Here is a 144179-nt window from a genome sequence, read left to right as displayed (position 1 = left end):
TTTCAGTGACCTTACTGAGTAAATTATTTGTCTTTTAATTTTAGCGAATCACACGACAGCGAGGCGTGGCTCCAAATGGAGGCAGAAACTTGTGGTGCGCAGAAGACACATATTTGGGAGGGTTAGGGGGAAGCCGATTTTTAAGCCAAAGCCTATGCGTCGGGAGTTTTTCCCTATCTTTCTGTATTGGCCAAGTTTGATGCGTTGGTCCACCAGACCTATTCGCCAATTTGGGTGGAAGTGTCTAGGAACAAGATTAGCTACGACCTAACCTGGACTGTACAGCATCCAGCCCCCACCAGGGAGTAGCAGAACACTGTTCCTCAGCGCCAGAGGTAGAAGTTGTCCCCTTAACCACAGATCTAGGATCAGATAGGCATGCCAATCATCAAATCATGGGTATGACAAAAATATCGAGCCTAACTCTGTTTGAGTGGTTGAGTGCAACTTTATCTACAGCCACTTGTTCCTCAAGCACTTTCAGTGTGGATTTAATTTTCGACAGCTTTGAACAATGGTGTCACAGATAAGGCCAGTAGTAAGAAGCTCCTGAGACAACCTGTCAGTGTCTTCTGGAGAACTGTCTGCTACCCCAGACAGCCACCAGCTCCCCTGTAACACACACACACACACACACACACACACGTACGTAAGGCCCTGTCCTCAGGTTGCCGGTAGGGGCTTTAATTTCAAGCTCGACTGCCTGTCATCCCGAGTTGGAAAGAGCCACTGTCAGTCATTGAGGCTCCAGGGTCCTGTGTGTGTGTTTTAGTGGATGTGTTTGTTAGGTTGGCTGATTTTTAGGTTGTGTCGTCCGTCAGAGGTTGATCTATGGCAGGGGGTTCTGACCAATTTGGCTAATCAATGCTCTTCAGACAGGACCACACTTAGTTGAAGGATTTGGTGTCAATGCTGGACTGTAATAAAAACAGTACCAGAACAATTACTAAATTCAGCAAAAAAAGAAACAGCCCTTTTTCAGGACGCTGTCTTTCAAAGATAATTCGTAAAAATCCAAATAACTTCACAGATCTTCATTGTAAAGGGTTTAAACACTGTTTCCCATGCTTGTTCAATGAACCACAAACAATGAATGACCGTTTCACAGGTGCATGTTCATTAAGACACTAACAGCTGACAGACGGTAGGCAATTAAGCTCACAGTTATGAAAACTTTGGACACTAAAGAGGCCTTTCTACTGACTCTAAAAAACACAAAAAGAAAGATGCCCAGGGTCCCTGCTCATCTGCATGAACGTGCCTTAGATATGCTGCAAGGAGGCACGAGGACTGCAGATGTGGCCATGGTAATACATTGCAATGTCCTTACTGTGAGACTCCTAAGACAACGCTACAGGGAGACAGGACGGACAGCTGATCATCCTCGCAGTGGCAGACCACATGTAACAACACCTGCACAGGATCGGTACGTCCGAACATCACATCTGTGGGACAGGTACAGGATGGCAACAACAACTGCCCGAGTTACACCAGGAATGCACAATCCCTCCGTCAGTGCTCAGACTGTCCGCAATAGTCTGAGAGAGGCTGGACTGAGGGCTTGTAGGCCTGTTGCAAGACAGGTTCTCACCAGACATCACCGGCAACAATGTTGCCTATGGGCACAAACCCACCTTCGCTGGACCAGACAGGACTGGTTAAAAGGGCTCTTCACTGACGAGTCGGATGCGCGTTTATCGTCGAAGGAACGAGCATTACACCGAGTCCTGTGCTCTGGAGCGGTGTGTCACAGCATCATTGGACTGAGCTTGTTTTCATTGCAGGCAATCTCAACGGTGTGCATTACAGGGAAGACATCCTCCTCCCTCATGTGGTACTCCTCCCTCATGTGGTGACAATGCCACCAGCCATACTGCTCGTTCTGTGCGTGATTTCCTGCTAGACAGGAATGTCAGTGTTCTGCCATGGTGTTCTGCCATGGCCAGCAACGTGCCCGGATCTCAATCACATTGAGCACATCTGGGACCTGTGGATCGGAGGGTGAGGGCTAGGGCCATTCCCACCACGAAATGTTCGGGAACTTACAGGTGCCTTGTTGGATGTGTGGGGTAACATCTCACAGCAAGAACTGGCAAAGTTGGTGCAGTCCTTAATGCAGCTAGTGGCCACACCAGATACTGACTGTTACTTTTGATTTTGATCCCCCCCTTTGTTCAGGGACACATTATTCAATTTCTGTTTGTCACATGTTTGTGGAACTTGTTCAGTTTATGTCTCAGTTGTTGAATCTTGATATGTTCATACAAATATGTACACATGTTAAGTTTGCTGACAATAATCGCTGTTTACAGTGGGAGGACGTTTATTTTTTTTGCTGAGTTTATGTGCATCTGTGTAGGTCCGCTGTGGGCATCATGGAACCTGGGGATCTTCATGTGTATACGCTGGAACCTGGGCATCCATATCTCCTTAGTCAAATCTGTCAACCTGGACCAATGGACCCAAGAACAGATCCAGGTAACATGGGAAAACGTGTATGGGGGTGTGTGACGGACAGTGTGGTCTGTGGGTACTTTTGGGAGTGTTCAGTATGGGAGGATGTGAGGCAGTGTGAGTAAGACCGATGGGGGGGGGGGTGTGTGTATATTTGTGAGGGGGTGGGAAAAGAAAATGTAGGCCTATCTGTGGTTTATTGAAGAGAGTGCATAGCTGTTATCTGTGGGGATAGATAGTGTGAGTCTCTCTCTCTCAATGTTAATTGCTAACCCTAATTATTTCCTGATGGATGATTATTCCAACTCCAGCTCATTCATTCCTCCTCCCAACGCCATCATCCTCATCTGTCTTGTGTGTGGTTTCCGGGTGCCATCGTGTGTGTGCGCGTGTGTCATTACCAAGTACAAACTGCCTAGAATGTAAGTATAACATTTCAAAGCGGTCAGGTTTTGACTTTTTCAGTTTCTATTCATTCCATTTGTTTTGAAGACCTTGCCCTCCATTTGAATGTGAGTCATTTTACCTCAAAAGCACAAGAGGATTTCAACACCCACCATCTGAAATTGTGCTGAATGTCACGTTCCTGACCTTATTTCCTTTGTTCTGTATTGTTTAGTTGGTCAGGACGTGAGCTGGGTGGGCTTTCTATGTTATGTGTTTCTATGTTGGGTTCATTGTCAACTAGCCTGATATGGTTCTCAATCAGGGGCAGGTGTTTAACGTTTCCTCTGATTGAGAACCATATTAAGGTAGGCTGTTCTCACTGTTTGTTTGTGGGTGATTGTTGCTGTGTCTGTGTTTGTTTCACCACACGGTACTGTTTCGTTCGTTCGTTTGTTCCTTCCTGTTCGTGCGTTCATGTTTTATGTTCTCAAGTTCAGGTCTGTTCACGTCGTTTTATTATTTTGTCAGTGTTCTGTTTTGTTGGATATCATTAAAATTCGACATCATGAACATTCACCACGCTGCGCCTTGGTCCTCCTCTCTTCCACCGAAAGACGAGCGTTACACTGAAATTGTTTCTGTAGTTCAGTACAGATACGATTATTTTATTTAAGTATAATTTGATCTCTGAGAAATTAAGCTAATTGATTGCATCCAAATTGTCTCTTTTTAATTGATAGGTACTATATTTATTGAAGATTATATGAATCCTAACATCCTATTTGGACCATAATTCTTCGTGAGTAAGATGAGGAATCCACTAAAATGATCAAAAGCCACCCACGGACCCCCCACGCCAATCCCAATCCAACAGCCAGTATACAGTATCAGTTCTCTATGTCTAACAAGAAGTATGGAGCTGAGGCTTGGAGTAGGCTATTACTTCATCTTATGTTATGTATTCCCTGTGTACCGGGTAATGTAATTTTTTCCCCCCAGTTCAGAAAAACGATTTACCATAAATTAGTGTGAAAGTAACAGATTTTGCCCGCTAGATGCTGCTGTTCCTGCAACTGCCACACCCTTTATCCATTTTGCTGGTTTCTTGTGTTTATTAAATGGATCACGACATTGTCTTTGCAACTTTGGGTAGAAAACCAATAGCTTTTGCTGAAAATAGGTTGTGTGTCCCTGTGTTTTCTACCCAAAGTTGCAAAGAAGATGTTGTATTCCGTTTAATTAACACAAGAGACTAGCAAAATGTATAAAAGGCAGCAGTGGGCAAAATCTGGCACTTTCTCACTTAATAATAATAAAATAAAAAAATGCAAGTCATTTAAATGACACATTTCTCTGAACAGGGGGGAAAAACATCACCAGCTTCACAGGGGATACATTACATAGGATGAAGAAGCAATAGTTCACGCCGCAGATCCATATTACTTAAAGAACTGATACTGTGTACTGGTTGTTGCGATGGGATTGGTGTGGCGTTTTGTGGGTGGCTTTTTACCATTTTATTGCCTTCCTCATGTCTTACTCAATGGTAGGAAGACCTTTGGTCCAAATTGGATGGCGGGTACTATATTTATTGAATATTATGTGAATTCTATAAATAATTTGTGTTGAACAAATTTTGCCCCAATGGCCGCATTTGGTGTTCAACGAGGTCCGGAAGGCCAAACTGAAAATGGGTTATTTCCTTCTTTTTTTTTTCTCTCAAAAAGAGTCCTCTATCCAACGTTTTTTGGAATTTTCGATGCTCCCTGACTGTCTAGTGATTATTAGCTAGTGTTCGATTTGGTTTTGGTCATTTTAAAGTATATTGAATTTGACACCCCTGCTATAAATAAAAAGGGCCAATTTGGATGCAATCAATTAGCCTAATTTCTCAGCGATCAAATTAAATAAGATTAGTGTTCCTTCAACATTGTTCAGAAATCGTTCCTGTAGATAATCTGAGATGGTGGGTGTCATCTATTGCTGAAATGGTGTGGAACGACGCATGTAATGCATTATTACGCTAGAGATGTGTTAAATGATGGTTACTTATGACACTGTGTGTCAAGTAAAGTTATCACACGGCCATAACCATGTCATAGGTCATAACAGCTGACATAACTTGTCGTAATATGGTCATAACACTCTCATAACCTATATATTTACACCTGTTGTGACCATATATTATGACACTGCTTCAAGATGTCCACCATTGTTCCTGTACCCAAGAAAGCAAAGGTAACTATCTGGCTCCGATGAATCAAATTTGAATCAAAAACAGCGGTCGGGGAAATGGATCACTTCCGAGATCTTAGACCTCATAAGGAAAACGGATCGCCACCTGGCCAGATTTAGAAGGACAAATCTACAAGAAGATTATGATGGTTATAGGCCAAATTCCAACATTATATAGACGCCGTTAATGACAACTTACATCAGTCTCGAAAACAGTGGATCATTTTAAAGGACATTGGCTCAAAAACTCCCCATAAGGTAAAATACTGTTGGCCTGGATATTGATGATGTTTTATATTATGACCAAGCAAAGGTTGCAAGTTATTTTAACACATTTTTTACCAATATAACCTCATCTCTGGTTAAGAAGTTACCTACCTGCTCTGGACACTATGGCCAGTCTTTCATTAACAACTTTTACCATAGCAAAGGTATCACTTTTTTTTTTTTTTGTGCTGTGCATGGTAACCGAGGACAACGTTTCTAATCTACTATGCTTAATGAGCACAAACAAAGAAACTGGGCTGGATAACCTTCCTGCAAGATTCATAAAGGATAGTGCTTGTGTAACTGCTAAAATGATAACGCATATTGTAAACCTTATGTAGGGGGTCATAACAGCTATAGAATAACACTGTCACAACAGGTCTAAATATATGTAATGACGGTGTTATGATCATATAACAGATTGTCAGCTGTTATTACATATTGCATGGCTATGACCATGTCATAACATGTTATGACACAGTGTCAAGTAAAGTGTTACTGTTATGATATATTGAAGACTTTAAGATCGCTCTCCGTGTGTGTGTGTGTGTGTGTGGAGTATAGTGGACATGGGGAACAACAAGGCCAAACAACTGTATGAGCCCTCCTCCCAGACAACTTCAGACGGCCACAGACAGACCAGTATCCTTTTTGTGTGCGCGTGTGTAGTTATAATAATTAATCCCTCTGTGTGCATCTGCATTTGACCACCACCCTACTCGACAAAACACAGTTCCTTTTCCCAATTCACTTTGGAACCAATATTATGATGAGACACACATTTGGACACAGCACCTTTTGAGTGCATGGTTATAACGCAGCATGACAGCATGGTATCTGGTTCGCCTGCTGTTCTGGTAACGAGGACAGCTGTGTGTTCTTAATGACATCTGTTCCTGTTCAAACTCGGACTGAATTCACACCGTCGGCTTGTTTCAAGATAGTTCTCTAATATATCTGATATCCAGCTTTTGTTTTGGTGTGGTCGTCAGTTTTTGGTGGCTACTGCTAGGTCTGACGGTAGCTCAAAGGCATAGAGGTAGAAAGAATATGTAGGCCTATGTACAGTATATTCACTGTGTGGGTAGTTGGAGTGTTTTAAAATGTAAGGCTGTGTGTTGCTTCGCTTTCAAGTTGTCCTTCAAATTCTTGTGTTGATGAAGTGCCATTCCTTTTTCATGGTTCCTTTGTCGGTCTTTCTTTTCTTCGCTCCCATCTTTCCCATCTCCTCCTCTTCTTTTACTTCTCTGTCAGATAGTTTCCTTCTATTTGTCTTGACACACACACACACACGCTGCCCTGGCTTCTGAATCATCTCATATAAATTCCAGCGTGAATAAAGATGTGCCTACAGTAGAAGCACCTAAATAGATTCACACACTTTTTGTCAAGGGTCTGTATTTTTCCTGCTGCTCTGACAGTGTCCTCCTTTTTCTCTTGTTGTTCCGCATTGTGAATTTCAGTCTCTCCTTTTCTTTCCTCCTTTCCTCCCCTGTCTCTCGCTTCTCCCCTATCCCTCACGCCATTCCATCCTCTCACCTTTTGCCTCCTGTTATCCTCCTTCTCTGCCCCCTATCCATCACCTCTTCTAGTTCCATCTCTCTTCTCTCTCCCTCCACTCTTCCTCCTGGTTCAGTAGCGGTGCTATTGGGTTATGATCAAAGTTTCTACCCCCAAGCCATAATACAATAATGCCACTGGAGCGTGTGGTGTGTCTGTTGGTGTCTCTGTGTATGTGTGTGTGTGTACCACAGTGTTATTCATTAACCCCTGATCTCAGAGCAGTGGAGTTCTTCATCCGGGATAAGTATGAAAGGAGGAAATACTGTCACCAGAATGGCCTCAAAACAGCTCCAGTAAGTGTACACACACACACTGTCCACAACACTGATCTGTTACACAGCAATTGGCATGAATAATGGGCGTGTGTCTGTGCACATTGTGTGGGGGTAGCATTATTTGTGTGAGATTTGTAAGTGAATCCGCTGCGTATGGGAGTTATTTGTGTGGGTGGCTGCGTACTGGTATGTAAAGTATGCGTGGGTGATTGAATGCATGCCCATCTGTGTGTTTGTTTGTACTCATGCTCATGCTTGCATATGCACACATCTCTCAGATCACTGAGTGTCTAAAGCCCATTTTCCACCTGAGGGGCCTTAACCCACTCCCCCTGTCCACTCACACCTGCTAGCTAGCATTCGCCTGATAGCTCAGCTGACACACACACACTCAGTCATGACGTATGCAGAGAGATGTCTCTCTCTCTCAATTCAAAGGGCTTTATTAACATGCAAAACATATTTACATTGCCAAAGCAAGTGGAATAGATGATAAACAAAAATGAAATCTCTCTCTCTCAGGTTCTGCTAGCAGGCCTACTCTGATCTAGTATCTGGCTCTGCCACCCACACAGACACTGCCTTTTTATATGCAAATGAATTATTAAAAATGACTCATTATTCATTTAAAGGGAAAGTTCACCCAAAAACACTTCTGGGCCCTTTATAACAATTCCTGGCTGTTTGTCAGTTCTGCAGACAGTTTTTATGTCCATTGCTTGAGTATTTAGATGTAGGTAATAAGCTGATTGTACCCCTGCCTTCCCCATAGAAACCACATATCAAAGTCCATCATAAATACCTCCCAAACACAACACTCTCCCATGACCCCAATAGTCCTTTTAATGACTTTCTCTGCACGATTTTTCATCTAACTTATTTTAGTATGCTAATTTTTACCAAAGTATTTTGTTGTTTTTGACCAAGGTCGGGACTTCCGAGGTGGGTGTGGTTGAAGGATGTAAACAATCATCAAATCTAATTACAGTGAAGAATGTCAGACTAAGAAGGAAGAGGGAATTGGAGACCTGCCTTATTTTCAGAATGGTACTCTTGTGCCATATCGGTTTGAGATGGATTATTCTGAGGCCGAGTTTCATTTGCGGGCTGACTGAGAGAAATGAGTGAGCAGATGTCGAGGATACACAGGCTCTTCCCAGAACGCACAGCGACTGGTGTTGCAGTTGCTGGAGATGCCTCCCTCTACCAACAGACAGTGAACGTCTCGGCTGTCGAGAATGGGACCAGCTTATTTTCCGATAATTGAGGAGGTAGAACATCAGACTGACGATGCAGCAGAAGATGGCGCATATAACTAAACACTCCGATTGCTTGTGTCTCATCAATCCTGGTGTGTTGGAGACTTTCTTCAGAATGCCCAGGAACAACTGGAAACGACGTGCCACACCTGGCGTTCCAAATGGGAAGCTCTTTGAAGCGTAAGTGTTTTCGCTAATATTACTCACAGGATATTTATATTACTCTCTAAGATAATAAATAGCCTACCTAATGACACCCTTCCAACTGTATTTTTGAGTATCCTGCCTGCATCCCATAACGTAACTGGCTATTGTAGTCCCTCAAGTTTGTCTGACAATGATGACATGCTGGCTAGGTAAACAGTGTCTAGAACGAGTGGAGGTGCGCCATAGAAATAGAATGTGATGGGACGCACACTTCACAATCTGGGTCTAAATAAACAAGAATGTATTTTACCGAACAGTGTAAGAAGTATAAAGTCAATACTGGTAGTGGAGAAGAACATGTTGCTTGCAGTTGCCAGTCTAGTGTTTATACCAATAATATCCTAATTAGCCTGTAAAGCCACACACAAGGAAGAAAAACAGCCTCACACTTGAGTTGGCTATACAGTCTTCAAGTATACAAGACCCAGAACTGTCAATAGTATTGCAGCAGGTAGCCTTTCGGTTCGAATCCCCGAGCCGACAAGGTGAAAAATCTGTATGTGCCTATGAGCAAGGCACTTAATCTTAACTGCTCCTGTTAGTCGCTCTGGATAAGAGCATCTGCTAAATTAGCTAAATGTATTGTAACATCATCAATGCGGCTTATAAGTGAATATGCTTAATGATCCCTGAGACTGTTATTTTATGTTGTATAGGCCTATTTATTTTCTTTGTTGTTGTATATAACACTGCCGTGTATTTATTTTCTGTCTTTCTAGACAATACCGACTGGGCCTTCGTCGGATCATCCTGGAGTGGATGCTGAGGGGGTACTCCCAGCCTCTGTGGTGGCAGCAATTACATCCAACCAACCTTACCCCAGGCTCATAGCGTCATATACAAATAGCATTTTCAATAAATAACATTCTAGTTAAAAAAAAAAATCTAAACTATTTCTTGTTATTATAAAACAACAATTACACAGTTACTATTCCATTCACACCGTCACTCAGCATTAGTTAGACCGGGGAGTTACAAACATGTTCCTTGAGAGCAACCATCTTGTAGGTTTTCACTCCAGTCGGTGAGCTTGATTAGGATTGGATTGAAAACCTATAGGACGGTAGATCTCTAGGTACAAGGTTCGAGAACCGTGGGTTTATGTAAAACACAGGGAAAATCCCAATTGGGACCTTCCCACAGAATCCTACTCATTACTCCATGTGCTGGCTCACGCCTGGGAGGCAGCCCGGTTCCAAAACATCACCGGTGCAAAACATGCCTGCCCGGGCCAGATGAATTGAATCCCCTCATTGAATAGAACGGGTGTACCCATTCGAGACAATGATGGCATAATGGGTGGACTGCTGGCCATTGTGAGTGTACCCATAGGACCAAATCAGGAAGTAACAGCAGGAAGTGTACCCATCAATCTGTGCTGGTATTTGTTGAATCAACTCAACTGACATAAAAAAAAATACATTCCATTGCATGAGCCACATCAGTTAGCATCATTTGAATGGACATTCTACATTACCATGGAAATTATTGCATCATGAACGGCAAGCGGTTCCGATGCACCAAGTCTGGAAACAACAGAACCCTGAACAGCTTCTACCCCTAAGCCATAACGCTGCTAAATATTTAACAAAATAGCTACTTGGACTATCTGCACTGACCCGTTTTGCACCAACTTATTTGACTCCTCACATACTCTGCTGTTACTGTTTATTATCTGTCACTTTGTTCCTAGTTATATGTACATATCTACCTCAATTACTTTGTACCCCTGCACATCAACTCTGTACTTGTACCCCTTGTATATAGCCAAGTTATTGTTAATCATTGTGTATTTATTACTTGTGTTATTACGTGTTGTTATTATTACGTGTTATTACTTTTCTATTTGTCTATTTTCTTTCTCTCTGCATTGTTGTAAGGGCCCGTAAGTAAGCATTGTTAGTCTACACCTGCTGTTTGCGAAACGTGACAAATAAAATGTGACAAGGCAGCTATTGCAAGTGTACCCATGAGTTGACCAGTCAAATTGCCAGGTTTAGAGGTTCCAAGCCTGTTCTATTCATTCTGATTTCTGTGCTCATGAGTTTACCGGAATGAATACACCTGAGGTAGAGAGAATGGTGCTGTTCTTGGTAGTCCACAGTACATAGCAGTCACACTGAACGCAACCACCAATGATTGCATGACATACTTTTTTTATTTTTATGTATTAAATCTTTATAAAATTAGGCAAGTCCGTTAAGAACAAATTCTTATTTACAATGACGGCCTACCAAGAGACAAAATGCCTCCTGCAGGGACGGGGGCTGGGATTAAAAATAAAAATGTAGGTTAAAACACATACCACAACAAAAGAGACAACACTACATAAAGAGAGGACTAAGACAACACAGCAGGGCAGCGACGCAACATGGTGGCAGCACAACGTGGTGGCAGCACAAACATTGCTGGGCACAGACAACAGTAAAAAGGTAGAGTCCATGATTGAATATTTTAATGTAGAGATGGAGATAAAACTCCAGGCTGAGTTTTTCTTTTTTTTGCGGTTCGTTCCAGTCACTAGCTGCAGTGAACTGAAAAGAGGAGTGACTGGCAGAACGGGTGTGTGTGTGTGTATATATATATATATATGAGGGTTGCAGAAGGTATCTCAGATAGGGGGGAGAGAGGCCTGAAAGGGTTTTATAAATAAGCTTCAACCAGTGGGTCTTGTGCCAGTTATACAGAGATGGCCAGTTTACAGAGGAGTATAGAGTGGTGATGTGTCCTATAAGGAGCATTGGTGGCAAATCTGATGACCGAATGGTAAAGACAATCTAGCCACTCGAGAGCACCCTTACCTGCCGATCTATAAATTATGTCTCCGTCATCTAGCATGAGTATTATTGTCTGTATCAGGGTTAGTTTGGCAGTTGGGGTGAAAGAGGAGTGATTACAATAGAGGAAACCAAGTCTAAATTTAACCTTAGCCTGCAGCTTGGATATGTGCTGAGAGAAGGACAGTGTACCATCTAGCCATACTCCCAAGTACTTGTATGCAGTGACTACCTCAAGCTCTAAACCCTCAGAGGTAGTAATCACACTAGTGGGGATAGGGTCATTCTTCTTACCAAACCACATTACCTTTTGTTTTGGAGGTGTTAATAGGCTATTAGCATATTGTTAACCTTCAGATCAAGGTTAATGGTAGAGAAAGCTTGTTGGACACTAAGAAAGCTTTGTTGTAGAGCAGTGGTCGCCAACCAGTCGATCTTCAAGGCATTCCTAGTCGATCACCAAATATTTCTGTTGAAAAGCCAACGAACGATAAAGGTTTGCGCTCCTTTTTTAAAATCATGTTGAGCTGTTGCCGGTAGGTGCACTTGATTCAAAAGTCCTGCGCACCGGGTAGGCAAAGTGTTCCCATGAGACAAACTCCACCTACCCGGCGTACCGAGAAATCTGTGAGAAATCTGTGACTAAATCGAGACCACCTACTGCGCTCAAATCACCGTGGCTACAGAGCTTCAATGACCCTGGCCACAGCCAAGTTTAATTTAATAACTTTTAAAACTATGACCACAGAGAGACTGTCAACGAATACAGCAAAGAGCTGCTGTTTTTATGAGTGTGTTCATGTTTACGTTTATATTCAGCACTGCCATAATTTTTATTCAACACTATTACAAAACACGCTTCTCTGTACTTCCGCTCGGGCTGCAGCTGCAATGAATGAGTAGCCAATAATCGATTGCCCTGCGTTTTATTATTATTAGCAGCTCTTCGTGTTGACTTTAATATTAAATCATCACCTGTTTGGCAAAGTTGAAGTAGGCTGTGATTCAATGGTAAATTAACAGGCACCGCTTTGATTATATGCAACGCAGGACAAGCTAGTTAACGTAGTAATATCATCAATGTGTACCATGTGTAGTTAACTAGTGATTATGTGAAGATTGGTTGTTTTTTATAAAATAAGTTTAATGCTAGTTAGCAACTTACCTTGGCTCCTTGCAGCCACAAGGTCCTTTTGATGCTGCACTCGCTTAACAGGTGATCAGCCTGCCACAGTTTCCTCATGGATTGCAATGTAATCGGCCATAATCGGCGGCCATAATCGGCGTCCAAAAAGACCGATTACAGATTGTTATGAAAACTAGAAATCGGCCATAATTAATCGACAATGCCGATTAATCGGTCGACCTCTAGTCACTATAGAGGTGAAAGGAACACCGCACACTTTCCCTCTTTCTCACTTTTGCTGGCACATTGTAGAACAGATGTCCACAGGCAGAAAGTGTATAATGTGCATTGTAGCCCAAAGATATTGTTTTTGTTGTGTTGAACTTGACAGTAACACATGTGAGTGAGGGGGAATTATACTTTTTTTTAAACTCGGTGAACGTTATTTTTGCACACATGTAGCCTTGTGCACTTTATCGATGTCTATAGTGGCTGCTATAATAGATCAACAATAGAATGCCTGTTTGTTTCATTCTATTTCTACTTTAATATGTTTTTTTCCCAAGTGCAATATTTATGTGTGTGGTCACAAGCGTTCTATCTTAAAGGCTGTCATGGCTCACTGCAATATGTGTGTATTGTTTATTCTCTCAAGACTTGAGTGTCATTTGCAGTAAAGTCTAGGCAACAAATAACATTGGATTGCTTTCTGTACATTTTTTTAGCTGTGAATTGGGTTCACATTAACCACTTTTTTTGTTTTACACACAGAGACTGATCATGTAGGCCATATTCTTTGTTGTTTAATTAGTTAAGATCTGCATTTCCACCGAGCAGGGATTTTTTGCGTATTTCAGTACAAAAAAAAGTCACCTTTTTGGGCCCTCAGCAGTTTGCATCCCTGATGCATAGGTCATATGAAGTGGAAGTAAAGGGCCGACAGTATCGAAGGAACCGGAGGGACATACGCCCAGTTCAGGAGAGCATAGGGCCCAGGAGGTCCACATGGGAAGACTGTGAATATCCTCTGGATGGTGTGAGCAGGACACCTAATGAGGAGACGGGGAAGACCCCACCAGGGCAGTTGTCTCTGCCGACTGTGCCTCGACAATTTCAGGAGGATGTGGAAGAGGAAGGAGAGACCCTGAGGCTCTCAGAGGTGCCCAATATGCTACCAGTGCGCCACACTAGGACAAGGCCTAACATAAGGGACATAGGGGGGGCGGTCTTAAGAGATGGACCATTTTTTAAATCTAAAAAAATAAAATAAGGGGTTGATAATGTAAATAGGTATTTTCACTGTGGTATTAAAATGGTATGAAGTGCTCAAGCTAATGCTATATGAAAAGGAAGATGTTGATAATGGACATAATGCCAACCTAGAGATGGCGCTAGTGGGGCACCGATCTAGTATAGATAAACAGGTGCATTATGAGTGTCTGATTAGGGTGTAGTGACCTGTAACATGTAATACATGAGTAAAGGATTATGCTTGTATCTTATCTAACTCTCTGACGTGACTTATTCACATACACATATTAACAACCATCTGGCAGTCTGACGGACAAATCTGGGTTTGACGGATGCCAGGAGAACGCTACTTGCCCGATTGCATAGTGCCAACTGTAAAGTTTTAGTGGAGCAGGAATAATGGTCTGGGGCTGTTTTTCATGGTTCAGGCTAAGCCCCTTAGTTCCAGTGAAGGGAAATCTTAATGTTACAGCATACAATGACGTTCTAGATGATTCTGTGCTTCCAACTTTGCGGCAGCAGTTTGGGGAAGGCCCTTTCCTGTTTCAGCATGACAATCCCCCCATGCACAAAGTGAGGTCCATACAGAAATGGTTTGTCGATCTTTGTGGAAGAACTTGACTGGCCTGCACAGAGCCCTGACCTCAACCCCATCAAACACCTTTGGGATGAATTGGAACACCGACTGTGAGCCAGGCCTAATCGCCCAACATCAGTGTCCGACCTCACTAATGTTCTTGTGGCTGAATGGAAGCAAGTCCACACAGCAATGTTCCAACATCTAGTGGAAAGCCTTCCCAGAAGAGTGGAGGCTGTTGTAGCAGCTAAGGGGGGACTAACTCCATTTTAATGCCCATGATTTTGGAATGAGATGTTTTACAAGCAGGTGTCCACATACTTTTGGTCATGTAGTGTACCTTGAATGGTTGGAGCTTTTCCGTCCATGGTGGAAAGACAGTTTGAACAGAACCAGGTTTCAACCGGTCCTGATTGTAGTCAGTGGCCACAAAATGATCATTGGACATGGTCAACTGCAGCTGTTGAATGACTTTAGGCGTCGAATCGACACCATAAGCAAGATATCAGATGGCCTGCAGCCATGCCTGACACAAAGCTCCATTGCAGTCAGGAAAAGGAGTGGAAATGTGTAGTGTATTTGTATCTGACTGGAACATTATTGCACCCGGGTACAATGCACTTCATTTTGGCCAACGTCATTCAGCTACTCGACTACTAACGCTATTCGCCTACACTTACATTACTTCAGAGATTACTAACCGCTAGCCTAGCTAGCTACCATCTTTGTTTTTACTTCCTTTTGTTCTGATTTCCTTTCATGAAGACCAATATCAAGACGCTCATTCGCCCTGCCTCCTGTAATTATCCATCTTAGAACCACGAAGAAGAGTATCTACCAGATTACAAACTATATGGAAGACCTTTGCACTAGCACGAAGTAGGACTTTGTTTTTTTATACTTTTTACATTAAACAACACATTTATTTAGCAAATCAATGCCTAGACACCAATCATTTTTTATGTAATAATAACTACACTATTTTTTATGCTTTTTAGGTCATTTTGGAATCTCAACATTTTGATATAATAATAATACAGAAATCTAAACACTCCAACAATGGACCTAAATACTGTCTGGGGTACTGACAAACAGCCAGACCTGCCCAGACGTGTAGCCGGGTCAACTTCCCCTTTAAGTCGTTTTGCACGGATGGAGGTTGAGGGTACAGAGTGTGTGTTGAGAGCTCGGAAAAGATGTCTAGTTCGTACATAGATTCTGTATAGGGTGTGTACTGAATGTGCATGTTAATGTGTTCATTTGCGAATATGTGAATTTATTTTGTGTGTGTGTGTGTGTGTGTGTGTGTGTGTGTGTGTGTGTGTGTGTGAGAGAGAGAGAATAGAGCCCTTGTGTCAAGTCCAACATCACTCAGAAAACAATGATGCATTGTGGATGAACACATCTGATCTAGCAGTCCATGCATGAGCCCATTGTTCTGCCATGAGTAACATGGTACGGCCTGTGTGTGCTTGTGCGAGTGGGCAAGTGCGCACGTCACATTACGTCAATTTTACTGAAGTCAACAAGACCTCACAAGCTTGCTGTCTAAGACCACCTGACACTACTGGGCCAATCAGTTCACTCCAAATGCCCAGAAGAAGATAGTGACAAGGGGATTGAGAATGGGATAATGGTACAAGATAAAGAGATCCACCTAATCCCAAAATCCGCCTCTATCTCCTATATAGTGAAAATGTCATCTAGCCAATTAAAGAGATGCTGTCCTAGCTAGATGAAATCAAAAACAAACTGGGTGTCTGTAGAGATGGGCTCCTCAGTTAGGTGTTCCACCCCTCAGCAGAGAACAGGCTGTCACATGGGTCACCATTTTAACACTACACTCCTGACCTGCCTCTGATACCAACATATTTTAGATCCTTCACCAGCACTGTCCTTTCTCTCACATTCTCTCTCACACACTCTATTGAGTCTCTTCCTCTGTATCCCTGTCTCTTTCTCTCTCCCCTTTTCTCTCACTCTGCATCTTCTCTCTCTCTTTCTGTCATATACTCACCTCTCTTTCTTTTTCTCTTTGTCTCCTCTGTTTTCTCTCTCTCTCTCTCTGCATCTTATGTTTCTCTTTTTATCATTTATCCCCCCTCTCTCTCTCTCCCTCTTTCTTTTTCTCTTTGTCTCCTCTGTTTTCTCTCTCTCTCTCTCTCTCTCTCTCTCTCTCTCTCTCTCTCTCTCTCTCTCTCTCTCTCTCTCTCTCTCTCTCTCTCTGCATCTTATGTTTCTCTTTCTATCATTTACCCTCCCTCTCTCTCTCCCTCTTTCTTTTTCTCTTTGTCTCCTCTATTTTCTTGCTCTCTCTGCATCTTGTGTTTCGCTTTCAGTCTATCATTTACCCCCTCTATTCTTTTCTCTCTCCACCACTCGTCAGCTTCATCCTAAATGTGCCTGTTAGTGCTGTTTCTGCCTCACCGTCTCCATTCTCAGCATCAAAGTAAGAGAAGGAAAAAAACGACAGAACAAAAGTCACACTCAAGAAAATACCCTGAATTCAGATCTCTCCTCTTTTTATCCAGAGGCGAGAGAAAGGCTGGTTTGATGAATAACAGACATGGAGAGAGCTAAAAACTCCCTTCAGATAGAACAAGACTTCCTCCGTGTGTGTTTTTCCCCTTAGGTAGTTTTGAGAGGGGGAGAGGAGGAAAGAGAGGGACGGGGATATAAACACAGATTTGGAAAATGATGCACGCTCTCTCTCACTTTCTCTGAACACACACTCTGCCTACCCCCAGATGTCGATTGCTAACGAGCGCTAGTGGCGTTTTCCTAACAGCCTAAACAGCGCTGTATGCAGGGCTGATCTGGCTAGGGAGATAGCATAACTTAGCTTTGCTCCCCTGTGTTGAAGTGCTCTCAGTGCAGCTTCAGTTAGTCAGTGACCTCCTGAGGTTGGCCAAGAGAAGCTAGGAGAAGCCTACTTGGCAGTGAATAGTAGAGGGTTTTAGGTGCTCTCTCTCTCTCTCTCTCTCTCTCTCAGGGAGGGTAGAGGTTGAGTAAGGCTGTCACTCAGGCGATCAGATACAGCCACTTGACTTGGACCAGGCAGAAAGGCCTTTGTGTTGTCCAACACACACACAACCACACACAAAGTCAATCTCTGGCCCACAGAGATCTTTCAATCACAGCAGAGTTGTTCTAGCCTTTGGCATGTGTGTTTGCCTGTGCATGTGTGTGATTGCCCCTATCCTTCACCATATGAGTTTGTCCTGTGCTTCTAGATTCTAGTTCCGGAGTTCCAAATTAAGCAGCAGCAGCTGAAAAGATGAGCTCCTACAAATATTGAAATTTAAATGTTTTTTTAGAGTAAAGTACATCGAAAAAAAAATCAAAAGAAAACTGCAAACTGAATAGGAGACCAAACAAGCAGCAAACAAAGAAGAAAGGCTTTTGAAAAAGTAACAATTTTTCATAAAATTATACCGTTTTCTTAGCTAGCTAAGTTGTTTACCTGTTGCTAGGCAGTTGCTAGGGACATTCCTAAAAGAAGCTAGCTAGCTAACAAGGAGTGTCTAGTTGGCAGAAGAGAAGAAGGGACAAAGAAGGGACAAAGTGGGACAAAATAAGGACAGAAGAAAAGGGAAAGGGGACATTAAGGTGAAGCAGTCCTCTAAAGACACAAAAGACAATAATACAAGAAACAACACTTCTATTGCCTCTCCCTCTACGATACGCACTTCCGGTTTGGTTTGGAGCGAGTAGTTGCATTCCGCTTTGCTCCACAGGTAGTATTACAGGTAGTATTACATTTCATTTCATTACAGTACAACAGTTTGATTTGTTTGATCTTAGCTGGCTACATAGCCGTCTTTGTATCCAAGATAATTGTGTAGTCTAGAGTAATTGTCGAGGTTACCTAGCCAGTTAGAGGTTACCTAGCCAGCTACACTTTCAAACAAAGTCAACAACGCAGCCACTGCTAGCTAGCCTATTTCACCAGCCAGCAGTACTATATCATTTTAGTCAATAAGATTTTTTGCAACGTAAGCTTAACTTTCTGAACATTCGAGACGTGTAGTCCACTTGTCATTCCAATCTCCTTTGCATTAGCGTAGCCTCTTCTGTAGCCTGTCAACTATGTGTCTGTCTATCCCTGTTCTCTCCTCTCTGCACAGACCATACAAACGCTTCACACCGCGTGGCCGCTGCTACTCTAACCTGGTGGTCCCAGCGCGCACGACCCACGTGGAGTTCCAGGTCTCAGGCAGCCTCTGGAACTGCCGATCTGCGGCCAACAAGGCAGAGTTCATCTCAGCCTATGCTTCCCTCCAGTCCCTCGACTTCTTGGCACTGACGGAAACATGGATTACCACTGATAACACTGCTACTCCTACTGCTCTCTCCTCGTCTGCCCACGTGTTCTCGCACACCCCGAGAGCTTCTGGTCAGCGGGGTGGTGGCACTGGGATCCTCATCTCTCCCAAGTGGACATTCTCTCTTTCTCCCCTGACCCATCTGTCTATCGCCTCCTTTGAATTCCATGCTGTCACAGTTACCAGCCCTTTCAAGCTTAACATCCTTATCATTTATCGCCCTCCAGGTTCCCTTGGAGAGTTCATCAATGAGCTTGACGCCCTGATAAGTTCCTTTCCTGAGGATGGCTCACCTCTCACAGTTCTGGGTGACTTTAACCTCCCCACGTCTACCTTTGACTCATTCCTCTCTGCCTCCTTCTTTCCACTCCTCTCCTCTTTTGACCTCACCCTCTCACCTTCCCCCCCTACTCACAAGGCAGGCAATACGCTTGACCTCATCTTTACTAGATGCTGTTCTTCCACTAATCTCATTGCAACTCCCCTCCAAGTCTCCGACCACTACCTTGTATCCTTTTCCCTCTCGCTCTCATCCAACACTTCCCACACTGCCCCTACTCGGATGGTATCGCGCCGTCCCAACCTTCGCTCTCTCTCCCCCGCTACTCTCTCCTCTTCCATCCTATCATCTCTTCCCTCTGCTCAAACCTTCTCCAACCTATCTCCTGATTCTGCCTCCTCAACCCTCCTCTCCTCCCTTTCTGCATCCTTTGACTCTCTATGTCCCCTATCCTCCAGGCCGGCTCGGTCCTCCCCTCCTGCTCCGTGGCTCGACGACTCATTGCGAGCTCACAGAACAGGGCTCCGGGCAGCCGAGCGGAAATGGAGGAAAACTCGCCTCCCTGCGGACCTGGCATCCTTTCACTCCCTCCTCTCTACATTCTCCTCTTCTGTCTCTGCTGCTAAAGCCAATTTCTACCACTCTAAATTCCAAGCATCTGCCTCTAACCCTAGGAAGCTCTTTGCCACCTTCTCCTCCCTCCTGAATCCTCCTCCCCCTCCTCCCCCCTCCTCCCTCTCTGCTGATGACTTCGTCAACCATTTTGAAAAGAAGGTCGACGACATCCGATCCTCGTTTGCTAAGTCAAACGACACCGCTGGTTCTGCTCACACTGCCCTACCCTGTGCTTTGACCTCTTTCTCCCCTCTCTCTCCAGATGAAATCTCGCGTCTTGTGACGGCCGGCCGCCCAACAACCTGCCCGCTTGACCCTATCCCCTCCTCTCTTCTCCAGACCATTTCCGGAGACCTTCTCCCTTACCTCACCTCGCTCATCAACTCATCCTTGACCGCTGGCTACGTCCCTTCCGTCTTCAAGAGAGCGAGAGTTGCACCCCTTCTGAAAAAACCTACACTCGATCCCTCCGATGTCAACAACTACAGACCAGTATCCCTTCTTTCTTTTCTCTCCAAAACTCTTGAACGTGCCGTCCTTGGCCAGCTCTCCTGCTATCTCTCTCAGAATGACCTTCTTGATCCAAATCAGTCAGGTTTCAAGACTAGTCATTCAACTGAGACTGCTCTTCTCTGTGTCACGGAGGCGCTCCGCACTGCTAAAGCTAACTCTCTCTCCTCTGCTCTCATCCTTCTAGACCTATCGGCTGCCTTTGATACTGTGAACCATCAGATCCTCCTCTCCACCCTCTCCGAGCTGGGCATCTCCGGCGCGGCCCACGCTTGGATTGCGTCCTACCTGACAGGTCGCTCCTACCAGGTGGCGTGGCGAGAATCTGTCTCCGCACCACGTGCTCTCACCACTGGTGTCCCCCAGGGCTCTGTTCTAGGCCCTCTCCTATTCTCGCTATACACCAAGTCACTTGGCTCTGTCATATCCTCACATGGTCTCTCCTATCATTGCTATGCAGACGACACACAATTAATCTTCTCCTTTCCCCCCTCTGATAACCAGGTGGTGAATCGCATCTCTGCATGTCTGGCAGACATATCAGTGTGGATGACGGATCACCACCTCAAGCTGAACCTCGGCAAGACGGAGCTGCTCTTCCTCCCGGGGAAGGACTGCCCATTCCATGATCTCGCCATCACGGTTGACAACTCCATTGTGTCCTCCTCCCAGAGTGCTAAGAACCTTGGCGTGATCCTGGACAACACCCTGTCGTTCTCAACTAACATCAAGGCGGTGACCCGTTCCTGTAGGTTCATGCTCTACAACATTCGCAGAGTACGACCCTGCCTCACGCAGGAAGCGGCGCAGGTCCTAATCCAGGCACTTGTCATCTCCCGTCTGGATTACTGCAACTCGCTGTTGGCTGGGCTCCCTGCCTGTGCCATTAAACCCCTACAACTCATCCAGAACGCCGCAGCCCGTCTGGTGTTCAACTTTCCCAAGTTCTCTCACGTCACCCCGCTCCTCCGCTCTCTCCACTGGCTTCCAGTTGAAGCTCGCATCCGCTACAAGACCATGGTGCTTGCCTACGGAGCTGTGAGGGGAACGGCACCTCCGTACCTTCAGGCTCTGATCAGGCCCTACACCCAAACAAGGGCACTGCGTTCATCCACCTCTGGCCTGCTCGCCTCCCTACCTCTGAGGAAGTACAGTTCCCGCTCAGCCCAGTCAAAACTGTTCGCTGCTCTGGCACCCCAATGGTGGAACAAACTCCCTCACGACGCCAGGTCAGCGGAGTCAATCACCACCTTCCGGAGACACCTGAAACCCCACCTCTTTAACTTTTACTGCCTCAGAAACCCGGATCCGGGAGCACCCCCCACCCCCCACACACTGATTAGCATAGATAGCATAGCTTCAGAAGTAGATAGTAGCATCTAAATATCATTAAATCACAAGTCCAAGACACCAGATGAAAGATACAGATCTTGTGAATAAAGCCACCATTTCAGATTTTTAAAATGTTTTACAGGGAAGACAAAATATGTAAATCTATTAGCTAAACACGTTAGCAAAATACACCACTATTCTAACTCCATCAGTTTCTTACTCCTTCAGGTGCTATCACCAATTCGGCTCAACTAAGATATTGATAGCCAATAACCTATAAAAAAAACCATCAGATGACAGTCTGATAACATATTCATGGTATAGGATAGTTTTTGTTAGAAAAAAGTGCATATTTCAGGTAGAAATCACAGTTTACAATTGCACCGACCATCACAAATCCACTAGAATTACTAGATAGAGCAACGTGTATGACCAATTTACTCATCATAAAACATTTCATAAAAATAGACAAAGCATAGCAATGGAAAGACCCAGTTCTTGTGATTTCAGACCATATTTCAGATTTTCTAAGCGTTTTTCAGCGAAAACACAATAAATCGATAAGTTAGCATACTACATGTTCCAACGTTACCAGAGCATCGATTCCAGCCAAAGAGCGCTATAACGTAACCACCGCCAAAAGATATTAATTTTTTCACTAACCTTCTCAGAATTCTTCCGATGACACTCCTGTAACATCATTTTACAACATACATATACAGTTTGTTCGAAAAGGTGCATATTTAGCCATACAAAACCGTGGTTACACAATGAAAATACTAGGAAATCAAGCCTCAATATGTCTGACGTCATCTATCAGAGTGATCTAGTTTAATTAAAAGCTAATCATATACTTGACTAAAAAATACAGGGTTGACAGGAATCGAAAGACAAATTAGTTCTTAATGCAACCGCTGATTTACATTTTTTAAATTATCCTTACTTTTCAATACAGGGTTGGCCAAGTGAAGCTATACCAAACAAAATGGCGATGTATGCGTTTAAAATATTTCGACAGAAACACGGTTTATCATATTAAATATTGCTTACTTTGAGCTGATCTTCCATCATATTCTTGGGCAATGTATCCTTTCTATGTTATAAACGTCTTTTGGTCGATAGATGTCCTCTGTCCTTCGAAATGTCCATCACCAACGACCGACACCCTAAAGCGTGTCCAAACTTTCAGAGTGCACGACAAAGAAATTCCTCAAAATCGCACTAAACGGATATAAATTGATATAAAACGGTTAAAATTCACTACATTATGATGTTTTTAACAACTATAACGACTGAAAACATGACCGGAGAAATACTGCTGGTTAGAAAACGATTTGGAACGAGGCAGGTCCGATGGCCTTCACGCTTGAGGCGCACGTTGAGAAAGAGGGGTCTCTGTACATTTTTGTCATTTATAATGGCTGTGAACGTCCCATAGACTTCATTGAAAACGTGATGACGTACAGACACCCAGAGGAAGACGTAGGTAGTGTCGGTTTCTTCATAGCATTCACTGTGGCCTTATAAACAGACCCCAGATCAGAGGTAAAAATTTCTGAAATCTGAACCCTGTCATGAAAAGTGCTGTAGAAATTGTTCTGTACCACTCAGAGACAAAATTTCAACTCCTATAGAAACTATAGACTGTTTTCTATCCAATAATAACAATAATATGCATATTGTACGATCAAGAATTGAGTACGAGGCAGTTTAATTTGGAAATGTAAAAAAAAAAATAATGCTAACAGCTCCCCCTATTGACAAAAGGTTAAGGAATACCTAGGATAGGATAAAGTAATCCTTCTAACCCCCCCCCCTTAAAAGAGTTAGATGCACTATTGTAAAGTGGTTGTTCCACTGGATATCATAAGGTGAATGCACCAATTTGTAAGTCGCTCTGGATAAGAGCGTCTGCTAAATGACTTAAATGTAAATGTAGATCTTGTGGGAGTGTGTGTGACCTTCTGGTGAATGTGATGACGACTGTCTATCTCAGGCTCTGCTAGGCCGGTTAGTGACAATGCCCTAGCTTACACTACTGCTTACTAATCCTCCTCTTTTCATCTTTCCCCCCTTCTGTCGCTCTCCCTCCGTTTTCCCTTCTCTTCCATGTCCTCTAATGCCTCCCTCCTTTCTTCTTTCTCTCCCTGTTCCGCCTCTAACCACCTCTTTCTATATACCCCTCTCTTTCTCTCTATACATCCTTCCCCTGCCCCCACAATCCTATCTCTTTTTCTTCTCCTTCCCTCTTTCCCTCCCTGCAGAAGTGTTCTGAAGCTGCTGCCTCTCCCTCCTCACAGGCTGCTGAGAAGAACAGGCAGGAGGTCTGACGTTTTACCGTCATGCCAACTGGTGTTGTGTTGTGCTGCGCTGGTCCTTTCTGTGTGCTGGGCTCTGCTATGCTGTGGTGCTCTTTCTTGGAATGGTTTTCCAATGCCCCCTCATCACATACAGCACACTTCCAAGTGTGTGTTTTTGTAGCATGCGTGTAGGGCTGGGACGGGCATGGAATTTTGACCGTGGTCTCTGTAATAACCATTCACGTTAAACATTTTGATGGCGGTCTTCATCCGTAACACAGTGCCGGCCCTACGTGTGTGACATGAGGGAATGTGTATTTATTTATTTATCCTTTATTGAACTAGGCAAGTCAGTTAAGAACAAATTCTTATTTACAATGACAGCCTACCGGGGAACATTGGGTTAACTGCCTTGTTCAAGGGCAGAACGACTGATATTTTACCTTGTCCGCTCGGGGATTTGATCCAGCAACCTTTCGGTTACAGGTCCAACGATCTAACCACTAGGCTACCTGCCGCCCCAACTATCTCAATCCTGAATGAACCCCATGGTGAAGAGGTTTAATGACTGAATAATGGAGGCTGCTAGATCACCAAGGCACCAGCCCACTGCCCCTCACTAAGCACAATGACTCAGACAGGCAACCATCAAGCTCTTATTGCTCTGGAAGAGAAGACGGTAACTCCATATGAGATTTGAATTGCTCATAACTACACTAAATTGTTCCACAAGAGGGCAAATCGTCTGAAAGAGAAGTTGTGAGAGTTTATACACGTGTCGCTGTGAGTGCAGCTGAATCACTTCTCTTGCGTGTGCCACTGTGTAAAAGTGAGAAAGGGGTAAACCTATTTTTAGGAAGTTTTTCAACCTCTGATTCATTTGTTTGTGTGTGTGTGTGTGTGGTTCTTAAGACTATGTGTGCCCCATCCAGGTGTGTTATTTTATGTGTTGTCATTGCTGACCTAACCTCCATTGTCTCTTTCTTGATAGACGGAACAAGAGAAGAAGAAGGAGGAAAAGAAGGTACAAGATGGTAGTTTGGTAGTTTGGGGTCATGGTGAGTCACGTGCGTGTCTTTATGTGCACACTCACGCGTGCTTGTGGAGCTTTTCCTGTTGGGACTGAGTGGCTCTAGGTCATGGTGAATAATGCAGTGTGTGCGCGCGTCCACGCCATTCTCGCATTCTTAGCGCTGGAGGGAATAGCGGACGTTCGACAGGCTCTTGACAGACTGTGCGCTGCACTGTTGGGAAGGGCCTGTTAAGTAAGCATTTCATTGTTAGTCTACACCTGTTGTTTACGAAGCATGTGACAAATACAATTTGATTTGTGTGTGTGTGTGTGTGTGTTTGCTGGGTCAAGGTTAGTTATGTGAATAATTCCATGGCCTGTGGAATAGCGTACTCTGTCTTGGTTTATATAGTGATGATGGGGCTTTCTGCTCCACTGCCCACAGGGAATAGAGACTGCCTGGAAAAAACACTGTACTGTACCCAGGCTTTACTGGACACTGCCCATACTGAACACACACGGAACATTCTCTAGTTCTGTTGCTTAACACCCGCTACTCAACACACACTGAACACAGTCTGAAACACTACTCTAAGTACTCTTAGTCTTAGCTGAACACTTACTGAACATAAACTGCTCTTACTGAACATGGAACATTGCTCTTCTTTCTCTTCTTTCTTCTTCTCCTCTTGCTGAACACACAGGGATCCTAATTTGTGACTCAGACTGCCAAAACAACTCACTGAGCACACACCAGCTACCCACAGCTTTATTATAACAACTTCAATGACGCCACAGTGAGTGACCCGGCTTAGTCCTTTTCTGACCCACCCGACCCTGTCAGAGACCCAGACTCAAGGCAAAGCATGCTGGGAATCAGAAAGCAGGAGAATGTGCCCTCTGTGCTGACCTGCAGTCTGAGAGCAGATTGATTGACGTGTGTGTGTGTGTGTGTGTGTGTGTGTGTGTGTGTGTGTGTGTGTGTGTGTGTGTGTGTGTGTGTGTGTGTGTGTGTGTGTGTGTGTGTGTGTGTGTGTGTGTGTGTGTGTGTGTGTGTGTGTGTGTGTGCGCGCAAACGTGCGCTCTCGTGCGTGTGTGTGCATGTCTGTCCGGCTGTGTGATGACAGCTGTGTGTGTGTGTGTGACGCAGCAGCGGGTGTAGTGGATTTGCAGTTCTGTCACTTGCTCATCTCTGTTCCTCACTTATGCTTATCAGCTGGGCTCCTGCTGTCGATCGGACCCGGAGTCTAGGAGATATTTTAGTGTGTGGGGCTGTATGTTTATGAGGCTGTGTGTTTGTTGGGAAATATTTGTGTGTGTGTGTGTGTGTGCTTACGTGTTTCTTTCCGTATACTGTATAAGCTCAAGGGTCTGTGTGTGTGTGTGGTGCTGACACGCTAAAAGCTTGCTAATCTCAGAGAGGATAGCAGAGGAAACATGCTGACAGCCTGGCTCTTCTCTCTCTCTCTGACCATCCCCCTCCTTGAGTGTGTCATTTTATGACCCCATCCGAGCCCTCTCTCTAAATGTCCACACTCACACACACACTCTCTAAGTGGTTGCACACACACACTCACTCACTCTAATCGTCCCAACGTCCGCACTCCCACGCACTGAATCCAGTTATAGAACACCCCAGCAAGGGGAGAGGAGGAGGGGGGAGGGATGGGGAGAGGAGGAGGGGGAGGGAATGAGGGATGGGGAGAGGAAAGGAGGAGGGATGGGGAGAGGGGGAGGGATGGGGAGAGGAGAGGGGAGGGAATGAGGGATGGGGAGAGGAGACGGGGGAGGGAATGAGGGATGGGGAGAGGAGAAGGGGGAGGGAATGAGAAATGGGTAGAGGAGAGGAGGAGGGGGGAGGGAATGAGGGATGGGGATAGGAGGGGGGGATGAGGGATGGGGAGAGGAGAGGAGAGGAGGAGGGGGAGGGAATGAGGGATGGGGATAGGAGGGGGGGATGAGGGATGGGGAGAGGAGAGGAGGAGGGGGGAGGGAATGAGGGATGGGGAGAGGAGAGGAGGAGGGAATGAGGGATGGGGAGAGGAGGGGGGAGGGAGGGAAGGGGAGAGGAGGAGGGGTGGAGGGAATGAGGGATGGGGAGAGGAGAGGAGGAGGGAGGAGGGAATGAGGGATGGGGAGAGGAGAGGAGGAGGGAATGAGGGATGGGGAGAGGCGGAGGGGGAGGGAATGAGGGATGGGGAGAGGAGAGGAGGAGGGGGAGGGAATGAGGGATGGGGAGAGGAGGAGGGTGGAGGAGGAAAGGAAGATGGTGCTTTTAGAATAATTGTTCCTCTCAAAGCAGCAGGAACTCAAGGTAAAGGAGGATGGGAGATGTGCACATCCTCTATTTCTTAGAGAGGGGACTTAGGAACAACCGTACTCTGCTTTTAGAATGAATATGCAGTCATATCGTTTCACACCGTCACACGAAGCACTGGATATGTATGTGCATCAGTTAATCAATCAACCAATCAATCAACCAATCAATCAACCAATCACACACACACATTTCCATGACATGTTTTACCTCTGTTCCATAGCTAACCCTAAAGGCACACGGGCCTTTGTCTTCAGAAAGTATTCACACCCCCTGACTTTTTCCACATATTGTTGTTACAGCCTCAATTTAAAATTGATTACATTTCGATTTTGTGTCACTGGTCTACACACAATACCCCATAATGTCAAAGTGGAATTATGTTTTAAGAAATGTTAACAAATTAATACATTAAAAGCTGAAATGTATTGCGTCAATAAGTATTCAACCCCTTGTTATGTCAAGCCTAAATAACTTAAAGAGTAAATATGTGCTTAACAAGTGTCATGGCCACGACACAAGTCAGATAATTAGTTGCATGGACTAACTCTGTGTGCAATAATGGTGTTTAAACCGACCCACCCTCCCGGATCCGGGATCCTCCTCATCAGAAACGCTGACTAGCATAGCCTAGCATAGCGCCACAAGTAAATAATAGCATATAAATATCATGAAATCACAAGTCCAATACAGCAAATTAAAGATAAACATCTTGTGAATCCAGCCAACATGTCCGATTTTTAAAATGTTTTACAGCGAAAACACAACATATATTTATGTTAGCTCACCACAATAGCCCAAAACACAACGCCATTTTTTCACCGCAAAGATAGCTTTCACAAAACCCACAAATAGAGATAAAAATAATCACTAACCTTTGAACAACTTCATCAGATGACAGTTTTATAACATCATGTTATACAGTACATTTATGTTTTGTTCGAAAATGTGCATATTTATAGCTACAAATCCTGGTTTTACATTGGCGCCATGATCATAAATGGCTCCAAAACAGCCGGAATAATTACAGAGAGCAACGTGAAATACAGAAATACTCATCATAAAACATTTATGAAAAATACATGTTGTACATATAATTAAAGATACACTCGTTCTTAATGCAACCGCTGTGTTAGATAAAAAAAAAAAAAACCTTAGTAAAAAGCACAGCATACAATAATCTGAGACAGCGCTCAGCCATTCTCCGCCATGTTGGAGTCAACATATTCAACAAAAATATGAAATAACATCATAAATATTCTCTTACCTTTGATGAACTTTCATCAGAATGTAGTGCCAGTAATCCTTGTAACACAATAAATCGTTGTTTTGTTTTAGAATGTCCATTTCTTCTGTCGAATTAGCAACTTTGGCTAGCATGTGTAGCTCACGTGTCCATGAAAGTTTGACGCATGGAACGAAAAATTCAAAAAGTGATAATAAAAGTCGAATAAACTGGTCAAACTCAGTTGAGAATCATTCTTTATGATGTTTTTCTCGTATGTATCCAATAACGTCCCAGACGGAGCATTTCTTCGTGTCTACCTAAGGCATTGCAGACAATGATATGGTGCACCCAGGTGCGCAGCAAAATACTGCCAATATGGCTGACCTGTCACTCCAAAAGCTCTCATTCGGTCCCACATCAGGCTAGACACCTCATTCAACGTTCTACTGCCTGATGACATCTAGTGGAAGGCGTATGAAGTGCATACATATCCATAAATACAAGGCAATTGAATAGGCGAAGCCTTTCACAGAGACCCATTTCAGAATTTTCACTTCCTGTTGAAGTTTGCCTGCCAAATGAGTTCTGTTTTACTCACATACAGTGGGGAGAACAAGTATTTGATACACTGCCGATTTTGCAGGTTTTCCTACTTACAAAGCATGTAGAGGTCTGTAATTTTTATCATAGGTACACTTCAACTATGAGAGACGGAATCTAAAACAAAAATCCAGAAAATCACATTGTATGATTTTTAAGTAATTAATTTGCATTTTATTGCATGACATAAGTATTTGATACATCAGAAAAGCAGAACTTAATATTTGGTACAGAAACCTTTGTTTGCAATTACAGAGATCATACGTTTCCTGTAGTTCTTGACTAGGTTTGCACACACTGCAGCAGGGATTTTGGCCCACTTCTCCCTACAGATCTTCTCCAGATCCTTCAGGTTTCGGGGCTGTCGCTGGGCAATACGGACTTTCAGCTCCCTCCAAAGATTTTCTATTGGGTTCAGGTCTGGAGACTGGCTAGGCCACTCCAGGACCTTGAGATGCTTCTTACGGAGCCACTCCTTAGTTGCCATGGCTGTGTGCTTCGTGTCGTTGTCATGCTGGAAGACCCAGCCACGATCCATCTTCAATGCTCTTACTGAGGGAAGGAGGTTGTTGGCCAAGATCTCGCGATACATGGCCCCATCCATCCTCCCCTCAATACGGTGCAGTCGTCCTGTCCCCTTTGCAGAAAAGCATCCCCAAAGAATGATGTTTCCACCTCCATGCTTCACGGTTGGGATGGTGTTCTTGGGGTTGTACTCATACTTCTTCTTCCTCCAAACACGGCGAGTGGAGTTAGACCAAAAAGCTCTATTTTTGTCTCATCAGACCACATGACCTTCTCCCATTCCTCCTCTGGATCATCCAGATGGTCATTGGCAAACTTCAGACAGGCCTGGACATGCACTGGCTTAAGCAGGGGGACCTTGCGTGCGCTGCAGGATTTTAATCCATGACGGCGTAGTGTGTTACTAATGGTTTTCTTTGAGACTGTGGTCCCAGCTCTCTTCAGGTCATTGACCAGGTCCTGCCGTGTAGTTCTGGGCTGATCCCTCACCTTCCTCATGATCATTGATGCCCCACGAGGTGAAATCTTGCATGGAGCCCCAGACCGAGGGTGATTGACCGTCATCTTGAACTTCTTCCATTTTCTAATAATTGCGCCAACAGTTGTTTCCTTCTCACCAAGCTGCTTGCCTATTGTCCTGTAGCCCATCCCAGCCTTGTGCAGGTCTACAATTTTATCCCTGATGTCCTTACACAGCTCTCTGGTCTTGGCCATTGTGGAGAGGTTGGAATCTGTTTGATTGTGTGTGGACAGGTGTCTTTTATACAGGTAACGAGTTCAAACAGGTGCAGTTAATACAGGTAATGAGTGGAGAACAGGAGGGCTTCTTAAAGAAAAACTAACAGGTCTGTGAGAGCCGGAATTCTTACTGGTTGGTAGGTGATCAAATACTTATGTCATGCAATAAAATGCAAATTAATTATTTAAAAATCATACAATGTGATTTTCTGGATTTTTGTTTTAGATTCCGTCTCTCACAGTTGAAGTGTACCTATGATAAAAATTACAGACCTCTACATGCTTTGTAAGTAGGAAAACCTGCAAAATCGGCAGTGTATCAAATACTTGTTCTCCCCACTGTATATAATTCAAACATTTTTAGAAACTTCAGAGTGTTTTCTATCCAATAGTAATAATAATATGCATATCATATGATCTAGAACAGAGTACGAGGCCGTTTAATTTGGGCATTATTTTTTCCCAAAGTAAAAATGGCACCCCCTATTAAGAAGAAGTTTTAACATGATTTGTGAATGACTACCCCATCTCTGTAACCCACACATACAATTATCTCTAAGGTCCCTCAGTCGAGCAGTGAATTTCAAGCACAGATTCAACTACAAAGACCAGGGAGGTGTAACGGGTGTCGTCGTCAGATGAAGAGGAATCGGACCAAAGCGCAGCGTGGTAAGTGTTCATGACTGTTTATTTAAACTGAACACTAAACAAAAATAGCAAAGTGAATAACCGAAACCGAAACAGTCCTGTCAGGTGCAAAACACTAAACAGAAAACAACTACCCACAAAGCATAGGTGGGGAAAAGCTACCTAAGTATGGTTCCCAAATCAGAGACAACGATAGACAGCTGTCCCTGATTGAGAACCATACCCGGCCAAAACAAAGAAATACAAAACATAGAAAAAGGAACATAGAGTGCCCACCCAAATCACACCCTGACCAAACCAAAATAGAGGCATAAACGGTCAGGGCGTGACGATCAGGGCGTGACAGGAGTGACAGGAGGCCACACAAAGAAGGGCACCTATTGGTAAAAATAAAAAAGCCGACATTGATTATCTCTTTGAGCATGGGAAAGTTGTTACACTTTGGATGGTGTATCAATACACACAGTCATCACAAAGATCTAGGCCTCCTTCCTAACTCAGTTGCTTGAGAGGAAGGAAACCACTCAGGGATTTCACCATGAGGCCAATTTTAATCCAGTTGCAGAGTTAAATGGCAGTGATAGTAGAATTGAGGATGGATCAACAATATTGTAGTTATCCACAATACTTACCTACATGACAGAGTGAAAAGAAAGAAGCTTGTACAGAATAAAAAATATTCCAAAACATTCATCCTGTTTGCAATAAGGCGTTAAAGTAATACTTTAAAAGATGTGGCAAAGAAATTCACATTTTTGTCCTGAGTACAAAGCATTATGTCTTACACAACACGTCACTGAGTACCACTCTTCATATTTTCAAGCATAGTGGTGGTTGCATCGTGTTATGTGTATGCTTGTCATTGGCAAGGATTAGGGAGTTTTTTAGGATTAAAAAAAGGAATAGTGCCAAGCACAGGTCCTAGAGGAAAACCTGGTTCAGTCTGCTTTCCAACAGACACTGGGAGACAAATCCACCTTTCAGCAGGACAATAATCTAAAACGAAGGGCCAATTACATGCTGGAGTTACTTATCAAGACAAGGTTGAATGGTCGTGGCCTTGTTACAGTTTTGACTTAAATCAGCAAGACTAGAAAATGTATGCCTAGCAATGATCAACAACCAACTTGACAGAGCTTGATTTTTTAAAGAAATAATGGGCAAATATTGTACAATCCAGGTTTTCAAAGCTCTTACAGACTTACCCAGAAAGACTCACAGCTGTAATCGCTGCCAAAGGTGATTCTAACATGTGTTTTTGGTTACTTCATGATTCCATATGTGTTATTTCAAAGTTTTGATATCTTCACTATTATTCTACAACGTAGAAAATACAAAAAAAATCTGAAAAACCCTTGAATGAGTAGGTGTCCGAACTTTTGACTGGTACTGTATACAAAAGTATGAGGACACCCCTTAAAATGTATGGATTGGGCTATTTCAGCCACACCAGTTGCTCACATGTCTATAAAATCGAGCACACAGCCATGCAATCGCCATAGACACACATTGGCAGTAGAATGGCCTTACTGAAGAGCTCAGTGACTTTCAACGTGGCACCGTCATAGAATGCCACCTTTCCAAAAAGTCAGTTAGTCAAATTTCTCCCCTGCTAGAGCTGCTCCGGTCAACTGCCCCAGTCAGGTGCTGTTATTGTGAGGTGGAAACGTCTAGGAGCAACAACAACTCAGCCCTGAAGTGGTAGGCCACACAAGCTCACAGAATGGGGCCGCTGAGTGCTGAAGCGCGTAAACATCGTCTGTCCTCGGTCGCAACACTCACTACCGAGTTCCAAACTGCCTCTGGAAGCAATGTCAGCACAAGAACAGTTCTTCGGCAGCTTTTTGAAATGAGTTTCCATGGCTGAGCAGCTGCACAGAAGTCTAAGATCATCATGCGCAATGCCAAGAGTCGGCTGGAGTGGTGTAAAACTCGCCACCGTTGGACTCTGGAGCAGTGGAAACGCTTTCTCTGGAGTGATGAATCACGCTTCGCCATCTGGCAGTCCGACGGACAAATCTGGGTTTGGCAGATGCCAGGAGAACGCTACTTGCCGAATGCATAGTTCAGACTGTAAAGTTTGGTGGAGGAGGAATAATGGTCTGGGGCTGTTTTTCATGGTTCGGGCCCCTTAGTTCCAGTGAAGGGAAATCTTAACGCTACAGAATACAGTGACATTCTAGACGATTTTGTGTTTCCAACTTTGTGGCAACAGTTTGGGGAAGGGCTTTTTTCCTGCTTCAGGCATGGCATTGCCCCCGTGCAAAAAGCGAGGTTCATACAGAAATGGTTTGTCGAGATCGGTGAGGAAGAACTTGACCTGGCTGCATAGAGCCCTGACTTCAACCCCATCGAACACCTTTGGGATGAATTCGAAAGCCGCCTGCGAGCCAGGCCTAATTGCCAAACATCAGTGCTCGACCTCACTAATGATCTTATTGCTGAATCGAAGCAAGTCACCGCAGCACTCTTCCCAAAAGAGTGGAGGCTGTTATAGTAGCAAAGGGGGGACCAACTCCAAATTGATGCCCATGATTTTGGAATGAGATTTTTGACCAGCAGGTGTCCACATACTTTTGTCGTCTAGGATGATTCAGAGATAGGGGAGAGATATGGTATAATCAATGTTATGAGATGCAGTAAGAGTTGCACAGTCTATGGTTTAGATGCTTTTCCATTACGTAGCACTAGCAGATAGATACTAGATAATGTTTTGATGGGGTGATAACGTATAGAAGACGTGTTAGATGAGGACGTATAGACCTAGGCTCAGCTGTATAGACTATAGCAGGGATGGTCTACTTTGTTGGGAGTGGGGGCCACAGAAGTCCGGAACTCATCATGAGGGTCCGCAGTGGCTCGTTGGTTTGCATACCCCCCCCTTTTTATGATGTACGTTTTAAAGTTAATTCGATGAAATTCCCCGCATTTTGCCATGTGATGTGATAACTGATGATGAATGGGCCCCACGCTGGTCAGTAATTTGGCCATGCCTACTAGAAGTTTAGATAGCTGGCCGCTAGACCAATTTACCAATCAAAAAAACAAAATAGCTGACATGAGCTAATTGAGTGACTGCTGATGCACAAGCACATTTCGGAATTGCACCTTGTGTATTCTCTCTCTCAACAGTAAATTGAGACCTTGGCTGAGTTCCAAAAAAACATTGGGTCCGCGTCCAGGCCGCCAGTGCCCATCCGGGAACTAGAGGTATGGAATAACATCTGGCTGCTGTTAGGTAACTTATTTGCATCAGAGTGATCCTCCCTCAGCATCTGATTAGTTGGATAGCCTACTGCCTGGGTTTAACTAGGATTATTAAGATTCTCTTCGCTATTGAAGGCTATGTAGTTCTACATTTTGATGAACAAATTCAACATGCACAGATGCTTTCTCACCTGTTCTTATCCATCTATCCATCACACCCCTCTCTCTCATTCATCCCTTTGCCCTTCCTTTTCTCTCTCCATCTGTATTCTCTTTTCCTCTCTCCTTTCTCTATTACCCCCCTCCTAACCCACCTCCCCTGTATGTCCACTGCCTTTGGGCTGTAGGCCTAATTAGGCTCTAGCCATGATTCTGGCCATCTGCTGGTCTCTCTCTGTGTCAATTCTCATTGGCTGAACTCTGGCTGAGTGCAAAGTCAGAGTGTAACACCTGCAGTGAGTGTGTGTGTGACAGTGTGTAGGATGCGAGGGAAGAGGGGTGGTGAGGTAGTGTATTTTATTGGGAGGGGGAAGGGTACAGAGATGGAGAGGGGAAAACATGTGCACAAACCGCAGTACATTTTGAGGTAATGGCATATACAACAGTGGTGTGATTTCGGGTGACACACAGGTGTGTTGCCTTGGGCATAGACAGCCATGCACAAGGCAGTCCCTCTATCTATCCTTTCCACTCACTCTATCATTCACAAGCTTTTCTGCGCTCTCTCAGTTTCTGTCTCACCGTCTCTCTCTCATTCGCTCTCTGTTTCCCTCCCTCCTGCCAAACAACAAGGCGTCTCCCTCCCATCGGAGCGGGAGCGTACGGTTTCTTTATTTCAGTCCATAAATAAATATCAAAGGAGAACTAGTGCTGTTCCCTGCATGGAACGCGTTTGTGACAGCTACTGTAACAGTCTGGGGATTTAGGGGTACTGTATCAGGGAGAGGGGGGCACAGCACATCTGGGCGGGGATGGGCTCTGAGAGGGAGATAGGATACAACACACACACAGAGACGTCACATACACATGCTACACCATGCGCTATCTCTGGTTGATAGGAGATAGTTTGCGCAAATGGTTTGAATGGGGCTCAAAGCAGCAGTATCCTGTGCCTAACAGCCCACCCCTCTTGCATGCACAGTTACACATAAACACACACGAACATGCACACACATGTACTGGCAGCCCAAACGAGCAGCATCCAGGTGACTAATAACTGCCTCCCCCTCTTTACACACTCACACACAGAGACCGCGCTCTTCTCTCAGTGGGGGGATAGCGGGCCATGGATCGATAGCATAGCCACAGGGAGGCTAATCAATAGGCTGGATATACACTGCTGGAGAAGGAAGATCAGCTGAGACCGTTTCAAGGGCAATTTGTAGCCTGAGCCCTACCAGGCCTACAACATTCATGCCCTACCCTACCCAGGCCTACAACAGGCCCTACCCTACCCAGGCCCGGTTGCTTCTGCCAAATTCAAGGCCCGGCCCGAAATCAGAAATAACTTCTTCCATTAGAAAATCCATTAGATTCTCTCTGTCTGTCACTCTAAACCCCAACAAAACTCAAGAAACATTATTATTTTCTGTGTAATAATCTGTCCTGTCTTATATTTGACGAGGTTGAAGCACTTGTGACAATGTTATGATCTTAGTCAATTAAGACTGTATTGCGCAGCAGAGCACGAGCAAATGGCACATCTTCAAAATGTTAGTGATCCCTGAGCTCTGCCCGTGCACTAGTTATTGATTTTATTTTATTTTTAAAGGCCCTACCTGGCCCTAACCTAATGTTCCCTTTTTTGCGAGGTGTTGATAAACCTCCCTGGACTTTGTTGGTTGGAATCTGTTCAACTGAGGGACCTTACAGCTAACTGTATGTGTGGGGTACAGAGATGAGGTAGTCATTTAAAAAATAATGTTAAACACTATTATTACACACAGAGTGAGTCCATGCAATTTATTATGTGACTTGTTCATTTTTACACCTGAAGTTATTTAGGCTTTCCATAACAAAGGACTCAAGACATTTCAGCTTTTCATTTTATATTAATTTGTAAACATTTATCCACTTTTGGGGGGTATTGTTTGTAGGCCAGTTACACAACATCTCAATGTAATTCATTTTTTAGTTTAGGCTGTAAAAAACAACAAAATGTGGCAAAAGTCAAGGGGTGTGTAGACTTTCTGAAGGCACTGTACACACACACGGAGAGACGTCCCATACACATGCTACACCACATCTCTGGTCGATGGGAGTTGGTTTGAGCAAATGGTGTGAAAGCTGAAGTATCCTGTGACTAACAGCTTACCTTCCTTGCTTGCCCACTCACACAAACAGGGCTGGCCTAGCCTCTTGGGAGGGCCCTAGGTGAGATTTGTGTAGGCTATATCTCAAACGCTCTCAACCAGAGCACACCCTGGGAAAATACAGTAAAAAAGAGAGCTGAATTTCCAGGAACTCTACATTTCTACCTTCTGTCCTTTCTGAGTGTGTGTGAGTTTGAATGTGTGACTTGTCCAACCACAGTCAACTCAGCATTGAGCTCGTTTGGTCTTTCACCATGACTGACTCCAACTGTGTTCGCTCTGTTCCTGCGAAGCCAAGAGATAAGCATTTATAAAGCCTTTTGTGTAAAAACTCGTAATTAAAACTTGATCTCTTTTGAAAAAATGAAATCTCGCGTCTTGTGACGGCCGGCCGCCCAACAACCTGCCCGCTTGACCCTATCCCCTCCTCTCTTCTCCAGACTATTTCCGGAGACCTTCTCCCTTACCTCACCTCGCTCATCAACTCATCCTTGACCGCTGGCTACGTCCCTTCCGTCTTCAAGAGAGCGAGAGTTGCACCCCTTCTGAAAAAACCTACACTCGATCCCTCCGATGTCAACAACTACAGACCAGTATCCCTTCTTTCTTTTCTCTCCAAAACTCTTGAACGTGCCGTCCTTGGCCAGCTCTCCTGCTATCTCTCTCAGAATGACCTTCTTGATCCAAATCAGTCAGGTTTCAAGACTAGTCATTCAACTGAGACTGCTCTTCTCTGTGTCACGGAGGCGCTCCGCACTGCTAAAGCTAACTCTCTCTCCTCTGCTCTCATCCTTCTAGACCTATCGGCTGCCTTTGATACTGTGAACCATCAGATCCTCCTCTCCACCCTCTCCGAGCTGGGCATCTCCGGCGCGGCCCACGCTTGGATTGCGTCCTACCTGACAGGTCGCTCCTACCAGGTGGCGTGGCGAGAATCTGTCTCCGCACCACGTGCTCTCACCACTGGTGTCCCCCAGGGCTCTGTTCTAGGCCCTCTCCTATTCTCGCTATACACCAAGTCACTTGGCTCTGTCATATCCTCACATGGTCTCTCCTATCATTGCTATGCAGACGACACACAATTCATCTTCTCCTTTCCCCCCTCTGATAACCAGGTGGTGAATCGCATCTCTGCATGTCTGGCAGACATATCAGTGTGGATGACGGATCACCACCTCAAGCTGAACCTCGGCAAGACGGAGCTGCTCTTCCTCCCGGGGAAGGACTGCCCGTTCCATGATCTCGCCATCACGGTTGACAACTCCATTGTGTCCTCCTCCCAGAGTGCTAAGAACCTTGGCGTGATCCTGGACAACACCCTGTCGTTCTCAACTAACATCAAGGCGGTGACCCGTTCCTGTAGGTTCATGCTCTACAACATTCGCAGAGTACGACCCTGCCTCACGCAGGAAGCGGCGCAGGTCCTAATCCAGGCACTTGTCATCTCCCGTCTGGATTACTGCAACTCGCTGTTGGCTGGGCTCCCTGCCTGTGCCATTAAACCCCTACAACTCATCCAGAACGCCGCAGCCCGTCTGGTGTTCAACTTTCCCAAGTTCTCTCACGTCACCCCGCTCCTCCGCTCTCTCCACTGGCTTCCAGTTGAAGCTCGCATCCGCTACAAGACCATGGTGCTTGCCTACGGAGCTGTGAGGGGAACGGCACCTCCGTACCTTCAGGCTCTGATCAGGCCCTACACCCAAACAAGGGCACTGCGTTCATCCACCTCTGGCCTGCTCGCCTCCCTACCTCTGAGGAAGTACAGTTCCCGCTCAGCCCAGTCAAAACTGTTCGCTGCTCTGGCACCCCAATGGTGGAACAAACTCCCTCACGACGCCAGGTCAGCGGAGTCAATCACCACCTTCCGGAGACACCTGAAACCCCACCTCTTTAAGGAATACCTAGGATAGGATAAAGTAATCCTTCTAACCCCCCCCCCCCCTTAAAAGAGTTAGATGCACTATTGTAAAGTGGTTGTTCCACTGGATATCATAAGGTGAATGCACCAATTTGTAAGTCGCTCTGGATAAGAGCGTCTGCTAAATGACTTAAATGTAAATGTAAATCTCTCGCAGACAGGGAGCGAATGACCACGTATCTGCCCTTTGTGCGATTGCACACACACACACAGCAACGCAATACACACAGACACACTCCAATTACACACAAACACACCAAAGAGTCTCTAATTCAGGCTTATATGAAAGTATTTTGTGACCCCCCCGTGTGGGCGAGCTGGGATGGGGTGTAAAAAAAACATAAATCGAATTACTTTATGTGAAGTGGCTGAATAATGTTGTATAATAAGAGCAAAATTGGAAAACAGGGCTGCGTTGGCTTGCGTTGAACAGTGCCCTGTGAGACTATCACGCAGGTCTTTAATGTGGGAATCTGCAAAGAGATGGAGAGAGAGGTAGCTTTAGTGTGAGATCAGTCTAAACAACTCACCTCCAAGCCAAGCAGCTATACTCAAAAGACACACACACACACACACAGTTCTCTAAAGCCCAGCTTTATAGCCACTGTCTGGCAGTTTCCACATTTGCAAGCTTTCTGCATTGTTGGTGTGGAACTGTACAGATATCAGTGGCAGGCTTTCACACAACAAACACACACACACTTGCACTTCCGCACACACGCGTGTTGACTCCTGTTTCTGAATGGTCCCTTCATCAGCTCTGTGCGTCTGTGTGTACAAAGAGTGTGTGTGTGTGTGTGTGTTTGTGTTTGATTTGATTAATTTTTTTCACAACTCCCAAACACTGGCCCTGGCCTTTCTCCAACAATCTAGAGGTAGACTCCAGGGGGTGTGAACATCGTGTGTGTGTGTGTGTGTGTGTGTGTGTGTGTGTGTGTGTGTGTGTGTGTGTGTGTGTGTGTGTGTGTGTGTGTGTGTGTGTGTGTGTGTGTGTGTGTGTGTGTGTGTGTGTGTGTGTGTGTGTGTGTGTGTGTGTGTGTGTGTGTGTGACTGTCAGATTAATTTAGCTCTGGAAGAAACACTTCTGTGTGGCAGCTTAGGATCTTCCCTCTGTGACAAAACCTCTTAGAGAAGCTGTGTGTGTGTGTGTGTGTGTGTGTGTGCGTGTGTGTGTGTGTGTGTGTGTGTGTGTGTGTGTGTGTGTGTGTGTGTGTGTGTGTGTGTGTGTGTGTGTGTGTGTGTGTGTGTGTGTGTGTGTGTGTGTGTGTGTGTGTGTGTGTGTGTGTGTGTGTGTTGAGCCTGTCAGAGACTGTTAAAGTCTGTCAGGCTGCAGCAGTTCTGAACCATTCACCACAGTAATGCTCCGTCACCCCCAAACGCCACCACACACATACATGAAACAACCAACACTCCCAGCCCAGAGAAACATTGCAGATGCCCTGGGCTTGATGAATAATGCTTGTGTTGTGGTTCAGGTGTGTTCCAGAACAGGTTTCTAGTCAGTCCATGATTAGGAGAGCTGTTTTGTGTTTCGACTTAAGCCTCAATGTTATGTACAGTGTTGCTATGGAGCTGTGTGTACTACTTTTGATGGAGATGTATTTTTCCTTACATTGATGCTTCAGTGTCGGTCCTCTCCTATTTCATAATGCCCTTCGTTGTCTTTTAGTTTTACTAAAGAAGTATTTTAAAGTCGTAAAGTCTCTCACTCTCTCTTTCTTTCCGTCTCTCCTTCATTCCGGGGCTGTCTTGACACACAACTCCAGACAGTGGCAGCTTTATCAATCTCTTTTGTAGTGTTAATAAGGCAGCTGTCGGGCTGGCTGGTGACATCTCTGTGTGACAGACAGCTAGTGGGGCCAGACTCACAGAACTGTTTGTTTTTCTCCAGCTTAGGCTTTTTTCCCCAAGATGAGTTGCACAGCATCAGGGAACTGTGTATGTGTATGGCTTCTTCCTCCCTGTTGGTCTCTGTGATGTTAGTGTGTAGGGTTCGGTAAACTTGGTTGGTTTGTTTAAGCCATATAGTGCATGAAGGATTGCTGGTCTCTGCGGGCTGTAGTAGGCTATATTGATTTGTGATGGTATTTTTTGGGGTTGGGTTTCAATGCCGATACTGATACCGATTATTGGAGGACCAAAAAAAGCTGATACCGATTAATCGGCGGATTGTTATATATATATTTGTAATAATGACAATTACAACAATACTGAATGAACAATGAACACTTTTATTTTAACTTAATATAATACATCAATAAAATCAATTTAGTCTGAAATAAATAATGAAACATGTTCAATTTGGTTTAAATAATGCAAAAACAAAGTGTTGGAGAAGAAAGTAAAAGTGCAATATGTGCCATGTAAAAAAGCTAATGTTTAAGTTCCTTGCTCAGAACATGAGAACATATGAAAGCTGGTGGTTCCTTCAAACATGAGTCTTCAATTTTCCCAGGTAAGACGTTTTAGGTTGTAGTTATTATAGGACTATTTCTCTTTATACCATTTGTATTTCATATACCTGTGACTATTGGATGTTCTTATAGGCACTTTAGTATTGCCAGCCTAATCCCGGGAGTTGATAGGCTTGAAGTCATAAACAGCGCTGTGCTTCAAGCATTGCTAAGAGCTGCTGGCAAACGCAGGAAAGTGCTGTTTGAAGGAATGCTTACGAGCCTGCTGCTGCCTACCATTGCTCAGTCAGACTGCTCTATCAAATCATAGACTTAATTATAATATAATAAACACACAGAAATATGAGCCTTAGGTCATTAATATGGTAAAATCCGTAAACTATAATTTCGAAAACAAAACGTTTTCTCTAACGGGTGGCATCCATAAGTCTAAATATTGCTGTTACATTGCACAACCTTCAATGTTATGTCATTATTACGTAAAATTCTGTTAAATTAGTTCGCAACAAGCCAGGCGGACCAAACTGTTGCATATACCCTGACTCTGCGTGCAATGAACGCAAGAGAAGTGACAAAATTTCCATAGTTTAATATTGCCTGCTAACATGAATTTCTTTTAACTAAATATGCAGGTTTAAAAATATATACTTCTGTGTATTGATTTTAAGAAAGGCATTGATGTTTACGGTTAGGTACACATTGGTGCAATGACTGTGCTTTTTCGCGAATGCGCTTGTTAAATCACCCGTTTGGCGAAGTAGGCTGTGATTCAATGATAAATTAACAGGCACCGCATCGATTATATGCAACGCAGGACAAGCTAGATTAACTAGTAATATCATCAACCATGTGTAGTTAACTAGTGATTATGTTAATATTGATTGTTTTTCATAAGATAAGTTTAATGCTAGCTAGCACCTTACCTTGGCTCCTTGCTGCACTCGCATAACAGGTAGTCAGCCTGCCATGCAGTCTCCTCATGGAGTGCAATGTAATCGGCCATGATCGGTGTCCAAAAATTACAGATTGTTATGAAAACTTGAAATCGGCCCTAAATAATCGGCCATTCCGATTAATCGGTCGACCTCTGGTTGGGTTAGTTTGTGCTGATCTTCGCAGCATTTCAGCCTCGTCTGCTTTTTATGTGGGTGTTTAGACTACTTTGTGAGGGCCGTTTAGGCTACTTTCTGAGGGCCGTGTAGGCTACTTTGTGTGGGCCGTTTAGACTACTTTGTGTGGGCCGTTTAGGCTACTTTGTGTGGGCCGTTTAGGCTACTTTGTGTTGGCGTTTAGGCTACTTTGTGTTGGCGTTTAGGCTACTTTGTGTGGGCGTTTACAGCTTTCAACTGTCCTCTACTTGGTATGCAGTTCTGTGCTGCTCTGCTGTTGATGTAAAGGTGATGGTAATGGACATGGAAGGCAGTGTGCAGCTGGTGTTCCTTCCCAGCAGGATGGTGACAGATTAGAATTCTCACTTTGTTTGCCCGGTGTTGCTGAAGATGTATTGATCTCTGGGCTCACATCAGATTAGGTTTCCACTGTCAACAACAAATAGGCTTAGCCTGACAACCAAATTGCCAATCACAAACTAGAGACAGTTCTTACATCCAATCACAATTTAGAGCCAGCCCTGATAACCAGTCAATAAAGCTAGAGCCAGTCCTTACATCCAATCACAATCTAGAGCCAGCCGTGAGATCCAGTCACCAACTAGTCAGCGATGATGGCCAATTACAATCAGTTAGTCCCGATTCCTAGAGATGTAAACCGTTTATGTAAGAGGGCATATGCCAATGTGTGTCTGTGTTTCAGAATGACTACTGTGTAGCTCAACTGTGTAACCATAACTGTGTGCCTGATGAACACGGAATGGTGCACAGTAATTCTGCTCAACCCTTTACAACAATATACAACTGTCCAACCATATGGAATCCTGTAAATGTGTTTCTTAGTGCTGTGTTCTACATATCTTTGATTGTGTGCTGACTCTGCTCTCTCTTTGCTCTTCCTTCCAGTCTTCACAGAAGAAGGTGAAGCTTCAGACAGAATCCAAAGTCAGTCCCAAGAGGAGCCCCGAGTCAGCCATCAACCTTCTAGGCCTGGGTAAGGCATGACCAACATATCCAAGATCCTAGAAATGGATACTCCAAATGCCCGACTCACTCTCTCACTCTGTCTGTCTGTCTCTGTCTTTCTCTCTCTCTCTCTCTCTGGAATTTGAGATTATGGTAATTTGGCGCATATCAGACAAAAAAAAAACACGTGGCTTTTCTGCTACTTTACTCTTACCATAACACTTCATTATTATCAGTAGCATACACTTTTCTTTTACATGGATATGCTTCTTAATGAAACCTATTTCAAACAAGACATTACACTTCACTTCTTTCATGGCATTTCATATTACTCATAACTATTAATCCACAAATGAAGAAATGCCAGGTTGGAGAGGATCTATCGCATTTTTTCGGATTGACACAACATTAGCGCTTATCGAGGTCAAAATAAAGATATATGCCTCCCTTGACCTTGTCTGTTGGTTTTTCTGCAAATAAAAAAAATAGAATACAATCCTATTTCGACGCACAAATGTCTGTTTTTTTTCAGTTTTTTTTCTCCGAAATATTAGCAAAAAGTCACAAACGCTTCTGCGTTCATCGATGGCAATAGCATTAGTATGGTGTCAAATCCGATTCAAAAGTCGAATGGGCGCAAGATGGCGCAAGCGAGCAAGATGAAACATCATTGAGTGAGAGAGAGCAGGTCCCGCGAGCGCAGGCCAGCGTGGTGCACACAAATTAAACTTGAGAGCTTGCGAGTGTAGCTTTGAGCGAGCAGAACTTAATTTCCGCATGCAGTAAGTTACTTACTACATCTCAAAAATGACTGCACTCTCACAAATACACCACGTCCTGACTCCCTCTCACACCAATTTTCCAGTTCGCTCTCCAAAATCCATTTTGCTCTCACAACCGCTTACTATAATTTTATAAAAAGGGGACATTCTAGCCAAAGAACATTGTAGCAGTCTTCTGAAATGCAATTGGTCAGGTCTTTGGACAAATCACAGCTTGACTGCTCCAAAACCAGATTTTTGACCATAGACATGAAAGGTAAACGATGGCTGACAATAATAAACAGGTAAGTTCTATAGTTTTTAGGAGATAAACTAGCTAACCAATTAGCCAGCTAGTCAACTATGACTGCATTTATAAAATTGTAACGAAACTGAAATAAGTAGTTATTTGTTAGTCCGTTATTAAAGCAGGCTATTGGTGAGACAAGCTAGGTTAATGTCAGCTAGCTACAGTTGAAGTCGGAAGCTTACATACACCTTAGCCAAATACATTTAAACTCAGTTTTTCACAATTCCTGACATTTAATCCTAGTAAGAATTCCCTGTCTTAGGTCAGTTAGGATCCCCACTTTATTTTAATAATGTGAAATGTCAGAATAATAGTATAGAGAATGATTTATTTCAGCTTTTATTTCTTTCATCACATTCCCAGTGGGTCAGAAGTTTACATACGCTCAATTAGTATTTGGTAGCATTGCCTTAAAATTGTTTAACTTGGGTCAAACGTTTCGGGTAGCCTTCCACAAGCTTCCCACAATAAGTTTGGTGACTTTTGGCCCATTCCTCCTGACAGAGCTGGTGTAACTGAGTCAGGTTTGTAGGCCTCCTTGCTTGCACACACTTTTTTAGTTCTGTCCACACATTTTGTATAGGATTGAGGTCAGGGCTTTGTGATGGCCACTCCAATACCTTGACTTTGTTGTCCTTAAGCCATTTTGCCACAACTTTGGAAGTATGCTTGGGGTCATTGTCCATTTGGAAGATCCATTTGCGACCAAGCTTTAACTTCCTGACTGATGTCTTGAGATGTTGCTTCAATATATCCACATAATTTTCCTCCCTCATGATACCATCTATTTTGTGAAGTGCACCAGTCCCTCCTGCAGCAAAGCATCCCCACAACATGATGCTGCCACCCCCGTGCTTCACTGTTGGGACAGTGTTCTCCGGCTTGCAAGCCTCCCCCTTTTTCCTACAAACATAATGATGGTCATTTTGGCCAAACAGTTCTATTTTTGTTTCATCAGACCAGAGGACATTTCTCCAAAAAGTACGCTCTTTGTCCCCATGTGCAGTTGCAAACCATAGTCTGGCTTTTTTATGGCGGTTTTGGAGCAGTGGCTTCTTCCTTGCTGAACTGCCTTTCAGGTTATGTCGATATACAGTTGATGTCGGAAGTTTACATACACTTAGGTTGGAGTCATTAACAATCATTTTTCAACCACTCCACAAATTTCTTGTTAACAAGCTATAGTTTTGGCAAGTTGTTTAGGATATCTACTGTGTGCATTAAAAAACAAGTAATTTATCCAACAATTGTTTACAGACAGATTATTTCACTTATAATTCACTGTATCACAATTCCAGTGGGTCAGAAGTTTACATACACTAAGTTGACTGTGCCTTTAAACAGCTTGGAAAATTCCAGAAAATTATGTCTTGGCTTTAGAAGCTTCTGATAGGCTAATTGACGTAATTTGAGTCAATTGGAAGTGTACCTGTGGATGTATTTCAAGGCCTACCTTCAAACTCAGTGCCTCTTTGCTTGACATCATGGGTAAATCAAAAGAAATCAGCCAAAACCTCAGAAAAAAATTGTAGACCTCCACAAGTAGCCGTCAAACAATAGTACGCAAGTATAAACACCATGGGACCACGTAGCCGTCACACCGCTCAGGTAGAAGACGCGTTCTCTCTCCTAGAGATGAACGTACTTTGGTGCGAAAAGTGCAAATCAATCCCAGAACAACAGCAAAGGACCTTGTGAAGATGCTAGAGGAAAGAGGTACAAAACTGTCCATATACACAGTAAAACGATAATGACTTCAAACCATTTCTCTTGCTCCCGCCCTCTTTCCATGCAGTCCACTGTTACTAGTATGTGGTGGTGAAGTTGTTCTCTGCTCAGCTGACAGAGACGGGTGATGCAGAATTCCTTAATATCTCCTCTATGCACAGCACTCTTGGGACTGCCTGTAGGTAACCATGACATCCACCAATCACCCCCGTAACGTAATAATTAGTGTTACTGAGAGTTCCTCTCATTTCTTTGATGCTGTATGAAGGCAGTGTGCATAGGACATTTGTCACATCGAGAGGATGATGACCAGCTGCTAACTGCTAACTTTTTTGGTTAGAAAGATGGTTCTATACTGAATTTTTGTGATACTTATTAAAACTTCTTAGGGCTGCAATACCGTTAACGGGATCAATATGAGAACAGCCAGTGAAAGTGCAGGGCGCCAAATTCAAACAGAAATCTCATAATTAAATTTCCTCAAACATACAACTATCTTATACCATTTTAAAGGTACTCTTGTTGTTAATCCCACCACAGTGTCCGATTTTAAAAAGGCTTTACAGCGAAAGCACCGCCAAATCACAGAAAAACACAGCCATTTTTCCAGCCAAAGACAGGAGTCACAAAAAGCAGAAATAGAGATAAAATTAATCACTAACCTTTGATGATCTTCATCAGATGACACTCATAGGACTTCATGTTACACAATACATGTATGTTCTGTTCGGTAAAGTTCATATTTATATAAAAAAATCGCAGTATACATTGGCGCGTTCAGTAGTTGTTCAGTAGTTCCAAAAACATCCAGTGATTTTGCAGAGAGCCACATCAATTTCCAGAAATACTCAGAAATACTCATACTCACAGCAATCGCTGTGTCAGATTTCAAAAAAGCTTTACGGAAAAAGCAAAAACCATGCAATAATCTGAGGTCGGCGCTCAGAGCCCAATCAAGCCATACAGGTACCCGCCATATTGTGCAGTCAACAGAAGTCAGAAATAACATTATAAATATTCACTTAACTTTGATGATCTTCATCAGAATTCACTCCCAGGAATCCCACTTCCACAATAAATGTTTGATTTGTTTGGTAATGTCCATCATTTATGTCCAAATAGCTACTTTTGTTAGCGCGTTTGGTAAACAAATCCAAAGTCACGAAGCGCGTTCACTAAAAGCAGACGAAATGTCAAAAAGTTCCATAACAGTCAGTAGAAACATGTCAAACGATGTATTGAATCAATCTTTAGGATGTTTTTAACATAAATCTTCAATAATGTTCCAACTGGAGAATTCCTTTGTCTTCAGAAATGCGATAGAACGGAGCTCGCTCTCACATGAACGCGCATGGTCAGCGCATGTTCAGCTCATGATAGACCTTACTCAATCCCCTCTCCTTTGGCCGCACTTCACAGTAGAAGCATCAGACAAGGTTCTAAAGACTGTTGACATCTAGTGGAAGCCGTAGGAAGTGCAAAATGACGCATATCCCACTGTGTATTCGATAGGCGACGAGTTGAAAACCTACAAACCTCAGATTTCCCACTTCCTGGTTGGATTTTTTTCTCAGGTTTTTGCCTGCCATATGAGTTCTGTTATACTCAGACATCATTCAAACAGTTTTCGAAACTTCAGAGTGTTTTCTATCCAAATAGACTGATAATATGCATATATTAGCAACTGGGACTGAGGAGCAGGCAGTTTACTCTGGGCACCTCTGGGCACCTTTTCATCCAAGCTACTCAATACTGCTCTGCAGCCATAAGAAGTTAACCACGTTTCCATCCCCAGTTTTTATGCGAGTAAAGTCATACCGTATAAAAAAAATTACGACAGCTGTGATGGAAACAGGAAGTTTCGTTACAATTTTATAAATGCAGACAGATAATTTGTTAGTTCTACATGGTGGGATCTTTTTGTGTCGGTAAAATGAGCTATGCGAGAAATGGCAGCGGAAACACCTTTATACTCAAATGTTGATATAATAACTAGTGATGCACCGATATGACATTTTTGGCCGATACCGATATCCAATATTTTCCTTGCCAAAAAGAAACTATACTGATTACCGATATCAGTCACTGGCTTTATCAAAAAGTGCATCGATGACGTCGTATCCATAGTGACTGTACGTACATAACCCAACCAGAAGCCATGGATTACAGGCAACATTCGCACTGAGCTAAGGGTAGAGCTTCCGCTTTCAAGGAGCGGGACTCTAACCAGGAAGCTTATAGGAAATCCCTTGATGCCCTCCGATGAACCATCAAACAGGCAAAGCGCCAATACAGGAAAAAGATCGAATCGTACTACACCGGCTCCGATGCTCGTCGGATGTGCCAGGGCTTGCAAACTATTACAGACTACAAAGGGAAGCACAGCCGAGAGCTACCCAGTGACACGAGCCTACTAGACGAGCTAAATAACTTCTATTCTCGGGTCGAGGTAAGTAACACTGAAACATGCATGAGAGCATCAACTGTTCCGGATGACTCTGTGATCACGCTCTCCGCAGCCGATTTGAGTAAGACCTTAAAACTTAAGACCTTAAAATGTTTACACATTCACAAGGCCGCTAAACCAGACAGATTACCAGGACGTGTACTCCGAGCATGCACTGACCAACTGGCAAGTGTCTTCACTGACATTTTCAACCTCTCCCTGTCCGAGTCTGTAATACCAACATGTTTAAAGCAGACCACCATAGTCCCTGTGCCCAAGAACAGTAAGGTAACCTGCCTAAATGACTACCGACCTGTAGCACTCACGTCTGTAGCCATGAAATTATTTGAAATGCTGGTCATGGCTCACATCAACACCATTTTCCCAAAAACCCCAGACCAACTCCAATTTGCATACCGCACCAACAGATCCACAGATGATGCAATTCTATTGCACTCCAGCTTGCCCTTTCACACCTGGACAAAAGGAACACCTATGTGAGAATGCTATTCATTGACAACAGCTCAGCGTTCAACACCATAGTGCCCTCAAAAGTCATCACTAAGCTAAGGACCCTGGGACTAAACAGCTCCCTCTGCAACTGGATCCTAGACAACCTGACAGGCCGCCCCCAGGTGGTAAGGGTAGGTAACAATACATCCGCCACGCTGAATCTCAACACAGGGGCCCCTCAGGGGTGCGTGCTCAGTCCCCTCCAGTACTCCCTGTTCACTCATGACTGCACGACCAGCCATAACTCCAACACCATCATTAAGTTTGCTGATGACGCAACAGTGGTAGGCCTGATCACTGACAACAATGAGACAGCCTATAGGGAGGAGGTCAGAGACCTGCCCATGTGGTGCAAGGACAACAACCTCTCCCTCAACGTGATCAAGACAAAAGAGATGATTGTGGACTACAGGAAAAAGAGGACCGAGCACGCCCCCAATCTCATTGACGGGGCTGTAGTGGAGCAGGTTGAGAGCAATTTCCTTGGCGTCCACATCAACAACAAACTAACATGGTCCAAGCACACCAAGACAGTCGTGAAGAGGGCACGACAAAACCTCAGGAGACTGAAAAGATTTGGCATGGGTCCTCAGATCCTCAAAAGATTTTACAGCTAAACCATCGAGAGCATTCTGATGGGTTGCATCACTGCCTGGTATGGCAACTCTATACCAGACCTCTATACCAGGCCGTGTCAGAGGAAGGCCCTAGAAATCGTCAGACTCCAGCCAACCTAGTCATAGACTGTTCTCTCTGATACCGCACGGCAAGCGGTACCGGAGCGCCAAGTCTAGGTCCAAGAGGCTTCTAAACAGCTTCTACCCCCAAGCCATAAGACTATTTAACTGTACTAGAATGCTACCCAGACTATTTGCACCTCCCCCCCCCCCCACGCTAATACTACTCTCTGTTATTATCCACTTTAACAACCCTACCTGCATGAACATAATTATCTCAATTACCTCGACACTGGTGCCCCCGCAGATTGACACATTGACTCTGTACCAGTACCCTCTGTATATAGCCCCGCTATTGTTATTCACTGCTGCTCTTTAATTATTTGTTTTTCTTATCTCTTACTTTTTTCTTAATAATTTTTTTGGGGGTATTTTCTTAACTGCATTGTTGGTTAAGAGCTTGTAAGGAAGCATTTCACTGTAAGGTCTACACCTTGTGATTGATTCATTTGGATATTAAAAGTTTTTGCGGGCTTTTCAGCATTCTGCATTCAACACACACACACATGGACGCAGCGGTCTAAGGCACTACATCTCAGTGCAAGAGCCATCACTACCGTCCCTGGTTCGAATCTAGGCTGTATCACGTCCGGCCGTGATTGGGAGTCCCATAGGGCAGCGCACAATTGGCCCAGCATCGTCCGGGCCGTCATTGTAAATAAGAATTTGTTTTTAACTGACTTGCCTAGTTAAATAAAGGAGCAGGGACTTAAACATCCATGAGCATGACCCTCTACTGTCTGTACACACACACACACACACACACACACACACACACACACACACACACACACACACACACACACACACACACACACACACACACACACACACACACACACACACACACACACACACACACACACACACACACACACACACACACACACACACTGACCATTTTGTTGGCATTTACGTATATCCCCATTACCAGTAAAACATAATCAAAACCTATTTCTTTCACTGACACGCTGTGCTGTTTTGTTGTTCATTTGTCATTTCATTCTCAACCAGGATTTCTAAGGAACGCCGTTTGGGTCTTTGCGTGTCAAAAAAGATACACGTGAAATAACACTATTTGATGTGTCAAATAAGCTTGTTGACCAATCAGGACCTGAATATGACTGCACGTCACATAATAATTTAACGCGTTCATACATTTTTTACGTAGTTATTACACATTGATTACACTGTCACTCATATTTCTTATGTCACAACAATTAATCGATACGTATGATATGATGCTGATAAAGTTGTCTTGCGTACCTACAGTGCTGGTCATAAAAAAGTTAGCTAGCTAGCTCATGGATGCGAACAATGTTTTTCCCAAAAACATAGCAAAACGACATCATCTAGGTGTCATTATCTAAAATAACCCTAATTTATAAAACAGTTCTTATTTCATGAATGGTGGTTGGACCCATCTATGTCAAGCTAGCCACAATAGTTGACTTTGCGGTTAGCCTTTAAAATAAAAGTATGGCATAATTCTACTATTTGTATTCATTTGTATCATTGTCAATTACATACTTTTATTTTGAAGGCAAACCGCAAATTCCACTATTGTGCCTAATCCTTATTGTGGCTAGCTTCACAACACAACCCGGTCGAGCCTCACTAGCCAGATGAAGCTAGCTGGCTGCTTATAACGTTAGCTTTGGGCAAAAGGGTTAAGTAGCTGGCTAGCTATTTATTTTCATGAATTTCAATAGGCGAACAACAAGTGGCAACCTAGCTAATACTTACTCACCAGGATTCCTAAATCATTGCTAACAATAATGAAAATGACTGCAGTTTCTACTGGTCATTGTTTTCAGGCTGGTTGTATTGGTGCTAGCTAGCTACCCCAGAATATGCGTTCGAACAAATTATGTTTTATTACCAACGCGGTTTTGTAAACACATTGTTCGTGGCCGGTGTTTGCTTGTATGCAGACTTTTTTGTACAGCTTTGACAGTGCTACTGTATCTTTTCTGATGAGCAAAGACCAACTGGCATTCCGTAGTATGTATATCGTGAAGCAGTGACGTTATTACTGTGTAACTCCGGTAGGGCCACATCCAAAAAATAGCATGCTTGGTAGTGTGTACCGGTACTCGACCAGTCGGCGAAAGCCAACATCACCCACGACAGAGAACGGTTGATTATCAATGGCAATGAATTCCATTATCTTGGCTTTAATGGATTTCGCCTTTGAGTTGTCTCGCTGAAAATGACTGTTCGATCCACACAGCTGACATTGTGGGCTAGGTTAGGAATGCTGTGTTGCACGTGCTGTGCAAAATTTTACATGGCATCATTACGTCATGTAGCTACGTTATATAGGTATGCACGATAGCTTTGACATCGGTTTTTAACATCGCCGTTAAACTAGACATCGGGCTGATACCGATGTTGCCATTTTTAGCTATTATCTGCCGATTCCGATACGTTCACCGATATATCATGCATCCCTATTAATAACTATCATATCGAAGTAAACTTGGAGTCACGCAACGAAGTGGTGTGTGGTCCTCCCACTATGACTCTGGAACCCATGCAGTTTATTAAACTACAGATTAAATAAGTTATGATGAACTTCACAGGGTGGTGAAAGTGCAAGGTATGAGCTTGATGCTCCTTTCCAATAAATGTCCAATAAATTATTCTGGTGACGTGATGATCGATGCTTGACTGCCGTTTGACAATAAAACATATTCTCGCTCTTACCCATTATAATCTCATCATGTAGACTAACCTACCTGCAGAGCGCACATGCCAAGTCCGGACAAGGCACATTTTCTATTTAAAGCAACAGTTTATAACAAAACTATCGGTAGTATTGAAAATACGATGGAAACACATTGAACATTAGATTTTTATTCCACGGTAATAGAGTAGTGCTGAGATTGTCACGACTTCTTCCGAAGTCGATGCCTCTCCTTGTTCGGGCGGTGTTCGGCGGTCGACGTCGGTCTTCTAGCCATCGCCGATCCATTTTTCATTTTCCATTTGTTTTGTCTCGTTTTCCCACACACCTGGTTCTCATTTCCCTCATTATGTGTTGTGTATTTAACCCTCTGTTCCCCCCATGTCTTTGTGTGGTATTGTTTATCTGTTTTCATGTATGCGCACGTTAGGCTGGTTGCGCTGGGTTATGTTCAACCCGTATTTGTATTTCGTGTTCGTTTGTGCCGTGTGCTTTTGGTTTGCCAAATAAAAGTCTCCGTTTTGCTACCAAATATCTGCTCTCCTGCGCCTGACTTCCTACAGCTCTTCACGCATACCTTGACAGAGACTCACATTTTTCAATTTAAAAGATGTCAAAGAAACCAATGATTGCAAATTGTTAAAAGTAGTCCTTGTGCATAGAGTTATATGTTTTGTTTCACTTTGACATCATTGATTTTTGTTTGACATACATTTTAAAGTGAAAAATCTGACTCAGTGGAATTGCCCGAAAGCTCAGCTCAGTCCAGTCCCACATTGTGTGTTTTTACTAATTTGGCTAAATGATTATCCATAGTTGCCTCTTTTGACACAGCCACAGCAGTCTTAAAATTGATTGTTACCTTGAATGTAACATTAAGATACTAAAACATTTAAACTCCAAATGAACTCTTGTCTGTGACACTTCCAGATATCTTATTTTCCTCTCTCTCATTCCAGTTGTTTTCAGGAGACAGGTCAGTGTGTATAGAGAGAACACGTTTGATCAGGTGGAGTCAGGCTTCTACTTCATCGCCCTGGACCACTACACCAACGAGGCCGAGGATGCCAAATGTGGACCAGTTAGTCACCAACTCATCTTATGCCTTACACAACTCAGCACATATGTGTCGCTCCACCTTCCTCAAACTCAAGTGCCCTACTTTTGTTTACCTTTTTACCAATGTCTATGGATTGTACAAGGATTTTAAGTTGGAACTTTGACTACATTCTAAATCTAATTCCAGCTCCTGTATCCTTCTGCCCTGTCTATAGATTATGCTGATGCCCCACTGTAAGAACTTGTAGATATTCACTGGTTCTGAGGGAGGTGACATGGCCACAAACAGTCCCCGGGACACCTTCCAGTGCTACCGCTGTCTGGACAACAGCCAGAGGGTGGTCAAGACATCTGCTGAGACTTCGTCATTAGTGTGTCAGCTCTGCTGCACCTGGGAGCTAAAGGTATGGCACCGCACTCCCAACAGTCATGTATGCTTGAACATACTTATATGCTAATTTAAGTGTTTCTTAAAGAGGAAATCAGTAGTTGAACAATAACAAAGCCGCTCCCCGCCCCTGTTTAGGTAAAAAGCTGAGGGATGGGGCTGGAGACACTCCAATTCATAGACAGTGCTATAGATACAACGACTGACCATCGCACCTCCTTCTAAAATCCCATTGGAGGAGACGACCGAAGGTTCCTCGCCTCAGACCTCCTCCAATGGTGAGGAGTTAAGCAGAGATTAATTGGTACAGAGCTCACGTCATTGTTTTAGGTGGGAACTTATGTTGAATGGTACATTTACTCTGTTTGCACTTTATCTTTGTTCTACTTGCACTCTTTCCACAGATGGCTCTGGCTTTCTGATAACATCTGATCTGCTGAGACTCCTTATGGTGTCTGCTATGACTGGCTGCTTTTGTTTTACAGACAAACTTTGCCGGCTAACAAGTCATAAGCTAGCTAACTTTAGCGGGTAGATTCCACTCAACTCACTGTATAAATAATATACCCATTAGAACTTATTTCCGAATTAATTTGGCTAAACTGCTGGGTTTCCTGAGTCGTCCGGTGCTTACTATTCAAACCGGGTAGCTAGCTAAACAGATGGCTCTGCAGTGCATCGCAAACAGAAGGCTAGTAATAGCCCATCACAACACTGGACTGGCCAATGTCAGGAATTTGTTAGTTCATTCACTCCAGTGTAAGTGATCAATCTAAGGTTTCTAGACACACACACATCTTTAAGCCCGCCCCCATCAGCCTGAAATCCAAACCCAAAGGTGCCAAGACATGAGAGAGAGAGCCATCTGAGAAACTGAGAGTGAAAACTTGACAATGACAAGTGACTATTGCTGGTGGACAATTTAATGCATTCAAATATTTGTTTTACATGTTTGAATCACATTTCTTTGCTTACATATATGTGTACTGTTTAAGAAACGTTTATTTTTGATCTGTGACAATGATGTTCTGCTCACTCAGTCACACTTGCAAGCTCAAGTTTAATTTGTGCTCTCGACTGGCCTGGGCACTCGCGGGACCCATCCTCTGCTCGCTTGACCACATATCGTCTCTCTCGACTCAGTGTTTGCTCCCGTAATGATGTTTCATCTTTCTTGCGCGCTCCATCTAATGCTCGTTCGACTTTTGAATCAGATTTGACACCATCATTGGCATATATTCTTCAAAGAGAGGACGCTGTAATGAGAGAAATGATGTAGCCTAAGCTACTGAAAATAAGCCTTTTACAAGATGAAATCAGCGTTTGTGTAACGGCTGTCGTAGTCGTTCTCCTCCTCAGACGAGGAGGAGCATGGATCGGACCAAGATGCGGATTGGTAAGTATTCATTATTTAATGGAAAAACAACAAACACTACAAAATACAAAAACCAACAAACGTGACTAACCCGAAACAGTCCTGTGTGGCCCAAACACTGACACAGGAACAAACACCCACAAAACACAGGTGAAACCCAGGCTGCCTAAGTATGATTCTCAATCAGGGACAACGATTGACAGCTGTCTCTGATTGAGAATCATACCAGGCCGAACACAAAATCCCAACATAGAAAATCAAACCTAGACCAACCCACCCAACTCACGCCCTGACCAACTAAAACAAATACAAAACAAAGGAAAACAGGTCAGGAACGTGACAGAACCCCCCCCTTAAGGTGCGAACTCCGGGCGCACCAGCACAAAGTCTAGGGGAGGGTCTGGGTGGGCGTCTGTCCACGGTGGCGGCTCTGGCGCTGGTCGTGGTCCCCACCCCACCATAGTCAACTCCCGCTTCCGTGGCCTCCTCCCAATATCCACCCTCCATGTCAATCCCACTATTCCAAAGAGCAGTAACAGACTGAGGGGTAGCACCGGACTGAGGGGTAGCACCGGACTGAGGGGCAGCACCGGACTGAGGGGCAGCACCGGACTGAGGGGCAGCACCGGACTGAGGGGCAGCACCGGACTGAGGGGCAGCACCGAACTGAGGGGCAGCACCGGACTGAGGGGCGGATCCTGGCTGGCGGAAGGCTCTTGCGGATCCTGGCTGGCGGAAGGCTCTTGCGGACCCTGGCTGGCGGAAGGCTCTGGCAGATCCTGGCTGGCGGAAGGCTCTGGCGGATCCTGGCTGGCGGAAGGCTCTGGCGGATCCTGGCTGGCGGAAGGCTCTGGCGGATCCTGGCTGGCGGAAGGCTCCGGCGGATCCTGGCTGGCGGAAGGCTCCGGCAGATCCTGGCTGGCGGAAGGCTCCGGCGGATCCTGGCTGGACGGCTCTGGCGGATCCTGGCTGGACGGCTCTGGCTGATCCTGGCTGGACGGCTCTGGCTGATCCTGGCTGGACGGCTCTGGCTGGTCCTGGCTGGACGGCTCTGGCTGGTCCTGGCTGGACGGCTCTGGCTGGTCCTGGCTGGACGGCTCTGGCTGGTCCTGGCTGGACGGCTCTGGCTGGTCCTGGCTGGACGGCTCTGGCTGGTCCTGGCTGGACGGCTCTGGCTGGTCCTGGCTGGACGGCTCTGAAGGCTCGGGACAGACGGGCAGCGCTGGGCAGGCAGGCAGTTCAGACAGCGCTGGGAAGGAAGGCAGTTCAGACAGCGCTGGGAAGGCAGGCAGTTCAGACAGCGCTGGGAAGGCAGGCAGTTCAGACACAGGCTGCGCTGAGCAGGCAAGCAGCGCAGGCGGCGTTGAGCAGACGGCCGACTCTGACCTGCTGAGGCGCACAGTAGGTCTGGTGCGTGGTGCCGGAACTGGAGGCACTGGGCTGGAGACACGCACCACAGGGAGAGTGCGTGGAGGAGGAACAGGGCTCTGGAAATGCACTGGAAGCCTGGTGCGTGGTGTCGGCACTGATGGTACTGGGCTGGGGTGGGAAGGTGGCGCCGGATATACCGGACCGTGAAGGAGGACACGCGCTCTTGAGCACCGAGCCTCCCCAACCTTACCAGGTTGAATGGTCCCCGTAGCCCTGCCAGTGCGGCGAGGTGGAATAGCCCGCACTGGGCTATGCAGGCGAACCGGGGACACCACCTGTAAGGCTGGTGCCATGTACGCCGGCCCGAGGAGACGTACTGGAGGCCAGATATGTTGGGCCGGCTTCATGGCACCCGGCTCGATGCCCAACCTAGCCCTCCCAGTGCGGCAAGGTGGAATAGCCCGCACTGGGCTAAGCACGCGTACTGGGGACACCGTGCGCTCCACCGCATAACACGGTGTCTGACCAGTACGACGCCCTCTCACTCCACGGTAAGCCCGGGGAGTTGGCTCGGGTATCCAACCCGGCTTCGCCACACTCCCCTTTAGCCCCCTCCCCCTATAATTTTTTTGGTGAGCCTCTCGGGCTTCCAGCCGCTCTGCCTTGCTTTCGCCTCATAAAACCTCCTCTCCGCTTTCGCTGCCTCCAGCTCCGCTTTGGGGCGGCGACACTCCACTGGCTCTGCCCAGGGTCCTTTAACGTCTAGGATTTCCTCCCAAGTCCATTCCTCTTTTCCCCATTGCTGTTGTTCTTGCCTTCCTTCTCCAATCCGCTTGGTCCTGTTATGGTGGGTGTTTCTGTAACGGCTGTCGTAGTCGTTCTCCTCCTCAGACGAGGAGGAGCATGGATCGGACCAAGATGCGGATTGGTAAGTATTCATTATTTAATGGAAAAACAACAAACACTACAAAATACAACAACCAACAAACGTGACTAACCCGAAACAGTCCTGTGTGGCCCAAACACTGACACAGGAACAAACACCCACAAAACACAGGTGAAACCCAGGCTGCCTAAGTATGATTCTCAATCAGGGACAACGATTGACAGCTGTCTCTGATTGAGAATCATACCAGGCCGAACACAAAATCCCAACATAGAAAATCAAACCTAGACCAACCCACCCAACTCACGCCCTGACCAACTAAAACAAATACAAAACAAAGGAAAACAGGTCAGGAACGTGACAGTTTGATTCTTATTAAAGAGATGGAGTCCAGAAAGGCTACTTTAGGAAACTGAATGAACATTTACACTGAGTGTTCAAAACATTAAGGACACCTGCACTTTCATTGATATAGACTGTCCAGCTGAATCCAGGTGAAAGCTATGATGCCTTATTGATGTTACTTGTTAAATCCACTTCAATCAGTGTAGATGAAATGTATTGTTTATCTATTTAACCTTTATTTAAACTAGGCAAGTCAGTTAAGGACAAATTCTTATGTACAATGACGGCCTACCCCGGACAAACCCGGACGACGGGTTTGGCCTATTTATCAGCGTTGATTAGTCTATAAATTAAGAGAAGACTCCGTGTCAAATTAGACCGTGCTCGATTTGTCAACTGCTGTTGAATAATGAATGTATAGTCAGACATTCAACCTTTTTTAAAGAACACTGTTGTTATTTATTTACTAGCAAGCTATGAAAACGCACATTGTATAAAAGAAAGTACGCACATCAAGTGCCATAGCCTATAAGCTAGAGCTTCTACACACCCATGCATCTAGTGGTTTTGCTGCTGGAGCATCAAATGACAGTTGGAAATAGGAGGAGATGTAGACAGTTAAATAGACAAACTTAGTTAGCAAAACAATTGCTTATAATCATTAGTAAATACTCACGCAATTAGGTATCTACATGAAAATAAAGTAAATAAAGAATTGTACACATCTTTCCAAAAATGTATGTATGCCTTATTAAATGGTTTTGACAGTTATTATATTTTCATGACAGTCTTCATCCATAACGGTCAGTTATTCAATTACCAGTCACAGCCCGAGTCTCGCTCTCTCTCTCTGTCGCTCTCTTTCTCCCTTTCTCGCTGTGTGTGTGTCTGGTGGGTGGGAGTATGACAGAGTGTAAGAGGCGTTTAGAAGCGCGAGAGGTGTCAGGTTGTTTAAACTGATGTGGCCAGGGGAGTGGGGTGGAGGATTGGGTCTGTCTGAAAGGACCCTCAAAGTAAACCATGTGTCTTCCTAATGGAGCCCTGTACGTTTCCATGGCTCCCCCAGCCTTCGCTCCCAGAGTGGCCATCCCATAATAGACGGTCAGATGTAGCCGGCTGACTGAGATGATGGCCAACCTTTCACCATAAGAACGAAGGGAGGCTGTTGTCAAGGGGAGAAGAGAAATTGAAAAGCCTGTGGCGCTGTCTCTCATTTCATCGCCCTCTCCCTCTCTCTGGTCAAACTCCCCATCATGCACTCACGACTCATCCCTCTCTTTCTTTTTCTCTCTCTCTCTAAATGATTTCCCTTGTTCTGTCTCTCTCAAGGGGCTCAATTTTGTTCACACATAAAGGGATCAATTATGGGTGTTCTATCAGTGTTACAGTGCCTATATTTATTTTCTCACCCATCTACGCACAATACCACATAAAGACAAAGTAAAAACATGTTTTTAGACGTTTTTGCTAATTTATTGAAATTGAAATATAGAAATATCTCATATAAATATGTATTCACACCCCTGAGTCAATAATTTGTAGAGGTACCTTTGGCAGTGATTACAGCTGTGAGTCTTTCTGGGTAAGTCTCTTAAGAGCTTTCCACATCTGGATTGTGAAACATTTGCCCATTATTCTTTAAAAAACATGTTCATGCTCTGTTAAATTGGTTGTTGATTTTCCAGTAGATTTAAGACAAAACTGTAACTCGGCCAGGAACATTCACTGTCTTCTTGCTAAGCAACTCCAGTGTAGATTTTACCTTGTGTTTTAGGTTAATGTCCTGCTGAAAGGTGAATTCATCTCCCAGTGTCTGGTGGAACGCAGACTAAACTAGGTTTTCTACAAGGATTTTGCCTGTGCTTAGCACCATTACGTAAATGTTTTATCCTGAAAAACTGCCGTCCGTAACGATTACAAGCATACCCATAACATGATGCACCCACCACTATGCTTGAAAATATGGAGAGTGGAACTCAATAATCTGTTGTATTGGATTTTCCCCAAACATAAGACTTTGTATTCAGGACAAAAAGCGAACTGCTTTGCAACATTTTTTGCAGTATTATTTTAGCGCTTTGTTGCAAACAGGATGCATGTCTTGGAATGTGTTTGTACAGGCTTCCTTCTCCCTCTGTCAAATAGGTTAGTACTGTGGAGTAACTACGTTATTGCTGATCCATCCTCATTTTTCTCCTATCACAGCAATTAAACACTAACTGTTTTAAAGTCACCATTGGCCTCAAGGTTGAAATCCGTGGGCGGCTTCCTTCCACTCTGGCAACTGAGTTAGGAAGGATGCCTGTACCTTTTGTAGTGACTGGGTGTACACCATCCAAAGTGTAATTAATAACTTCACCATGCTCATAGGGATATTCAATGTCTGCTTTTTGAACGTTTACCCATCTACCAAAAGGTGCCCTTCATTGCGAGGCACTGGAAAACCTCCCTGGTCTTTGTGGTTAAATCTGGGTTTGAAATTCACTGCTTGTCTGAGGGACCTTATAATTAATTGTATGTGTGGTGTACAGATAGATAAGTTAGTCATTCAAAAATCATGTTAAACACTATTATTGCTGTTTAAAATCATGCAACTTATTATGTGACTTGTTAAAAACCTCCCTAGGGTACATGAGACGTTAGCGTCCCACCTCTTCAACAGCCAGTGAAACTGCAGGGCGCCAAATTCAAAACAACAGACATCCCATAATAAAAATTCCTCAAACATACATGTATCTTACACCATTTTAAAGATACACTTGTTGTAAATCCAGCCACAGTGTCCGATTTCAAAAAGGCTTTACGACGAAAACAGACCAAACGATTATGTTAGGTGAGTGCCTATTCACAGAATAACACAGCCATTTTTTCAGCCAAAGAGAGGATTCACAAAAAGCAGAAATATAGATAAAATGAATCACTAACCTTTGATGATCTTCATCAGATGAACCTCATAGGACTTCATGTTACACAATACATGTATGTTTTGTTCGGTAAAGTTTATATTTATATCCAGAAATCTGAGTTTACATTGGCGCCTTACGTTCAGAAGTTCCAAAACATCCTTTGATTTTGCAGAGAGCCACATCAATTTACAGGAATACTCATAATAAACATTGCTAAAAGATACAACTGTTATGCATGGAATTTTAGATGCACTTCTCCTTAATGCAACCGCTGTGTCAGATTTAAAAAAAGCTTTACGGAAAAAGCAAAAACCATGCAATAATCTGAGGTCGGCGCTCAGAGCCCAATCAAGACACAAATATAGCCGTCATATTATGCAGTCAACAAAAGTCCTAAAAGCATTATAAAGCTTCACTTACCTTTGCTGATCTTCGTCGGAATGCACTCCCAGGACTCCCACTTCCACAAGAAATGTTTGTTTTGTTCGGTAATGTCCATCATTTATGTCCAAATAGTTACTTTTGTTAGCGCGTTTGGTAAACAAATCCAAAGTCACGAAGCGCGTTCACTAAAAGCAGATGAAATGTCAAAAAGTTCCGTAACAGTCAGTAGAAACATATCAAACGATGTATTGAATCAATCTTTAGGATGTTTTTAACATAATTCTTCAATAATGTTCCAACCGGAGAATTCCTTTGTCTTCAGAAAAGCAAATGGAACGGGAGCAAACTCTCATGTGAACGCGCATGGTCAGCTCGTGGCTGCTGGCAGACCTCTGACTCATTCCTCTCTCCTTCGGCCCCACTAAACAGTAGAGGCATCAGACAAGGTTCTAAAGACTTTTGACATCTAGTGGAAGCCTTAGGAAGTGCAACATTACCAATATCCCACTTTATCTTCAATAGGAGCTGAGTTGAAAATCGACCAACCTCAGATTTCCCACTTCCTGGTTGGATTTTTTCTCAGGTTTTTGCCTGCCATATGAGTTCTGTTATACTCACAGACATCATTCAAACAGTTTTGTAAACTTCAGAGTGTTGTCTATCCAAATATACTAAGCTATTCTAGCTTTTATGGCTTTGTAGCAGGCCGTTTGCTCTGGGCATGCTTTTCATCCGGACGTGAAAATACTGCCCCCTACCCCAAATAAGTTTTAAGCACATTTTTACTCCTGAACCTATTTAGGCTTAACAAAGGGGTTGAATACTTATTGACTCAAGACATTTCAGCCTTTCATTTTGTATTATTTTGTCAAAAAAATTGGGGGAAAAAACAGAATTGCACTTTTACATTATGGGGTATTGTATGTAGGGGTCCACGGTTCAAATGGTTAAGATATGAGTGCATCGGTCTGTGGGAGCCCAAACCGATCCAAATGAAGCATGCATAGGTCAGAAAACCTATTCAAACGTTATAAATCTCCAGTTCACTGTTCTTTTACTCATATTTTTTTCTTCTGAAAATACTTATTTTCTGTTGTGACTTAACTGAAGAGTCCTCTCCTTCAGTTTGGTAGGCTATCAAACTTTTATGCATGTAACTGTGAATGACTGTCATAAGTGCGCACAGTGGGGGAGATACAGCTGTGCCAATGAGAGGTGGGTCTGCCCGTCATTCTAATAGGCTATTCGTACGTCTGGCACCTTCAGCATGTAAAATGGCATTCGCAATGTCAAATCATAGGCTTTATCAGTTGAGTGACAACCATTGTAATTTGCTGGGTTTCCTAATGCACTGTAGAAAATTGAGTTGAGTTACCTGAGTTGTGTAACCTACTGGAGTGGACGCAACTCACATCCAACTGCTGATTGGGGTTTTCAATCATTACGATTTTATTTAGGCTGTTCAGGTACTCCATAAGACATCATTTTGCTTTAAACAGTTAGTGTATTTGGTCATTTTTACATGAACAGGTTTGGACCCTAATTTCATAAAGGACAGCAATAATTTCGCATTTATTGGTCAGAGCAGGAGAAGCTATCTATAAAATTCCAAACAGTCCAAAACATTCCATTTCGAGACTGGAGTAAAATCAAAAGCTGCATTATGTTAATTGGCTAAATGACATGCTGATTTCTAAATATAACAAGTTAATCAGTGGGTGATTTCAGATAAAAGGTGGGGGGACAAAATGCCTACATTTCCCCCACCCCTAATCTGATAGTGGGGCGGTAGATGCTCAGTCTGTCCAATGGCTCAGCTCAGAGAGGCCCAGCTCCTGAGCTCCCATCACCAGCAGATATGGATTTAAAATAGGAAATGAATGTTCATGCAAAAATGTTAGTTTATCGAACCCAAATCACATCAATTCGTTCTCCAAATCAAAACAAATCTCACTGATTCATGTCTAACTAAAAGGTATCGTTCCTGTATCTTATCGGAGCCCATGCATCTAGATGCGTATCGAGTCGTTCATGAAAGGAGAGATGCACATCCCTACATAATCCCCATCATATACATATATATCCTCCTCATGTCTTGTCTTTGGAATTCTGATTAATGGTTCCAAAAATAATGTATCCACAAATTCAATTCCATTTGAACTTCGGAAGTGAAATCACTGAGGATTCAATTAATTAATATCATCATATCCAAACAGAAAGGAATGGTAAAATGGTACGATAGTTATTATTTCTCTTAGTTGACTGTTTTGAGATGGCATTGTGTCGAGAGAGATGACTGTGCTTTTTCGTTGCACATTGAGGTTCTGAACCCCAAATAAATCCATCTCTGAAAACGTCCTCCTACATCTTGAGGAGGGAAGGGGTGTAGGCAGCACACGTCATGGATAACCAGGAGTCACACACACACACACACACACACACACACAGATAAGATTTTACACACAATCAATACTGCCTACAGGTCAATGTGTAATCTCTCTCTCTCTCTATCTCTCTCTCAGATGCACCTGCAGGCAGAGCTGAAACCAGTTCGGCTGCTGCACCTATCAGCGACGAGGACATCTTTAGTTCAATGGTGTCCAACCCTCTGCCATCTTCCGACAACACTCAGGTACCACCTCTCCCTCCAGAGCACGTGTGAAACTCATTCCGTGGAAGGCCTAGCGTCTGCAGGGTTTCACTCCTCCCTTGTACTTAATTGATGAGTTAAGGTCACTGATTGGTAAGGAACTCTCCTCAACTAGTTGTTTAGGTCTTAATTGGACACAAATTGAAAGGAGAAACCGAAATCCAGAAGGCACTGGGCCCACCATGGAATGAGTTTGACACCCCTGCTCTAGAGCACCGCACATCTCCTCAATCCCATATCTCACAATCTTCTCTCTCCCCATCAACCTCCCAGTGTTGTCTGCCTATGCCCTCTCCCCTATGGACACAATTGCTGTGTTCAGTGAAGACAGACTGCAGCACTGGGCTTCGTTTTCCTCTGCAGTAAGAACACACACACACACACCTCTGTATTCATTCATACATACACACACACACACATTGACCCTAGTTCAAACACCCCTCACACACACACACACAGTGTGCAGTCTTCCATTCCATGTCCTCAGAGAGCTGGAGCGAGGTTGGAGTGCATTGTTAACATTTCACAGTGTAAACAAAGGCAGTGTGATCCAGCTCCCCAGCCACAGCTAACACTGTCGGTTACAGGCCTGTCAGAAGAAAGGACACCTCAATAATGTCTGTACATTACCACGGGGGAGAAGAGGGAAGAGGATGAGAGGGGAACGGAGAGGGATGGAGAAGAGGGAGATTGGGACGGAGTGCAGGAACAGAGAGAGAGTATAGTCTACTTCCGGCGCCGACAGAGATGGCCGCCTCGCTTCGCGTTCCTAGGAAACTATGCAGTATTTTGTTTTTTTACGCGTTATTTCTTACATTGGTACCCCAGGTAATCTTAGGTTTCATTACATACAGTCGGGAGGAACTACTGAATATAAGAGCAACGTCAACTCACTATCAATTACGACCAGGAATATGACTCTCCCGAAGCGGATCCTGTGTTTTGCCTTCCACCCAGTACAATGGATCTGATCCCAGCCGGCGACCCTAAACAACGACGCCGTAAAAGGGGCAAACGAAGCGGTCTTCTGGTCAGGCTTCGAAGACGGGCACATCGCGCTCCACTCCCTAGCATACTACTCGCCAATGTCCAGTCTCTTGACAACAAGGTTGATGAAATCCGAGCAAGGGTAGCATTCCAGAGAGACATCAGAGACTGTAACGTTCTTTTCTTCACGGAAACATGGCTCACTCGCGAGACGCTAACGGAGTCGGTGCAGCCAGTTGGTTTCTTCACGCATCGCGCCGACAGAAACAAACATCTTTCTGGTAAGAAGAGGGGCGGGGGGTATAACTTATGATCAACGAGACGTGGTGTGATCATAACAACATACAGGAACTCAAGTCCTTCTGTTCACCTGACTTAGAATTCCTCACAATCAAATGTCGACCGCATTATCTACCGAGGGAATTCTCTTCGATCATAATCACAGCCGTATATATTCCCCCCCAAGCAGACACATCGATGACCCTGAACAAACTTTATTTGACTCTATGTAAACTGGAAACCACATATCATGAGGCGGCATTCATTGTAGCTGGGGATTTTAACAAGGCTAATCTGAAAACAAGACTCCCTAAATTCTATCAGCATATCGATTCCGCAACCAGGGCTGGTAAAACCCTGGATCATTGTTATACTAATTTCCGCGACGCATATAAGGCCCTCCCCCGCCCTCCTTTCGGAAAAGCTGACCACGACTCCATTTTGTTGCTTCCAGCCTACAGACAGAAACTAAAACAACAAGCTCCCGCGCTCAGGTCTGTTCAACGCTGGTCCGACCAATCTGAATCCACGCTTCAAGACTGCTTCGATCACGCGGATTGGAATATGTTCCGCATTGCGTCCAACAACAATATTGACGAATATGCTGATTCGGTGAGCGAGTTCATTAGGAAGTGCATTGACGATGTCGTACCCACAGCAACGATTAAAACATTCCCAAACCAGAAACCGTGGATTGACGGCAGCATTCGCGTGAAACTGAAAGCGCGAACCACTGCTTTTAACCAGGGCAAGGTGACCGGAAGCATGACCGAATACAAACAGTGTAGCTATTCTCTCCGCAAGGCAATCAAACAGGCTAAGTCCCAGTACAGAGACAAAATCGAGTCGCAATTCAACAGCTCAGACACAAGAGGTATGTGGCAGGGTCTACAGTCAATCACGGATTACAAGAAGAAAACCAGCCCCGTCGCGGACCAGGATGTCTTGCTCCCAGACAGGCTAAACAACTTTTTTGCCCGCTTTGAGGACAATACAGTGCCACTGACACGGCCCCCTACCAAAACCTGCGGGCTCTCCTTCACTGCAGCCGAGGTGAGTAAAACATTTAAACGTGTTAACCCTCGCAAGGCTGCAGGCCCAGACGGCATTCCCAGCCGCGTCCTCAGAGCATGCGCAGACCAGCTGGCTGGTGTGTTTACGGACATATTCAATCAATCCTTATCCCAGTCTGCTGTTCCCACATGCTTCAAGAGGGCCACCATTGCTACGACTACCGCCCCGTAGCACTCACTTCCGTCATCATGAAGTGCTTTGAGAGACTAGTCAAGGACCATATCACCTCCACCCTACCGGACACCCTAGACCCACTCCAATTTGCTTACCGACCCAATAGGTCCACAGACGACGCAATCGCAACCACACTGCACACTGCCCTAACCCATCTGGACAAGAGGAATACCTATGTGAGAATGCTGTTCATCGATTACAGCTCAGCATTTAACACCATAGTACCCTCCAAACTCGTCATCAAGCTCGAGACCCTGGGTCTCGACCCCGCCCTGTGCAACTGGGTCCTGGACTTCCTGACGGGCCGCCCCCACGTGGTGAGGGTAGGTAACAACATCTCCACCCCGCTGATCCTCAACACTGGGGCCCCACAAGGGTGCGTTCTGAGCCCTCTCCTGTACTCCCTGTTCACCCACGACTGCGTGGCCATGCACGCCTCCAACTCAATCATCAAGTTTGCGGATGACACTACAGTGGTAGGCTTGATTACCAACAACGACGAGACGGCCTACAGGGAGGAGGTGAGGGCCCTCGGAGTGTGGTGTCAGGAAAATAACCTCACACTCAACGTCAACAAAACAAAGGAGATGATTGTGGACTTCAGGAAACAGCAGAGGGAGCACCCCCCTATCCACATCGACGGGTCAGTAGTGGAGAAGGTGGAAAGTTTTAAGTTCCTCGGTGTACACATCACGGACAAACTGAATTGGTCCACCCACACAGACAGCGTTGTGAAGAAGGCGCAGCAGCGCCTCTTCAACCTCAGGAGGCTGAAGAAATTCGGCTTGTCACCAAAAGCACTCACAAACTTCTACAGATGCACAATCGAGAGCATCCTGTCGGGCTGTATCACCGCCTGGTACGGCAACTTCTCCGCCCACAACCGTAAGGCTCTCCAGAGGGTAGTGAGGTCTGCAGAACGCATCACCGGGGGCAAACTACCTGCCCTCCAGGACACCTACACCACCCGATGTCACAGGAAGGCCATAAAGATCATCAAGGACAACAACCACCCAAGCCACTGCCTGTTCACCCCGCTATCATCCAGAAGGCGAGGTCAGTACAGGTGCATCAAAGCAGGGACCGAGAGACTGAAAAACAGCTTCTATCTCAAGGCCATCAGACTGTTAAACAGCCACCACTAACATTTAGCGGCCGCTGCCAACATACTGACTCAACTCCAGCCACTTTAAAAATGGGAATTGATGGAAATTATGTAAAAATGTACCACTAGCCACTTTAAACAATGCCACTTAATATAATGTTTACATACCCTACATTACCCATCTCATATGTATATACTGTACTCTACATCATCTACTGCATCTTGCCATCTTTATGTAATACATGTACCACTAGCCACTTTAAACTATGCCACTTTATGTTTACATACCCTACAGTACTCATCTCATATGTATATACCGTACTCTATACCATCTACTGCATCTTGCCATGCCGTTCTGTACCACCACTCATTCATATATCTTTATGTACATATTCTTTATCCCTTTACACTTGTGTGTGTGTATAAGGTAGTAGTTGTGGAATTGTTAGGTTAGATTACTTGTTGGTTATTACTGCATTGTCGGAACTAGAAGCACAAGCATTTCGCTACACTCGCATTAACATCTGCTAACCATGTGTATGTGACTAATAAAATTTGATTTGATTTGATTTGATTTGTTCCTATTCCCAAGAAAGCTAAGGTAACTGAGCTAAACGACTACCGCCCCGTAGCACTCACTTCCGTCATCATGAAGTGCTTTGAGCGACTAGTCAAGGACCATATCACCTCCACCCTACCTGACACCCTAGACCCACTCCAATTTGCTTACCAACCCAATAGGTCCACAGACGACGCAATATCAACCACACTGCACACTGCCCTAACCCATCTGGACAAGAGGAATACCTATGTGAGAATGCTGTTCATCGACTACAGCTCAGCATTTAACACCATAGTACCATCCAAACTCGTTCACAAGCCCGAGACCCTAGGTCTCGACCCCGCCCTGTGCAACTGGGTACTGGACTTCCTGACGGGCCGCCCCTAGGTGGTGAGGGTAGGCAACAACATCTCCACCCCGCTGATCCTCAACACTGGGGCCCCACAAGGGTGCGTTCTGAGCCCTCTCCTGTACTCCCTGTTCACCCATGACTGCGTGGCCATGCACGCCTCCAACTCAATCATCAAGTTTGCGGACGACACTACAGTGGTAGGCTTGATTACCAACAACGACGAGACGGCCTACAGGGAGGAGGTGAGGGCCCTCGGAGTGTGGTGTCAGGAAAATAACCTCACACTCAACGTCAACAAGACAAAGGAGATGATTGTGGACTTCAGGAAACAGCAGAGGGAGCACCCCCCTATCCACATCGACGGGACAGTAGTGGAGAGGGTAGTACGTTTTAAGTTCCTCGGCGTACACATCACGGACAAACTGAATTGGTCCACCCGCACAGACAGCGTTGTGAAGAAGGCGCAGCAGCGCCTCTTCAAAATTCAGGAGGCTGAAGAAATTCGGCCTGTCACCAAAAGCACTCACAAACTTCTACAGATGCACAATCGAGAGCATCCTGTCGGGCTGTATCACCGCCTGGTACGGCAACTGCTCCGCCCACAACCGTAAGGCTCTCCAGAGGGTAGTGAGGTCTGCACAACGCATCACCGGGGGCGAACTACCTGCCCTCCAGGACACCTACACCACCCGGTGTCACAGGAAGGCCATAAAGATCATCAAGGACAACAACCACCCGAGCCACTGCCTGTTCACCCCGCTATCATCCAGAAGGCGAGGTCAGTACAGGTGCATCAAAGCAGGGACCGAGAGACTGAAAAACAGCTTCTATCTCAAGGCCATCAGACTGTTAAACAGCCACCACTAACATTTAGTGGCTGCTACCAACATACTGACTCAACTCCAGCCACTTTAATAATGGGAATTGATGGAAATGTATGTAAAAATGTATCACTAGCCACTTTAAACAATGCCACTTAATATAATGTTTACATACCCTACATTACTCATCTCATATGTATATGTATATACTGTACTCTATATCATCTACTGCATCTTGCCATCCTTATGTAATACATGTATCACTAGCCACTTTAAACTGTGCCACTTTATGTTTATATACCCTACATTACTCATCTCATATGTATATACTGTACTCTATACCATCTACTGCATCTTGCCTATGCCGTTCTGTACCATCACTCATTCATATATCTTTATGTACATATTCTTTATCCCTTTACACTTGGGTGTGTATAAGGTAGTAGTTGTGGAATTGTTAGGTTAGATTACTCGTTGGTTATTACTGCATTGTCGGAACTAGAAGCACAAGCATTTCGCTACACTCACATTAACATCTGCTAACCATGTGTATGTGACAAATAAAATGTGATTTGATTTGATTTGTCTGAGCATCGTACAGAGACTGGAAGAGACGAGCTGGCATTCTCAGCTGTCTCACCAGTCCGAGAACAGATGTGGGAAAAAGAGAGAGGGGGAAAACAGTTGTTTAAATGAAACATTTATCAATGAGGTGTGTTTGAGAGGTGCCACAGTTATTCCCCCACCCTTACCTTCGTCCCCATCCCACTCCCCTATTCCCTTGGCCCTCCCCTGCCGACACACAGAACATGGATCTCCCCTCTTTCGTTGCATGGCTCACAGCACACGCCGGCTACATGCCACCTGGGAGCCCCGGCAACCCGCTACACGTACCTCCAACTACCACTGCTAGCCTGGTACCAACCCCCTGCTTTCTCTCTCTCAGCATCTCCTTCATCCCTAAAACCCCTCTCCTCCCTCCATCCCTCACTCATCCCCACTACCCTCCACCCTCTCCTCCATCTGCTCTCTACCCCTCTCCTCCTCCATCTATCCCTCAACTCCTCTCCTCCCTCCGTCCCTCCTTCCATCCTTCCTCCTTCAGTCCTCCCTGCTTCCCCCCTCCCCTTCGTTTCCCATCCCTGTCTCCCCCTCCCTGCCTTCATACCGTGCATCTAGGACACACTCAATACATTTGCACGGCTTGCATGTGGAATAAATTCGGACACACAAAGAAAGAATACACATGAACACGCACATCACTTTCCTACTGGCTGCCCATTATTATGTTGTGCTACTGGTTTGACACACACACACACACACACACACACACACACACACACACACACACACACACACACACACACACACACACACACACACACACACACACACACACACACACACACACACACACACATACACATACACATACACATATACATACATACATAAGACACCACTGAGCTGCTTTCCCTCTACTATAAAACAGGATTTTGGGTATTCTCTGCTATCTCTGAATATGTCAATTATAAAAATACGATTAGAGCTCTTCATGATCTGGGATTTGTGTTATCCCCAGCTTTTCAACCAAGCATGCCTTTTATCTTTCTGAATATTCTGGAGAAACAGAGGCTGAGAGATGGAGTGGGAAGAGAAATAGAGAGTCGGTTATTAGTCTTTCAATCTGTTCTCTCTTTTTTTCTCTCTTCCCAGTAAAAGAGCACCCCCGCCCCTCCACACACACACACACACACACACACACACACACACACACACACACACACACACACACACACACACAAAACCTTCTGTCTGTCGGACACATTGCTCAGTAGGATTGTTGACTGCAGATGGTGTATCAGAGGGGGATAGTGTGTGCCTGCATGCCTGAGTGTGTGTGCATTCTGCCAGATTCAGGCTCTGGCTGGAACACACGCTGCTACTGTTTGTGGGTCTGAGTGTAGAAGTGTATGAATACTGACACAGTGGGAAATGGCTGTTGGATGGAAATGCCACTTCTAATTCACAGCTTTGTGGGGATTCAACAGAGGGGAATATAATATGGATACTGGAACACCGTGTGCTAGAGTGGGAGCCCAGCTATGCACAGATCTGTGTGTGTATTGTTGTGTACTTGACTGTTTCCACCTGAAGGACAGTCCCTGCTTTTTCTTCCTCTTTTACCTATTTATTCCCTCCACATTGACCAGACACACCTCCCCTTCCTCCCTCTCTCTCATCCTCTCTCTCCTACTCCCACTTCGCTAATGATCCAGAAGGTAGTCAGGCAGACACACAGATCCAACATTAGTAAAACGCACCTCATTGGGCCACATGCAAATGCCTGGGTATTTATAGAACATTGATACATATTTCAACACTCCAGAGCCGCCTGCTTGTCACCTTAATCGGTCTCTGCCCTAATACAGTGCAAATGGACCGTGTGTGTGTGTGTGTGTGTGTGTGTGTGTGTGTGTGTGTGTGTGTGTGTGTGTGTGTGTGTGTGTGTGTGTGTGTGTGTGTGTGTGTGTGTGTGTGTGTGTGTGTGTGTGTGTGTGTGTGTGTGTGTGTGTGTGTGTGTGTGTGTGTACAGACAGTAGAGGGTCATGCTCATGGATGTTTAAGTCCCTGCTCCAATTACACATCATGTGCTTAATCACCTGCTTGTGTCTGAATCAGCTGTCTGTCTCAGTCTGTGTGTTTGTACAAGGGCATGTGTACAGGTGTGTGAGTACGAGTCACTGCTCGTCTACTTCGCTCTGTTCATTCCCTCCGTCAAAGGGACTGCAGAGAGATGGGAGACCAGCACTGCCTGCTAAGCAGCCGAAGGCCACAACACACAAAGTCCTTCCTGTGGCGCATATGTGTGTGTGTGTGTGAAGCTCGGCAATCACACACAACTTCCATCCAGTCTCACCTTATCTTATTCATCAGCTCACTCCGTTTTTCTGCTTTCTCTCTCCTCTCTTTCCCTCCTCTCATTTCACCTGTCCTCTCCCCTTTGCCTCTCTTCCTCTCGGCAGCCTCTACCTTAGCCCTCCCTGCCTACATACATGCGCCTTTTCATATTCACCCTCCCCATCCATTAGACTTAATGGGTGTTGGAGTTGGGAAGGTATGTTTCTGTTTAAAAGTTTTTTTTTATAAAGGGTGTGTGTCTCCTCATGCTCAACCTCGCTTCATCTCTCTCTCCTGCGCCAGTCTATTTAATATCATCCATCTCACTTAAGGTGACAACACCTCTTCTTGGCACACGTACACACATACACAATATATGTCTCCAATTGTCTCAAGGCTTAAAAATAATTATTTAACCTGTCTCCTCCCCTTCATCTACACTGACTGAAGTGGATTTAACATTGGATTTAACAAGTGGCATCAATAAGGGATCAAAATGTTCACCTGGATTCACCTGCTCAGTCTGTCATGGAAAGAGCAGGTGTTCATAATACTTTGTACACTCAGAGTATATCAGTTTATTTTGGTTGAGATTGCTCAAGAATTTGGTTTGGAATATTGTCTCAGATTTTCCAGCAAATTTAAGTCAGGACTGAGACTGGACCATTCGGGAACACTCAGCACCTCTTGGAAAGCTATTGTGGTGTGTCTTTGAAATGAACATTGTGTAATTGTCACACTGTATTTTTTTTTTGTCCTGGGGTTAGGTTGAAGCGAGTTTTCCTCTCTTACCTGGCCTTCGCTCCTTTCACATTTAATTTGGTCTGGACAAACTCCCCTATCCCTGCCAGTGACGAGCATAACATGATGCTGCCACCACAATACTTGAAAATACAGAGGGTTTCACTTTGTATTGTGTTGCTGTATTGGATTTGACCCAAACCAGTTGTTTTAAATGTAGGCCCAAAAATGCATTTCTTTGTCGTGTGGTCAAATTCACTCTGGAGTGCCAGAGAGTGCTCAGAGTGCACTCTGGGCATTCGTAAATTCAGAGCGTTGTCCGATTGTCTGTTCGTAAATTCAGAGCGTTTCACACTCGGAGCATTCAGAGCGCACACTGGACGCTCTGGCCAAGGAGTAGGGTTGATCGGAGCGTTCTGACCTCAACGGCAGTCAAGCACCCAAGCTAACTGGCTAAAGTTAGCAAGCTTGCTAGAAACTTCCAGATAAAAATGAGAGAACACCTCACTCTGACCATTTTACTTGCCCTAGCAGAGCTGGTTAGGCTGTTTTCATGTTATCCAGAGCGTTGGTGACTGCAACTGTGCTGCTGGCAACAATTTTAATTATGCTTTTTTGCCGACTTTACTGACACCATATTCAACACGTGTTTTGCATTTGTCATTTTGTCAGTTATTCTGCGCTCTGGCACACTCAGACGAGAGTGCTCTGAAATCGGAGTAGATAGTCAGAGTGAATTTACGAACGCGCCCTTACTTAACATCCTTGTTGCAAGCAGAATGGATGATTTTTGTCACACAATCCAGTGACGTGGAGTGAATGCAATGTTGTTGATCCTCTGTATTTTCAGTATTGTTGTGGCTGAATCATGTTATGGGTATGTTTTCAACCGGCAGGGACCAGGGCGTTTGTCAGAATCAAAAGAAATATGAAAGGAACAAAGCCCAGGTAAAATGATAGAGAAAATCCACTGTTGTCTTCTGAAAATCTAACCCTGGGGTAGAGTGGTATTTTTCAGTGGAACAATTACACACATTTTGATGCCAAAGACAGACACACCAGCATGTCTTTCCAAGAGGCGTTGTGTTCCTGCAGAAGGTTAATGAGCGATGATAAATCACTGTGCTCCCAATGACAACACACACACACACACACATATACACACACACCAAACAACGACACACACACACAGACATCCTGCCTTTGTCAAGGACGTGATATGACTGGTCGTGTGTGTACTGTAATGGGTTCAGGGCAAGCTGTTGGGCTTTAACCTTTGATGGGTTAAAGCCCAAAGTGCTCTGGAGTCAATAGGCTTGTCTGTGCTACACACACACACACACACACACACACACACACACACACACACACACACACACACACACACACACACACACACACACACACACACACACACACACACACACGCGCGCGCGCGCGTCTCACACAAGCCTGATAGTTCTGGTGCTGCAGGGGCATGAAGCAGGGTTTCGTTAGGAAGATGTGGCACCAGACATTGGACCGGCATCATTTTTATTTACCAGACTCATATGCATTGGGGAGTTACCTAATTAGGGTGTCCACCCACGGTGCGCAGAATGACAGACATCACATTTAGAATATGGTTATTCATATGAACAGGACATGCAAGTGGAGGATGCCACTATGTGCGGTCCTTCTTATTGAATTCTGATGTGCACTTTGAACATGAACTGTCCACATTTACTTTTCCTCACCCAACAAGACGAACAGCAAAATCACTAGCCTATCTCAATCTACTACAGTAGAAAAGTTTACGCTACCTGTTCTATTCATCAGCTTGCCGAGAAAGAAATGGCTTATTCCAAACAGACTCTGGGACAGTTGTGGGATGATAGAGCCCAAATTCATACAACCAGTAGGCCTGGGCTGCATAAAATAAAAACTTTAAAAAGCTATGAGTCTGATGCAAAAGATCAGAATGTTTAGCTTAAAATGTTGATAAACTATTTCTTCACATTATAAGCGCAGCAATGTGCACAATGCAGTAGGCTACGTGTGAATGTTCATTCCATAATGCAATTAGCGGGAAAACACCATTGTCAAAAGGGCACTGCACATGCGAGTGGTTTCATGTGACATACAGTACCAGTCAAAAGTTTGGACACACCTACTCATTCCAGGGTTTTTCTATATTTTTATTATTTTCTACATTGTAGAATAATAGTGAAGAAATCAAAACTTTGGAAGAACACATATGGAATCATGTAGTACCCAAAAAAGTGGTTTAAACAAATCAAAACATATTTTATAGTTGAGATTCTTCAAAGTAGCCACCATTTGCCTTGATGACAGCTTTGCACACTCTTGGCAGTCTCTCAACCAGCTTCATGAGGTAGTCACCTGGAATGCATTTCAATTAACAGGTGTGCCTTGTTAAAAGTTCATTTGTGGAATGTCTTTCCTTCTTAATGCATTTGAGCCAATCATTTGTGTTGTGACAAGGTAGGGGTGGTATACAGAAGATAGGCCTATTTGGTAAAATACCCATGTCCATATTTTGGCAATAACAGCTCAAATAAGCAAAGAGAAATGACAGTCCATCATTACTTTAAGACATGAAGGTCAGTCAATCCGGAAAATTTCAAGAACTTTGAAAGTTTCTTCCAGTGGAGTCACAAAAACCATAAAGCGCTATGATGAAGCTCTCATGAGGACCGCCACAGGAAAGGCAGACCCCGAGTTACCTCTTCTGCAGAGGATAAGTTCATTAGTGTTAACTGCACCTCAGATTGCAGCCCAAATAAATGCTTCACAGAGTTCAAGTAACAGACACATCTCAACATAAACTGTTCAGAGGAGACTGAATGAGTTTGGCCTTCATGGTTGAATTGCTGCAAAGAAACCACTACCAAACGACACCAAAAAATAAGAAGAGACTTACTTGGGCCAAGAAACACGTACAATGGACATTAGACTGGTGGCAATCTGCCTTTTGGTCTGATGAGTCCAAATGTTTTATTTTTGGTTCCAAGCGCCGTGTTTTTGTGACACGCAGAGTAGGTGAATGGATGATCTCGGCATTTGTGGTTCCCACTGTGGAGGAGGAGGTGTGATGGTGTGGGGGTGCTTTGCTGGTGGCACTGTCTGTGATTTATTTAGAATTCAAGTCACACTTAACCAGCATGGCTACCACAGCCTTCTGCAGCGATACGCAACCCATCTGGTTTGTGCTTAGTGGGACTATCATTTGTTTTTCAACAGGACAATGACCCAAAGCACACCTCCAGGCTATTTGACCAGGGAGATTGATGGAGTGCTGCATCAGATGACCTGGCCTCCACAATCACCCGACCTCACCCCAATAGAGATGGTTTGGGATGAGTTGGACCGCAGAGTGAAGGAAAAGCAGCCAACAGGTGCTCAGCATATGTGGGAACTCCTTCAAGACTGTTGGAAAAGCATTCCAGGTGAAGCTGGATGAGAGACTGCCAAGAGTGTTTAAAGCTGTCATCAAGGCAAAGGGTGGCTACCTTGAAAAATCTCAAATATATTTTGATTTGTTTAACACTTTCTTGGTTTCTACATGATTACACTTTTGTTCATTCATAGTTTTGATGTCTTCATTATTATTCTACAATGTAGAAAATAGTAAAAATAAACAAAAACCCATGAAAGACTTTTGACTGGTACTGTAAATATCTGTAAGAAATGTAGATTTAATAGGCTACTTTGAAGCAAGGTAAGATATGACTCCTAATATCTATTAAAACGTTCCAGTTTCAAACAATTAGTAAGTATATGTTTAAAAAAAAAAAGGCATACTGCCTCCAGCACATTGCAAAGGGGTGTGTGATGCGCTGATGATGCCTGCCTTCTGTTCGCGTTTGATGCCACGTTCAAAACAACTGGGAATTGGGAGAGAGAAAAAAATCTCAGACAGGGAAAAATCACTTTGAACAGTCATCCAACTCGGAATTCCAATTCTTTCTAGAGCTCCGACTTTCTGAGCTGAAGATCACTGACGTCATGACTTTAACTCGTATTTTTCCATTTCCAGTTGTCTTGAAAGCACCACAAGATGCTGCAGCAGCAGCTTTTACGTTTGTCTGACAGATGTTCCACTCCAATGTTCTGTATCTGTATGCTGTGTGCATGTGATAAATAAGATACACAACAAATATACTGTACATACGCGCCAATGTAATTCCACCAAATGATGCTAATTAACATATAGACCGATAAGCATGACCAGTCAAATGTATTTCCATCGACTGGTATTTCCATCAATGAATAGGCTAGAAAGCATTATTTCGCAATGGGATTTTTATATATTAATTTTTTTATATTTTTATATCGGCTTTTCCCACCAAAAGAAAATGCGAACAAAAGCGGCTAATGGAAACCCCTGGCATGAAGGTGCATTTATAATGGTTTGGAAGTGGACAGGAGGCAAGAGAGGAGAGGGGGGAGGAGAGCAGAGGAGAGATAGGGAAGGGAGAATGGATGGGAGTGAAATAAAGGAAATGGACTGAGAAGGAGAAAAGAGAGAAGGAGGGTCTACTCTCTGGTCCTTATATATGCAGTAAAGGAATAATGTCTGCTGTGTTAAGCAGGTTGTTGCGGTCCTTCTAGAGTGCTTTAACTGGGTTTGTACAACCCTCTAACCTTTCTGTTTTCTCTGCCCTGCCCCCTCTCTCTCTCACTCACACACACACCTCCTTCCATCTCTCTCTCAGATGACACAGCAGATGTCGGGCATCGCCATGAGTGGTAGTGTGTCAGCGCCACCCAGCTTTGTCCAACCAGGTGCTCCTGTAGGGGGGTGGACCCCCCTCGGGCCAGACCCTCAGCACCCAGCTGTGGAAGTGAGGGAGGGGACAGGGGTAAAATGTGAACGGGAGGCAGAGCCCCCATGTCCCCCCCAAATCCCCTCCTTTACCCTTCCACCAACCCTAAAACAGAAAACAACACACAGATGGTAATCTATGGACTGCTCCACTGTCCTCCCTCCTTCCCTTTGATCATTCCTTTAGAGACCCCCCCCCCCCCCCCACCTCTCTCTACCTCTCTCTGTGTGTTGAGGAGAGTCAAAGGGAAAGGGGGTGGAGTCTCCAGTGAAAACAGACTAGCAGCTGCTAGTCTATCTCTACATGTGACTTTTAATTTCATCTTCTTTTTACCTTTTTTTCATTTGGTAAAAAAACTAAAACATATTGGCGAAAGAGAATCAAGCGTCTAACAATAATAAGGTATCATTACCAAAACCGATAGAGAGTAAATAGATGTTGAAATGGAAGATATGGCTATCATGTTGGCGACCCAATCAATCTCATCTGTGTATATTGTACTGTACCCTCCCCCTTCCTCCCCTCTGGGCAATCAGAGCCCCTGTAGCAAAACATTGTATGGTCCAGTACTGTATTACTGTATGTGTGTCTGAGATAGAGGCCTCCCACCTATCCCTCCCCGTCATGTTGTGTTCTACTGTCCCCTATCTTACTGTGGTGTTTGGTTGTGTGCAGTACGAGAAGACGCACAGTTATGTATGATTCACACTATAGAGCCAAGCCTGGTTACGTGTTCACATTAGTTGCTAGAACCGTGCTGGACATGACTTATGTGAAAAGACAATATCTGAGCCAGCGCAGTATGGTTCGGCTCGGCCATATAGTGTGAATCAGACATTAGATTGAGGCAAACAAACATGGAAGACAGTCAGTGGGGCAAGGAGCTAAGAAGGGATGGGTGGGGGAGACCAGAATGGTATGAAGAAAGATATGATAACAGTGACGACATAAAGCTCTAGATGATTCGGGAAGTGTGTTGACATTGGTAGCCTAATGGAGCTGTCAGGGATTGGAACAGTCGTCTCAACATCATGTGTACTTCCCGGTCTCTATTATGTCATAATCTCTGTCTAATCCTGCTTTATGTCATTCAATAGTGGGGAAATAGGAAATTCAAGTGGAGAAATACTATAGGACATGGGGGAATATGGGACAAACATACAACAGAACAAACACACCCAATCACAGACATACACACAGAGATATTGTGTAGTGTAGTTCTAAGGTGGAGATTCTATCCCTCTGCCAAGCAATAACGAGAGAACACACAAACACACATATATACACTCATGAGAACACACACATACACACAGCGCGTACTCCAGGTTTATTTCTAATGGTGTTTACATTTTCTGGTGCCTAGTACAGAGAAAATAAGTTTCCGTGCATTAAACAGTGAATAGCCATGAACTGTGTGACCATTTTTGTCCAATGACTCTTTTATTGTAAAGTTGTAGTTTATCTTTTGGTTCTTTTCTTTTCTTTTTTTCCTTCTTTTACAAGAGGGTTCATTTGGAATAAAAGTTGTACTCCTGGAGTTTGTTCTTTGTGGTCCAGTGTGTCAGACCCACAGACACTTGAGGCCAAGAAGACCAACATTCATCTCGGCAGGACACAACTGGTGGCTGTCCTGTCACCTGTCACCACATAAAACATCAGATTGCATTTTCTGGTCTGGTCATTTCCCAATTATTCAACATGTTGAACGTCCACCGTTCATCGGCACCCAGCAAGTGATCTACTTCGCACTTTCTTTTACAGATTAACACACATACTCAACACAAATCTTGTTCCGTTTCATACAAACTGAACTTACATACTCAATGATCAAGGCACAGACAGACAGACACACACACACAGACAGACAGGTTTAGCCCACATACTTCAGAGGAAGTCCCCTCATAAGGGACTGGTCCACATATTGCAGTACAAGAGCAGAGTTCACTGGGAACGCACAGGTCACCCCAGTGCATTTTGGTCCACTTTGAGTTACAAATGAATCGGGGACCTCATTGAGCCAATCACAACATTCAGGCAGCAGTTCCCATCCATGCAATTGGTCTAAAGTGTCCATCGTAGTGTAGTCAAGGTTATGGTCAAGCAAGGTGCTATCGGTAGTGTAGTTCCATAAATTACTGGCAGTCTGTCCGACCAATGGGCTTGTTTATTCCTCTCTGGTTATCCCGCCCCTTAGACCTCGATGACCATACTGTCCTGTCGATGTTTGGGCTCGTTGCCCAGATTCACCTTCTCTGTACGAGTGTGCCACACCAACACCTGAGACAGAGGGGGAGAGAGGGTTAGAGTGCACACCAGTGAACTGATATAATTAGGTATGCAAAAGCAAGGGTTCCACTATAGCAGAGCCAGCCCTGTGAAAAGGAGTGGTGCCTGTTCAAATATTCAAGAAAAGGCTCTGTGACAGAAAAAGTGAGGGAGTGTTTCAGACTGAACAGACTGATAGTTCTACCTTGTACTGTAGTACATGTGAAAGTGTCTCACTTCTATTTCCAACCCAGTCGATGGTGATCATTTGTGTGTTCACACACACATGCAGTGATTGACTGTTTGGTGTGTGGTGCTATCCGTTCCCGTCTCCACATGTCATTTCCTGCACGCGGCTGCTAATTGTCCCGCTTTGCATATCTAACGAGACCAATGCTGCAGCCAACGAAGCGGTGCAGAGGGTGGGGAGCAGCATGTGTGTGTCAAAATTTCTACACAGTTTGTGTGCATTCCATTGTTCTCCCGAACCCCAGCCAATATTCTAGTCCTGTCTGTAGGGAAGATCAGAATGTAGTTAGAACCCTTGTGTAATAAGATGTTCTGGGAGAGGTTGGGGAGAATTGGGAGGGTTGGGATGCCTGCGTGCAGTCCAGTCTGTTCACACCCAAAGAGTGGACAGAGTGCCCTGTGCCACTCCTCATTCACGCTGTCTGCCACCTGCCCGGTACAGTTGAAACCGGGATTTAGCCGTGAAGAGCACCCTTCTCCAGCATTCCTATGGCCATCGAAGGTGAGCATTTGGCCACTGAAGTCTGTTCCAACGCCAAACTGCAGTCAGGTCAAGACCCTGGTGAGGACGACGAGCACACAGATGAGCTTCCATGACAGTTTGTGAAGAAATTCTTCAGTTGTGCAAACCCACAGTTTCATCAGCTGTCGGGGTGGCTGGGCTCAGACGATCCCGCATGTGAAGAAGCCGGATGTGGAGGTCCTATGCTGGAGTGGTTACATCTGGTTTGCGCTTGTGAGGCCGGTTGGACGTACTGCCAAATTCTCTAAAACGACGTTGGAGAGGCGGCTTATGGTAGAGAAATGAACATACAATTATCTGGTAACAGCTCTGGTAGACATTCCTGTAGTCAGCATGCCAATTGCACGCTCCCTCAAAACTTTAGGCATTGTGATGGCATTGTGTTGTGTGAAAAAACTGCACATTTGAAAGTGGCCTATAATTTCCCCCAGCACAAGGTGCACCAGTGTAATGATCATGCTGTTTAATCAGCTTCTTGATATGCCACACCTGTCAGGTGGATGGATTATCTTGACAAAGTACAAATGCTCAATAACAGGGATGTAAACAAATTTGTGCCCAAAATTTGAAAGAAATAAGCTTTTTTGTGTGTATGGAACACTTCTGGGATCTTTTATTTCAGCTCGTGAAACCAACACTTTGTATGTTGTTTATATTTTTGTTCAGTATATTTCCTCTCTGATGCTTAAGGTTAGCATGTGAAGAATGTAAGCTTATCCCAGATCTGTAACTAAGGGCAACCTACTGTACATGGAGCCTAGCTGGGTTGTTATTGGGGATGATGTCACGTCCTGCTGCTAATGTAGCAATGGGTGATAAGTGATGATGTCATATCCTGCTAATGGTGTATATTAATATCAGCCTACAGCGGCCCCATTAACTTAATGGGCTGATAATGATGATGACTACTAGTGTCATGAGCTGCACAGGAGAGGAGGGAGAGGGTTAGCCTAACTGATGAGATGACACAGTCAGACAAGAGGCTATATTAGGAGATAGCGTTTCATCCCAGAAAGTTGAACCAATGGAAACAGTGTTACTGTCAGGACAACTTTTTAAAAACCTAATAACACTGTTGCCACGGTAACAGTGATAGGCTAGACTACTCACCCTTGTGCAGTTGTTGGCTTTCGGCTCCAGGTCTCCCACCTTTGTGATCTGCTTCAGGAAGTCAGACTCCTGCATGCCGGGCTGGGAACCCCTGCGCTTAAACAGCGCCCGCGGGCTCCCCAGAACCACCTGGAGGTTTACTGCAAAACCTGGAGAAGAGGAAGAGGAGGGTTTAAGGCCTTCTATGATCATGGTCAGAGGATTATACAAAAATTCAGTCTCAACCATTACATGTCATTCTCACATTGGATGTGCTATACTGTTAGGAGAGAGCAATTGAGAGGGGCAACGGGATCAATTCATTTCCTGCATCACTCCTTGATGTAATTATATACAGATCATTGATAACCTTAAACTATTGGAACTGGGTCCCTATCCCACTATGGTGAACTGCATACTAGAGATCAGGCAAGACTGAGATCACATCACATTTGAGTGTGCGTGCGCGTATGTTTGTTGTTCATGACTATGCACCGTGAATGCCAAGCTTTGACACAGGAAGAGCCCGCTACAGAATCTCATATTACCCTCCTTATCTCAGTGACAGTCTACACTGAGTGTGTAAACCATTACGAACACCTTCCTAATATTGAGTTGCACTGCCTTTGTCCCTGAAAACAGCCTCAATTCGTCATAGCATGGACTACAAGGTGTCAAAAGCGTTCCACAGTGATGCTTCCCACAGTTGTGTCAAGTTGGCTGGATGTCCTTCGGGTGGTGGAGCCTTCTTGATACACACAAGAAACTGAAAAGTCCAGTAGCGTTGCAGTTCTTGACACACTCAAGCCGGTGCACCTGGCACCTACTACCATACCCAATTCAAAGGCAGTTAAATATTTTGTCATGCCCTTCACCCTCTGAATGGCACACATACACAATCCATGTCTCAATTGTCTCAAGACTTTAACATCCTTCTTTAACCTGTCTCCTCCCCTTCATCTATACAGATCGAAGTGGATTTAATAAGTCACATCAATAAGAGATCATAGCTTTGACCTGGATTCACCTGGCCAGTCTGTCATGGGGTTCCAGCAGGTGTTCCTAATGATTTGTACACTCAGTGAATATGCCTTCCTACTGGGAATGGGGTGTGCTAATGGCTGCATGGAATAGCGTATTATGTGTCCTTGCCTCCTCGTTTCCAGTAGGCACACTGTTTTCTAGGCCAAAACACTACTCACATGGGTATGCTACTTCTCCACTGAGACATTGTGAGATTGTGCATGCATGTTTATGTGCATGTGCGAGAGTGTGTTGTGTATTTCCTGTATTTTGAAGTCACCAGTTTAACACACAGATCCGCAGTGTCTGAGTTAGTCCAGTGAGATCTACCTATTGGGTCAGTTCTAAATCAAATCAAATCGAATTTTATTTGTCACATACACATGGTTAGCAGATGTTTATGCGAGTGTAGCGAAATGCTTGTGCTTCTAGTTCCGACCATGCAGTAATATCTAACAAGTAATCTAACAATTTCACAACAACTACCTTATACACATATACAAGTGTAAAGAAATGAATAAGAATATGTACATTTAAATATATGGATGAGCGATGGCCGAACGGAATAGGCAAGATGCAGTAGATGGTATAGAGTACAGTATATACATATGAGATGACTAATGTAGGGTATGTAAACATTATATAAAGTGGCATTGTTTAAAGTGACTAGTGATACATTTATTACATCCAATTTTTAATTATTAAAGTGGCTAGAGATTTGAGTCAGTATGTTGGCAGCAGCCACTCAATGTTAGTGATGGCTGTTTAACAGTCTGATGGCCTTGAGATAGAAGCTGTTTTTCAGTCTCTCGGTCCCAGCTTTGATGCACCTGTACTGACCTCGCCTTCTGGATGATAGCGGGGTGAACAGACAGTGGCTCGGGTGGTTGTTGTCCTTGATGATCTTTTTGCCCTTCCTGTGACATCGGGTGGTGTAGGTGTCCTGGAGGGCAGGTAGTTTGCCCCCGGTGATGCGTTGTGCAGACCTCACTACCCACTGGAGAGACTTGGGTTGTGGGCGGAGCAGTTGCCGTACCAGGCGGTGAAACAGCCCGACAGGATGCTCTCGATGGTGCATCTGTAGAAGCTTGTGAGTGTTTTTGGTGACAAGCCAAATTTCTTCAGTCTCCTGAGGTTGAAGAGACGCTGTTGCGCCTTCTTCACTACGCTGTCTGTGTGGGTGGACCATTTAAGTTTGTCCGTGATGTGTACGCCGAGGAACTTAAAACTTTCCACCTTCTCCACTACGGTCCCGTCGATGTGGATAGGGGGGTGCTCCCTCTGCTGTTTCCTGAAGTTCACGATCATCTCCTTTGTTTTGTTGACGTTGAGTGTGAGGTTATTTTCCTGACACTACACTCCGAGGGCCCTCACTTCCTCCCTGTAGGCCGTCTCGTCGTTGTTGGTAATCAAGCCTACCTTTGTAGTGTCGTCTGCAAACTTGATGATTGAGTTGGAGGCGTGCATGGCCACGCAGTCATGGGTGAACAGGGAGTACAGGAGAGGGCTGAGAACGCAACCTTGTGGGGCCCCAGTGTTGAGTATCAGCGTGGTGGAGATGTTGTTTCCTACCCTCACCAATAGGGGGCGGCCCGTCAGAAAGTCCAGGACCCAGTTGCACAGGGCGGGGTCGAGACCCAGGGTCTTGAGCTTAATGACGAGTTTGGAGGGTACTATGGTGTTAAATGCTGAGCTGTAGTCGATGAACAGCATTCTTACATAGTTATTCCTCCTGTCCAGATGGGTTAGGGCAGTGTGCAGTGTGATTGCGATTGCGTCGTCTATGGACCTATTGGGGCGGTAAGAAAATTGGAGTGGGTCTAGGGTATCAGTTAGGGTGGAGGTGATATGGTCCTTGACTAGTCTCTCAAAGCACTTCATGATGACGGAGGTGAGTGCTACGGGGCGATAGTCGTTTAGCTCAGTTACCTTAGCTTTCTTGGGAACAGGAACAATGCTGGCCCTCTTGAAGCATGTGGGAACAGCAGACTGGGATAGGGATTGATTGAATATGTCCGTAAACACACCAGCCAGCTGGTCTGCGCAAGCTCTGATGATGCGGCTAGGGATGCCGTCTGGGCCGGCAGCCTTGCGAGGGTTAACACATTTAAATGTTTTACTCACCTTGGGAATGGGGTGTGCTAATGGCTGCATGGAATAGCGTATTATGTGTCCTTGCCTCGTTGTTCTATCAGGCATATTACTGAGCAATAAGTGATACCACAGTGAAAGCCCAGAAGCTGTAACAGGTATGATAGATGAGTATGAAAGCCATTATAAGATAGACTCTTAATCTCTTAACCTGCAGCTAAAATGGTATGAAGATTAGTGCATCTGTTAGCAATGCCTGCCTGTTATCAATGCAGTTTCTGTCTCAATAGTTTCATCCAGCTTCCTTTCCTGGCTTCATTTCCTTGTGTCCTTTTCTCTATGGTTCTGCTTCTGTGCATCATATGTAAAGTAGTGAAAGTCTACACACCCTTTGCACATAACATGATGCTGCCACCACTATACTTGAAAATACACAGGGTTTCACTCTGATTTATGTTGTATTGGATTTGACCTGATCCTGTAGATTACAATTTTTGCTGTTTTGTCTTGCAGTAGTACTTAACGTCCTTGTTACCAACAGAATGGATGAGCTTGAGTGATTTCTACAAAAACAATGGATATAGAGTGTTACCCTAAGAGTTGTGCTATGTGGTAGAATCTTATTCAAAATGATTCACAGCTCTAATGGCTGCCAAATGTGCTTCCACCAAGTATTAACTCTGGGGTGTGAAGACATACTATTGGAAAATGTCACCGGAGAGGATGGCTGCCGTTTTTCAGGCTCCTAACCAATTGTGCTATTTTGTGTGTTTTTTACGCATTGTTTGTAACTTATTTTGTACATAATGTTCATGCTACCGTCTCTTATGACCGAAAAGAGCTTCTGGACATTAGAACAGCGACTACTCACCTCGAACTGGACAAAGATTTTTTCTTTTCTTTAACTTCTTATGGCTGCAGGGGCAGTATTGAGTAGCTTGGATGAAAGGTGCACAGAGGTGCCCATAGTAAACTGCCTGCTCCTCAGTCCCAGTTGCTAATATATGCATATTATTATTGGTATTGGATAGAAAACACTCTGAAGTTTCTAAAACTGTTTGAATTATGTCTGTGAGTATAACAGAACTCATATGGCAGGCAAAAACCTGAGAAGTTCTACTTCCTGTTTGAATTTTTTCTGAGGTGGCAGATTTTCAACCAAGCTCTCATTGAAATTACAGCGAGATATTGATGAGTTTTCAATTCCTACGGCTTCCACTAGATGTCAACAGTCAATAGAACTTTGTCTGATGACTCTGATGTGAAGGGGGGCCGAAGGAGACAGGAATTAGTCAGGTCTGCCACGAGCTGACCATGCTTTCACATGCGTTTACACATGTGCGTTCACATGAGGAGGACCTCCGTTCCACCGCTCTTCTGAAGTCAATCTAATTCTCCGGTTGGAACGTTATTTAAGATGTATGTTAACAACATTCTAAAGATTGATTCAGTAGATCGGTTGACATGTTTCTACTGACTGTTACGGAACTTTTGGACATTTCGTCACGTTATAGTGGACGCGCTTTGTGACTTTGGAATTGTTTACCGCTAACGCGCTAACCAAAGTAGCTAATTGGACATAAATAACGGACATTATCGAACAAATCAAGCATTTATTGTGGACCTGGGATTCCTAGGACTGCATTCTGATGAAGTTCATCAAAGGTAAGGAAACATTTATCATGTATTTTCTGGTTTCGGTTGGCCCTAAACATGGCGGTTAATTTGGCTATTGTTCTGAGCTCCGTCTCAGATTATTGCATGATTTGCTTTTTCCGTAAAGTTTTTTTGAAATCTGACACAGCGGTTGCATTAACTTCTTATGGCTGAAGGGGCAGTATTGAGTAGCTTGGATGAAAGGTGCCCATTGTAAACGGCCAGCTCCTCAGTCTCAGTTGCTAATATATGCATATTATTATTAGTATTGGATAGAAAACACTCTAAAGTTTCTAAAACTGTTTGAATTATGTCTGTGAGATTAACAGAACTCATATGGCAGGCAAAAACCTGAGACGTTCCACTTCCTGTTTGTATTTTTTCTGGGGGTGCCATATTTTCAACCAAGCTCTTATTCAAATACAGAGACATATGGATGAGTTTTCACTTCCTACGGCTTCCACTAGATGTCAGCAGTCAACAGAACTAAGTCTGATGACTCTAATGTGAAGGGGGGTCGAAGGAGACAGAATTTAGTATGAGGTCCCATGAAGTGACCATGCATTCAACACGCGCGTTCACGTGAGAGGCAGCTCCGTTCCATCTCTCAATTGAAGTCGATTTAATTCTCCGGTTGGAACGTTATTCAAGATGTATGTTAACTACATTCTAAAGATTGATTCAGTACATCGTTTGCCATGTTTCTACTGACTGTAACGGAACGTTTGGACATTTCGTCACGTTATAGTGGTCGCGCTTTGAGACTTTGGTTAGGGTTTTGGTAAACAATTCGAAAGTAGCTAATTTGACATAAATAACGGACATGAACGAACAAATCAAGCATTTATTGTGGACCTGGGATTCCTAGGACTGCATTCTGATGAATTCCTCAAAGGTAAGGAAACATTTATCATGTATTTTCTGGTTTCTGTTGAGTCCAACATGGTGGCTAATTTGGCTAATCACTTGAGCTCCGTCTCAGATTATTGCATGGTTTATATTTCCGTAAAGTTTTTTTGAAATCTGACACAGCGGTTGCATTAAGGAGAGGTATATCTATAATTCCATGTGTATATATGTATCATCTATATTTATGATGAATATTTCTGTTGAAACGATGTGGCTATGCAAAGTCACTTGATGTTTTTGCAACTAGTGAATCTAGTCGCCTCAATGTAAACTCAGATTTTTTTTATATAAATATGAATTTAATCAAACAAAACATGCATGTATTGTGTAACATGAAGTCCTATAAATGTCATCTGATGAAAATAATCGAAGGTTAGTGATTCATTTTATCTCTATTCTGGTTTTTGTGAAGCTTTCTTTAGCTGGAAAAAATGGCTGTGATTATTGTGGTTTTGTGGTGACCTAACATAATCGTTTGTAGTGCTTTCGCTGAAAAGCCTATTTGAAATCGGACACTTTGGTGGGATTAACAACAAGATTACCTTTAAAATGATATAAGACACATGTATGTCTGAGGAATTTTAATTATGAGATTTCTGTTTTTTTAATTTGGCGCCCTGCACTTCGACTGGCTGTTGTCATATCGATCCCGGTAGCGGGATGCAGCCATAAGTGTCTGACGCAAAGGATACAATGTTGCTCCCGGAAAAGGCACAAATCCCCGTCATTCACGGGGGTGCAGATCAGGGTGCCTTAGTCGGCAAGTGGGTAACCTGCCTCTACCATCTGTTCTATTGGCCAACGTGCAATAACTGGAGAATAAACTGGATGAGCTCTGTTTGATACTATCCTACTAACGGACATAAAAATCTGCAATATCTTATGTTTTACCAAGTCGTGGCTGAACGACGACGCGGATAATATACAACTTTCCGGTTTTCGGAAATAATATTAAGGTTGTCTTGAGGTGTTGCTCGTCTTGAGGTATTGCTCACACACAGAGATGCGTACAATGCTCTCCCTCGCCCTCCATTTGGCAAAATTTGTGACACGTTCAATATGGAAGTGGTCAGATGACGCGGATGCTTATTTTGCTAGCACAAACAGGAATATGTTCTGGGATTCATCCAATGGCATTGAGGAGTATATCACCTCAGTCCCCGGCTTCATCAATAAGTGCATCGACAACGTCATCCCCACGGTGACCGTACGTACATATCCCAACCAGAAGCCATGGATCACAAGCAACATCTGCACCGAGCTAAAGGCTGGAGCTGCCGCTTTCAAGGAGCGGGATACTAATCTGGATGCTAATAATAAATCCCGCTATGCCCTGAGACGAACCATCAAACAGGCAAAGCATCAATACAGGACTAAGATTGTATCCTACTACGGCAGCTCTGTTCCTGACGACGTTGTGTTCACACTCTCCGTAGCTGATGTGAGCAAGACCTTTAAACAGGTCAAAATTCACAATGCCGTGGGGCCAGACGGATTACAAGGACGTCTACTCAGAACATGCGTTGACCAACTGGCAAGTGTCTTCACTGACAATTTCAACCTCTCCCTGGCCGAGTCTGTAATACCTACATATTTCAAGCAGACCACCATAGTCCCTGTGCTCAAGAAAGACTTGGAAAAGCATTCCTCATGTAGCTGGTTGAGAGAATGCCAAGAGGTTGTGCAAAGCTGTCATCAAGGCAAAAAGCGGCTACTTTGAAGAATCTCAAATAGAAAATATATTTTGATTTGTTTAACACTTTTTTGGTTACTACATGATTCCATATGTGTTATTTCATAGTTTTGATCTCTTCAATATTAGTTTTCAATGTTGAAAATAATAAAAATAAAGAAAAACCCTGGAAAAACCCTGGAATGAGTAGGTGTGTCCAAACTTTTGACTGGTATGTGAGAATGCTGTTCATTGACTACAGCTCAGCATTCAACACCATAGTGCCCATAAAGCTCATTAGTAAGATAAGGACCCTGGGACTAAACACCTCCCTCTGCAACTGGATCCTGGACTTCCTAACGGGCCACCCCCAGGTGGTAAGGGTAGGCAACAACACATCTGCCACGCTGATCCTCAACATGGGGGCCTCTCAGGGTTTCATTCTTAGTCCCCTCCTGTACTCCCTGTTCACCCACGACTGCGTGGCCAAGCACAACTCCAACACCATCATTAAGTTTTCTGATGACACAACAGTGGTAGGCCTGATCACCGACAACAATCAGATAGCCTATAGGGAGGAGGTCAGAGACCTGGCAGTGTGGTGCCAGGACAACAACCTCTCCCTCAACGTGAGCAAAACAAAGGAGATTGTGGAATACAGGAAAAGGAGGGCCGAACACGCCCCCTTTCACATGGGAGCGGGTCGAGAGTTTCAAGTTCCTTGGGTTCCACATCACCAACAAACTATCATGGTCCAAACACTCCAAGAAAGTTTTAAAGAGGGCACGACAACGACTTTTCCTCTTCAGGAAACTGAAAAGATTTGGCATGGGTCCCCAGATTCTCAAAAAGTTCTACAGCTGAAACATTGAGAGCATCCTGACTGGTTGCATCACTGCCTGGTATGGCAACTGCTCCGCATCCGACTGGAAGGCGCTACAGAGGGTACTGCGTATGGCCCAGTACGTCACTGGGGCAAAGCTTCCTGACATCCAGGATTTATATACTAGGCGGTGTCAGAGGAAGGTCCCAAAAATTGTCAAAGACTCCAGTCACCCAAGTCATAGACTGTTCTCTCTGCTACTGCATGGCAAGCAGTACTGGAGCACCAAGTCTAGGTCCAAAAGGATCCTTTACAGCTTCTACCCCCAAGCCATAAGATTGCTGAACAATTAATCAAATGGCCACCCGGACTATTTGCATAGCCTCATTATTGTTTTTTTATTGTGTTACTTCTTTTATTTTTTACTTTACTTTACTTTACTTTACTTAACCAACAACTGCATTGTTGGTTAAGGGCTTGTCAGTAAGCATTTCACGGTATTCGGTGTATGTGACAATTCAAATTTGATTTGATTTGATACGCAATCAAGACATCTTCGTTTTGAAATGTTTTATTACTTACCAGGTAAAATAAGGGTAGAGGTGTACAGAATTGTGTGTGTGTGCCTGCACCAGAAGAATACTAAACCATCTCCTCATTCTCTGGTCCAATTGTGGCCTATTAAATGGGATGGAGTAGAGATGGGACAGCTTAGTTGGCTCACTTGGCTGCTAACAATAGCCCACAATACCACCATAAAAGTTATTAAGGCAAAAGCTGAAATTTATTCACTGCTCAACACTGCCCATTCTACATTGGATGTATAGTGATTAAAGGGTGTTATTGTGCATGCGTATGCAAGTGTGAGCACACGTGGGTGTACACGTGTATCTGTGTCTTTGTGTGTATCCCTTGTGTGGCCGTGTCCATTTATGTGCACGCTTGAATGTTAGTGTGTGGTTAGTGGGACCATTCATGCCGGAGGGACCACTATATGGGTTTGTTTTGTGCAGAGAGCAAGAGAGAGACAGGAGAAAGAGAGAGAGGGGGCTGGAGTGGTGAGCAGCATCACGGCGTCCCACTTTACTTTTAAATGTGCTTACAGAAGCTTGTCCCCGACTGACCCTTTCAGAGAGGGAACGAAAACAGTCTCCCACTCCTCACCCCAAACACAAAAGGCCATTAATAGTGTGGAGCAGATTACACCACCAAGTTGGGATGCATTCCAAACTGAAAACGTACAGTTATGACTAACTATTGTTTCCTAAAAGAGGGAGTGGGGTACAACACAGCTATCGTGAGTTTGTGCACTACGGCCATCTACTGAAGAACATTCTAATCATGCCTGACAAGGCCAATGAACACAGGGTCTCACCGGAAGCCCCGCCTTCCACAGGTGATAAACACCAGGCACAAATTCATTCTTTCAATTCAGTACCGCTCTTCACCAAGCCCAGAACTGGGCGGAACGGGTCCGAACAGCTGTTGTACCTCGTTTCCCTCCTTCAGAGAACAGTAGTTCATAACTGTACATTCCCTTTCAGTCTGACAACTGGTACAGCACAGCTATGGGGACATGAAATCACATCCTGGCCCGGCTTTTGCTGACACAATATGACATGGCCTACCGGCAAACCATTCAGAGTTCCAACCCAATAGGAAATCCTGCTGTACCTGCGTATTTCACCATCTGCACGCTGCCTAATGACCATCTCCTGCCCCAGCCATAAGGGCAGATTGACAGATTTTTCACCTTGTCTGCTATTGGTACCAGCGACCTTTCGATTATTGGCCCAATGCTTTAACCCCTAGGTTGCCTGCGGTCCTAGGCTACCTGCACCCAAATCCCGAGTGGGCGCAATTGGTTTAGGAAACGGCCTAAGACTGCACTGCCAGGGGATGAGCCCCTGAAATAACCCCTGTATGCATGTCATAGGTACCGGTGACACTGCACCTTGTAACCCAGCTGGAAAAAGGGACAGACAGCTCTGAAAAAATGTACCCCATCTGTGATAACAGACAGGGCGATACATAAATTGAATCCAATTCCCAGGAATGAAACGCATTGACCAGGAGACAGACAGCTCATTTTGGAGTTCATAAGACCCAGGCGACTGTGTGTGGGATAAAAGCATGATTTCCAACCACCTACCGAGTCCATAATCTGTATCAATCAGCAATGAATCCAGTAATATGCCACCTATGGGGAGTGGTGCGCTCTTTTGGACAAAGAGCGCCTGGTACTGCCCACCTGAAACCTGGCCCTTTTATGGGTACAGGAACTCCAGCAATGGCCGACAATGTACCCAGGTCGGCCATAGCCAAACACAGAAGCACTGTTGTCACAGTACCGTATGCTAGCCGACGTCAGCCATACGGCTTCTTAGTCTTGCTATGCCATAACCCAGCTATCTGCATTACCCCTGTGGGCTAGCACTTGCCAAGCCCGCTGCCAACAAAGAACTAGCCAAAGAACAACGAGTGGCGTCTTCCTTTGGTCTCGAGGATCTCTCCGAATGCAACACGGTTCATCTAGAATAACCAAGCGACTGAAAGCTACGTATGCTAAACGGGAGAGAGAGAGAGCACGCTACACAAACAATTCCACCATGGGAGGTAGGAATCGCCAGTGGCAGTACGCTAGCTCGCCTTAAAAGGTCAGTTAACCTGGATGGCACGCTATGCAGCGCTGTTTAGCTAGCCTGATCCCGTCCACATAAGATTGGATCATCAACCAAGTCTGGGAAGAGAGGTGAACGGTGCTTGACTGAGGCAGGCACAGGCGGCAGGCAGGGAGTGCTCGCTGACCCAGCTGCCCTCTCCCTTCAAGTCGCCTCACTTCGCCCTTAGTTGGCGACAGAGCGCACAGCAACTGGGTTGAGTTAGGGCAGTTTCTGCATGCCTCAGTCCAGGTAGACAAGGCATTTGATCCGGCCCAGGCCCCAATTCATCCCCGGGTCCCTTTACTCAGACCTAGCCGAGGTACGGGCACCTGTGAGAGGAAGCCATAAGAATTCCACGTTTGCCAAGGGAACCTGCACGCACCATGGACTAGGGGAACAGTGCCAGCTGCCGGGCAAGCCACTGTTACTGACCTGAGCGGAGGAAGCCGTAGCATGCACCACACCGAGACGTACCAGGCAATAAAATGTGATTTTCTATTAATATTATTTGGGCATGGTCTTGAACCCAAGCCCGGCTTGTTAGTCTTCATTGTTTTACTGAGTTAGAGTTCGTATAAGGAAATCAGTCAATTTAAATAAATGAATTAGGCTCTAATCTATGGATTTCACATGACTGGGAATACAGATATGCATCTGTTGGTCACAGATACAGTACCTTTGAAAAATTGGTAGGGGCATGGATCAGAAAACCAGTCAGTATCTGGTGTGACCATCATTTAACTCATGCAGCGAGACACATCTCCTTCGCATAGAGTTGATCAGGCTGTTGATTGTGGCCTGCGGAATATTGTACGATTCATCTTCAATGCCTGTGCAAAGTTGCTGGATATTGGCGGGAACTGGAACACGCTTGGAAGTACTGGGACATTTCCAGCTTCCAGGAATTGTGTACAGGTCCTTACAACATGGGGCCGTGCATTATTATACTGAAACAGGAGGTGATGGCGGCGGATGAATGTCACGACAATGGGCCTCAGGATCTCGTCACGGTACCTCTGTGCATTCAAATTGCCATCAATAAAATATATTGTGTTCGTTGTTTGTAGCTTATGCCTGCCCATACCATAACCCACCGCCACAATGGGTCACTCTGTTCACAACATTGACATCAGCAAACCGCTCGCCCACACGCCATCTGCCCGGTACAGTTGAAACTGGGATTCATCAGTGACGAGCACACTTCTCCAGCGTGCCAGTGGCCATAGAAGGTGAGTATTTGCCCACTGAAGTTGGTTACGACGCCGAAACTGCAGTCAGGTCAAGACCCTGATGAGGACGACGACCACACAGATGAGCTTCCATGACAGTTGACAGTTTGTGCAGAAATTCTTCAGTTGTGCAAACTCACAGGTTTATCAGCTGTCCGGGTGACAGGTCTCAGATGATCCCGCATGTGAAGAAGCCGGATGTGGAGGTCCTGGGCTGGCATGGTTACACGTGGTCTGCGTTTGTGAGGCTGTTTGGTCGTACTGCCAAATTCTCTAAAACAACATTGGAGGCGGCTTATGGTAGAGAAATGAACATTAAATTATCTGGCAACAGCTCTGTTGGACATTCCTGCAGTCAGCATGCCAATTGCATGCTCCCTCAAAACTTTAGACATCTGTGGCATGTGTTGTGTGACAAAACTGCACATTTTAGAGTTGCCTTTTATTGTCCTCAGCACAAGGTGCACTTGTGTAATGATCATGCTTTTTTAATCAGCTTCTTGATATGCCACACCTGTCAGGTGGATGGATTATCTTGGCAAAGGATAAATGCTCACTAACAAGGATGTAAACAAATTTGTGTACACAATTTTAGATAAGTAGTCATTTTGTGCGCATGGAACATTTCTGGGATTTTCATTTCAGCTCATGAAACATGGGACCAACACTTTACATGTTGCGTTTATATTTTGGTTAGTATAGTTACCAAACTTTAACTCGCAACATCCAGAAGGATGAGCATTTCCACCTTAATTGGGACAATTAAGTTGGAGCAAAGCCTGATAAATTTAGTCTTCCAATGTTTAAAATAATTTTATGTGAGTCACGGTGTTCATTGGCAATGTCAGGCATGATTCTAATGTTCTTCAGTAGAGGTGGCTAGTGTACAAACTCCCCATAGCTGTGCTGTAAGAAGTTGAACAACTGAAAGGGCACCACTGGTGTCTGTTCCTCTACCGTAGATCACTAACTACAGTAAATGCGCTTTACCTGCCATGTCGATGGCGAAGGGACGGTCGGGCCTCCAGCCAGTGTACCAGCCCACCACTTTGCCCTTCTCCACTATGGGACGCTCGTACCGCCGCCCACTGACCAGCCCAACCGGCCATACTGACACACCCCGTGTTGAACGCATCTAGAGAAACAGAGAGGTAGAGAGAGTTAGACACACAAACACAAACACACAGAAGCTCCATGGGCCTCACAGACAGACACACTGATCTGAAAACACAGGAGAGGTCAAAGCAATAGGATTCTTGGTGTGAATTTTCTCCAGGCTTGTCCAGCTCTTTCATATCAGTGTAGATAGAGGATAGCAGACAAGAAGGCTGTTTTAGACTTTTGAGATGTGTCCATATGTAGAACTGCCTGCCCCCCTAAAAAAAAGATAAAGCTTGAAGTTGATCAACAACCACATTTATTTTGTGGAAAATCAAAAATATTTTTGTTGTTGTATTATTTTCACTGAAAAATATACTTTTCCAAGACAAATGTGTACCCACACACTGAAGGCTACAAATGTCTGTGTACGCTATCCCTGATACAGTGATAAAAATACAACAAATAAAACATTTAAGTACATTTTATGCAACATCTTTTTGAGTGCAGACCCATCACACCAACCAAACTTCTGGGAGAGCACTATGGTTCCCTTTTGATTAGCTTTCGTGGAAAAGCAGAGACGTCTGATGAAATCTGAAAAGAGGAAAATAAGCTTGGCTCGACGGCTTTCTTCTCTGGATTCTACACTAAATGAAATAGCAGAGTAGAACAAGACCTGGGTACATTTTCACTGTGAATGAATTCACACACAGACGGGAGCAGTGTAGACCCAGACTGTGTGTGTGTGTGTGTGTGTGTGTGTGTGTGTGTGTGTGTGTGTGTGTGTGTGTGTGTGTGTGTGTGTGTGTGTGTGTGTGTGTGTGTGTGTGTGTGTGTGTGTGTGTGTGTGTGCGTGCGCGTGCGTGCGTGTGTGCGTGCGTGTGTACAGTTACTACAGTCAAGTCCAAAATAATTGGCATCCTTGATAAAGATGAGCAAAAAAGACTATAAAACAAATAATCCATATACTGAGCTATATTGTATGCTCAAAAACAAGTAATTATTTTTTATCTCAAAAAGATAGGGGTCAAAAGTATTGTCACCCCTGTTTTCAATACCTTTCAATACCTCACCTTGCCAGGATAACGGCACAGAACCTTTAAAAAAAAATGCTTTTAATGAGATAGGAGAACATTGATCTTAGATCATTCCTCCATAAAAAAATCTTTCCAGATCCTTGATGTCTTTCGTCTGCGCTTCTGGACTGCCCTGTTCAATTCAGACCACAGGTTTTTAATGGGGTTCAAGTCCAGAGACTGAAATGACCATTGCAAAATGTTGATTTTGTGTTCTCAAATCTCATAAAAGATTCTAGTCTCAGTGCCGTTATCTTGCAAGGTGAGGTATTGAAAACAGGGGTGCCAATAATTTTGCACCGTCTCTTTTTGAGAAAAAATAATTACTTGTCAAACAAAATACACTTTCAGGTCTTTGTCACGCCCTGACCTGAGATATCTCTGTTTTCTTTATATTTTGGTTAGGTCAGGGTGTGACTAGGGTGGGTACGTTAGTTTTTGTATTGTCTAGGTTTTTTTGTATGTCTAGGGTTTTTGTAGGTCTAGGTGATTTGTATGTCAATAGTGGCCTGAAATGGTTCCCAATCAGAGGCAACTGTTTATCGTTGTCTCTGATTGGGGATCATATTTAGGTAGCCATTTCTCTTTGGTGTTTGTGGGTTCTTGTTCTATGTTTTGTTGCCTGTCTGCACTATTCATATTAGCTTCACGTTTTGTTATTTTGTTTGTTTAGTGTTCATTCTTAAATCAAGAAGAATGTACGCGTACAACGCTGCACCTTAGTCTCCTCCTTACAACGGCCGTGACAGTCTTGCCATAGATTTTCCAGTAAATCAAAAGTGTAACTCGGCGACTCAGGAACATTCACTGTCTTCTTGGTAAGACATTCCAGAGTAGATTTGGCCATGTGTTTAAGGTTATTGTCCTTTTGAAAGGTGAATTCATCTCCAAGATTTTGCCTTTGCATAGCTCCATTCTGTTTATTTTGTTCCTGAAAAACTCCCCTTTCCTTAAGGATCATACCCATAACATGATGCAGCCACCACTATGCTTGCAAATATGGAGAGTGGTACTCACCAATGTGCTATATTGGTTTTACCCCAAACATAACACTTTGTATTCAGGAAAAAGTTAACTGCTTTACCACATTTTGTGCAGTATTACTTTAGTACCTTGATTCAGACAGTATGCATGTTTTGGAATATTTTTATTCTGTACAGGCTTCCTTCTTTTCACTCAGACAATTAGGTTAGTATTACAATGTAGTAACTACAATGTGCACAATTGTCGTCCGGGTTAGGGAAGGATTTGGGTTGTCCTTGTCCCATTGCGCTCTAGCGACTCCTGTGGCGGGCCGGGTGCAATGCACGCTGACACGGTCACCAGGTATACGGTGTTTCCTCCAACAGATTGGTGCGTCTGGCTTCCGGGTTAAGTGAGCATTGTGTCAAAAAGCAGTGCGGCTTGGCAGGGTTGTGTTTCGGAGGACGCACGGCTCTCGACCTTCGCCTCTCCCGAGTGCGTACCGGAGTTGCAGCAATGGGACAAGACTGTAACTACCAATTGGATATCCCGAAATTGGGGGGGGGGGGGACAAAACCCCAAAATATATTTATTTTTAAACATTGGCCTCATGGTGAAATCCCTGAGTGGTTTCCTTCCTCTCCGGCAACTGAGTTAGGAAGGACACCTGTATCTTTGTAGTGACTGGGTGTATAGATACACCATCCAAAGTGTAATTAATAAGTTCACCATGCACAAAGAGATATTGAATGTCTGCTTTTTTTATCCAACTACCAATAGATGCCCTTCTTTGCGAGCCCTTGGTAAACCTCCCTGGTCTTTGTGGTTGAATCTGTGTTTGAAATTGCCTGATCGACTGAAGGACCTTACAGATAATTGCATGTGTTGGGTACAGAGATGAGGTAGTTATTCAAAACTAATGTTAAACACCATTATTGCACACAGAGTTAGTCAATGCTGATCATAATCTGATCATAATCTTGATGTGATTGGCCTGACTGAAACATGGCTTAAGCCTGATGAATTTACTGTGTTAAATGAGGCCTCACCTCCTGGTTACACTAGTGACTATATCCCGCGTGCATCCCGCAAAGGCGGAGGTGTTGCTAATATTTACGATAGCAAATTTCAATTTACAAAAACAAAACGAAGTTTCCGTCTTTTGAGTTTCTAGTTATGAAATCTATGCAGCCTACTCAATCACTTTTTATAGGTACTGTTTACAGGCTTTCTGGGCCGTATACAACGTTCCTCACTGAGTTCCCTGAATTCCTATTGGACCTTGCAGTCATAGCAGATAATATTCACATTTTTGGTGATTTTAATATTCACATGGAAAAGTCCACAGACCCACTCCAAAAGGCTTTCGTAGCCATCATCGACTCAGTGGGTTTTGTCCAACATGTCTCTGGACCTACTTACTGTCACAGTCATACTCTGGACCTAGTTTTGTCAAAATTGAATAAATGTTGTGGATCTTAATGTTTTTCCTCATAATCCTGGACTATCGGACCACCATTTTATTACGTTTGCAATCGCAACAAATAATCTGCTCAGACCACAACCAAGGAGCATCAAAAGTCGTGCTATAAATTCTCAGACAACCCAAGGATTCCTTGATGCCCTTCCAGACTCCCTCTGCCTACCCAAGGACGTCAGAGGACAAAAATCAGTTTACCACCTAACTGAGGAACTCAATTTAACCTTGCGCAATACCCTAGATGCAGTTGCACCCCTAAAACCTAAAAACATTTGTCATAAGAAACTAGCTCCCTGGTATACAGAAAATACCTGAGCTCTGAAGCAAGCTTCCAGAAAATTGTAACGGATATGGCACCACATCAAACTGGAAGTCTTCCGACTAGCTTGGAAAGACAGTACCGTGCAGTATCGAAGAGCCCTCACTGCTGCTCAATCATCCTATTTTTCCAACTTAATTGAGGAAAATAAGAACAATCTTAAATGTATTTTTGATACTGTCGCAAAGCTAACTAAAAAGCAGCATTCCCCAAGAGAAGATGGCTTTCACTTCAGCAGTAATACATTCATGAACTTCTTTGAGGAAAAGATCATGATCATTAGAAAGCAAATTATGGACTCCTCTTTAAATCTGCGTATTCCTCCAAAGAGCAGCTGTCCTGAGTCTGCACAACTCTGCCAGGACCTAGTATCAAGAGAGACACTCAAGTGTTTTAGTACTATATCTCTTGACACAATGATGAAAATAATCATGGCCTCTAAACCTTCAAGCTGCATACTGGACCCTATTCGAACTAAACTACTGAAAGAGCTGCTTCCTGTGCTTGGCCCTCCTATGTTGAACATAATAAACGGCTCTCTATCCACCTATCCACCATCTACCAAACTCACTAAAAGTGGCAGTAATAAAGCCTCTCTTGAAAAGCCAAACCTTGACCCAGAAAATATTAAAAACTATCGGCCTATATCGAATCTTCCATTCCTCTCAAAAAAAATTGAAAAAGCTGTTGCGCAGCAACTCACTGCCTTCCTGAAGACAAACAATGTATACGAAATGCTTCCGTCTGGTTTTAGACCCCATCATAGCACTGAGACTGCACTTGTGAAGGTGGTAAATGACCTTTTAATGGCGTCATACCGAGGCTCTGCGTCTGTCCTCGTGCTCCTAGACCTTAGTGCTGCTTTGATACCATCGATCACCACATTCTTTTGGAGAGATTGGAAACCCAAATTGGTCTACACGGACAAGTTCTGGCCTGGTTTATATCTTATCTGTCGGAAAGATATCAGTTTGTCTCTGTGAATGGTTTATCCTCTGACAAATCAACTGTAAATTTCGGTGTTCCTCAAGTTTCCGTTTTAGGACCACTATTGTTTTCACTATATATTTTACTTCTTGGGGATGTCATTCGAAAACATAATGTTAACTTACACTGCTATGCGGATGACACACAGCTGTACATTTCAATGAAACATGGTGAAGCCCCAAAATTGCCCTCGCTAGAAGTCTGTGTTTCAGACATAAGGAAGTGGATGGCTGCAAATATTCTACTTTTAAACTCGGACAAAACAGAGATGCTTGTTCTAGTTCCCAAGAAACAAAGAGACCTTCTGTTGAATCTGACAATTAATCTTGATGGTTGTACAGTCGAATCAAATAAAACTGTGAAGGACCTCGGCTTACTCTGGACCCTGATCTCTCTTTTGACGAACATATCAAGACTGTTTCAAGGACAGCGTTTTTCCATCTACATAACATTGCAAAAATCTGAAACTTTCTGTCCAAAAATGATGCAGAAAAATGAATCCATGCTTTTGTTACTTCTAGGTTAGACTACTGCAATGCTCTAGTTTCCGGCTACCCGGATAAAGCACTAAATAAACTTCAGTTAGTGCTAAATACGGCTGCTAGAATCCTGACTAGAACCCCAAAAATGTATCATATTACTCCAGTGCTAGCCTCCCTACACTGGCTTCCTGTTAAGGCAAGGGCTGATTTCAAGGTTTTACTGCTAACCTACAAAGCATTACATGGGCTTGCTCCTACCTATCTTTCCGATTTGGTCCTGCCGTACATACCTACACGTACGCTCCGGTCACAAGACGCAGGCCTCCTAATTGTCCCTAGAATTTCTAAGCAAACAGCTGGAGGCAGGGCTTTCTCCTATAGAGCTCAATTTTTATGGAATGGTCTGCCTACACATGTGAGAGACGCAGACTCGGTCTCAACCTTTAAGTCTTTACTGAAGACTAATCTCTTCAGTAGGTCATATGATTGAGTGTAGTCTGGCCCCGGAGTGTGAAGGTGAACGGAAAGGCTCTGGAGCAACGATCCGCCCTTGCTGTCTCTGCCTGGCCGGTTCCCCTCTCTCCACTGGGATTCTCTGCCTCTAACCCTATTACAGGGGCTGAGTCACTGGCTTACTTGTGCTCTTCCATGCCGTCCCTAGGAGGGACCCACTCAACTTGAGTGGGTTGAGTCACTGACGTGATCTTCCTGTCTGGGTTGGCGCCCCCCTTGGGTTGTGCCGTGGCGGAGATCTTTGTGGGCTATACTCGGCCTTGTCTCAGGACGGTAAGTTGGTTGTTGAAGATATCCCTCTAGTGGTGTGGGGACTGTGCTTTGGCAAAGTGGGTGGGATTATATCCTGCCTGTTTGGCCCTGTCCGGGGGTATCATCGGATGGGGCCACAGTGTCTCCTGACCCCTCCTGTCTCAGCCTCCAGTATTTATGCTGCAGTAGTTTGTGTCGGGGGGCTAGGTTCAGTCTGTTATATCTGGAGTACTTCTCCTGTCTTATCCGGTGTCCTGTGTGAATTTAAGTATGCTCTCTCTAATTCTCTCTTTCTTTCTTTCTCTATCTCGGAGGACCTGAGCCCTAGGACCATGCCTCAGGACTACCCGGCATGATGACTCCTTGCTGTCCCCAGTCCACCTGGCCGTGCTGCTGCTCCAGTTTCAACTGTTCTGCCTGCGGCTATGGAACTCTGACCTATTCACTGGACGTGCTACCTGTCCCAGACCTGCTGTTTTCAACTCTCTAGAGACAGCAGGAGAGGTAGAGATACTCTCAATGATCGGCTATGAAAAGCCAACTGACATTTACTCCTGAGGTGCTGACTTGTTGTACCCTCGACAACTACTGTGATTATTATTATTTGACCATGCTTGTCATTTATGAACATTTGAACATCTTGGCCATGTTCTGTTATAATCTCCAACCGGCACAGCCAGAAGAGGACTGGCCACCCCTCATAGCCTGGTTCCTCTCTAGGTTTCTTCCTAGGTTTTGGCCTTTCTAGGGAGTTTTTCCTAGCCACCGTGCTTCTACACCTGCATTGCTTGCTGTTTGGGGTTTTAGAGTGGGTTTCTGTACAGCACTTTGAGATATCAGCTGATGTAAGAAGGGCTATATAAATACATTTGATTTGATTTGAATGCAACTTATTATCTGACTTGTTAAGCACATTTTTACTCTTTAAGTTATTTAGGCTTGACATAACAAAGGGGTTGAATACTTATTGACGCAATACATTTCAGCTTTTAATGTATTAATTTGTAAACATTTCTAAAAACATAATTCCACTTTGACATTATGCGTTATTGTGTGTAAACCAGTGACACAAAATCGAAATGTAATCAATTTTAAATTCAGGCTGTAACAACAATATGTGGAAAAAGTCAGGGGGTGTGAATACTTTCTGAAGACAAAGGCCCATGTGCCTTTAGGGTTAGCTATGGAACAGAGGTAAAACATGTCATGGAAATGTGTGTGTGATTGATTGGTTGATTGATTGATTAACTGATGCACATACATATCCAGTGCTTCGTGTGACGGTGTGAAACGATATGACTGCATATTCATTCTAAAAGCAGAGTAAGGTTGTTTCTAAGTCCCCTCTCTAAGAAATAGAGGATGTGCACATCTCCTCCTTATTATTGCACGCAGAGAGAGTCCATGCAACTTATTACGTGACTTGTTAAGCAAATGTATATTCCTGAACTTATTTAGACTTGCAAAGGGGTTGAATACTTATTGACTCGACATTTCAGCTTTTCATTTTTAATTAATTTGTAAGAATTTCCAAAATCATAATTTCACTTTGACGTTATGGTGTGTAGGCCAGTAACAAAACATATCAATTTACTCCATTTCACTGTAACACAATAAAATATGGAAAATTCAAGGAGTGTGAATACTTTCGTAGGGCACTGTATATGCTTGCTTGTGTGTGCATATGTAGCCTTGTGTGTGTACGCTTGTGTGTGTGTACTATTTCATTCCTCATTCCAACCCCACTACGGATCCCATTCTCGTGCAATTCTCTTTTCAGAACATCAAACCACCTGCAGGAAGTCACTTGTAAGGGGCAAAACATACAAGACAATATTTGATTACATAGCGACAATGTTGCTGTGTGATTCTTCACACAAACGGTCAGGGCAGGGCCTACATCTTTCATGTCTCCTCTCTTACGCTCAGCACTCAACAGACTGATGGGAAGGCTCTCTCTCTCTCTTCCTTCTTCTCCCCCTTAACCCCTGAGCGATGGACACATCTTTGAAGCCCTCTCTTCTAATGCTATGGCCCTTGCACTTGCGCGACACTAAAACCCTTCCCCCCTTTCTGTTTCCGCTACAGTTTTTTTTCAAAGGCTTCTGGTCGGGTCTATAAAAACGGTAACGAAAAGAGAGTGAGTGTCCGTTCACTCAATGTTTTATGCTCTCGTGTGTAGTCTTTATTTTAGCTTCGTGGTACAGCATCGTTTCTACCTGTAACGGTCTTTGAATGGCTTTTAACCTGAGTAGCCTGATGACGAATGTTGTGGATGAATCATATAGATGACACTAGGGAGCAGCAAAAAAAAATTGTGGACATTAATTTGGTTCTAATTAGGTTTTGTCCATCTTCTGTGGCCCATTTTGATATTTATAATTCTTCCAATTAATGGAGACTAAGGAATGGTTCAGGTGTTTAAAATGCATCCTTAAAAATGCATCCAGTGTATTTTGAATTACAAATGTACTTCTTGCCCTACCCACAAGGCACTCCTATAAGTCTGACATGATTGGATAGTTGTGAGCAATATAGCGGAAATTCCACCCAGCCTTTCAGTAGGAAACATCTATCATAGTGTTGCTTCTCTCTGATACTTTCAGATCTACAGGAGTGCCTACGGGGGTAGCAGTTAATCTAAGAGAATAGCATTGACGAGAGCAGCGGGCTGAAAGAACTGTGGTTTCATTTATCCAATCACATACGGATCAGTGATTAATTCAAGGAAGGGAGGAAAGAAGGATGAATGTTCAATTGGACCAGCTCCTCAATGCGAAAAGCATAGTGAGACCTGGGAACTGTAAAGACTGTCTAAAAGCTCCAGCCTCTGCAGCCATAGACCCAGACTGTCAAAACCAACATCAACCTCTAACACCTGAGTTAGTCAATACTCTTCAGACAGAATCCATCTGCAGAGAATTCTAGCTATAAAAGTGGAAAAGTGAATATTAAAAAAATATTGTTTTTGTGAGCCAGAACATCCACTGGCTCTTTGATAGCGATTTGGGACATGGAGGAAACCAGAACCCATTAAATTGGAGTGAGACACTGTAGCTGAGTTCCTGGTCTCTATCTGAAAGGGAAATACTGTCCAGAGGCATCATCTGACTGAGTGGTAGAGACCAGTGCCAGGGCAATGGGGGAATACGGCAGGTTACCATTTGAGATGCAGCCATGTCATCTATCTAATATTGAGTAGCAACTTAGTCAGTGAATGCCTAGGCTGCCTTTGTTTACGCCATATTAACAGAGGTAATATATGAAGTGTATGCATATACAATGGGACTTTAAATGATGCAGTATAAATCCATTATAAATGTGTTTCTCCCCCAGAGAAGAAGCTGTCATTTCATTGTGTGCTCAAATGCTCTTTCGGATTTTAATCAAGCCTTCTCCATGTGTCATTAATATGCATAGCGGGAGCAATGAGAGAGCGAGAGGGAGAAAAAAAGAATGAATCAAATTAGAGGAGAGAAAATTAAGAGGTTATGAAATTGTGATGCAATGATGCATGATGTGTTTGTGTGGGGGATGGAGGTGAGTTTGCTGTGTCTGCGTGAATAATAATGTGTGTGTGTGTGTGTGTGTTTGTGTTCTAAGGGCATTGTTTCTGTCTCTATCCTTTCAAACCAGCTCGGGGTGTGTAGGGATCAGGGTTGAAGGGTAGACAATGCCAGCATTTAGACAGACTCACACTGCTCCTGAGGGAATAGACAAGGACAGGGATGAGGAGGGGGGCCAGGGGGTAGAACATGACAGGGATGTGAGAAAGATAGAAAAGGAGGACAGAGAAGAGGGGGAGAGTATGGAAAAGGAAAGAAAGAAGGAAGGAAATGGGAGAGGGCAGGATGGAGGAATAAATCTAATCACATGTTATTTGTCACATGCTTTGTAAACAACAGGTGTAGACGAACAGTGAAATGCTTACTTACGGGCCTTTCCCAACAATGCAGAGAGACAAATGGAAAAATAATCGAAAAAAATAATAACACGAGGACTAAATACACAATGAGGAATGATAACTCAGCTATATACAATATACATATGTTCATGTGAGTAAGGGTAACGTGACTAGGTAACGGGATAGATAATAACAGGATAGATAATGACCCTTTTTTCACACTGTGAAAAAGGGTCAATGCAATTAGTCTGGGTAGCTATTTGGTTAACTATTTAGCAGTCTTATGGCTTGTGGGTAGAAGCTGTTCAGGATCCTGTTGGTTCCGGACTTGGTCAAATAAAATAAAATTGCATTGGTCACATACACATGGTTAGCAGATGTTATTGCGAGTGTAGCGAAATGCTTGTGCTTCTAGTTCCGACACTGCAGCAATATCTAACGTGTAATCTAACAATTCCACAACAACTACCTAATACACACACATCTAAGTAAAGGAATGGAATAAGAATATATACATATAAATATATGGATGAGCAATGACAGAGCTGCATAGGCAAGATGCAATAGATGGTATGAAATACATATATACATATGAGATGAGGGATGCAAGATATGTAAATATTATTTAAGTGGCATTATTAAAGTGACTAGTGATTCATTTATTCAAGTGGCCAATGATTTCAAGTCTGTATGTAAGCAGCAGCCACACTGTGTTAGTGATGGCTGTTTAACAGTCTGATGGCCTTGAGATAGTAGCGGTTTTTCAGTCTCTCGGTCCCAGCTTTCATGCACCTGTACGGACCTCGCCTTCTGGATGGTAGCGGGGTGAACAGGCAGTGTCTCGCGTGGTTGTTGTCCTTGATGATCATTTTGGCCTTCCTGTGACATCGGGTGCTGTAGGTGTCCTGGAGGGCAGCTAGTTTTCACCCGGTGATGCGTTATGCAGACCGCACCGCCCTCTGGAGAGCCTTATGGTTGTGGGCGGTGCAGTTGCCATACCAGGCGGTGAAACAGCCTGACAGGATGTTCCCAATTGTGCATCTGTAAAAGTTTGTGAGGGTTTTAAGTCAAATTTCTGTTGGGCCTTCTTCACCACACTGTCTGTGTGGGTGGACCATTTCAGTTTGTCCGTGATGTGTACGCCGTGATGTGTTCCTCTTGTCCAGGTGGGAGAGGACAGTGTGGAGTACAATAAAGATTGCATCATCTGTGGATCTGTTGGGGTGGTATGCCAATTTGAGTGGGTCCAGGGTGTCTGGGATGATGGTGTTGATGTGAGCCATGACCAGCAGTTTAAAGCATTTCATGGCTACAGATGTGAGTGCTACATTTTATACGTTTAGCAGCACTCATATAGAGTGATTCAGATAGCTAGGAGGGACAACCATACATCAAAGGCATAGAACGTACATTTTTCTTCAATAACGTAGCTACCAGTAGAGTCAGAGCTAGAACGGTTGGGGTGGGAGGGTGGCGGTCAAGTGCAAGTGCTGGTTAAGTTTTTTTTTTTGGGGGGGGGGGGTGTCAAGGTGATGAGGAGGATTATTTAAGATACTGTTTGAAGAGGTAGGGTTTCAAATGTTTTCGGAAGATGGGCGGGGACTTTACTGTCCTAGCTTCAAGGGGAAGCTGGTTCCACCATTGGGGTGCCAGGACAGAGAAGAGCTTGGACTGGGCTGAGCGGGAGCTGCCCAGTCCAGGAGTGGGAAGGCCAAGAGAACTGAGGTGGCAGAATGGAGTGCTCGGGTTGGGGTGTAGGGTTTGAGCATAGCCTGAAGGTAGGGTGGGGCAGTTCCTCTTGCTGTTCTGTAGGTAAGCACCATGGTCTTGTAGTGGATGCGAGCTTCGACTGGAAGCCAGTGAAGTGTGCGGAAGAGTGGGGTGACGAGAGAACTTGGAAGGTTGAAAACCAGGCGGGCTGCTGCGTTCTGGCTAAGTTGCAGGGATTTGATGGCACAAGCGGGGAACCCAGCCAACAGCGAGTTGCAGTAGTTCAGACAGGAGATGACAAGTGCCTGGATTAGGACCTGCACCGCTTCCTGTGTGAGGTAGGGTCGTACTCTACTGATGTTGTAGAGCATGAACCTGGAGCGGGTTCACTGCTTTGATGTTTGCAGAGAACGACAGGGTGTTGTCCAGGGTCACGCCAAGGTTCTTTGCACTCTGGGAGGGCGACACTGTGGAGTTGTCAACCGTGATGGAGAGGTCATTGAGCTGGCAGGCCTTCCCCGGGAGGAAGTTCTGCGTTCATCAACCCTCTCACCTACACCTTTCTCACCCCTCAATATTCTTCACTACAATAACCTTCTCTTTCTCCCCTCCATCCACTCAGCCACGGACAATTTCTCTCTGTGAGATTCTCTCTTTTCTGCTTTAGCTCCCAGAGAGAAGAAAACTATCCAATATGTAATTATGATAATTGCTCACATCGGTTGGATGGAATTGGATTTTGCTCTTCTGTTCTTTCTTGCGGTTCCTTTGTGCCCTCTCTATGAGCCTACTGTACACTAGGAAACTATGGCCCTTGATTTAATTTGTCCTGACGATGTGTCAGTGTATTTCAAGTCCAATTCTTGTCACGTATGTATGCCTATCTTCACACCAATTAATAGTCTTCTCATTTCAGCAAATCGTTTATACCCATGTTGAGGCGGGAGGGATCAAATTGTGTCCTCTTCTTTTCAGCCATTGGTAAGCCAAATGGCCTGCCATTTCCTTCAAGCCTTTAAGTGAACAGGTTTATTTGACAAGCTGTCTGGTTGCAGTAATTTTCAAGTCAGACCAATACATATTTATGACTGACAGACTATGTTTAACTAAACACTTGGGAGCCATTCAGTATTGACTACGATGCTGCAGTTCTACCAGTACAGCTAGCTCACGACTCCCTACAGCCCGAGGGCAAAATGCAAACTCACCTAAAGTAGCCGTCTGGCCTGGCTGTGAGTGGGGAGAGGAGAGAGGTAGGCTAGGCTATGATGTGGACGACTCTGTTTGCTGACACCCCATTTCGAGGCAGCAAAGTGGGCGGAATGTCTCGCACACATAATGATTTGCACCGAGCCGTGACTTGTTAATGCTTGAGAACAGAGAAAACATCCAATAATCTGTATGTTTGCAAATTGTTTCTGGATGGTTTCCTCTTCAACTCAGACATAATACATAAGAGAGAAACAACAGAATCTCTTTCAGGTGTTGTTTCATCGCGTCTAGGATGATCAAATACCTCTTCTAAAATCAGTAAGCCTATAGTGACATCACTCACTCACTTAGTAGTAATTGAATGGTGGTGGTATTGTGAGAGAATTTAATAGGATGTTATTAAGTATGCATTTATAGGCTATTCATAATGTTTTTGCTCATTGACTACAAATTCAGTTCTAATGTGGTCTATCTCTATATTATTTATTTTGGACACAAAACTGCTATATGAAGAAATGTGCCTATGTTTGACAGCGGCACTATCTGTGCAATGCTAAAATCAACAGCATAACAGGTTTGACAGGTTATTACCACTATATGGCAGGTTATTATCACTATATGACAGGTCATTACCAAACTATGACAGACTATTACCATGGAGAGGAGTTCTGGAATGTCCTGGATGAGGTGGGGAGAGCAGGCTGACTATCAGCCAATCAAATAACTGATATTTACACAGGCCTATCTTTGGAGCTGCGGCTAGACATTGCCATTAGGCAAAGATTAAGGCTCTTTATCTCCCAAAATCGTAAATTAAGACAGACTTTCCCAAACTTGTTGGGGCCGGGGACTCCTTTTTTGATAGCACTTTCATTAGGGACCCCTTCAAAATCATAACACAGCTCCGACCTTTAGAGTGCGATAAAAATAGCATACAAGGAGTTTTACTATGACTGCTGCAGGACATGACCGGACTAGATGGTGCCAACAGAGAGGGCCGCCTCACTTCTAGTCCTTAGGAAACTTTGCAGTATTTTGTTTTTTTATGTATTATTTATTACATTGTTAGCCCAGAAAATCTTAAGTGTTATTACATACAGCCGGGAAGAACTGTTGGATATCAGAGCGACATCAACTAAACAGCATTGCGACCAGGAATACAACTTTTCCGAAGCGGCTCCTTTGTCCGAAACAAACAGGGCATCTGAACTGATTCCAGAGGCTGACCCAAAACAACGTCGCCACAGAAGAGGTAGACGGAGCGGCCTTCTGTTCAGACTTCGGAGGCGCGCACCCCACCCACCACTTCCGAGTATATTACTCGCTAATGTCCAGTCTCTAGATAACAAGGTAGATGAAATTAGAGCACGGGTTGCTTTCCAGAGAGACATCAGGGATTGTAACATACTCTGTTTCATGGAAACATGGATCTCTCGTGATATGCTGTCGGAGTCGGTACAGCCACTGGGATTCTTTGTGCGTCGCGCCAACAGAAATAAACATATCTCTGGGAAGAAGAAGGGTGAGGGTGTATGTTTCATGATTAACGACTCATGGTGTAATTGTAACAACATACAGGAACTCAAGTCCTTTTGTTCACCTGACCAAGAATTCCGTACAATCAAATGCCGACCGTATTATCTCCCAAGAGAATTCTCATTGGTTATTGTCACAGCCGTGTATATCCCCCCTCAAGCCGATACCACGACAGCCCTCAAGGAACTTCACTGGACCTTCTGCAAACTGGAAACCATATATCCTGAGGCTGCATTTATTGTAGCTGGGGATTTTAACAAAGCAAATTTGAGAACAAGACAACCTAAATTCTATCAGCATATTGATTGATTGCAGTACTCGTGCTGGCAAAACTCTGGATCACTGCTACTCTAACTTCCGCGATGCATACAAGGCCCTCCCCCACCCTCCCTTCGGCATATCTGACCACCACTCCAATTTGCTCCTCCCTTCCTATAGGCAGAAACTCAAACAGGATGTACCCGTGACAAGGACTATTCAACGCTGGTCTGACCAATCGGAATCCACGCTTCAAAATTGTTTTGATCACGTGGACTGGGACATGTTCCGGAATACCTCAGATAATAATATGTATTTATATGTTGATTCGGTGAGTGAATTTTTTAGGAAGTGCCTAGGAGATGTTGTGCCCACTGTGACTATTAAAAATGACCCTAACCAGAAACCGTGGATAGATGGCGGCATTCGCACAAAACTGAAAGTGCGAACCACAGCATTTAACCATGGAAAGTTGACTGGGAATATGGCTGAATACAAACAGTGTAGTTATTCCCTCCGCAAGGCAATCTAACAAGCGAAATGTCAATATAGAGACAAAGTGGAGTCGCAATTTAACGGCTCAGACACGGGACATATATGGAAAAGACTACGGACAATCATGGACTACAAAAAGAAAACCAGCCATGTCACGGACACCGACGTCATGCATCCAAACAAACTAAACGCCTTCTTTGCCCGCTTTGAGGATAATACAGTGCCACCGACACGGACCGCTACCAAGGACTGTGGGCTCTCCTTCTCCATGGCTGATGTGAGTAAGACATTTAAGCGTGTTAACCCTCGCAAGCCTGTCGGCCCAGACGGCATCCCTAGCCGCATCCTCAGAGCATGCGCAGACCAGCTGGCTGGTGTGTTTACGGACATATTCAATCGCTCCCTATCCCCGTTTGCTGTCCCCACATGCTTCAAGATGGCTACCATTGTTCCCCGTAGGACTCACTTCTGTCATTATATAGTGCTTTGAGAGACTAGTCAAGGATCATATCACCTCCACCTTGCCTGTCACCCTAGACCCACTTCAGTTTGCATATACCCCAATAGGTCCACAGACGATGCAATTGCCATCACACAGCACACATCCCTATCCCACCTGGACAAGTGGAATACCTACAGTTGAAGTCGGAAATTTACATACATCTTAGCCAAATACTTTAAACTCAGTTTTTCTCAGTTCCTGACATTTAATCCTAGTAAAAATGACCTGTCTTAGGCCAGTTAGGATCAACACTTTATTTTAAGAATGTGAAATGTCAGAATAATAGTGGAGAGAATTATTTATTTCAGCTTTTATTTATTTCATCACATTCCCAGTGGGTCAGAAGGTTACACTTAAATAGTATTTGGTAGCATTGCATTTATATTGTTAAACTTGAGTCAAACATTTCGGGTAGCTTTCCACAAGCTACCCACAATAAGTTGGTTGAATTTTGGCCCATTCCTCCTGACAGAGCTGTTGTAACTGAGTCAGGTTTGTAGGCCTCCTTGCTCACACACGCTTTTTCAGTTCTGCCCACAAATGTTCTATAGGATTGAGGTAAGAGCTTTGTGATGGCTACTCCAATACCTTGACTTTGATGTCCTTAAGCCAGCTTGCCACAACTTTGGAAGTATACTTGGGGTCATTGTCCATTTGGAAGACCCATTTGCAACCAAGCTTTAACTTCCTGACTGATGTCTTGAGATGTTGCTTCAATATATCCACATAATTTTCCATCCTTATAAAGCGATCTATTTTGTGAAATGCACCAGTCCCTCCTGCAGCAAAGCACCCCCACAACATGATGCTGCCCCCCGTGCTTCACGGTTGGGATGGTGTTCTTCAGCTTGCAAGCATCCCCCTTTTTCCTCCAAACATAATGATGGTCATTATGGCCAAACAGTTTTATATTTGTTTCATCAGACCAGAGATTTCTCAAAAAAGTACGATCTTTGTACCCATGTGCAGTTGCAAACCGTAGTCTGGCTTTTTAATTACAGTTTTGGAGCAGTGGCTTCTTCCTTGCTGAGCAGCCTTTCAGGTTATGTCGATATAGGACATTTTTTACTGTAGATATAGATACATTTGTACCTGTTTCCTCCAGCATCTTCACAAGGTCCTTTGCTGTTGTTCTGGGATTGATTTGCACTTTTCGCACCAAAGTACGTTCATCTCTAGGAAACAGAACGTGTCTCCTTCCTGAGCGGTATGACGGCTGCGTGGTCCCATAATGTTTATACTTGCGTATTATTCTTTGTACAGATGAACGTGGTACCTTCAGGCATTTGAAAATTGCTCCCAAGTATGAACCGGACTTGTGGAGGTCTACAATTGGCTGATTTGTTTTGATTTTCCCATGATGTCAAGCCAAGAGGCGCTGAGTTTAAAGGTAGGCCTTGAAATACATCCACAGGTACACCTACGATTGACTCAAATAATGTCAAGTAGCCTATCAGAAGCTCCTAAAGCCATGACATAATCTTCTGGAATTTTCCAAGCTGTTTAAAGGCACAGTCAACTTAGTGTATGTAAATGTCTAACACACTGGAATTGTGATACAGTGAATTATAAGTGAAATAATCTGTCTGTAAACAATTGTTAGAAAAGTACTTGTGTCATGCACAAAGTAGATGTCCTAACCGACTTGAAAAACTATAGTTTGTTAACAAGAAAATTGTGGAGTGGTTGAAAAACTAGTTTTAATGACTCCAACCTAAGTGTATGTAAACTTCGACTTCAACTGTATTTAAGAATGCTGTTCATTGACTACAGCTCAGAATTCAACACCATAGTACCCTCCAAGATCATCATTAAGCTTAAGGGCCTGGGTCTCAACCCCGCCCTGTGCAATTGGGTCCTGGACTTCTGACGGGCCACAGGTGGTGAAGGTAGGAAACAACATCTTCACTTCGCTGATCCTCAACACTGGGTCCCCACAAGGGTGTGTGCTCAGCCCCCTCCTGTACTCCGTGTTCACCCATGACTGCGTGGCCATGCACGCCTCCAACTCAATCATCAAGTTTGCAGATGGCACAACACTAGTAGTCTTGATTACCAAAACAAACGAGACAGATAATAGGGAGGAGGAGATGGCAATCGGAATGTGCTGCTTGGAAAACAACCTCTCACTCAACGTCACGAAAATAAAATAAATTATTTTGGACTTCAGGAAACAGCAGAGTGAGCATCGATGGAACAGCAGTGGAGAAGGTGGAAAGTTTTAAGTTCCTCTGCGTACACATCACGGACAAACTGAAATGGTCCACCCACACAGACAGTGTGGTGAGGAAGGCGCAACAGCGCCTCTTCACCCTCAGGAGGCTGAAGAAATTTGACTTGTCACCTAAAACCCTCACAAACTTTTACAGATGCAAAACTGAGAGCATCCTGTCTGGCTGCATCCCCCCCTGGTATGGCTCCTGCACCGCCCATAACCTCATGGCTCTCCAGAGGGTGGTGTGGTCTGCACTACACATCAACAGGGCAATCTACCTGCCCTCCAGGACACCTACAACACCTGATGTCACAAGAAGGTCAAAAAGATCATCAAGGACAATAACCAGCCGTGCCACTACCTGTTCACCCCGCTACCATCCAGAAGGTGAGGTCAGTACAGGTGCATCAAAGCTGGGACCGAGAGACTGAAAAATAGCTTCTATCTCAAGGCCATCAGACTGTTAAACAGCCATCACTAACACAGAGAGGCTGCTGCCTACATACAGACATGAAATCATTGGGCACTTTAATAAATGGATCACTAGTCACTTTAATAATGCCACTTGAATAATGTTTACATATCCTGCATTACTCATCTCATATTCATATATGTATTTTATACCATCTATTGCATCTTGCTATGCCGCTTAGTCATTGCTCATCCATATACTTATATGTATATATTCTTATTCCATTCCTTTACTTATATTTTTTTGTATTAGGTAGTTGTTGTGGAATTGTTAGATTACTTGTTAGATATTGCTGCACTGTCGGAATTAAAAGCATAAGCATTTCGCTACACTCGCAATAACATCTGCTAACCATCTGTATATGACCAAAAAACATTTATTTGATTTGACTAGCCAAGTCTTGGGCCCCCTCTCCAATAATTTCTTTCTAGTTTTCAAGGTAATTTTCTGCAATTCTACACATTTTCCTATGGGGCATAGAGATAATTTAGCAGTTTCAAATCTTAAATTATAGTGCATTTGTCAAACCCTGATCTGTTTCACCTGTCTTATGCTTGTCTCCACCCCCCTCCAGGTGTCGCCCATTTTCCCCATTATCCCCTATGCATTTATACCTGTGTGTTCTGGTTTTCTGTTGCCAGTTCTTCTTGTCTCGTCAAGCGTACCGGTGGTTTTCCCGTACACCTGTTTTTCTCTCTTGTCCCTGTTTTCTAGTTTTCACGGTTTTGACCATTCTTCCTGCCCTGACCCTGAGCCTGCCTGCCGTTCTGTACCTTTCGGACTCTGCGCTGGATTACTGACATCTGCCTGCCCTGTCGTTTGCCTGCCCCTGTTTTTGTAATAAACATGTGTTACTTCGAACTGTCAGCATCTGGGTCTTATCCTGAGGTCTGATAGCATTTAGGTTAAAAACCTAAGGCCACCCTCTTGACAGTGAAGAGAAAACATTTATGTTTTAAAGTACATTTCCTGCAAGTCTACACGTTTTTCCATGGGGCGTAGATAAATTGTTGCAGTTTTAAAGCAAGTTTGCTGTAATACTACACATCTTCCATAGGGCGGAGAGAAGATTAAAAAAAAATTGAATTCATTTCATGCAATTTATTTTTTAAATCAGTGGGGAGTAGAGAAAAAAGTGCAGTTTTAAAGTAAATATCCTGAAATTCTACACATTTTGCCATGGGGCGGAGAGAATATTTAGCAATTGTATAACTAATTTCATGCATTTCTAGAACATTTTCCATGGGGCGGAGAGAAAAATGTTGCAGTTTTACAGCTAATTTCCTGCAATTCTACACATTATGTCATGGGGCGTAGAGAAAATGTTGCAGTTTTAAAGCAAGTTTGCTGTAATACTACACATTTTGCCATTTGCCACACAAATGTTTGCAGTTTTTAATGGGATATCTATGATCAATGGCACCCCCCCAGTCGGTTATTCGAACCATAATTACGACAAATTTAGATAGCAGGCCGCTAGGCTAACTTACCAATCTAAAACGTTTTAGCTGACATGGGCTAATTGAGTGACTGTCAGTGACTGACATAAGAGAAAAACTGCTGATGCACAACCACATTTTTAAATCAATGAGAGATGAGCCACTGCTGTCGATGAGGTTATATGAACAGAAAATTATTTAGAAGATCACAGAGCCAACTTGCTCAAAACAAGTTTTAGGCAAATTAACTCTGGGTTGAGTTATGTGCAGGTTTTTGTTCTATCCAGAATCAGTGCCTGGACACAGTGGCCCTCAAGGACCAGAGATGACCCTTGAAGATATCCCAGGCTTATTTCAATACGTTGTCTGATTGCACAGATAGACTATCTGAAAACTCTTGTACTAGAAAACTGATAAGCTTGTTGTGTGTGAATGACATCACATGCCATGTAGCCTATCTGTCATTAAATGTGCTTTATTACCTCTTCAAACAGTTCCAGACTGTATGTGTTGTCATCATCTGCGAAGAATACTACCCCCACGTCCTTCCGCGAGCGATGCGACCGTAGCCAAGACAGAGCCGTGTTCCTCTGCTCAGTAGCACGAGGCATCCCGGTCCGTTTGAACCGGCGGGGCGTAAAGATGTTCAAGTGTGTGTATGGCATCCCGGAGCGGGAGAGAAAGCGCGCCACCAGCTCTGTGCGCACGCTCGAGTCCTCCACTACGATCCAGTGGAAGCGAGGAACCTGGCAGAAGGTGTTAGCGAGCCGGGTAAGTTCAGCTTTCTGGACTGGCCGATTGTAGGTCGGGGTGATGGCGTAGATTACTGGGAGAGTGGAGCGATTGGCCCGAGGAAGTCTGGTTCTGTCATGCCGCTGTGCGCCCCCGGCGCGGCCCAGGACTGGACTTCGGACGGGTGTCCTCTTGGTGTCAATATCGATCATGATGATGACGATGAGGACCCAGGGCAGGAGAATGAAGAAGCGGCTGTAGAAGAGCGATTTCATTTTGCCGAAGTTAGAGTGAGTGCAAGGCTCGTTTATCACCATCTCACTCACTCCATCACATCCAAGCATCCCACCACGATCGTGCAACAACAATTTGCACTCTGCAAAGCTATTTTAGGTGACCACGTGAGACCCATTTTTAGAAATTAGGACTTTGTTTATCTCCAATAAACTAATAAATATCAAAATTCATCCCGTTTAGGGTTATGAAAACATAGTCACGTCCGCGTCCCGTAGGGACTGTTTGCTGATGAGTCTCCTCCCAGATGAAAGTGGAGAAGTGCCTCATATCCCTCGAACGAGAGAGCGACGAAACGAACCCCTCAAAAAACAACATTTAATCGCATGCCTTCAGCCCACAACCTTTTCGATAAACCAGAAATAGCTTTCCGCAGATATCCACCGGCCGCTACTCCCGTAGTGTCTGGGAGAAAGGGACATCATTCCCGGGCTGAATGCGGCTTAAGTCGGTGTCTGATGGGCAGTGGGGAGAAGCAGGTGCGGGAGCGTCAGTGCAGAGAGAGGAGAGACAGCGACGAGAGGGGACGGGAAAGATTGGAATGGACAGGGAGAGAAAGAGAGGAGGAGGGGAGAGAGAAAGGGAGACTTTGTTATGCTGCTAGAGAAGCACGTCAGTGTCCGCTGAGGATGGAGATAAACTCACCCTACAGACAGACAGAGAGAGGGAGAGAGAGAGGGAGAGATAGAAAGAGAGAGAGAGAAGCACCGTCTTTTGATAAAACGTTTGCTTTCGTTCTAAATGATAATCAGAACTTTGATTTGAACTGCAAGTTGTCCACTCCAGCGATTGAGCTGGCAGCATTCAATGAATAGAAATAAAGACATCTCTCTGGAAGCTAGGGAAATCAGTAGTCACCAGCTATTTGGATATTGAGGAGGTTTTTCCCATATCTGGCACCCTATTTGTTCAGATGTGCTTGGAAAATATTGAAAACAAAGATGGTGTTATTTCTTCTCCTATCTTGATAAGGAACACTAATATGGATCCTAATCTCGTATATAGCCTAACAGTCTAAATTGGACTGTAGCTTCTGTTATGCCAGACTCTGGTATTTTATTAATAGAGCAGAAAAATAGAGCCTGATTTGCATTTCATTATTGTCAATTGGTTTAAAAGATTAAATCTATACCAGTACATAAATATTGAGTGCATTTTTCAAAGTCAGCATGAAGTGAAATCTCTTCTTTGAGTTATGACTAGTCAATTACTCATTCCCCACATCTAGCCCCACCCTCCTCTCCCCCGCATAGGCTCTGTGCCATCAGCATGTACCTGTCATTCAACTGTCAGACTGTCTTGTCAGTGCCCCAGTTCCATCAGATACTCCATTCTTATTGGGTATTGACATGTGACAGTGCTCTCTGCTATTGGGAATTACATGATGAGGGGTTCTATGAGAAATGGGTGCCTCACTATCAGTTCTGATGGTGGAAATCAGAGCTGGGTTCTGTTCTGTTGTTTCTTCGCCCAAGGGATTGGCTATTATCTGACATCATGTCAAATGTCACAGGAGTTGGTCTGAGTAAGAGAGACAAGGGAGCATGAAACAGAGTGATGTGTTTGCTAGAGGCAACAATTAAGTGTATAGCCTATCTCACCTGTCTGGAGAGGCCTCAGTAATAGACAACACGCACGCACCCACACACAGACACACATACACACACACACAAAAGAAGGTAGCATCACCAGACACTGGCAGGAGAACAATAGTGGCACAGATAAAGAGTGTGTGTTTGTGAGAGAGAGAGAGATAACCCTGGGTCCAATCTACTCTTTGTCATCCTGGTAATACAGCACAGAGAGTGAAAGAGAAAGAAAGACAGGGAGAGAAAACGATGGCGGAGGAAGGAGGTGGATGTTTACTGATGGAGAGAAATATTCAGTTAGCTCCCAGACCAACTGAAGACTCCCACCAAGACAACAAACGAGTCTTCCATCGTATATGCATAAATCACTTTGGAACCCCGATTTAAGTGATAATTTAGAGTACAATTCAATTTAGAGACAATTTAGGTCCTCTCAACAAATGGAAAGTCTACAAGGCATTTGTCAACGCCATTAGCATAGAAATGACTTTCCGTCCTCCCTATTGTGTAAATTGGTGACAAGCTAATACATTTCCCTCCAGCATAACTCAATTGGCACAGGTTTGCAGTTGATGACATTAGTTGTTTTATGGGGAAGAGGATGGAGATGCGATTGAATTTACTCCCAGCCCCAAAATCGATCCCGGCAAATTGATTTATTGGAATTTCGCAAATAATATATTCTTTTTATACCCAATTTCATCCTCCTAAGAGTTGATGGAGGTTTCTGTTTATGTACTTCATCCCTCCATATACTGTAATGTAAAGTGGTGTGCTGTATAGAGGCAATTCTAGGTCTAATCAATTGGCTTGATACCAGCATCTACATCCCAAATAGAATTTACCAATAAAGGTAAAACCAGAGAGGAGTAAGGGAGTCTTTGTTGTCAACCTGTCGACCACAGCTTTCCTCAAGATTTTCTCTAGAGTTTATGTCATTCCCCTTGTCAGCAACAAGACATGCGCATGCACGCACGCACCCACGCACGCACGCACGCACGCACGCACGCACGCACGCACGCACGCACGCACGCACGCACGCACGCACACACACACACACACACACACACACACACACACACACACACACACACACACACACACACACACACACACACACACACACACACACACACACACGTGTCAATTAAGACTCATAATCCCATTAAATGACCCAGCTGCCACTATAAAGGAATCGATTCCTAGGATGCTCATTGGTAGAATCTCTATCAAGCACCTTTTAAAATATACTTATCTAAGCATTTACACCCACCCACGCTACGTAATGGATGAAATTCAGTCATACCTGTCATTCAATAGAATCTGACACAGTCCTATATCACTTACAGGCTTTTATCAGTTTGAAAAACACATTTACTAACAGCGTCACATAATGACTTTGACTGCAGTACCAGAGTGAGTGCGTTGTTTGTGAGGAAATGAAAACACTTACAGGATAGCGACCAAACAAGCTGTTGTTAGGCTAACCTTGAGTCTCTGGCAATATCTTTCCTGATTTACATAACAGAAGACACTGAACGCAGTGTGCTGTAAAGTAGTTTTTCCGCTTTGCATTGTGAGAGAGAGCGAGAGAGAGAGAGATCATGAGAGAGAGAGATCGTGAGAGAGAGAGAGAGCAGTCAGAGCATGCTGATGCTATCTCTGGCTCCAAACTTTTATGTTAGAGAGAGGCTGAGAAAGTGTGTGCGTGGTTTAAGAATTCTAATGACATCCAACAGAGGTGCCAAACGGAACTTCATTCCTCTGTATAAGTAATGAAGGGCTGTGATTGAGACGGGCAATTCAATAGACTGCCTTGTCCTGTGAAGGACCTACTGATGTGTGTGAAGTTAATGCATCAAGAAGGCAGAACTCAGGGCTTTAGTCTGATGTGGTTGGTGACCGCTCCACATGCTGTAACAGTGTAATCCGTTATTGTGACACTTAGTCGGTAACCATGCAGACGAGTGACAGGGTGAGCGATTGGAAGCCTCACCCACCTCTACACAACACAGACGACAGGGAGATACATCCTGTGTCTGGTGTTACATCAAAATGTGTCCCCCCTATAGAGCACATGATGGAACTCGGGAGCCCATAGAGATCAAACTGCCTGGATGGCTGAGGGATGGGACTCCATTTGGCTTCATTTCTATGCAGCAGGTGTGTCTAGTCTCTGCTATCCTTTCCTATCCAATCATTTTCTCCACCCCTCCCAACTGCTTCCCTCACTCTATCCGTGGTGCTAATGAACAGCTCCTCCTCATCCCCACAGGAGGAAAGCTGCACCCCCCAATCACTCACACACACACACACATACACACACGGACGCACACACCCTCTCAGTAGAGTGGTTCCTTGAAGCTAGCCGAGGTAATTAACATGTTGTTAATGCTATTGTCTACACCTACAGGCTCCTCTCACCTCAGTCCAGAAACACATGTGTAACAGCTCCCATCAGCCACACACATGCATGCATGCACACACACACAGGTGCATACACACACACACACACACACACACACACACACACACACACACACACACACACACACACACACACACACACACACACACACACACACACACACACACACACACACACACACACACACACACACACACACACACACACACACACACACACACACACAGTAAGTGTGGTCCATTCCCCATCAATCTATTTGAAATTAGTCTACTGTGTAATATCAGCTAGGTTAAGTGTGCTCCAAGCTGAGATAATGATACTGAGAAAAATAGTCAGCTCAGAATCTATGGTCTCTCGACATTACGTGACTATGTGTGTATTTGCAGATATTGGATTATGAGAAAGTATATTTTCTTCACCCTGTTTTCGGATTCATTTGACTAATGGGATGTCATCCTTAATTCCCACCAACCCTCCCCTGGCTTCCATGGCCACTCTGATAATGGCTCATCTGTAGGCGCTGCCACACTCTATTCTCTCTCTCTCTCTCTCTCTCTCTCTCTCTCTCTCTCTCTCTCTCTCTCTCTCTCTCTCTCTCTCTCTCTCTCTCTCTCTCTCTCTCTCTCTCTCTCTCTCTCTCTCTCTCTCTCTCGATTCAATTCAATTCAATTTCAATTTCAATTCAAGGGGCTTTATTGGTATGGTAAACATATGTTTACATTGTCAAAGCAAGTGAAAGAGATAATAAACAAAAGTAAAATAAACAATAGAAAATTAACAGTGAACAAAACACTCACAAAATAATAAAGACATTTCAAATGTCATAGTATGTCTTTATACAGTGTTGTAATGATGTGCAACTAGATAAAGTACAACAGGGAAACCAAATAAAGAGAAATATAGGTTGTATTTACAATGGTGTTTGTTCTTCACTGGTTTGTCTCTCTCTCTCTCTCTATGTCTCTTTCTGTCTCTTTCTCTCTGTCTCAAACGTTATTATATCCACCCTTCTATCAAGGGTACCCTCCCCTGGCAAATGATCCAAAATGTCAACCAAAAAATCCCCATGGACTGCTCCTCACTAACAAATGTCAGCATCTCTCACCACCACATCCTGACATGTGAGCACTAGTACGACCATTTACACCTGGACCATGAGGGAGTCTTTGCCAAAAACCTGAAGGATGCCACATTAGACATCTCCGGCTCCTACCAACATGTCAGAGCCCAGCAGTGCTAGACCCCGACCACCTCACCCCGGCAGTGCCAGAACCAACCAGGCTCAGCCCAGCGGTGCTAGACCCAGACCAGTTCAGCACAGCGGTGCCAGAACCAACCCAGCTCAGCCAAGTGGTGCCAGGACCAACCCATCTCAGCCTAGCGATGCCGGAACCAGCCCAGCTCAACCCAGCGGTGCCGGTCACAGCTCAGCTCAGCCCAACACAACCCTTCACAGCACTGGACTGTACTTTAGGGGTAGGACAAATAGTGGCCAACAGGAGGGTACCCCAGCCCAGACCATACCTCAGCCTCACTGCCAGCCCACATATGCAGAGGCAGCCTCTGGTAAGAGACATATAGACACTTCAGCCATCGGAGAGACAACCATACCTGGCCCGCATTAGCACAGCTCAATCAGACCCGGCCCATCACAGCACAGCTCAATCAGACCCGGCCCATCACAGCACAGCTCAACCAGACTTGGCACACCTCAGCACCGCTCTACCAGACCCGGCCCATCACAGAACAGCTCTATCAGACTAGGCCCATCACAGCACAGCATAGCCAGACCCGGCCCATCATAGCACAGCACAAACAGACCCAGCACACCTCAACACAGCTCTACCAGACCAGGTCCGCCTCAGCACAGCTCTACCAGACATGGCCCACCTCAACTCAGCCCAGTTCTACACAGCACGACCACTACACCAGAGTCTGGCAAAAAACACTGTTGAGGGTGGTGCACCACACGATGCAGTCCACACCATGTATCATTCTCATCATCAGCCCTCATATGCTGAGAGTTTGGAGCATCACCAGCCAAACTGCCCTCCACACCACCCTCCTCAATTCCCCCCACAACGTCCCTCCCAGGCTAGTTTTGGTTACCCTACCTACTCCCATAACCATGACAGGCCTGGGACACTCCTTCTCCGAATGGCAGCCCCAACCCTGCAACAGGAGCCACACCAAGGCCTCCTGCGCACACCCAGAATGGAGCATTGGCAGCCACTCCGGTCCCCTGCAGCAGCTCCACTCCTTTGGCGGGAGCTTCATCCGGGTGGACTGAGTTCTGCCAAAACTGCTCTTCCAGTTCCCGCCCCCAGCCCCTACATCAAGCGACTTGAGGGAGGTCTGTCAAATGCTCAGTCTGCGCTGCTCTCACGTGGTTGGCCAGGGACCTTGGCAAAGTCTCAGCTCACTCAACAAATAACTGCAGGTGACCCTATCCCTGTTAGATCTGATGGGAATGAGCTGATTACCCCTCTGACTTGAAATCTCATAGAGGGTTTGGGCTAATGCACCTAAATGTGCAAAGTATTATTAAAAAAATGGCCACAATTGACATTTGGGTACAGAACTCAGGTCCTGACCTTTTGGTTCTCTCAGAAACATGGTTTAATGGTTCTGTATATGTGACAGATTACAGAAATGGGGAGGAGTGGCCGTATATGTAAAATCTAATTTCCTGTCATCTCAATTTTTTTATTTTTCTGTTAGCAAGATGGTTGTAGTAGATGTGTCCATAAACCAGAACACATGTATTTGTTGCTGGGATTTACCGCATCCCTGCTGCCATGGCGGATGCTATTGCTGCTATTTCTTACTAATAACCCCATAAATATTTGTCTAGTGGAGCATTTGCATATAATCTCAGTGATCATTGTCCCATAGTATGTATTTGTAACGGCTGTTTGAAGAAGAGGACCAAGGTGCAGCGTGGTACGTGTTCATGATTTTTAATAAACCTGAACACTAGAACAAAAAATAACAAAGAGGAACAAACTAAACAGTTTTGTTTGGTGCAGACACACAAAACAGAAAATAACTACCCACAAAACCCATGTGGGCAAGAGCTACCTAAGTATGGTTCTCAATCAGAGACAACGATAGACAGCTGCCTCTGATTGAGAACCACACCCGGCCAAACAACAAAGAAATACAAAACATAGAACACAAAACATAGAATGCCCACCCCAACTCACGCCCTGACCAAACCAAAATAGAGACATAAAAAGGATCTCTAAGGTCAGGGCGTGACAGTATTAGAAATACGAAACAGCAAAATACTAATCCTTGTTTAATTAAGAAGAGAAATGTTAAAAAGTTCTCCCCTCAAGGATTCAAGATAGCGCCGACAGAGATGGTCGCCTCACTTCAAGTTCTTAGGAAACTATGCAGTAATTGTCACAGTTTCTGTTGTATTTGATTGTTGTTTCCTTGGGTTACCGCTGGAGGGCACCTTTACCTTGTTTTCTAGTTTACAGGTTACCCTGATTATTACTTATTGGTTTCACCTGTGTTTAATTACCTTCTCTGTTCACCTGGTTGCCTTACTATTTAGGTATCTCAGTTGGCCTTTACCTGTGCTTAGGTCTCATGTTTTGTTAGTGTACTCTTGTGCGGTTGCCTTGTTTCTGTCAAAACTTGAAGTAAAATATCTGAATTTACCCTTAACTCTGCTTGCTGTGTTTTTCTGCGCCTGGGTTCGAGTTCGTACAAGCATTATTGTAACAGTAATTTGTTTGTTTATGTATTATTTCTTACATTGTTAGCCCGGAAAATCTTAAGTGTTATTACATACAGCCGGGAAGAACTATTGGATATAAGAGCGTAGTCCATTTACCAGCATTACAACCAGGAATATGACTTCCCCGAAGCGGATCCTTTGTTTGGACCTCCACTCTGGACATTCGATTTAATCCCAGAGCCCGACCCAAAACAATGTCGTCGCCGTAGGAGAGTCTGACCTCCTGGTCAGACTTAGCAGGCGAGCACACCACCCACCGCTTCAGAGCATATTAGTCGCCTATGTCCGGTCTCTAGACACCAAGGTGGACGATATTAGGGTATGAGTTGCCTTCCAGAGAGACATCAGAGATTGTAACATTCTCTGTTTCATGGAAACATGGCTCATGGAAACATGTCAATGTTGTCAGAGTCACTACAGCCACCGGGTTTCTTCATGCGTCACGCCAACAGAAACAAACATCTATCTGGTAAGAAGAAGGGTGGGGGTGTATGCCTCATGATTAACGACTCACGGTGTAACAATAACAACATACAGGATCTCAAGTCCTTTTGTTCACCTGACCTAGAATTCCTAACAATAAAATGCCGACCGCATTATCTCCCAAGAGAATTGTCTTTGATTATAGTCACAGCCGTGTATATCCGCCCAAGCAGATACCTCAACAGCCCTGAAAGCACTTCACTGGTCTCTATGTAAACTGGAAACCATATATCCTGAGGCTGCATGTATTGTAGCTGGGGATTTTAACAAAGCTAATTTGGGAACAAGACTACCTAAATTCTACCAGCAACATTGACTGTTGTACCTGCTTGAGCAAAACACTGGACCACTGCTAATCTAACTTCCGCGATGCATATATGGCCCTCCCCCGCCCTCCCTTCGGCATATCTGATCACCACTCCAATTTGCTCCTCCCTTCCTATAAGCAGAAACTAAAACAGGATGTACCCGTGACAAGGACCATTCAACGCTGGTCTGACCAATCGGAATCCACGCTTCAAGATTGTTTTGATCACGTGGACTGAAAAATGTTCCGGGAAGCCTCAGACAATAACATCGATTTATTACGCTTACTCTGTGAGTGAGATTATTAGGAAGTGCATTAGAGATGTTGTACACACTGTGACTATTAAAATCTACCCCAACCAGAAACCGTGGATAGATGGCGACATTCACGCAAAACTGAAAGCGTGAACTACCGCATTCAACCATGGAAAGAGGTTGGGGAATATGACAGAATATAAACAGTGTAGTTATTCCCTCCGCAAGAAAATCAAACAAGCGAAATGTTGGTATAGGGACAATTCAACGGCCCAGACACGAAACGTATGTGGCAGGTTCAACAAGCAATTACGGACTACAAAAAGAAAACCAGCCACGTCACGGACACCGACGTCTTGCTTCCAGATATGCTAAATATGCCTTCTTTGCCTGCTTTGAGGATAATACAGTGCCACCGACACGGCCCTCTACCAAGGACCTATGTAAGAATGCTGTTCATTGACTATAGCTCAGCATTCAACACCATAGTACCCTCCAAGATCATCATTAAGCTTAAGGCCTTGGGTCTCAACCCCGCCCTGTGCAATTGGGTCCTGGACTTCTAACGGGCCACAGGTGGTGAAGGTAGGAAACAACATCTCCACTTCGCTGATCCTCAACACTGGGGCCCCACAAGGGTGTGTGCTCAGCCCCCTCCTGTACTCCCTGTTCACCCATGACTGCGTGACCATGCACGCCTCTAACTCAGTCATCAAGTTTACAGACAACACAACAGTAGTAGGCTTGATTACCAACAGACAGCCTACAGGGAGGAGGTGAGAGCCCTTGGAGAATTGTGTCAGGAAAACAACCTCTCACTCAATGTCAACAAAACAAAGGAGATGATCATGGACTTCAGGAAACAGCAGAGGGAGCACCCCCCCCCCCCATCCACATTGACGGGACAGTAGTGCAGAAGGTGGACAGTTTTAATTTCCTCAGCTTACACATCACGGACAAACTGAAATGGTCCACCCACACAGAGAGCGTGGTGAAGAATGCCTCTTCAACTTCAGGAGGCTGAATAAATGTGGCTTGTCACCTAAATGTATCACCACCTGGTACGGCAACTGCACCGCCCTCAACCGCAAGGCCCTCCAGAGGGTAGTGCGGTCTGCACAATGCATCACCTGGGGCAAACTACCTGCCCTCCAGGACACCTACAGCACCCGATGTCACAGGAAGGCCAAAAAGATCCTCAAGGACAACAACCACCCGAGCCACTGCCTGTTCCCCCCGCTACCATCCAGAAGGTGAGGTCAGGACAGGCGAATCAAAGCCGGGACCAAGAGACTGAAAAACAGCTTCTATCTCAAGGCCATCAGACTGCTAAACAGCAATCACTAACATAGAGATGCTGCTGCCAACATACAGACTTGAAATCACTGGCCACTTTAATAAAGGTAATAAAGGTTTAATAAAGTCACTTTAAATAATGCCACGTTAATAATGTTTACATATCCTACATTACTCATCTCATATGTATATACTGTGTTTCATACCATCTATTGCGTCTTGCCTATGCCGCACGGCCATCGCTCATCCATATATTTATATATACATTTTCTTATTCCATCCCTTTACATTTGTGTGTATAAGGTAGTTGTTGTGAATTTGTTAGATGTCTTGTTAGATATTACTGCACTGTCGGAACTAGAAGCACAAGCATTTCGCTGCACTCGCATTAACATCTGCTAACCATGTGTATGTGACAAATAACATTGTATTTGTTTTGATTTACATGTCATGTTCTACTCTGATTGAGCCACTGTCTCCTGTATTCCTGGCCCTGAGTTGTCTCTTGGATATTTCTCCTACATATTTATTCATCTGGCAGATCAACACTCCCCTTATAAACAATTCAGAGTGAAAGATAGATCTAATGCTTGGATTTCATCTGAGCTATCTGAGCTCATTCAGATGAGAAATCAGGCCTGAGCCAAAGCAAGGAATACTGACTCTGTAGTGGACTGCACATTTTTCAGACAATTGAGAAGCATACTATATATGCAATAATATGGTAATATGTAATATCTCGATTAAGAAAGCTAAATCAAGCAACTTTTTTAACTCAATCTCTGACACTGCTAGTGATCCTTCTAAATTTTGGGAAAACAGTACATGCATTAAAGTGTACAAATTCCTCTTCTTCCCTGCCAAGCAAGTTCTGTCTGACTCTGGCATCATAACTGAGAAGAAGGGGACAAGTGATGCTTTTAAGAGAAACAGTGGTTTAATTGAACCTGGCCCGTCAATCAACTGCCCTTCCCTCTGCCAGCCTCTTGCTGACCAGACGGTTAACACGTCAACTTCTAGTGAATTTGGTTTTCATTTCAGCAACTCCTATCTGTGAGGCGCTAGATGCCATGCTCAAGATTGAAATTTAAAAAATCCTCTTCTTCCCTGCCTAAACGAGTTCTGTCTGACTGGCATCATAACTGAGAAGAAGGGGACAAGTGATGCTTTTAAGAGAAACAGTGGTTTAATTGACCTTGGCCAGTCAATCGACTGCTCGTCCCTCTGCCAGCCTCTTGCTGACCAGACGGTTAACACGTCAACTTCTAGTGAATCTTTGTTTTCATTTCAGCAATTTACAATCTGTGACGTGCTAGATGCCTTGCTCAAGATTGATGTGAAAAGAATCCACTGGGGCTGATATGCTTGATCCATTTTTGCTGCAGCTCTCTGACCTCTTGATTGCTGAATCATTAATAACCAATATTTTTTACCTAACAATTATATCTGGTACTATCCCCAAGGTTTGGAACGTGGCCCATGTACTCCCCCTTCACAAAAGTGGTGATCCTTATGACCTAAATAATTATCGCCCTATTTGTAATCTTTCTTGCCTAGCTAAAATATTAGAATCCTTGATTCATTATCAGCTACGATCGTTCTTATCTTTGAAACGTATTCTAAATGTACATCAGTCGGGTTTTAGACCATAGCACTATCTCTGCTGCATCCCTAGTTATAAACGATGAAGTTAATTGTATGGATAAAAGGCAACATTATTCTGCCCTCTTCATTGACCTGTCAAAGGCTTTCGATACTGTTGATCACTCACTGCTAATTCAGAGGTTTTCCTCAATTGGCCTAGACCAGGATTCGTGTAACAGGTTTAAAAAGTACTTGACAGACAGTACTCAATGTGTATCTACTGATGGTGTTCGAAAGGTTTCCTGGATATTACGAAAGATGTCCCGCAGGGGTCGATTTTGGGTCCTGTACTTTTTACTGTTTACATTAATAAAATCAACTTGTAACCTGCACTTGTGTGCCGATGATACTGTTGTGTATGCTATTGTCCCTACGGTTGACCAGGCTCTATCTGAACTACAGACTGCCTTCATTGTATAAAAAAAAAACATTATTGACCTGAAATTAGAATTGAATACAGGTAAAACTAAGTACATGTTGTTCTCTGATGATTTACAGTGGCTTGTGAAAGTATTCACCCCCTTGACATTTGTCCTATTTTGTTGCCTTACAACCTGGAATTAAAATGTTTGTTTGTATCATTTGATTTATATAGCATGCCTACCACTTTGAAGATGCAAAATAATTTTTATTGTCAAACAAACAAGAAATAAGACCAAAAACTAAATGAACTTGAGCGTGCATAACTATTCACCCCCCCAAAGTAAATACTTTGTAGAGCCACCTAGCAATTACAGCTGCAAGTCTCTTGGGATATGTCTCTATAAGCTTGGCACATCAAGCAACTGGGATTTTTGCACATTCTTCAAGGCAAAACTGCTCCAGCTCCTTCAAGTTGGATGGCTTCCGCTGGTGTACAGCAATATTTAAATCATACCACAGATTCTCAATTGGATTGAGGTCTGGGCTTTGACTAGGCCATTTGAAGATATTTAAATGTTTCCCCTTAAACCATTCAAGTGTTGCTTTAGCAGTATGCTTAGGGTCATTGTCCTGCTGGAAGGTGAACCTCCATCCCAGTCTCAAATCTCTGGAAGACTGAAACAGGTTTCCCCACAAGAATTTCCATGTATTTAGCGACATCCATCATTCCTTCAATTCTGACCAGTTTCCCAGTCCCTGCCGATGAAAAACATCCCCACAGCATGATGCTGCCACCAGGTGTTGGGTTTGCGCCAGAAATAGTGTTTTCCTTGATGGCCAAAAAGCTCAATTTTAGTCTCATCTGACCAGAGCACCTTCTTCCATATGTTTGGGGAGTCTTCCACATGCCTTTTGGCGAACACCAGATGTGTTTACTTAGTTTTTTCTTTAAGCAATGGCTTTTTTCTGGCCACTCTTCCGTAAAGCCTAGCTCTGTGTAGTGTGTGGCTTAAAGTGGTCCTATGGAAAGATACACCAATCTCCACTGTGGAGCTTTGCAACTCTTTCAGGGTTATCTTTGGTCTCTCTGTTGCATCTCTGATTAATGCCCTCCGTGTCTGGTCTGTGAGTTTTGGTGGGCGGCCCTTTCTAGGCAGGTTTGTTGTGATGCCATATTCTTTCCGTTTAAAAAAAATTGATTTAATGGTGAACGTGGGGTGTTCAAAGTTTCAGATGTTTTTTTATAACCCAACCCTGATCTGTACTTCTCCACATTTTGTCCCTGACCTGTTTGGAGAGCTCTTTGGTCTTCATGACGACCCCATTCTGTATACTTCAGGCCCTTCTTTGGACACTGTGTTGACTACCCTCCAGACGAGCTTCAATGCCATACAACTCTCCTTCCGTAGGCTCCAACTGCTCTTAAAAACAAGTAAAACTAAATGCATGCTCTTCAACCGATCGCTGCCTGCACCTGCACGCCCGCCCAGCATCACCACTCTGGACGGTTCTGACTTAGAATATGTGGACAACTACAAATACCTAGGTGTCTGGTTAGACTGTAAACTCTCCTTCCAGACTCACATCAAACATCTCCAATCCAAAGTTAAATATAGAATTGGCTTCCTATTTCACAACAAAGCATCCTTCACTCATGCTGCCAAACATACCCTCGTGAAACTGACCATCCTCTGGGGCCTTTCAGAACAGGTGTATACAGTTGAAGTCAGAAGTTTACATACACGTTAGCCAAATACATTTAAACTCAGTTTTTCACAATTCCTGAAATTTAATCCGAGTAAATATTCCCTGTCTTAGGTCAGTTAGGATCACCACTTTATTTTAGGAATGTAAAATTTCAGAATAATAGCAGAGAGAATGATTTATTTCAGCTTTTATTTCTTTCATCACATTCCCAGTGAGTCAGAAGTTTACATATGCTCAATTAGTATTTGGTAGCATTGCCTTTAAATTGCTTAACTTGGGTCAAACGTTTCGGGTAGCCTTCAACAAGCTTCCCACAATAAGTTGGGTGAATTTTGGCACATTCCCCCTGACAGAGCTGGTGTAACTGAGTTAGGTTTGTAGGCCTCCTTGCTCGCGCACACTTTTTCAGTTCTGCCCACACATTTTCTATAGGATTGAGGTCAGGGCTTTGTGATGGCCACTCCAATACCTTGACTTTGTTGTCCTTAAGCCATTTTGCCACAATTTTGGAAGTATGCTTGGGGTCAATGTCCATTTGGAAGACCCATTTGCAACCAAGCTTTAACTTCCTGACTGATGTCTTGAGAGGTTGCTTCAATATATCCACATCATTTTCCTACCTCATGATGCCATCTATTTTGTGAAGTGCACCAGTCCCTCCTGCAGCAAAGCATCCCCACAACATGATGCTGCCACCCCCGTGCTTCACGGTTGGGATGGTGTTCTTCAGCTTGCAAGCATCCCCCTTTTTCCTCCAAACATAACGATGGTCATTTTGGCCAAACAGTCATTTTTTTGTTTCATCAGACCAGAGGAGATTTCTCCAAAAAGTACGATCTTTGTCCCCATGTGCAGTTGCAAACCGTAATTTTGCTTTTTTTATTGGCGGTTTTGGAGCAGTGGCTTCTTCCTTGCTGAGTGGCCTTTCAGGTTATGTCGATATAGGACTCGTTTTACTGTGGATGTAGATACTTTTGTTCGTGTTTCCTCCAGCATCTTCACAAGGTCATTTGCTGTTATTCTGGGATCGATTTGCACTTTTCGCACCAACGTATGTACATCTCTAGGAGACAAAACGCGTCTCCTTCCTGAGCGGTATGATGGCTGCGTGGTCCCATGGTGTTAATACTTGCTTACTATTATTTGTACAGATGAATGTGGTACCTTCAGGCATTTGGAAATTGCTCATAAGGATGAACCAGACTTGTGGAGGTCTACAATTTTTTTCTGAGGTCTTGGCTGATTTCTTTTGATTTTCCCATGATGTCAAGCAAAGAGGCACTGAGTGTGAAGGTAGGGTTTGAAATACATCCACAGGTACACCTCTAATTGACTCAAAGTATGTCAATTAGCCTATCAGAAGCTTCTAAAGCCATGACATCATTTTCTGGAGAATTCTTTGAAACAAGTTCTTTTTTTCATTTCACTTCACCAATTTAAACTATTTTATGTATGTCCATTACATTAAATCCAAATAAAAATCAATTTAAATTACAGGTTGTAATGCAACAAAATAGGAAAAACGCCAAAGGGGATGAATACTTTTGCATGGCACTGTAAGTGTATGTATTTTGGATGGTGTCCATATTGATCATGTCCCTGCTTACAAGTATCGGGCTAGATGAAAAGCTGTCTTTTACAAAGCATATTGACGAGTTAGTTAAGAAGCTGAGAATAAAAATGGGCTTCTTCTATATAAATAGGTCCTGCCTCTCGATAAATAGTATAAAGCAGATTCGACGTTCCTATCGGTCCTAGACTATGACGACATCATCTATATGAACCCAGCTGCTACTTCATTAAAATCCGTTAGATGCAGTTTATCATAGCGCTATGCGCTTTATTTCGGGAGACAGTTTTAGCACTTTTTAGCACTTCATTCTGAAAGTTGGTTGGTAGGTTGATACATTGCTATGTTTTCATTTATAAAGCCCTTTTACAAAAAGTCCCACCGTACCTAACATCATTACTAACCTTTAGATATATGAGTTACCACACCGGGTCTCAGGGATGGCTAACTGGAAATTCCTTTAGTCTCTACCGAGTTAGGTAACTCAGCTTTTAGTTTCCCCCACCTTATTTGTGGAACAATCTTCAAAATGTTGCTAAAATAAAGGTTAAATAAGATCAATAAAAAGCATCTCTCTCTCTCTCTCTCTCTCTCTCTCTCTCTCTCTCTCTCTCTCTCTCTCTCTCTCTCTCTCTCTCTCTCTCTCTCTCTCTCTCTCTCTCTCTCCAATTTTTATTCAAGGGCTTTATTGGCATGGGAAACATATGTTACGTAACATTGCCAAAGCAAGTGAAGTAGATAATAAACAAAAGTAAAGTAAACAATAAAAATGAACAGTAAACATTACACTCACAGAAGTTCCAAAATAATTAAGACATTTCAAATGTCATATTATGTCTATATATAGTGTTGTAAAGATGTCTCTCTGTCTCTCTATACTAATGGTGTAGTTGAAGGAATCATTACTGTAGTCTGTTTAAATTATATGCAAATGTATTCCCTATTATTTGATTTTATTCCAAAGATAAACGTTTGAAATCAAATATGGCTGAACAGTCGAGCATAGAGTTAGTTTGCCTGTAATGTATTCAGGCTTCTTGCTTTCTGGCTAGGAGGACTTCTCTGTATTTCATGGATTTTCTCCACTAGCTAGGTTTCCATCCACTTGGCGACAGATTTTCATGCAAATATTGAAAAATCTGCATAAAGAAAATGTGGGCATTTTTCCACCAGGCTGGTGTTTCCACCAAACAGACTTGTTGCAGATGAAAATGAGTGTGTGACGATGTAGTGCACACAAACATTTACTGTTTTCGCTTAAGTTTCCATGTACTGAATAAAAATCTAAAGTGCAATGTGTTTCCATTGCATTTTCGACTCTACCAATAGGTTTTGTCACAAAAACGATTGTGTTAAATAGCAAATGTGCCTACTCTGGTCTTGGCACGTGCGCTCTAGCCAACAGCTAGTAGATACAGTGTGGGAAGAATAGTCTTCCTAATGAGATTATTATGGATAAGAGCAAGAATATTGTTATTTGTCAAATGGCAGTTAAGCATCGATCATCATGTCACCAGAATAAGACCCTATATATTTATTGGAGAATCAAACTCATCACTGTGCACTTTCACCACCCTGTGAAGTTCATCATCATTTATTTCAACTGTAGCCTAATAAACTGTATGGTTTCCGGAGTCTTAGTGGGAGGACCACACGTCATATCATCACGTGACTCCAAGTGTACTTCAATATGATAGTTATTATGTCAATATTTTTGGCATAAAGGTGTTTCCGCCGCCATTTCTAGCATAATTAATTTACCGACACAAAAAGATCCCACCATGTCTAACAAACAAATGAACTGTCAGCATTTATAAAATTGCACTGAAACTTCCTGTTTCCATCTCAGTTGTCGGGATTTTTTAAAGATACAATCTGACTTTACTCGCATAAAAACTGTGTATGGAAACGTGGTTACTGTCATGTGGTGCTTAACTGCAGGATTGAAAGAGTTCGATTTTGCCGCTGTCCATGTTGCTGAATCTCCGACCGCCTTCTATTTGTTTGTTTGGACCTTCTACAAAGTAAACTCATGGGCTATGCATTATTTCCAGATTAGAGTTTAGGGGGGGGGGGGGGTACTGGATAGCCTACATGGAAATGGTACTTGGAGATTAATAGTGCTGCAACCATAGAAGTACATATTAGAACTCAACAAGTCATTTAATATGATACTGTATATGTGGTTGTAGCAGGCTTTCTAAGGAGTTGAGACCTATGTTGCTATAGTATAATATATTACATAGGAAATGCTGCTCTCATGTGGTTGTGATTAGCATGACATTCTGGTTCCTGTCTCACTGAATGTTGACCTTTGTACATAACATTTGATGTCAGTTCTGTTGTATTTCTATTATCCAGGTTCTGTTGTATTCTATCAGCAACTAATGGTGCGTTGGACTTTGATCCCTCTCCAACTCCAACACTGCTTGTGCAGGCTATGTCATGCTTTACTGTGTTTGTCTCTGTGTTGCCATACATCAACGCTCATCCCTTAGGAGGAATGCCCTCATATAAATGTCGATTTGAGTAGCAAATTGTCGCCTGTTGATTAGCCTACATAACTAGAAAAAACAGGCTCATTCAGCCGACAGAAACTTTCAACCGGTTCTCCCCATTATGTAGCGAGTCGGAGTCTGAGTCTGAGTCTTCTCTTGTCTCTACTCCTCCCGTTACGGGGTCTGAGACGCCGAAGGCTCCCACCATTAGCTCTGACAAATTGAAAACCCTAGTCATTGGCGACTCCATTACCCGCAGTATTAGACTTAAAGCGAATCACCCAGCGATCATACACTGTTTACCAGGGGGCAGGGCTACCGACGTTAAGGCTAATCTAAAGATGGTGCTGGCTAAAGCTAAATCTGGCGAGTGTAGAGAGTATAGAGATATTGTTATCCACGTCGGCACCAACGATGTTAGGATGAAACAGTCAGAGGTCACCAAGTGCAACATAGCTTCAGCGTGTAAATCAGCTAGAAAGATGTGTCGGCATCGAGTAATTGTCTCTGGCCCCCTCCCAGTTAGGGGGAGTGACGAGCTCTACAGCAGAGTCTCAGCACTCAATCGCTGGTTGAAAACTGTTTTCTGCCCCTCCCAAAAGATAGAATTTGTAGATAATTGGCCCTCTTTCTGGGACTCACCCACAAACAGGACCAAGCCTGACCTGCTGAGGAGTGACGGACTCCATCCTAGCTGGAGGGGTGCTCTCATCTTATCTACCAACATAGACAGGGCTCTAACTCCTCTAGCCCCACAATGAAATAGGGTGCAGGCCAGGCAGCAGGCTGTTAGCCAACCTGCCAGCTTAGTGGAGTCTGCCAATAGCACAGTCAGTGTAGTCAGCTCAGCCATACCCATTGAGACTGTGTCTGTGCCTCGACCTAGGTTGGGCAAAACTAAACATGGCGGTGTTCGCCTTAGCAATCTTATTAGGATAAAGACCTCCTCCATTCCTGCCATCATTGAAAGAGATCGTGATACCTCACATCTCAAAATAGGGTTACTTAATGTTAGATCCCTCACTTCAAAGGCAGTCATAGTCAATGAACTAATCACTGATCATAATCTTGATGTGATTGGCCTGGGCTTGCTCCTACCTATCTTTCCGAGTTGGTCCTGCCGTACATACCAATACGTACGCTACGGTCACAAGACGCAGGCCTCCTAATTGTCCCTAGAATTTCTAAGCAAACAGCGGGAGGCAGGGCTTTCTCCTATAGATCTCCATTTTTATGGAACAGTCTGCCTACCCATGTGAGAGACGCAGACTCGGTCTCAACCTTTAAGTCTTTACTGAAGACTTATCTCTTCAGTAGGTCATATGATTGAGTGTAGCCTGGCCCAGGAGTGTGAAGGTGAACGGAAAGGCTCTGGAGCAACGAACCGCCCTTGCTGTCTCTGCCAGGCCGGTTCCCCTCTCTCCACTGGGATTCTCTGCCTCTAACCCTGTTACAGGGGCTGAGTCACTGGCTTGCTGGTGCTCTTTCATGCCGTCCCTAGGAGGGGTGCGTCACTTGAGTGGGTTGAGTTACTGACGTGATCTTCCTGTCTGGGTTGGCGCCCCCCCTTGGTTTGTGCTGTGGTGGAGACCTTTGTGGGCTATACTCGGCCTTGTCTCAGGATTGTAAGTTGGTGGTTGAGGATTTCCCTCTAGTGGTGCGGGGGCTGTGCTTTGGCAAAGTGGGTGGGGTTATATCCTTCCTATTTGGCCCTGTCCGGGGGTTTCTTCGGATGGGGCCACAGTGTCTCCTGACCGCTCCTGTCTCAGCCTCCAGTATTTATGCTGCAGTAGTTTGTGTCGGGGGGCTAGGGTCAGTTGGTTACCTGGAGTACTTCTCCTGTCTTATCCAGTGTCCTGTGTGAATTTAAGTATGCTCTCTCTAATTCTCTCGTTCTCTCTTTCTCTCTGAGAACCTGAGCCCTAGGACCATACGTCAGGACTACCGGGCATGATGACACCTTGCTGTCCCCAGTCCGCCTGGCCTTGCTGCTATTCCAGTTTCAACTGTTCTGCCTGTGGTTACGGAACCCCTACCTGTCCCAGACCTGCTGTTTTCAACTCTTAATGATCGGCTATGAAAAGCCAACTGAGATTTATTCCTGATTATTATTTGACCATGCTTGTCATTTATGGAAATTTTGAAAATCTTGGCTCTCTCTAATTTTCTCCTTCTCTCTTTCTTTCTCTCGGAGGACCTGGGCCCTAGGACCATGCGTCGGGACTGCCGCCCGTGGTGACTCCTTGCTGTCCCCAGTCCGCCTGGCCTTGCTGCTATTCCAGTTTCAGCTGTTCTGCCTGCGGTTATGGAACCGCCACCTGTCCCAGACCTGTTGTTTTTCAACTCTTGATGATCGGCTATGAAAAGCCAACTGAAAATTATTCATGATTATTATTTGACCATGCTTGTCACTTATGAACATTTTTGAACATCTTGGCATAGTTCTGTTATAATCTCCACCCGGCACAGCCAGAAGAGGACTGGCCACCCCTCATAGCCTGGTTCCTCTCTAGGTTTCTTCCTAGGTTTTGGCCTTTCTAGGGAGTTTTTCCTAGCCACCGTGCTTCTACACCTGCATTACTAGCTGTTTGGGGTTTTAGGCTGGGTGTCTGTACAGCACTTCGAGATATTAGCTGATGTACGAAGGGCTATATAAAATAAAATTGATTGATTGATTGATTGCACATAGTTGTGTCTGTGTGCTACACGTGTGTGCTTTATAGCCTACCAATAGACAGACCCACGTGGCCAATTCCTACAACAATGGCTGCAGCTCTAACTCGATGGAGGAGACTATGTCAGTAACCACGTTTGCATCCGTAGTTTTTGTGAGTAAAGTCATACCGTCTAAAAATAAGTCATGACAGCTGTAATGGAAACCGGACGTTTCGGTAAAATTGTATAAATGCTGGCAGATAATTTGTTCATTTGACATGGTGGGATCATTTTGTGTTGGTAAAGTGTATTAGGCGAGAAAGGGGTGGAAACGCCTTTATGCGCAAATATTTATATAAAAACCATCATATCAAAGTAAACTTGGAGTCACGCGATTATATGTTGTGTGGTCCTTCCACTATGACTCGGAAACCATGCAGTTTATTAGGCTATAGATTAAATAATTGATTATGAACTTCACAGGGTGGTGAAAGTTCCCTGTGATCTTGGTGCACCTTTCCAATAAATATAGAGGGTCTTATTCTGCTTGACTGCCGTTTGACAAATAAAAATATTGTGCTTTAATCCATAATAATCTAATCATGTAGACTATACCTGCACAGCCTACCCTCACTGTATCTGCTATATGTTGGCTAGAGCGCAGGTGCCAAGACCAGAGTAGACACATTTGTTGTTTAACGCAACCGTTTTTGTGACAAAGCTATCTGTAGAGTTGAAAATGCAATGGAAACATATTGAACTTTAGATTTGTATATTTGCACATGAAAACTTAAGCGAAAAAGTACATTGCGTGTGCATTACGTCACGCACTGATTTTATCCGCAAAAAGTCAAGTTGGTGTACACACACCACTGGGAGGAAAATGCGCATATTTTCCAATGCGGATTCTAGAGTATTCGCATGACAATCTGTCGCCAATTGAATAGAAACCTAGCTAGTGACCGAAAGGGAGAATGAGTATGTGTTCTCCATCTGACATTGAGGATCTCAGATGTGACACTGGTTAACCCCTGTCCCATTGTCGCGGAGCACGTGGTCATCTTTGCTCCTGATGCTGTGACCACTTTCCTCCGCACGCGCCGCGCATTTAGGGGTGTGTTCACCGTGTACTAGCAAGTCTGGATCGGGATTTTCCTCAGCCTGCCATTTAAACGCCACACACTAACCGTGGCACAGCAGGCCGACTGCACGGCAAAATATGTAGGCTAGAAGGACATAGAGGACGGCGCGACTCGGTGTAGGCGGGTAAATGGGAAATCTGATGGGCAGTTTGCGCTACAAGGAGCCGAGAACTGTGGAGGAATGCGACTCGACATGGGAGTCAGACTCGGAAAGCGACGAGCAGCCGGGTGATGAGGACAGCGGGATATCGGAGTGTGTCAGCCGGACTGAGACAGGGAGATGCGGCGAACAGGCGAACATGTCCCCGAAGGTAAATAGGCTACCAACCAACTGGCACACAGAAAAGCAACCACACACACAAAAAAATAGGAAGAAGAGTAGACTGCAATGAGCTAAATTAGAAAATGGAAATGGCACAGCTGCATAGCTGGCTCGCTGAAGATGTCAACATCCCAGACTATAATGTCGGGAAACCAAAATCAGGATTGAATGTAGGCTAGTAGCCTAGTTGAGGCCTATGTCCCAAAGTAATTGTCCTCAACGCATATGTTGTTGCCATGTCTACGCTACGTTCAATGTCATTGCCAGGTATCCAATTGATGTGGTCATATTCATTACCAAAAGTGGCAATCTTATAGAGCATAATTCTATATCGTTCAGTTTTAAGCAAAATGTTGTACATCGCTGTCTTGTTTTATGTCCTCGTTTCGTGTCCTCAATGTCCTGCGTGAACACGCGGAGGGAGAGTAGGTTAGTGTCGCGCGCAAGTGAGACAGTGACCTGATAAAAGTGACCTAATTTTTTAAATACATAAAATATAATAGGGTCAAATAGGGGAGCCCATCTTCCATCGTTTGATTTGGGAAAAATGACACAGTATGCCCATTCCCCAAATCCTTGTTGTTTTCAGGTCTAGGCCTTTAGGCTTACTATTTATTTTCATTTCATTATTTTCAACAACCCTACAACTTTGATGGGATGCATCCATGTTCATAAGTATAAAAGAGATTGTCAAGGCTGTGGGTAACTGGTGAAAGGAGTCAGGCGCAGGAGAGCTGAGATGCGTGGACAAGGTATTTAATACAAGATACACCAGTATAAACACAATACTACTGTGTGGGAAAAATACCGGTACCACGAAATAAACGGGCGTAATAACAAAACCCGGCAACAAAATACCAGCCGTCAGAAACAGCCTGAACAATAGAACAAACACGCACACAAACATGGGGGAAACCAGAGGGTTAAATAATGAACATGTAATGGGGGAACTGAAACCAGGTGTCTAGAAAACAAAGACAAAACAAATGGAAAATGAAAAGTGGATCGGCGATGGCTAGAAGGCCGGTGACGTCGACCACCAACGAACAAGGAGAGGGACCCACTCCGGCGGAAGTCGTGACATAGATAAACAACAATATTTGTTTGTAATGAGTCAAATGCCTTTATAATACCTTGATATTCCTTTATATGGTGCATTTTCCTTCATGTTATCCTGACTGTGAGTGCATTGGAAGCCTGCATGAAGTTAGAATTGCTTTCATGGGGAAGAAATTGGCAGATTATTATTCTGCCTACACCAAAAATAGTTAATTCCAGTTCAGTTACAAATCCACTCAACCCAGACATCTGCTATGTTGTTATGGGTTTGTGTGTCACGCTGTTGATATCATTGTTGCTATCTATTTCAGTCAGTGTTCATTCACTAACTTTTTTTCTCTCTCTCTTTTTCTCTTTCTCTCATAGCTCTCTGACTCTAAGTCCAGCACCAAGATGAAGAGAAGTTTTTATGCTGCAAAGGATCTTTACAAATACCGCCACAGCTACCCGGTACGGCGCACACACACACACACACACACACACACACACACACACACACACACTAGCCTGACTCTTCCTCCTCATCCTCTCCCTCCCTAGAACTACAAGGCGCCCCGGCTACCTAATGACTACCGCAACCTCCGCTTCTACCTGAACAAGATCCCTCTAATACCAGACGGTCAGTACACACAGACTAACACACAGTGACAAACAGCAACACACACCCATCGGACATACAGCAGAGTGTTACTGGCTCAGGGCTTAGAGAGTTTTGATTGGCCTTGGGTCATGTTTGAACAGAGGAGTCCAGAGGATTAAGCGCTGATCTACTGTTTAAACACTAGCCTGCAGACACACACACACACACACATTTTATGCTGACCCCAAACAGGGCAGGTGTGTTTTCCTGTATCATTTATGTGATTGACCTGAATCCCTCTCTAGGTATCTTCATTGAGGAGATCCTGACCAAATGGAGAGGAAATTATGACAAACTGGAGCACAATCACACCTACATACAGTGGTAAGAGGCCCTTTGAGGTACTGTGTGTGTGTGTGTGTGTGTGTGTGTGTGTGTGTGTGTGTGTGTGTGTGTGTGTGTGTGTGTGTGTGTGTGTGTGTGTGTGTGTGTGTGGTGTGTGTGTGTGTGTGTGTGTGTGTGTGTGTGTGTGTGTGTGTGTGTCATGCACATCTGTGACTACGTATCAGACCTGGGTTCAAATACTATTTGAGTTTTAGAACCAATCAAGCACAGATTAAGTATTTGAAATGATCTCAAATAGAATTTGAACCCGGGTCTGTAACATATGTGCGTTTGGACAATGAAATGTATCTCACCCTATTTTGCACGAGCAGAGAACAGCAAAGTACAGCCAATGCTTTCTCTGACACAGACCTACATAACTTCGAGACCTATATAACACCAGGAGAAAAAACATAGTCACACCACTGGGATTCACATATCCTGCCAATCTCACTTACTCCCTGCAGCGCCAACCTTATTATCTCTCACTTTCTCTCGTTCTCTCTATTCTGACGGAGCAGTTCATTAGCATAATATCAATTAGTGGGTGTCGAAGCAGCAGTGAGCGTGTGCAGACGAGTGGCTGTCGCTCATTGAATTTACTTGCAAAAGTATTCGTCCCCCTTGGCGTTTTTCCTATTTTGCTGCATTACAACCTGTAATTTAAATTGATTTTTATTTGGATTTCATGTAATGGACATACACAAAATAGTTTAAATTGGTGAAGTGAAAAGAAAAAAATTACTTGTTTCAAAAAATTATAAAACAGAAAAATGGTTTGTGCATATGTATTCACCCCCTTTGCTATGAAGCTCCTAAATAAGACCTGGTGCAACCAATTACCTCCAGAAGTCACATAATTAGTTAGATTGCACACAGGTGGACTTTATTTAAGTGTCACATGATCTGTCACATGATCTCAGTATATATACACCTGTTCTGAAAGGCCCCAGAGTCTGCAAGGGGCACCACCAAGCAAGCGGCACCATGAAGACCAAGAAGCTCTTCTAACAGGTCAGGGACAAAGTTGTGGAGAAGTACAGATCAATGACCCTAAGCGTACTGCTAAAACAACCCTCGAGTGGTTTAAGGGGAAGTATTTAAATATCTTGGAATGGCCTACTCAAAGCCAAGACCTCAATCGAATTGATAATCTGTGGTATGACTTAAAGATTGCTGACCACCAGCGGAACCCATCCAACTTGACGAAGCTGGAGCAGTTTTGCCTTGAAGAATGGACAAAAATCAGAGTGGCTAGATGTGCCAAGCTTATAGAGACATACCCCAAGAGACTTGCCTCTGTAATTGCTGCAAAAGGTGGCTCTACAAAGTATTGACTTTGGGGGGGGGTGAATAGTTATGCACGCCCAAGTTTTCAGTTTTTTTTGTCTTAGTTCTTGTTTGTCTCACAATAAAAAATATTTTGCATCTTCAAAGTGGTAGGCATGTTGTGTAAAGCAAATGATACAAACCCCCAAAATAGGAAAAATGCCAAGGTGGTGAATACTTTCGCAAGCCACTGTAATAAGAGAGAGAGATGCGTGTATAGAGGAAAAGAGGACAGTGGGGAAGAGCAACAGAATAAAGACAGGCAAGAGAGGACAGGGAGACGTGCATAGAAAAGTCAAGGGGAGAGAGTTAACCTCACTCTTTGACAGTCTTCTCTCTCTGTCTTTATTGCAGGCTTTTCCCTCTGAGGGAGCAAGGGCTCAACTTCTATGCTCAAGAACTCACTCAGGAGGAGATCAAGGTAAAGACAATAACAAGACTTAACCATGTGGTTTGACTGATCTGAAAATGTCAGTATGCCATCATGTTGTACAGGAATTTTGAATATTGTGGGATCTACTTACACTTTCGACTGATCTTTGCCGTGTCCCATAGGAATTCCAAAGCACTCGGGAGGCCAAGCGGCGATTTCTGCTGGCGTACACACTCATGCTGGATTTTTACGGGATCAAACTCCTGGATAAAAGTGGGAATGTCGCCCGAGCTTCCAACTGGCAGGAACGCTTTCAGCACCTCAATGAGTGAGTGGTAAACACAGGTGTAATTACACACAGGCACGCGCACACACACAATTTCTCTCTGGGTCTATAGCAAAGGTGGTTTGGTGATGAGTAACCTATCCCTCCCTCTCTCCCCAGGTCCCAGCATAACTATCTGCGGATCACGCGCATCCTCAAGTCTCTGGGTGAGCTGGGCTTTGAGGCCTTCAAGGCCCCCCTGGTGCGTCTGCTGCTGGACGAGGCTCTGTGCCGGGGCACCCTGCCCAACATGCTGCACAGCACCCTAGAGTATTACGTCTACACCATCCGCCTCCGCTCCCACCGCCGCAGCCTGCTCCGGTACGCCCGCCAGCACTACCAGCCGGCCAACACCTTCCTCTGGGGGCCCCCGGCCAGGAGGAGAGGAGCTGAGGCAGGGCCAGGAGGCAGGGTGGCAGAACCCACCCCAGAGAGGGAGAGGAGAGGAGGAGATCCGCATAGGGCTCGTAGTCCACTTACGAAGAAGGACTCAGTGGGAGTGGGGGGTGGGGGAGGAGATGGGAAGGGAACCAAGGGCTATACCGTCTCCACCAAAACCCTCCAGGAGGTGGTGATGGAGAGGGGTAGGGGGGACAGGGGCAAGTACATCGAGACTGTTCCACTGTAGGACTGTAGGGAGATTAGTTTTATGAAGAAGTGGTGTATTGGTGTCTTGATGGATTGGGGGGTGGGTGGGGGAGTTATTGTAGCAATACTGGCTCATGCCATGTTTTTATGGACTCAAAAGTCGTAGCTAAGTTGTAGTAGCTAAGTTTAGTATGCAGCACAATCCTTAACGTTAAACTACTCTTGCAATGTTTTCAATCTGTCACAATGTCATTCTTCCTTTTGTGTGGATTGACTGCACTTGGTAATCCACTAATTGTACAGAACCTTCTAGCCAAGCAGATCACATGTAGGGCTTAGCATACTACAAGCAGCCTGATTGGTTGGAAGTATGAAACAAATAATCTGATAGGATATGAACAGCTGCTTGAAAGGGCGGCTGCTGTGTGGAATCTTGCACCTTTGACAATCTGTCTTCCTATATGAAATATCTCTTGTTACTTCCTGAGCTGATCTTTCTATTGACAGCTGAGCCTGGCGATGACGGTGAAACTTTGGGTGTCGGATCCCATCTTCCTACACAAAGCCTTCTGTAGCTTTCCGAGCAGCCAAGCTAGTCAGACGCACAGGCTCATATGAGCTTTTCAGGTATACTGTAATGTGATCGATAATATGGGCTCAAATATTAATACTGTAGCTATCAGTGTGTTGAGACTGTAGTGTGTGTGTGTGCTAGGCAATTTGTGTACTACTATCTGAAGTGCCTCTTTTTCTATTCATCTTTTACTGGTTGATTGTGTGCCATTAGGGATGTGTGTGTACTTACCAGTGTTTGTGTTAAAGGGTGTTTTCGTGTATGAATTTGGTTACCTGATGGGTGTTAGCGAAAAGGTACGTTTTGCTTTCACAAGGACAGACCGTGACCATTTCAGTGTACCGGTGTGCTTATAACACGCAAATAACTTGAAGGCAGCTTGACATAGCTCTTTTTTGAATGGCACACTTTTCACATGATTCACGGTAACGGGTGACAACAATACCTGGCACTTGGGTCCTGAATCCTGGACCAATCTATTGGGGACGTGCCAGACTTTAATTTGATCCGAATCCAGGATGGTGAAATGCCAGTTTTTTTTTTTTATTGGGAAAAGAAAATGCATAACTGTTGTATGTAGATACAAATAAGCATTTATAGTAAAGCCTATACACACCTTATTATTCATACAGACAGATTTACTCACTCTGTCCCTCACCCATAGACCCATACACAATAGAGTATCTCTTCTTTGTATACAGTGCATATCTGTTTTATAGGATTTCTCTCTCTCACACTCTCTCTTTCTCCTCCTACTCTTCATCTACCACTTCTTCCGCAATTGCAAGAATTAAAGGAGGCTGAGTGGATGGCTTGAATCCAACTCTCTTTCTTTCTTGTTCTCTCTCATTTTGTCTCCTTATCTCTAGCCATACAGTTGGTTGGCATTGGCGTATTGAAATAATGTGCCAATGAAGACCAGTTAAAATGCCTCATTTCCCCCCCCCCCCCCCCCACCACATCTTTCAGAGGAAATCTAGATTATGATAAAGAAGAATCTATTCCCTCTCTGTTTCTCTCCAGACCCTCATTGTTTAACTGCCTCTATTGTCATCTGGGCTAAGATGACGCAATTTGGGAGGGGATGGAGGATTGGCACGAGAAACAGGCATGAGGAGAGGGACTAACTGTAAATCGAGTCTATGGAATGCTGGAAACTCTTCAAATGTTTTACTTCCATATACAATGTATAGTGGTCTGTTTCAGGGATAGATGCATCTCTCTATCTCTGTCTGCGTCCATACTTGTGACTGACTTGTCTTTGGATGTGTAAAGGTTCAATACATAAGTATGTTTTGTAACTTGTATCAATTCTTATGATTTGTATAGAAAGTGTGTCGAGACAAATTTTTTGCTGTATTAAAATATGGCAAGTCAAAAGGAAAAGACAATGTGTACTTTCTTGTGCGTATGTGTGTGTGTGTTGTGTGTAAGAGAGAGCGTATATGGGAGTAGAGAGCGCTGGTGGCAAGACACTACAGACAAACCTAACCAGCTACATTTCTCATTGTTCGACATATACTAATGGCAAATTATATTGTCACCGTTAGATGGATAGAACATGTCTGTTCAAGCCATTCTATGAGCCTGACCGACTATGACCCTGACTGCCCCACGGCAGTTTACAAGACCACAGAAGGCGAGTGTATAGACAGCAGCACACATATGAGTACAAAGAGTGCTATGGATATCCAGAGTTATGGCAATTTCGGGTTAA

The 144179-nt window shown here is 44.3% G+C and overlaps 2 protein-coding genes and 2 long non-coding RNA genes across 7 annotated transcripts in view; 3 read left to right on the top strand and 1 right to left on the bottom strand.

The window, feature by feature from the left end:
- LOC139570871 (uncharacterized) overlaps window positions 1-10726 on the top strand; it is a 17247-nt gene extending 6521 nt beyond the window's left edge. For 2 of the 3 annotated variants that reach the window (XR_011674182.1, XR_011674180.1), the window contains 6 exons: window positions 2360-2478; window positions 2766-2876; window positions 5908-5985; window positions 7124-7199; window positions 8109-8620; window positions 9367-10726. This is a non-coding gene — a long non-coding RNA (uncharacterized lncRNA). The remainder of the gene's footprint in view (window positions 1-2359; window positions 2479-2765; window positions 2877-5907; window positions 5986-7123; window positions 7200-8108; window positions 8621-9366) is intronic. The other variant, XR_011674181.1, reaches the window with a different exon arrangement.
- Window positions 10727-33878: 23152 nt separating this feature from the next.
- On the top strand, window positions 33879-77116 carry LOC139570873 (uncharacterized). The gene is made up of 8 exons (XR_011674183.1): window positions 33879-34018; window positions 42675-42762; window positions 52878-52999; window positions 53193-53381; window positions 53504-53643; window positions 63155-63264; window positions 63556-63644; window positions 76997-77116. It is a non-coding gene; the product is annotated as an uncharacterized lncRNA (long non-coding RNA).
- Window positions 77117-78415: 1299 nt separating this feature from the next.
- On the bottom strand, window positions 78416-115883 carry LOC139570870 (galactosylgalactosylxylosylprotein 3-beta-glucuronosyltransferase 2-like). The gene is made up of 4 exons (XM_071393167.1): window positions 114698-115883; window positions 94290-94434; window positions 81255-81403; window positions 78416-79384 (listed from the first exon to the last, which is right to left on the bottom strand). Exons 1-4 carry the CDS (start codon window positions 115289-115291, stop codon window positions 79298-79300), a joined length of 975 nt encoding a protein of 324 aa, XP_071249268.1. The 5' UTR covers window positions 115292-115883; the 3' UTR covers window positions 78416-79297.
- A 20002-nt stretch (window positions 115884-135885) lies between these two features.
- Window positions 135886-143854, top strand: LOC139570869 (opioid growth factor receptor-like protein 1). 2 transcript variants are annotated; one of them, XM_071393166.1, is made up of 7 exons: window positions 135886-135959; window positions 138676-138759; window positions 138850-138928; window positions 139195-139273; window positions 140957-141023; window positions 141158-141303; window positions 141421-143854. In XM_071393166.1, exons 1-7 carry the CDS (start codon window positions 135915-135917, stop codon window positions 141926-141928), a joined length of 1008 nt encoding a protein of 335 aa, XP_071249267.1. In that variant the 5' UTR covers window positions 135886-135914; the 3' UTR covers window positions 141929-143854. The 2 variants fall into 2 exon arrangements, with proteins under 2 accessions (XP_071249267.1, XP_071249266.1); XM_071393165.1 differs by lacking the exon at window positions 135886-135959 and adding an exon at window positions 136910-137239.
- The last annotated feature ends 325 nt before the right edge of the window (window positions 143855-144179 follow it).

Source organism: Salvelinus alpinus, chromosome 3 (genome assembly GCF_045679555.1).
Source record: "Salvelinus alpinus chromosome 3, SLU_Salpinus.1, whole genome shotgun sequence".
Classification (NCBI taxonomy): Eukaryota; Metazoa; Chordata; class Actinopteri; order Salmoniformes; family Salmonidae; genus Salvelinus; species Salvelinus alpinus.
This window is presented reverse-complemented; position numbering and strand designations above follow the sequence as displayed.

Excerpts from the sequence above, each read along its gene's own strand:
- LOC139570870 (XM_071393167.1), bottom strand. The coding sequence starts at position 115,291 with ATGCTTGGATGTGATGGAGTGAGTGAGATGGTGATAAACGAGCCTTGC. Across the intron at positions 81,404-94,289 it reads CTTCGCCATCGACATGGCAG|GTTTTGCAGTAAACCTCCAG; the intron begins GTAAAGCGCATT and ends CCTCTTCTCCAG. Across the intron at positions 79,385-81,254 it reads AAGCCAACAACTGCACAAGG|GTGTTGGTGTGGCACACTCG; the intron begins GTGAGTAGTCTA and ends CCTCTGTCTCAG.
- LOC139570869 (XM_071393165.1), top strand. The coding sequence starts at position 137,057 with ATGGGAAATCTGATGGGCAGTTTGCGCTACAAGGAGCCGAGAACTGTG. Across the intron at positions 138,760-138,849 it reads AATACCGCCACAGCTACCCG|AACTACAAGGCGCCCCGGCT; the intron begins GTACGGCGCACA and ends CTCCCTCCCTAG. Across the intron at positions 138,929-139,194 it reads GATCCCTCTAATACCAGACG|GTATCTTCATTGAGGAGATC; the intron begins GTCAGTACACAC and ends ATCCCTCTCTAG.